Below are 118,709 nucleotides of genomic sequence, written 5' to 3' on the forward strand. Positions count from 1 at the left end.
TTACTCAGCTAAACAAGGCCTCAATTTCTCTCTCGCTGTACGATCGACGACGCCATAGCTAAGCAACAGACTCGCCGTGTTCTTTTTCTATTTTGTCCATGAGAGACACAAGACTTGCATGCATTTAGTCAATAAATAGTCATGCTGCTCTCAGAGACTTGCATGCATGAGCATGAGGCAGCAGCGGTCAAACTAGCTAGCAAAGAGGACGCGGCGGAGCAGGAACGGGACTGGACGGATATGGGGTGGCCAAAAAGAACGGCCGCTGGCCGTACGTACGACAAAGATACCTTCGTGTCAGTTACAGGGTTGTGCATATGTGTACGTGTGTTCATACTGGGATTAGGATTGGACTGAGATACGGTCAGATTTGGATACGTTTTATTACTCCACACGTCTCCCAATTATGGATCATATCAAACACCAATCCTACAATGGGACACCAATCCTGCAAGCATCGCATTGTCCCATTTATTTAGTTGGCATTCGAGACATGTTCGTTCACCGATACTTGGATTTTGCAACTCAGCATCACACTCTCCATCTGACAATGCGATGCTTGGATCTTCTCTTTCTTGATTCAGCATCGGTAAATTCCTACGTTGTGGGCAGTCTTACCGTGCATCCCTACGCCCGTCAGCATCCCCACGCACTGCACGTGCCCCTACACTGTTGCCCCTACCATGCCTTTGTGCATGTCTATGTCGCCGCGACGACCACACGCTCGAATGTCACGCCGCTACTGCGTGGTTGGGCTGTCACCGCAAGCGAGGGAGAGGAATAGGCGGCATGTGGTGTGGCGACCGATGGCTTCGGGAGCATGGAGGGGTGAGACTGCCGACTAGAGGCTGAGGCCAGTGGGGTAGCAGCGTGGTGTAGCCAAAAATTATACGTTAGGGGGGCAGCTCAAAAGATCCAATTTGTAAAAGTCGAGCGTAACTCATCTGATTATGTTTTCTCATGGTGACCGTCTGCTAGGTCAATTCGTCAACTTGATACGGGTCCTCATATTTTCTTATATATGTATTCTAGATCTAGGCTTTAAGGCTCTATTGTTTGACGACATGCTCGTTAACACCAAGGCTCTATGATGATTTCATAATCTTGACATATTGTTGTTTAGTGTTTCGGATGTGCTTATAGGGAGAATTTTATTATATTGTGACTTTGTTCATATTAGTGATTTTATATAGTAGTGCTTTGTATGATTTTATTATATAGAAATTCTTAATGGGTACATATGACAATAATTCTTTGGTGTGATATGTTAGGGGTCGGGTGCATCGGCCCCAACCAGCCCCCTTGGCTCTGTCACTAGGTAGCAGCCTACCGAACATCGGAGCGGCCATGTGGGGAAATGGGTGAGGCGAAGCAAATTTGTGGTTTGGAAGGAGAACGTGAGAGTTACTGAGGAGGAGGTGGACTTTTAGGTACGTTTTTCATCATTTATATAGACTAGTAGAGAACAGACCTTCGGTTTTTACCTTTAGTCTTGGTTAGAGTTGGTCCGAGCGAAGTGTTGTATCAATATTCTGTGTTGCATCAACAATTGGCTTTCTACTTTGTGGCAATAGAAGCACTTTCCAGAAGCTGAACCAAAGCAGACTTAGGTTGAGTCGACTCCAACACATTTGCTACTTTGTTTGGAGTATGCAATTGACCTCTAGGATTGAAATAGCACAAAATCACGATTTAAATGCAAAATAAGCAAGAGTAAGAGCCATAAAACACTAGTAACAGGTAACAATATTAAGATGTGAACAAATCCAAATCTAACACCAAAATAATACACATTAGACACCGTAGTTTTATATAAAAAAGTTGATACCTATTTTACAATTTTCTTATCTTAAAGAAATTAATTATGAATTTGTAGAAAATGAATCATTTTTAGAAAATACAAAACCACCTTCGAAACTAGCTAGATGGCAAAATTTCTCTGATATTGATAGTTTGGTGGAAGAAAATCATGTTTAAAGTTATTTGCACCACCAAAAACGAACTCAGGTTTGCAAAGATGGCCCTAAAATAACTTCTTCGCTTTATTATTAGCATTAGCATTGGTAGATAATACATAAATTATATAAGGGAGTAGTACTATATATATACCGAAAGAAAGGAACGGAGAAGGAGAGAGGCGGCAGGTAGTAGGGTATATATCTATACATATTTATAAAGAGTCAAAATTTCAGTCTGCCAAACTTTTATTCTGCCCGCCAGTCCGGAATCTACCTTGATAGGTAGTGGACGAAGAAAAAGAAATAAAAACTTTTCTAGAGTTCCCAATACAAAACTTTCTATACACATAAAAGCATGTTAAAAATAAGAAAAATACAGGGACCTAAGTGTAAAGTTGTCCCCTCCGCTCGCCCGTGGGCAGGCTGGCCGCTCGGCCTCCATCCAGAATCGCCCAGGGCAAGCTAATAGAAGAGTAAAAAAAAAGAATATACGTTTTTCTAGAGTTTTCAATGTAAAATCTCTTATACGTCAAAAATAAAAAAAAGTATAGGAATAATCTATATACAAAGTTTTTGTTCTATTAGTTTACTTTTTTTATTCTTTAAATCGGCTGAAAATTGATAAATGTGTAGTAATTTATAAAAAAAATCAAAACAATTACAAAACAAATTTTGTTCAGCTCTACATATGTACATTCATGCAGTAAACAAAAAATATCAGAAACTTTAATATATTTTTTGCTGGAGATGCTTGCTATGCTTTTTAGTGTAAAACTGAAATTATAGTTTTCTTGCTCCAATTATTATGAAAATTTTATGATAGCCTACTTAATGTGATGCTTGATTTGTGATAAACGTTTTAGCACCATTCCTGCATATCTCACTGATTTACTAATTACCTAAATTTATGCTAAAGGATGCTTCCACTACCTTTGCACGATGTGTTGTTATGTTATAAGAACACTTTATAAGTCTATATGTTCATAATCTACATACATTTAACTGATATATCATATTTTATAAGAACCCTAATCTAAATAAAAAAAACTAGCAATAATTTTATCATGTTTTAGTATAATACTAAGGTATATTAAGAGGTAATATTAGAGTAAGATAAGATTTGACTAATTTCTATTTTTATTATTAAATAAATACGTCTGCAAGCTATATATTATTGGAAATATTAACTATTTAATACCATAGATGTCATGGTTATCAATAAAATAAATTATAGACTTTAAATTTTATAAAAATAATAAATATAAATAGATATACAACATTATGTCATCACTTTTTATGGTCATTTTTCTCCCGTTGCAACGCATATTTGCTAGTAAATGCTAAAAGTCAAAATTTTTACGGGTTACCGATTGGAATGAGACACGGTGGCGGGGGCTCTGAATCGAAGGATTGTCCATGCGCGCAGAGCAGGAGAACGACGAATCGGGCGGCGCGCAAGAGCTAGCGTCCGGCGGAGGGGGTGTGGGTGGGTAGCTGTCTAGGCCAGCGCCGGCGGGGCGCCGTGGGGTCTCTCGCGCGGTCGCCAAGAGGCCGAGAGAGAGTTGAGAGAGACGCGAGGCGCTGGCGATCGAATCTTAGGCCTTGTTTAGTTCCTGGTTGAAATTTTTTCGCGGCACGGTAGCACTTTCGTTTGTTTGTGGTAATTATTATCCAATCATGGACTAACTAGGTTTAAAAGATTCGTCTCGTAAATTTCGACCAAACTGTGCAATTACTTTTTATTTTTGTTTATATTTAATACTCCATGCATGTATCTAAAGATTCGATGTGACGGAGAATCTTGAAAAGTTTTTGGATTTTGGGTGGAAGTAAACAAGGCCTTACTATTATGTCAGCGACGAATTAGCCCTGGTACTGGTATTGCACGCGTACGCCGGGGTCGTACCCGATCGAGGGCACCAACCACCGCGCACTGCAGGCGCATAGTGCACCGGGTACTCCCATCGGCCACGCACAGTGACGGCCGCAGTACACAGCAGCATCCGTCGTCCTCTCTATCTCTCGATCGTCTCTCTCTCCTCTCTCCCCTCTCAGCAAGACTTCCACGCACCTGGTGCATAAACAGGAGGACAACAGGAGAGAGAGAGAGAGAGAGATGGGGTCATAGGTAAGGTAGGGAGCGAGAGACGTCGTCGTTGGTCCCGGCGGCCCTTGTTCCGTGCTTGCATGCAGCGTGTCAGCGACAAAACTGGTAGATACCAAACTCGCTGTGCCTCCAGTAACGAGCGAGTAGCAGTGTCCCTGCTGCCATGCCACCTTGCATTGCTCTTCCAGCTAGCTCCTGCTTATCACAATAACCCATCTCTCTCTCTCTGTCAATCCCACAGTTCCACTCACTCATCATCTGATATATATCGAGCTAGCTAGCTAGCTAGCAGAGCAGCAAACCTCTCGATCGATGGATCGCACGCTACGGTGGCCGCTGGCCGGCCGGCATGAGCTAGCCATGCACGCAGCATGCAGCAGCGAGGTGTAGCTGGAGCTGCAGACAGGCTGCCTGCTGCGTGCATTGCTCAGGCTCACTAGGGAACATGGAGCTAGTAGAGCGCCCAGCCGGCCGGCCGCGCGCCACAGTGCATCCATTGATCTGCGCATGCATGCCGTGGCGCGCGTGGCGTCGAAGGGATCGAGCGAGAGTGACGAGACGTACGTGGATATATCGATCGGAGAGATCGAGTGACTAGTGCGCGCGCGCGATCGAGCAAGCAGCAGGCTAGGCTGTCCACATGCGCTGTCTGTGCGGTGCGTGTGCGCGCACCAGGCCGACCCACACGCAGCAGCAGCAGCACGCACGCCTGCTGTGTGTGCACCACCACCACCACCGGCCACCACCGCGTAGTTGGGCGCGCGTAGGCCTAACGGCCGGCCGGTGCCGGTGCCGGTCCCTCGCTCTCGATCTCACCCGCCCGCGCGCGCTGGAACCAACCAAATAACCAATGCAAGCAACCCGCGTTCCGCACCGAGGCGCGCGCGCGACGACCCGTTCGTTCGCTCGCGCGTCGATGATCTCTGCACCACCTGGTGTACCGTGGTTGCCCAGATATGATTGACCACGCTACAGTGTGCCTCCATGGCTCGATCGGTTGCTCCCAGCACCAGCCAGGGACGCCGGTCCCGCCGCCACGTATACGGCCGGTATACGTACGTAGGTGTCGATCCGGCGCCGACGACGTGGACGCCGACGCCGCCTCTTGTCGTTTTCGCTCCAGGGGAACTCGCATCATCCCCATGCATGCATGCATGCCGGCCCCGCCGGTCATCGTCTCCCTAGCTAGCTAGCTAGCTTGCATTGTTGGCACCGGCCCGGCCGGCCGGCCGGCCGGCCGGGACCTAGCTAGCAGCAGCTCGCGGCAAAAACCATGCGATAAACTAACAACGACTAGGCAGGGCTCCATCTACTACGGCCTTGTTTATCCCCACTCAAATCTAAAAGGTTTTCAAAATTCTCCGTCATATCAAATTTTACAGCACATACATTAAGTACTAAATATAGACAAAAATAAAAACTAATTATACTAAATTGTGAGACGAATCTTTTGACCTTAGTTAGTCTATGATTAAACAATATTTGTCACAAACAAACGAAAGTGCTACAGTAACAAAATCTAAAAAAAATCACATGTAAACAAAGCCTACGAGTAAAATATATATTAGCAGGGCAGGGATGGGCAAAGGACGACATGCGCGCACAGGAGAGGAAAAAAGGGAGTGTGAGAGGGAAATGACTGCGACAGCGAGGAATTGTTCTTCTCGGGAGCCGCGAAAAACTTCGGCCGGGGCCTCGGGATTCCCACTGGATGCACTGCGTGCCCACTAGTGCGTACCAAAATTTGTTTACAATTACATTATGCTACCACAAGCTATAGTATATGTGTGTTTATCTAGCTTATATAACTTCCACGATGGATTAGTACGTACGTACTGATGCTGTACAGTCGAGCTAGCCGATGATAGGTGCACTATTGGTTATTCATGTATACATAGAGACAGAGAGAGTGAGAGGTAGTGTACTATAGCTCGATATACTATGCATGGCCACTTTTAAGTTACCGACTGTACTAATTTACACTACTATTATAACTTCTTTTAAGTGATTTACTGCAACTTTATGGTAAATATCATCGTGAGTTATAGTAAGAAATACATCGTAAATATGCATTCACTTTGAAACGGGTAAAGTACATTTTTAACCTTTAACTTGAAGCTTAGTTCGTTTTTCAATCTTGAACTATGAAACCAGGTCACACACCCACTAAATGTAAAAATTTGAACAAATTTGGACCGTTGGCTGGCTTTAGAAGTGTTTTCTATTTTTTTAATAGTAATAATAATATATATTTTCATCTCTTGAAATTCATAATTGATTTATTTTAAATCATAAAATTATGAAACTAGGTCTAGTTTTATTCTAAAAATGTCATCTATTTATTGGTGCTATATTTAGAGTTATTTGGATCTTACTTGTTTCAAATAAATAATGGGTGCAACTATAAGCAATAAAGCAACAAAAATAAACCGATTCTACAAACCTATAAAGATCACAAACTAGTAGAAAACATTTTTATAAAAAATGATACTAGTTTCATATTTTACTGATTTAAATAAATCACTTATGAATTTTTAGATACTGAATCGGATTTTTTTATTTTTAAAATAGATAGAAAACCACCTTTAAAACTAGCACGAGGACTAAATTTGTTTGGTTTGATAAGTAGAGGGTGTATGTTGCCCCATTTTGTAGTTTAAGGTTGAAAATCAGACGACTATTGTGGAAGTTCGAGAGTGAAAAATATAGAAAAAATGAGTGCACAACTTTTCTTTCCAATGAGTCAGTGTCTTTCAAGTGTGATCGAATAAATAGAAAATATTATTAATATTTATATCTCTAAATAAATTTACAATATGAAAGTATATTTTATTATTATCAATCTCGCTATCTCTCTGTGTGATAGGGTACATACAGAGCTTGAAAGAGAAGGGGGGCAAACACCCCCTATGATTGTAGGTTTCCTTATTTTCCTTTACTGTAAAACATATATATTTTTGAGTAATAGAATGCTTAAAATGTTGTAATCTTCGTTAAAGTGAGGCTTATGTGCTTGTACAACTCTATTTTTTGCAGCTGAAAATGTCTCCCTATATCAAGTTGTTGGCTAGCTTGGGTGCTCAACCTTCTGAATACATGAACGAATAACCACACTCCCTTCTCATATGGATACGAAGTTGTGGCCCTTTGTTCTACAAACCATACTCTGGCGGTTCTGGGATGCCAAGAATGATGTAATATTTAGAAATGAGTCTCCTATTCGGTCTATCATCTCTAAGTTTGTGTGATAATCTTTTAATTTGGCATAATCATCCTAGAAACTAGGTAAATTCTCCGCGCGTTGCTGTGGGAATTTCTTAAAGATAAATTATTATATACATAGCATTACTATATGATATTCAGTCTATTATGTATGTATACATATGAATTTGACTTGCATGTATTTTATTGTATTAGATCTAGTAAAAAATTGCCAAAAAATATTATTTTGTTATATTATAGAGGAATTAATTGGTGATGAAACAAATAGTGTATGTACATGACTTGTATGTTAATAGATTAAAGATTTAAAGTATTTCACATGATATAGATGACATGGTCATTTTTTGTAATTAATATAGGATGACATGGACTTAGTGGAGAATGATGTGGACATCTTGCATGGAGAGATAAAATATTTAGTGGGTCACTTAGTGAGGAATGATGTGGACACATTGCATGAAGAGAGAATTTATCTAATGGGGTTTAGCTTTATAAGAGTTATAGATGATTGAGATGTAACTAGCCTAAATGCTTGGCGCTGCTACTTCCTATCCTGTAACACTTTTGTCTCCACGTATGTGGAGGTTTGAAATGAATTTAGGCCTTTTTTAGTTTTCAAAATATATTTTTGAAGATTTTCGTCATATCAAATCTTGCGGCACATGCATGGAGCATTAAATATAGATAAAAAATAACTAATTGTACAATTTGTCTATAATTTGTGATATGAATCTTTTGAGTCTAGTTAGTCTATGATTAAATAATTAATAAATACAAATGAAAGTGCTATAATAGACAAAGCCAAGGCCTTAGGTGGGGAACCTCTACCCCCGTTGTTTTCAAAAAAAAAATATTAAAAATCGGGCTCCGTCCTTGAGTGTGTGTACATATATGTGACCAGTGGTCCTATATATTACCGGATTATTGTGGATCGTGCATGCAGGCACTGCACACACCAGGACAATAATAATGCGTGTGTTGTGTGTGTAACATCTGAGAGGGTTGGCAGCTGCCCTTTCGAGTCAAGGAGATGTATGTGTTGGTTGGTTCGGCAATTGTACGAAGTGTACGCGCCAAGGACAGTGGTGGATCGAGCCATGCATCGCATTCACCAGCCTGACACACGGTGAAATAGTATATATGCAGTGCATGTGTAAGTTTGTGGTGGTCGGTGAGGATTGTGTGTGCTTCGGTTCGGTAACTAATCAGCGACAGGCATCGATTCCTTTCCCTTTGCTTTTTGACCGCGCGCTCGATTCGATCAATGCCTCAATATCACCGATTATTCGATGCGTTGCTAGATGGTACTGCCATATAGGTATTGAGCTGATTCTCCATGTCCCTACTAGTTCAATCACTGCATGATATGGTAAACTATACTTATCTGATCCTTGGTCATATAGAACTCTCTCGAGAGTCAGTTTTAAGTTTTAACTGACAGTTTCTTTTACCACAAAACAAAACCATATTCAAGTCAAACTTAGCTTGTTGTCAGGGTCACACATATTTGTGATGTTTTTTCTTCTTCTTTTGCTTCCTAATCTGGACCGTTGATTTCGGATCATATAGTACAAACACTTGTGCTTTTCTTCTTCTTCCTCTACTTTAGCCAACCCACCGTTCTACCACAAGTGTACACATCCTACTACATTACTGCCATCCTCGACATTGTTCCAACCACTAAGGCGGTCTCTAGTAACCGCCCAAATCATCTTCGTCCTTCGTCAACAACGCTTAGCGGCAATATGCCTCATGTTGTTGTTTACCTCCTTCACCAGTCTAGCCCGTGGTCACCTCACACCAAGGTTTTAAATCTCCAGATAAGAAGTTTTGCAGATGACCTCTAAATATGTCTATAACAGAGCTAAATGAGACTATAGAGGCTAAGTTGTACATAAACACAAATAGCTTCATCTGTTTCAAATAGTTGTAGTGGAAAGCTATAGCCAGAGGTTTAAAATCTTGCCTCACATTCATGCATCGCAAAACCTTGTAACACTAACCCTTCCAAAAGTCACTCTGCTATTGTTCGTGTTTTTAGGTTAGTGCTTGAAATCTTTTGAGATTTTAGCACCCGAAGGATATGAACGGTGTATTGTATTTAAAGGCGACATGAGTTAGAGCCTGCTTGGCTGGGTTCTAATAAAATTGTCCAACCAAAACCATAGGAATCCAAAACTTAGGCTTGTTAAAGTTAGGGAAAACAATTTAGGCAATTAAGCATTTGGTTGTGTCATGACATGACAACAAGCACTTAATTTCCCCCTTGTGAGATTAAAGAAGTTTCTAGTGACTTTACTATGTTTGGCCATAGACGTTGGCGTGCCAATTTTTTGGCAGTAAACTAATTGATAGTCAAAATTTATAGGCATGCCTTAATTTTGGTTGGGTGAGTTTTGGAACCCAACCTAGTAGGCCCTCAGACCTCAGTAGCTCACTTTTTTGCTAGATTCCTTCTATTGTTCTATTATAATATGCTTCGATTTTTTGAAATAAATCATACTATATTTGTGTCATAAATATAGCATAAAGGAAATATTTAAATAATCAATTAATCATGTTAAATTCAGGGGCAAACTAATGATAACTTGCAAAGACATCTAAAATGACAATGTGAAATAACATAAGGATTGTTATCAAAGATGCTCATAGGGGTAATGTGTTCATAGACGATGTGCGCGTCAACATTAAGGCGTACATGGTGACCCCATAACTAATCTCAAGAATTACCTTTCAGGGCCATCAAAGATGCTCATAGGGGTAATGTGTTCTTAGGGTTCCCTAAGTATACGTGAGATTCCATGTGTTTTGTGAGGAAAAAAAAAAGAAGACACCATAGTGCACTATATATTCCCATGCATTTCCAGCCCCCACCCAACACAAGCACTTATATATATAACAAACAAAAGCAAAGCTCCTTCCTTAGCTTAGTCCTAAATCCAGCTAGTGCTGCAGTCAAATACACCCGAAACACGTGTACTAATAAAAGTTAAAATAAAAAACACACAGGACGTACACCACACCCGTCAGTCCGTCACACATACATACACTAATAACCACCCCCAACATTCCATTGACATATAGAGTACATAATTCATGCTTGTATATATATAAATAAACACACCAACGCCGCGTACGTACATATATATACGTATACCACAAGCCTAACTGAACCTTATCGCTTGGGTATACATGGTGAGCAAATAGCATATAGTACTACTACATATACATATATATAAAGATGATGGAGCAGGCAGAAGCGCGTGCAGCCTTGGTCACGTCTTCGTCGTCGGCGGCTATAAAACTAGGTTAGACGTCGTGCGGCCCCTTCTCTCTCGCTCGCTCGCCGCTCGATCATCACACAGTTTCACTCGTGGCGCGCGCTTGGTTGGAGCAGCGAAGAGTGGTTGCTGTTGTGCTTCGCTGAGCAGCGGACGGAGGCGGCCGGTATTTCTTCTTAGTGCGTAGTATCGCCATCAGCGCTCAATAATACATACTGCACGCCCGCTTTGTTTTGTAGCTCTTGTCAGCGAACCTTCCCCCGCCTGAAAACCCCACCCACCCCTTCCTCGCCGATCCTCCTAGCTAGCGCTTCACTTGCTCCATTCCACCACCCATCTCCCTCCTCCTCCTCCTCGCCTTTCCTCTCTCTCTCGCTCGCTCGTGCTCTCCTCCTCGCGGATCACCGGAGGCTACCTAGCTCGACCGGCGCGGCCGATCTAGCTCGCCGCCGCTTTCAGCTCGATCAGCTGCGCACGTCGACCACCTGTGCTGCGAGGCGGCAGACTAGTAGAGAGAGAGACAGATACAGATGGCTGGCGCGGGGGGTGCGACGGCTGTGCAGCAGCCGGCGGCGGGGGCGCCCGCCGCCGCTGGTGGGGCCGCCAGGAGCGGGGTCGGGGCAGGCGCCGCGGGGGCGCCGGTCGCCGACCCGCGCGCCGAGGCGCTGCGGTGCCCGCGCTGCGACTCGGCCAACACCAAGTTCTGCTACTACAACAACTACTCGCTGTCGCAGCCGCGGCACTTCTGCAAGGCGTGCAAGCGCTACTGGACGCGCGGGGGCACGCTCCGCAACGTCCCCGTCGGCGGGGGCTGCCGCAAGAACAAGCGCTCCAGGAGCAGCGGCGGAGCCGGCGGGAGGAACGGGTCCTCCTCATCCGCCTCCGCTGCCGCGGCAGCCGTCACGTCGTCCTCGGCGGCGTCGACGCTGTCCCTCCCGCCGCCGACGGGGTCCCTGCCGTCGCTGACCTCGGCGCTGGGCCTGCCCGGGGGCGCATCGCTCGCGTCGCTCCTCCTCGGGACCGCCGGCTCTGGCGGTGACCACCTCGGTCTCTTCCAGGCCGCCATGCAGTCGGTGGTCTCCTCGGAGGCGACCGCCTACGAGATGCAGCAGCAGCAGTCGCAGGTGGACCACCTGCTAGGCCTCGGCTACGGAGGCGCCACCGGCGCCGGCGCGCAGATCCACCTCAAGCCGTGGATGCAGGAGGCCGCTGGCGCGGGCGGGATCATGGACAGCTTCTACGCGCCGCTGCTGTCCAGCTCCCTCGTGCCGGGGCTGGAGGAGCTGCACGTCAAGGCGGAGGTCGCCGGCGCCGGGGATCACCAGCAGAAGCCGGCGCCCGGGGACCAGCAGAGCGCCAGCTGGGAGCTGCCGACGCCGTCCTCGTCCAACGTCGACGCCAACGTCATCGCGTCCGACGCGCTCATGGCCGCCGCGGCCGCGTCCATGAACCCTGCGGTTAGCAGCTCCACCTCCACGGCGCCAACAACCGTCCCGTCCTCGTTCATGTACTGGGGCAACGGCGGCATTGGCGGCGCTGCCGCGGCGTGGCCAGACCTCGCCAACTGCGGATCCTCCATTGCCACGCTCTTCTAGCCGCCTGGGCTGTCCTGCTGGCCTCGTTAACTTTGTTTTTTTTTACCTTAATTTTCTGGTTAATTTTTTCTTGACTAAAATAACATGTAATTTGTGGGGAAAGCTGAGATGAGAGAAAGAGCACTGTGGAAGAATGAAGAGAGCTAGATCATCTCACCACCTCATAGGGCAGAGAATTAGACAAATCAAACAATGATCCAATATTTCAAGAGGATTTCTTCGCCGAGTCTCAACTTCATCTCGGATCTATGGTCTTCGCCGTCGAGCGATGATCAAGACCATCCACACCTAGCGTGCATGGATTTAGGAGGAGGAGGAGGAGGAGGAGGAGATCATGAGACCATGGGGAGCTAGAGAGAGCAATTAAAGAAGCCAAGAAGAAGTGTAAGTGCAGTGCTGCCATGACACTATACTTGATTTGCTACTTCTTGGCTAGCTTCTCCTTTGGTGTTTTGTACATAGGGCATATGGTGTGTGGGGATACAATAGCTAAGGTGGCCCATGAGAGATCATGGTGCAAGTCATGAGCCTCTCTCTCTCTCTCATCTCGGCATTTTAAATCAGTGTGTTTAATTGGTTACTCTCTCTCTCTCTCTCTACCATGGATTTGGGAAGAACTCTCTAGATGTACAAGTTAATACTAGTACTTTCTACACCTTTTGCAGCTGAATTAGAGAACTGTTTTTGAGTTCTCATGCATTAGAGTTGTCAAGGGTTCATGCATCAAGTTTTCTTCTTTCTTCCTTTTTTCCTACTTCTAGAGTGGAATTAATTTCTCCTTCTTTCTCGGGGGGTTTTGTTCAAACTTGGCTTGTACGAATTATGATGGCTTTGTGAGTTATGAGAAATTTAAACATCTGGCACTTCTCATGATGGTACATAGATATGCTCCTCTGAGCAGCAGTGGCGCCACACTGCTACTACTACTGCATGCTGTGTGCTAGTTACTACTCCATCACTTTTAGTGCATGGATGTGTGTCTCACTTTTGGTGATGCGCTGCAGCTTTATCTTTGCCCTCTTTTTCATGCGAGAGTGTGAGTGCATGATCTGATCTTTGAATTCTGTGCTTCTTGCTATGCTAACTATGGCTCTCTCTCTCTCTCTCTCTCTCTCTCTCTCTCTCTCTCTCTCTCTCTCTCTCTCTCTCCGTAGAGAAGGAGTACCCTTTTTTTTTGGTTACATAATCATAGGATTCCAACGGCAGTGCACTCAAGTTTGAGCTATCATGTTCGTGTGTGATGCAGAATCTTTTGTGCCCGGCGGCCTCATCTAGCTCGTTTCTTGCTGCAGACATAAAAATATGGCTACTGCGCTTGTTCTTACCTGCGTGTCTTGTAGCAACTTCGAGCTGCATTTTTGATGCTGGTATAGTACTGTATGTAGAAGCCATTTTCACACCGATACATGGGCTAGCATCACAGGAAAAAAAAAATATCGAGATTGAGGGGGGGGGGGGGGACAGTGTAGAAATCAGTTTATATGCATGTCTTGGAGCTTCAATGAAAAAGAGGGGAAAAAATAGTGAGAGTAGCTTGTAGGGTTTCTCGTTCATTCCTTTCCAAATAAAAATTATCCCTGTCAAATTATTAGCCTTTTGCAGTAACATTTGTGTTCTTTTTCGGTGTCCTGTGCTTTCTATGCTAGCATAGCAAGTTTACCAATTTGGCTATTGTTCTTCGACATGAATATTTGCTGGGTAGGAACATAGTAGTCCAAATGGCAATTTGATGCTGACATAATGCTCCCTCCTCTTTGGAAACGAACTACATGAAAAGTAGCTCGGAACTTATGAAGAACCATGTATACCCTTTTTCCGCTAAACGATTCTAGATGCTACGGTCTCCTCCATTCATCGGTTCAAATTCAGTCCTTCGTTTGATGTGTAGATAGTTTCTGTGCTGATTCAATTTGGAGCTGGAGTAGTATTAATTAGAAAGGGGCCGGGATCGAACACACTGCTATAACACAGTATATCTCTGTATAAATCTTTCTGTCAGAATGACTTGCTAGTTTCAGTCATCACAGTATATCTCTTCTCTTTTAGAGCAGTTGGCATGCATGCAGACGTCTGGGATAGTAGTGGAAGTTTGATTTCTCATAATGTCTCCAACCTGGGCCTATTATTTCCTCTGTGCGGCCCTGGCGCATGCATGCATATATGACTGAGAAGTGATACTCCCTCTAATTTATTCTTTTTACATGTCGTACCTAAGTCAAACATTTGTAAGATTCATCATCAATTTCAAAAAAAAATCTGTACATGTTAACAACATAAGATTTTACATGTTGTGAAACTACATGATTTTTTTAAATTGATAGTCAAAAATAAAAAATGTTTGACTTAAAACAAAACTAAAACATATGTAAAAAGGATCAGAGGAAGTAAAAAAGAAATTCTGTTATGAATATATATCGTATACGCAAATTGATAAAATAAATGTCTTACAATAGTTGACATTGTGCTATATATATATGGTTGCAAATTTGCAGTAAACTCAATAGTGTGAAATTACATACTGTTGGTTAGAATTTGTATTCATGCTACCAAATCCCCTTCTATTTGCTAATAAAAAGGAAAAACAACAGAAAGATTATCAAGTATTTCGGCTTGGAAACTATAGGTGATAACAATAATATTGATGTTACAATGGTCATATATTAACACACACATATATATATTTGATGCATATACACCAGGGTGCTGAATTTGGTTTGATATACATGCATGCTGAATTTTTCTGGTTCGATCGATCGATCGAGTCGTTGAAACATATTTAGCAAATAGGAGTAGCAGTCAATACTGATGATCGATATGCACTCGATTAACATATTTGGTAATTGATGATGAATATCATTTGATGGACAGTATGTAGAGATCCTCAAATACGTAGGTACTACACATGTAGTGTGCATGGTACATGCATGTTCTTGAAGGCAGCGGTATTGCATATCAAGCGCGCCCGGCCCTTAGGAAGCAATAGCATAACTATCAAGCAGTGTGTGGATCTCTGCACGCTTTTACTCGCACTCTGCAACTGCGAAGAGACATAATTATACAGTAAACCCATTGATCTTTCTGTGCTACGGCCTACGGCAGTCAAGGATCTAACAAATATCTCTAAATCTCAAGCTAGCAACGAATGATTTAATTGATGTACAAAAATGGTCCAGTGTACTATACTGTACTGTGGCCCAAATTCAGTAACATAGGTATAGCAGCTAGTCCAATCATGTATCAGTATATTTTCAATAGACCAATTTGAACACACATTGTTTCCAACTTAAGAAAAAGGTCGACAAGTCCTCAACTTTTTTTTTTCTGGTATTGTTTCTTTGTTGTGGAAGTGATTCCTATATGAGGAGTATGAACTATACCTTGCCAGCTTGACTACATATCGGAATAAATGGAAAATGAAAATGGGGTGTTGGAGAGGTCATAAGTAGTATATAGACAAATTCGTTTTTCCTTGTGATATCAGAAAAGCACCATTATTCATTCGAGTGTAATATCCACTGCAAGTTAAGTTCTGTTAGACTGTTCAATCATTTTATACCTGACAATGGTGAGAATATGGATTATTAGTTAGTGGCCCCTTTGCTTGTGTGTGCCATTTTGCAAATAATCTGTCAATGTAGCATTTCACTGTCATGGGAGTCTATGCCTAATTTCCATCCATCATGTGATGTTGACAAATAAAAACAAGAGTAGGGGCATATATATCGATTTCACAAATCAACGAAACGTTAGCTAGATTAAAAAAATAAGCAAACCATCTGACATCTATCCTCCATGACTCAAAATGGCAACCGGTATGTACTTCACGGGTAGTGGTTACGCTGCACCCGTGAGATTTAAATTCTACATGTCGAGTTAGACCCTGTTTAGATTTGAAATTTTTTGACCAAAGTGGTAAAATTTTTTGTGGTCAGAACTTTAGCTTAGAAGTCAGACGCACGCGAAAAATTTTAGGTGTTTAGTTTGGCAAATTTTTTTCTGACACAACTTGGGCTGCATGCAGTTGCAGTTGTCATTGGTGGGCTTCTATGGGAGTGCGTGCACAGTAGCAGGCTCTGCAGCCCAAAATTTTGGCCCCAAAATTTTTTGGCCCCGTTTAGTTCACAGGCTCCAATTCCACAAAAATTTCCTCTTTGGGCCAAAAAATTTCAAATCTAAACAGGCCCTACACGTACCCGCACATGGGTATGAAAATACTCCCATATCCGCACTCACGCGGGTAAATTCTACCCGACAGGTAACCCACACCCAACAGCATACCCGAGAAAATATTATATATAAATATTAGACATTCACATACAAAAATAAATCATTACAAGCCTTCAGCAAGTTACAAACTAACATTCATATAATGACATCAAATTCATATATATACTAGGAGAGTTTAGTTGGATTTAGGCTAAATTTATGGGCTATATGGGCTAAAATGACAAGGGTGGCTGGTTATTTTGGCAGGTGTTTTTTTACATATGAGTAGCGGGTATGGGTACTATACATCTACACCCGGACCCCGCCATACCTGAAGGGTATAGGATTTTACCCAATAGTGTGTATCCATTGGTAGAAAATTCATCTTATACCTGCCTCTTTATCTAGTAAAACCCATTTAGTACTCGGATTTCGGGTACCCATTGCATCTTGATTCTTGACTTCTCTTTTTTGGGAAAAATTGTTTTTGCAAATTTCCATTTTAAAAAGATACAAAGTTATATTCATAATACAAACAATTTATTTCCAAAAAAAGAAAAGTCAGGGAGGTTGTTTTCGTTCCCCGGTTTCTAGTCCAGTGAACATTGGCTAATTTTGATAGAGTGCAGCGGGCTGTGGGTTTTGTGAGTAGTGTGATCATATTATGAATGCCATTGATGCATTAAATTTACTTAATGTAATTTCTATGCAAGAGCTAAATATTGCTCTTTCCGCCTTTATTATATGAAAACGGTCATAGTTGAATAACCGCCTTTATTCTTGAAAAACTATGTTTAATTCTCTGGTTGGCACAATGTATTATACTGTAGTCTGAAAGACTGAAACCCATCTCAACTGTCAAGGAGTCGCGCGTGGATTTCATTCTCTAGCTAGTATCAAATCAATCGACCACCGTACATACAAAAATAGGTGCACTGCCGTGCATCAGTAAGGGCTGTTTAGTTGGTGATTTTTTTTACTACTGTAGAATTTTCATTTGCATTTAATAATTATTGTCTAATCATAAACTAATTAGGTTTAAAAGATTCGTCGTGTAAATTAGAGATAAAATATGTAATTAATTATTTTTTTATTTATATTTAATGTTCTATGCATGTGGTGCGAGATTTGATGTGATGGAAAATTCTAAAAACTTTACAAAATTTTTGAGGAACTAAACCGCTCCTAAATTAACATTTATTATGTGACATCTTTTCCCGGGATACACGCGTGTCAGTGCGTTTTTCTTTTCTGACACAGTTAACTTTCTATTCCAGGCAAACTATCTCGTCAAGTTATGATGGTCCGAATCAGAATCTCACCAACAACACAGAATAAGGACGATGGATAGACGTTTCACCTCGACGAAACATTTACCGAACGTTTCATCAAAGGTAATTATTACCCAGCCATATAGTGCAATTGAAGCTACTGCTACTTTTGTTTGCCTTTAAATTTAAGATAAGCAATATTATTCCTATCATGCTATCTATGCACTCCTCTCTATATATGAATTGTTTCTATATACTATTAAGCAGCATAGAGCGAGTATATATATATATATATATATATATATATATATATTTCTAATCTTGTTCTCCCTGTGACCAGTTACTACTGTTGATTGTTAACACAGCTACTGATAGCAGCATTATGGTGTGTGACGAGCACAGTGATCTGTACTAGGACGTACGCACAGAGAGGTACAGGAATAGGATATGATCCAGAGGCACATAAAGCACGCGCTGCATGCGACGCAGGGAAAGCTACAAAGGAGGCAGCCGCAGAGGGGAAAAAAAGACTGCTGGGCGATGCGTTTGTTACTGCGGCGACCGGCGAGTAGGAGGAGTATGATGGTAATTGGGTGCGCAGTGCATGGCAGCGGCGTGATATGATGCAATCCTTGCGGCGTACGGCCGAATAATTGGAGCTCTGAATTTGATGTGTGACTAGACACATGACACCAGCTCTCATCTGGCCGGCCGTGTCAGGCTCAGGTACCGCCGGCCGGCCACCGCGCGGCGGGCCGGCCGGCCGGGGCAACTACTGTTCTGTTACACACAAGTCCAGCCGGGCTTCGATCGAATTCATCATCAGTCTCTCTGCACGCACCACGCATGAATAATGCATGCATGATCTCTCCGAATTCAATTCTCAGCTTTGTTTAGATGTGAAAAGTTTTTAGATTTCACTACGGTAGCACTTTCGTTTGTTTATGGCAAATATTGTCCAATCATGAACTAACTAGGATCAAAAGATTCATCTCGTGATTTATAGATAAATTGTATAATTAGTTTTTGTTTTTATCTATATTTAATGTTTTATGCATGTGCCGCAAGATTCGATGTGACGGAGAATCTTGAAAATATTTTGATTTTTGGGGTGAACTAAACAAGCCTCAAACGAAAAATAGGTAAAGTTTGAGAGACTGATGATTGAGGCTTTGTTTAGTTCATCCCAAAAATAAAAAAACCTTTTAAAATTTCTCATCGTATCGAATTTTACGACATATACATGGAGCATTAAATATGAATGAAAACAACTCATTGTATAGTTTACCTATAAATCGTGGGACGAATCTTTTAAGCCTACGTACTCTATGATTAAACGATGTTTGTCAAATAAAAATAAAAGTGTTAAAGTGTCAAAATTCAAAAAAAAAACGGATCTTAAACAAGGGCCTCGAGTGTGTTGGATTCCATGCACTGCTCGAGTAGTTTCCCTCGCCCCCCCTAGCGTGCCGTGCGTCCTACTAGCTACTGTAGCTAGCTAGTACTCCTAGTCTCCTGCGCACTGTGCGACCTTCCACTCATTTTGTTCTGATGCTGAGACTCAAGAGAGGGCCTTGACGGACGGACGGGCAGGGCAGGGCAATGCATCGATCACAAACAGCGGCTGGTGGCCTGGCTCTGGCTGCCTACTATAGCTAGCTGAGGCCACACCCACACCCACAGTGTGCCTCTCTGCCGGGCTGCCGGCCGGCCGGTGCATGCATGCAGCTAGCTAGCCTACCGCGGCGCGGTATCGATGCTGCCAAAACCCGGCCGGTAAGATCCGTCCTCGGCCACGTTTTACTGCTGCTGCTGCTGCTCACTGCTGCCATGCACCCAGTCAGCAGTCACCCACACCATGAACGAATACGATCATCGATCGTCGTCGTCGTCCAGCTGCGTTGTTGCGTGCGTGGGCCTGTGCCAGTGCCTGCCGCGGTTCTTTTCCTGCCGCGAATGATGGGGCTTGGAGACACACGGCCCGCCCGGCCGGCCACCGGCTCAGAAGATGGTCGCAGCAGCTTCCACCTGGGCCCCCCTCCTGCGGCCGTGCCCCGGCGATGCATGCGCACCGCCGACCCCATGCATGCTTGCCTGCTCGCCCTCAGGCAGCCACAGCAGCGCGCCTGCCCCTCGCTCTCGCTGATGATCCCCGGCCCCTTCGTTCGTTTTCGTTCCATTCATCGCGCGTTGGCGGCATCCCAGCTAGGCGCAAATCCCCAATCCAAAAAACATGCACGGTGAAATTTCCAACTCCATCTACAGTGTCATCGATCGATCCCCCGGCCCCGGGTATTGGTGGTTAAACTGTCCATGGACATGGACCTATATACTCTACTACTAGTCTACTAGACTACGTACTAGCTGCGGAACTGTAGCACTCTGTACGTCTCGCCATGCCACTGATGGATTGCTCCACCTTGCAAATTTCCAGCGTTCTTTATTTTTTTTTTACAGGAATTCAGATTCTACAAGAAAACCGATACACACAATGTAGAATCTTAACTTGTGTATACCTAAAAATTAGAAGGGGTGGGGGGATGACTGAAACTCAGACACGGACCCTTAAGATGGCCGTCAACTAGTTAATACCCCGGCTAGTCCTTGATCCGTGAGCAATACTTAATCATCTTATTTTCGAAGAAGTTCCACTGCTGAACTAGAGCACCTTCACTTGAACTTAATTAACTAGACATCCAATACGGTATATATTGTCTCTATTGCCACATCTTCATAGAGGAGACTTCAACGATCCATCCAGCAAAGCATATGGTGGAAGAAGAAGATCTACCGTGTTGTGTGTTTATGCAGGCATACATACATACACATACACCATCAAATGAGCTAGTCTTCTATCACACGCCTGATGAAAAAACCCCCTTCGAAAGCACTCACAAATGTTTCAATTTGTCAGCATCAAGATTTGGACAATGGTGAACTTCGGCCTGTTTGGTTGACAGCTTGAAAAGGCTGCCTGGCCAAGACAGACTTCCCATGCATCTGAAATTTTGGACATCTACGGAAAGGATTTGTTGCCTAACAGGCATTTGCCTGTCACGTCTCAATCGAAACATACCCCTTGTGTTGTTGCTAACCACCTCTTGTACTATCTGGGACTGAGAGAATTTCACTCTCCTCATTTGTTTCTGAATATATTATCGCCGAAACTTTTATAACAGAAAGGAACACATACTACTATGTTTTTAATTAGTAATAAAACACTACCACTAGTCATAGCGCTGGGGAATTCTCACTAGAAGACATTTACTACGGAAAGTTTGTACTAAATTTTGAATGCTACAACACTACGAGAAACCCCGGAGAAGTTGAAAATTTTGGTTGTGTAAGATTTAATAAAACTCAATGGCTATTCATATTCCTACACTGATCAGTTTAACAAGTATGCATATAATATGTAGAAGGATATCCAAAGAGATGTGGTGATGCATTGTTGTCAAACTCGATCGAGTACGTAGATGGAGCTAGCGGTATGGAGTATGGACATCATATCATGGACGACTCGAAAGATGTGATATGGTAGACAGGTAGGGCATGGACCGAGCATATACTAGTGGGTGCTGGGGTTTTTTTTTTCACCTGGTCCTCGCCCACGCAGTAATTTGCTTCCGTACAGTATTTTTATCCAAAATACTCGCATATACAGTATTTGATACGGTACGATGTACGTACTTGATTTCTGGAGCACACATTGGCTACATCACTCAAAAACATGAACTAATGATTCCTCTAAAAAAACCGTATGCTCTATAGAGACCAGCCCTGATCTATCATGCCTTCAATAGTTCTGTTTATTAGGAAAAGCATCAAGCACGTCTTCTTGCGTGGAACAAGTGTACTGATTCCTTAGGCTACATGCGCATGCGCCCCACATGCTCCTCCCCTGGCCCATCTCCACTCACCAGTGGCCTGGTGGGGGCCACGACACGTGTCACACACCAATACTCGATCGATGGCTCAAATCAGACAATCACCCTCCCACTCACACAGCCAAGAGGGAGAGAGATATTATCAGCCATCATCGTCCTAATCGCCGCTCCAATCACTCTTGATTGGCGGGTCCAAGGCCTTGTTTAGTTCCTGGCCGAAATTTTTTCGCGACACTGTAGCACTTTCGTTTGTTTGTGGTAATTATTTTCCAATCATGGACTAACTTGGCTCAATAGATTCGTCTCGTAAATTTCGACCAAACTGTGTAATTAATTTTTATTTTCGTTTATATTTAATACTCCATGCATACGTCTAAAGATTCGATGTGACGGAAAATCTTAAAAAGTTTTTGGATTTTGGGTGGAAGTAAACAAGGCCCAAGACGCCCACGGCGACTAAAAACAAAGCGACAGCACCATCAATTACCGGGTGATGACACTGAAACGTACTGACAGAGGCGCGCAGGGGCAGCGGAGGCGGAGCGCAGACATGCCGTCCCCGGCAGCCGACATGTCAATCCCCCACGGCGCCTTGACGCAGGTCACTCATCGCTCGCCGGCCCCGGCCCCGGCCCGGCCGCCCACTAGAAGCGGTCGCGCTCAGGCCTTCAGGTCTCGTATTTCCCGGAGATTCTCGGGGCACTAGCGTTTCACCCTCACCCCTGCTATCCATCCATCCGTGCCGCGGCCCGGCGATTGCGATGTGATCCGGCCGGTGCTTGTGCTTCTGCAGCTGCGCCTGCGCCTGCGCGGCAGCACCGCACCGCACCGCACGTATCGACACGCATGATCGACAGCAGATTGATTAGGTACGAGAGCGAGACAGAACATGGCCCCCTCCTTATTCTTCCACCCACTAGTGGATGTACTCCTACGTATATACTCCTTGTACTACCAGCTAGTAGTACAAGTGCAAGTGCCAAGTCAGGCAGTCAGCCAGCACGCGAAGTAACCTGTATTGAAGAGTACGGATCTTACGCCCAGTCTGCAGCAGGTATGCGCAGCTCAGCAGAACGCCGGATCTCGAATCCTGATACTACTGATAGGTGCAGCTGGGCAATCAATATCAGTATCTGCTCAGAACGCCGATCTCGAATCCTAATATCAGTATCTGCTCCCGCTTCTCAGCACAAGCAGCCAAGCAAAAACCACCAGGCACATCAGGGTAGGATGTACGTGTTATCTACTGTACATTACTACATGCGAACAGCATCATGCTTGTACCTTGCTTCACACAGAACAGGGTTTCCTTGTTATGCAGTATATGATCATACCTTGGTTCAGTTTTCATCACCTTTCGGGTAAAACACCAGATCGGTTATACTTTGGCTCAATTTTCACCAACTTTCGGTAAAACACCAGATCGGTTAGTGTTCCCTCTATCAAAAAAAGGAAAAGCAGCTTGAGACACCTCTCGCTTGCACCTCACTATCTACCGCCGCGAGTTAGTATCATCTTGTGTAAGAGAGAGAATAAAGAGGGGGCTTGTAGCTAGACAACCCTAAACCATGTATTGCATCGCCACCTGCATCAGCCTCGTGTGGGGTACGCTCAGCGTCGCGATGCCCCTCCTGCAGTTCTTCCTCAGGAAAGCGTAGAAATAGTTGATCACCAGCTTCTTCAGGAAGAACGACTCCTTCCGGGCCCTGATGTCTCCGTGCCCGAGAAGGTACACCACGCCTGACTCCTTGGCCTTGTGGACGAAAGAGAGCTCGTTGTCCAGGCTCGATCCGTCGAATGACAAGCTTGATCCCAGGGCTGAGTTGTCGGTGCCGCCGCCTGGCTCGGCAAGTGGGACGCCGAGCGAGTAGATGCTACCATTGGGACCAACAAGGACTCTTGATGATGAAGATGCAATCTCATCTTCAGAGTCTGTGTCATCATTATGGTCGCTCTCCAGGGAGCGTTCCTGGGCCTCTCGGCGTATGAACTTTTCAAGGCTTTCTATCAGAAGCTGTTCGAATGCTTGGGTGTTCTCCTTGCGTACATCTTTGTACCCATACCTGCAGTCACGAATCATTAACATCCAAGCCAAGAATCAATGACTATAACAGTGCTCATAAATAAACATACAACTGTATACAGATTTGGGTTCTGAAGGAACATGAATACAGCTAAGATTGCATCTTAACTCCTGAAGGGCAAAGGTAAGACTGAGGAACACACAAGGAGCAAGGAAATGGACGAGGCATTCAGTGTCACTCTACCCATACCAGTGAGGGCAGCATTGTGCAGAGTTAAAAAAAAGACCGAAGAATAAATACGAGCAAACATTCACACATAAAATTTGTACAAACTTCATGCAGACATCATGATGGTGCCCAGAGAAAAGGGGGAGGGGGGATGGAACATTTGGACATGACGAAGCTGTTATTTGATGAACAGAACTCCTAGCAACAGGATAACAGTGCAGGCAAAGATCAGGAGATGAAACAAGCTAAAAGTTTGAAACAACAGCCATGAATCACCTAATGACTTCAATTAATAGAAATGCATCTGAGTTCACTATGGTATAAAAGCAAACTCAGCACTACAAAACTTCAGAGGGGTCAGTAAACTACTGCACACTCCCAAAAGAGCACCAGCCTGAGGCCCTGTCTACACAGTAATAATGCTGGCAGAATAGTTGATGAGTTACTACCACACCCAGTTGCTCTCTAACAGATTCTAAATCAATATCAGGGCATCATGCATTACATGAAACACAAAAGAAAGTGTCATAGTATCCAACATTTGTAGATGCAAAGTTGTCTCAAGGTTCCAATGGGCATATGAACATCAATTTTAGAGGTAAACAGAGTATACTTATTTTTAGAAACTCAGAAAGATGAAGTTCATACCTAGCAATACAGCGGAACATATGGTAGTTCTTTGGGCAGACGCGACGGAAGAGAAACCTTTCATTCTGAGGCACAACTGGAACTGGGACCCATTTGATGCAGACAAAAATGATCATTGAATGCATGGCTGGCAGTGTAGTGAGGAAGTGACCAAAGATTGCAGGAACACCCCTGACCAGTTCATTATAGAGCAATCCAATACCAGGTGCCCTCACTGTACCAAGATTGCAGCCTAGCTGTGTCAATAAATCCATTGAAAGTTTTTGCTTGACTTCAGTTTCGTACTTCAATTTGGTTCCATAGTTCCATATGTACATTACCAAATACAATACAGCTGCAAATACCAAAAGCACCCAACTTCCATCTGCTGCACTTCCCAAAACTGAGGAAAAGAAAAATAACTCCAGCCCCAGGAAGAGGGTGAGAAAGCATAGAACTATGACGATGTTGACCTGCCATATCAGAAGCATTATAATGGTTACCAGGACAGTAGTCATCATCATGACCCCAAGTTCTGCTATGCCTGCAATCAAGAGCAGGCATTAGAAATATTCTGTAGTGTTGATGATTGGAATGGAGAAATAAGGTAATTTAGCAAGCTTGTTATTTTAAAAACCGTGGATTAATAAATACTGCCATTAGGGTGGAAGAAAACAACCACATACATAACAAGATAACACTTGAACATAGAATGTTTCTTTTTCTTAAGAACCGTTGACATTTGAACACTTGAACACTTGAACAAGTCACTTGTAGTTGTATAAGTAAATCTATTAATCACTACAGCAATAGAGATGTCGTAAAGGAGACAAAAACACCACCAACTATGAAGGAGTGCAGATTGCAACCAGATACTGATCAATGTTCACTTATTCAGCAGATCACTGTTTTCAACAAATGGTTATTATTTCTACATGTAGAGCTAATGTTCAGAAGATCCGGTGCAGGAAATTTCAGGACTACATCATTCCAGATAACAATTAGAATGCTCGGAGCATAAACATAGCTGAGAGCATACTTAATGAGGGAATTGAACTTCCCCGTACACAATACATTTGAACCAATTCAAATTCCTCTCTTCACTTATCGTATACCCTAGTTAGCTTATCAGATCCACACTAGATCATGATAGAATCATAGTGAGCTAAGCCTTCTAGATCATCCATAGTTCCATACATGATATAAAAAATCAGGCGGTGTTTATACAGGCAAAGAAAACTAGTATATTACTGAAAAAGGAAATCAGGGTAGCGAATACGTTAAAGGATGTATCAAGAAAATAGAGCTAAAGATAGGTGAAATAGATTGCATTGCTAATGAACTTCCAATAAGGCTCATATCACATACCATATGCATTGCCAATCTCATTTATGCTCCCAAATACTGCAACAAATGCCAGACAAGAAACCAGCAAGAACCAGTTCATCACCGGTATGTATATTTGGCCCATGAACTTTCTAGAGGTGTGGATAATCTTGAGGCGTGGGAAACAGCCAAGAGCTGTTGCCTGCTTGATGGTTGAAAATATAGCAGTTGTCATTGCACGACTAGCAATTAGTGCTGCCAGAGTAGCTATGAATACCACTGGCCAAAATGCCTCACCTGCAACATGTATTGAAAAATGTCTATCAGAATGGGTCTAGAGGTAGTAAAACGAAGTTCAGTTTCATTATATATGAGAATTTTGATTTCAGCATATGTAGCAATACATAGCAAATCAGACAAACAAGTTTCCTTACTTGGAATGGACAAAAAGAAGATCTGCTGACTTTTATCTAAGTTCTCCATAAGAAATGCAGCTTGTCCTAGGTATCCCAGTAGAAGGCATGGAAGAACAAGAAACACAAAGGTAAGCTGCAACATATGAGCAATCGTAAGTTACCATAAACTATTTTGGAGGAAGATTTAGCCCTAAACAACAGGGAAAAATACCTGAACAGACTTAACAGAGAAGTAGCATAAATCAGCAAACATTGCCTCAGATCCTGTAAAAATATTAATCATGTAAATATTTTACTTTCCTTTGTTTCAAAAAAAATATATTTCACTTCTCTATGCTCATCTTTACATTAGATTTTAGTATTTCTTAGGACAAAAATGTTCTTAAAACTCAATCCAATTAAATCAATATGTTTAGCTGCTCTTGATATGAACCTTTGGGACTTTGATGTTTATTAAGAGAAAGTGTTATAGAAGTCAATGTCAATTGAATCACTTTTGGAACTTGTCGCAAATGGATCAATATGACATGGGTGAATTGCTTCACAAGTTCCAACAAGAGAAGGAGTAGAAGCTAAGGGGTTATCTCATGGAAAACATATATAATCCCTTCAAGATTAACAACATAACTAAAGCAGAGTTACAAAATACAAAGCTGCTCCTCTTTCATACTCAAGACTGAATGTATAACAGAGAGTATCAAACAATGTGATCAAAACACCTACCTGTTGCACATAAAAGACAACCCCCCAGGGACATCCAAGCTTCAGTGGTATTTCTTTCAAAATAATAGTAGATATACACAGGATTGAATGCACGGAATACTTCTGAACCATATATTCTGAGGTTATAAATTCCTATCCCGGCAAGGCAGCAAAACCATATGAACAAAGCCGGCCCAACAGCAAGCCCTACTTTGCTCGTTCCGAACCGTTGTAGACTGAACAGAACAATAAGAAATGCAGCAGTTATCATGACCACTTCACCTGCCAAAAGTACAGCAAATGGTGAGCATTGAGCATGACTAAACAGCAATAGAAAATAATCCCTCCATTCCAAATTATAAGATGGTTTTGCTTTTCTAGGTACAATTAGGTTTTGCTATGCACTTAGATATACACTATGTCTAGACACTTAGTAAAAGTAATGTATCTAGAAAAGCCAAAATGTCTTATATTTTGGAATGGAGGGAGTAGTTCTTTTGCAGCATCATAAATTGTCAATAATGAACAGAACTAACAGTGTGGCTTTAGCATCACCTTCATTAACACTAGAAATTCCAACCTTCAAGCCATTAACAGCAGACATAACTGCAGATTTCAACATGAGAAACAAGATGGAGTTACTTCTAATGCGGGAAGCTTGTGTAGAATCATGTTACTAGGAAAGCAAATGTGCAGATCCCCCAAGTAGGTGAAGAGCAAATACAATGAGTAATGCATCAGAAAGACATGAACCTGACATTGCTGGTGTGACCACACCATCTGCTATTACCATCGAAGTACCAAAAAGAACAAGCATCAAAAGCAGCTTCTTTAGCATAGATGAAGTCTCAAGTCGCTCCTTGATCTTCAAAGATCTCTCGAGCTCTACTGAAGGCACCTTCAGATTGAAACTTGATATACGGGTATCAGAAGGTAATTGGTTAGGAAGCAGGCTTGCCTTTGCATTTCTGCATATTAACGAGTATAAAGCAAATGTCCCTCCTGCCAAATAATAAGAAAAGAAATATTAGATATAGCTTAAAGAAGATTTGTTTTGCCTAATTTACTCTAGTACCCTGGTACATATACAAAAGAATACCTTCTCCATCATCGTTTCCCCACAAAACAATCAGTGTATACTTCAGAAATGGTATCAGAATGAGAGTGTATATTACAAGTGAGAGAGCTCCGAGAACATCCTCCTTTGCAGTAATTGGGTATTTGTTGAACATTACATCAAAGGTATACAGTGGACTAGTACCAACATCCCCAAAGACAACGCCTAGTGTCTGAAGAGTCAGCACAATACAGCTGCCTAAGGTAAATTCCTGAAAGTAAGACAACACCTAGGTATCAGCAGAGTTATGATATTTGCATGCAAAACAGAATTCGAATTTGCAGGCACCCTATTGATGCATGATTCCTTTATAGTAAACATATCAGCTGGAGTACCTAATGTCAAACTAAAGTTGCTCAGTAATTATTTTGCCATGACAGTAAATTTTGATAGGGAAATGGTGAACTATGGGCGATGGAAAGAAAAAAGATGATTGTGTCAAACTTGCAGAGTATCATTTTGTACGTAGATTATTTTTTTTAAAAAAAAAGCATGATAGCTATTTTCTGTTTTTCTATGACACCTCATGGAAGCGGTTTCAGATTTATCCCATCCAATATTAAGTGAGACTCTCAATAGTTATCAGTAAAATTTCTACAACATAACAAAATATCCATGTAACTTCAAAGAGTTCAACCAATTCTGATGATTACTTGTCACCCAATTGAACTTGGGGACCTTGGCATCTCAGACATGCAGCAAATGGGATGGGCATTGCGAATGCACTTGCTCTGGCTAACGAAAACAGAACCTGATCGACATTGGTCTTCTTTTCCGGTTCAAGTTCATTCCTGTGTCAGTTATTTCTTCTCTACGGCGGTATGCACTGTGGTTGGCAATGGCTCCCGTACTCTTTTCTGGACAGATAGGTGGATTCATGGGCAGAAAATTGAGGACCTTGCTCCATGGCTCTTTGCTTTGGTGCCCAAAAGAAGAGCCAATAAGTGTACAGTACTAGAGGCTCTTACTGATAAAACTTGGATCGGTGACCAAGGTGCACTGTCTGTTGGGGTCCTCGCAGAATTCTTAAACCTTTGGGACATTCTTCCTCTGGTCATTTTACAGCCTCAGTTAGAAGACAAACACAATTGGTGACTTACTAGTTACTACTTCAGGTGTCTACTCTGCAAAATCAGCTTATTTGGAGAACTTGGGCTCTGGTTTCTTGTGTCTTCTCTAGGCAATTCTGGTCTGAGCTCTTACAGAAATTTGGACTGCAGATCCTCACTCCCCAACTGGCTGAGCCGTCCTTTGGAGTTTGGTGGTGCCAACCTAATGAGATTGTCACTGATCAGGATAGGCAGGGTCTCAATTCTTTAATTATTCTTGGAGCCTGGTCATTTTGGACCCATCAGAATCGGTGTCTTTGATGGGGCTTCACCTACTCTGCAGAGTATCCTAGCTTTGATCCACGAAGAAGCAAAGTTATGGGGTCTAGCAGGTGCAAAGGGCATAGCCTTGTGGACTGAATGGATACTTGGCGTTGCCTCGGCTCGTTGGCGATTCACCTCTTGTTTGTGAGTGTGTGTGTGTGTGTTGGGGGGGGGGGGGGGGGGGGGGGGGGGTTGTTACCTCTGTGTGTGTTTGGGAGTTTGTGTGGCCTTGTTGTGCCATGTGTGTTGAGGTGTTATCTTCGTTGTTTTGGGGTTTTCTCGTACCCCTTTTTTCCTTCATAATATAAAAGATACGCAGCTCCCCTGCATGTTCGAGAAAAAAAACTCTGACGACGACCTAGAGATGGCAGTTTGATGAGGATATACTAGCATAAAATTCTTTTGCCATCAACATGTTCATTCCAGCACCAGCTGTTTCTGAGTAGCTCAAAGACAAGAGAGTCCAGAATTGCTATCCATAATATCAACTAAAAGTTCACTCTTTGTTAGAAGCGTGGATATTTATATCATAATGGCACCAGTAATAATAAGTTAAAGAACCATTTTCTATAAACACTAGTAACATTAGGGTATTAACTCCAATGTCTATGGGCAACCAGCCAAACATTCAATAACTGAAACATCACCAGTGAAGCAACTTGCAGATCAAACTAAATAATTCGACGCTCATCTAAAGAAATATGTCACGCTAGTATCATTGTACCAATCAGGCATCCATGGTATCAAAGATAAAGAAGAAAATAAGGCTTTTTTTGTGAAACACAGTAAGCCTAATTTGACATGACGCCTTTGTACTCATTCAAAATAACACATCAAAATGCCTGCCCATAATTGGTCAAGCAAAAGGTCAAAAACAACATAAGTTTCATGAAGAACAATTGCAAGATATATTGCCACCAGTATTGAAAATGGAGACTCTAGGGAAGATGTTACACTTTATAATAAAATCCTGAATCTAACACTTGCATCTAATATAAACAACACATACATCTCACCTACATGTAACATGATACACATGAAACCACTGACCTAAGCAATACCATGAATCAACAGGGCCCGAGACTAAACAACTAGAAGAGTGCATCAGCTAGGCAGCAAACGGCCAAAGAAGCGGTTCGTTGAGCCAGCCCGGGTTCGAGTCATCGCACCATCTTCTTAAGACGAAAATCAGGGGGACGTCTCTCCCCCTGGTCAAGTTTTTTTTAGGTAGCAAACGGCCAAACAAACCGCTACAGCAAGCTCACACAATCTAATGAGCGATCGAAATGAGTTGCAGAAGTGTGTAACCATGTATGATAGAACCATCAGACTAATGCTACAAACAATTTTGCATACATGTACACACCACAATAATCACCTTCAACTATTCATTCATGGTGATCACTATGACCCTACAGGCCACAATAAGCACCCTCAAACATTCATTCATGTTGTACTACTCCGAACCATAAGGCTATAAGTCCCCTCATCACCAGTTCACCACCGCCACAATTTCATTGTGCAAACAAGCGATACGGTGAAAGCAGAGTCGCCTGGCACAGAAACATTGTTGGATCGCGCGTCACGGCCAGGAAGCAATCAGCGGGAAACCGCACGGGCGAAGCCTGACACGGGCTAACACCGCGAAGACCTCCCCGCCACTGACAGGGGCAAGCAGTTCAACAAAGAAACTGGGAGTGGATGGAGCGTGGACCTGGTGGCGGTACACGCCGGGGACATCGAGCGCCTCGACGTCGAAGGAGTCAGCGCGCGGGCCCGTGCGCACGAGGCGCTGGCGCAGCATCTCGTCCTCCTCGTATCCGTCGTCTTCGTCGGAGAACCCGCCGCCCCGTGAGCCCGAGGCAGCCACGGGGGTGTCGAAGCCGCCGTCGTCGGAGCTCTCGATCTCGTCGTCCTCATTGGCGCCGCCCGGGACCACCCACCGCATCTCCGCCGACTCCGTCTTCTGCAGCCTCCGCCGGACAACGCCACCGCTCTCGGCCTCCATCCGGATCGAGGCGGGTAGGGGGGGGGGGGGGGGGGGGGGTCGCCTGCCGGTGTTGTAGTGCTACGGCCGGTGCTGCGGGGAGAGGTGTGGCGGGGTGGAAAAGGCAAAAAGGAAAAGGGGAGAAACAAGGGGAGAGTAGAGAGTGCAGAAGAGAAACGGAACTGAAACTGTGGGAGTTGGGATACAGCTCCAAAGTTGTTTTTTCTTGTTTTCTCTATATAAAAAAATAATACTCCTCCCTCCAAATTATGAGTCAGATTTGACTTTTTTATAAATAAATTTTACAACCTAGATATAACATACTTCCTCCGTCTCAAAAAAATACTATAATTATGGGATTCGTGCTGGTCAAATTTGCTAAACTTTAACTAAGTTTACAATGATTAGTATTAACAGTTAACAAGATTTGTTATAAAAATATATTTCACCATTAATCTATTGATACTTATTTTGTATTATAGATGTTAGTATTTTTTATATAATTTTGATCAAAGTTAAAATTAATTGACTTCTCACGAAGTGAGAATTGTATTTTTTTAAAAAAAAATTAGAGGGAGTATGTCTAAATATATAGAAAAAATTGTGTAAAAAAGTCAAAATGATTCATATATTTAAAATGGACATAGTAGTTTTTTTTCTTTGTGTAAAAGAACGAGATTGAAAAAATGACAATTTGTCCCTTTGATTGATTATGTATATACCCATATTATATATGTATATGTATTAATGACCCAATAATGGTCAAGTCAGTGAATGTATAGCTCCTTCTGCTCTTGATTCTTTGTGGGATTGATTTTTTGAGAGAAGTCATTATATGGCTGAAAATGATTCTTTATGTTTTCTAGATCGACGATGTAGCAAGGATTTTATGTGTGTGGAGTAGGAGAAGCTAGTTTTTTCAGGCTCTGATATCCTAATTTATTTAAGAGAATCCCTTTTATAATAAAAAAACTGATTGACAGTTCTCATTCAATTCAAATAATAATCTGCTTTGTCCTCTGAGAGGCTATTGTTTGAAATCCATTTTGTGGATCAGCAAAAATTAGGATGTTCTATACAGTTAAAGTTTTTGTTGTGGCTGCAATCTCTCTTGCGGCTCGTCATTCGTTCATAGTAGCACCACCAGCAACAGCTAGGGGTTGTTACAAAGCAAGGGGGTAACATCCCAGCTTCACCTTCATTAGGCTCCGTCAATAGCTAAAACAAACAAAGCCTTAATTAACCAATATGTTAAAAATATGGAACTAATTAGTTAGAAAATGGTTGTCATACTTTTTAACTATTATACAAATTGCTTATTAGTGGATGGGCTTCTTCTTGTTTCTCTCTGAGCTCCCAACCGTTAAAGTGTATACACTATTTGTGTGAACGATGGGTTTTATCTGTTACACTTTATGCCAATTCTCCTACATTTCATGTATCTGATTTTTTTTAGACAACATATATTTTTGTTACTGTTTGGATATAAGAAAAAAATTATAAATTATCTCTTATGAGTAAGGAGGAGACATCGCCATGATGTAGGCATTACAATTTAGAGCATCTCTAACACGGCATCGAACAAAGGTCCTGATTTGAAGCATGCCGCTGAAAATTGCTCTTATAGCAATGGTGCAATAAATTTGGCATCAAAATTTCACTTAGAATAATCCAAAATGGCTGGACTGAGTGAGTAAGTGTAGTTCAGCTGTTTGAGTAAGAGGCATGATAAAAAAGCTCTCCCTCAGCTTGAATTTAGATGTCTATTTTTCTTCTTAATTAATAAAAAATCGTCTAATTTTTCATAGGTTGGATCTCCATTTTTTTGAATAATCCAAAATGGCTAAGGAAGCAGGATATGGTCTCTGTCTACACACAGTCACACAGATGAAGTTTTCCAGAACTTGGCATTTCTTAGCTAAAAATTTTCAATCAAAAGGAAGTACAATAAAATCAATCACACTGCTTCAAAAAAAAAATCAATCACACCCAGCATGCGGCCCAAGTGGCCTAGCAGCCCAGAACTTGCTGAGTAGGATGGATCGCACAAGTGGCCGAAGCCGAACCCGCGCCACCTGCACGGGCCGCATAGGCGCATACATGCTACCCTATCACGGAGCGAGCGACTAAGCCAACACCGTCGGCCACTAGCACGAATCCGCCGCACCGGCCAGTCCGGCACCAGGACCGCAGACCGCCGGCAGGCGAAAGCTTCATCAGTGGTCGCCTGGTCGGTGCCTGTTGGCATCGAGGCCGGAGGCCCAAGGACCGGACTTAACAACAAACATGAGACGCGTCGTCGTCTCCGCGCGCCGCGCCGCCCGCCACAGCTGCCGCCTCTGCTCCTCCTCGGCGTCGGAGGCGTGGGACGGGCCGTCCTTCCGGCTGCACAAGCGGCGGGGGCAGCACCTTCTCACCAACCCGCGCGTCCTCGACGCCATCGTGCGCCGTGCCGCGATCCGCCCGGGCGACGCCGTCCTCGAAGTCGGCCCCGGCACGGGCAACCTCACCGTGCGCCTCCTGGCCTCCCCTGCCGCCTCCGTCGCCGCCGTCGAGATCGACCCGCGCATGGCCGCCGCTGTCGCCGCCCGCGCCCGCGACCTCGGCCTCGCGCACAAGCTCACGGTTCCGCCCGCGCGCCCTCCTCCCACAGTCCCACCCCCATCCCATTCGATCGATCGATCCGATGCCCCCGATCGAAAGGGAAAACGCTGATGATGATCAAAAGCAAATGACGAGTCTTTAGTTTTCCGTTGCCAGGTGACCACGGGCGACGCCATGAAGGTCGACTTCCCGGAGTTCGACGCCTGCGTGTCCAACATCCCCTACGCGATCTCCTCGCCGCTAACCGCCAAGCTGCTGTTCGGCTCCTACCGGTTCCGGACGGCGACGCTGCTGGTGCAGAGGGAGTTCGCGCGGCGGCTCGTGGGCGCGCCGGGCCACGGGGAGCACAACCACCTGGCCACCAACGTGCGCCTGGTCGCGCACGTGAGCCTGCTCATGGACGTGAGCAAGAACGACTTCGTGCCCGTGCCCGGGGTGGACTCCTCCCTCGTCGAGATCCGGATGAAGGAGGTCCGGCCGACGGAGGTGGAGCCGGGGATCAGCCTCGACGAGTGGCTGGAGTTCGCGCGCGTGTGCTTCGGACAGCACCAGCTCCAGCAGCAGCAGGAGAAGAAGAAGAAGAGAAAGAAGAAAGAGAAGACCCTAGGAACCATCTTCAAGCAGAAAGAGATGGCCATGGAGCTCTTCAGGCTGTCTCGGATAGATGAAGAACGCATCGGCAATGCCAGTAGCAGTGGCCGCGATGCGCCTCATGACGTAAACAATGCCGATGATCGCTGTGATGAAGAAGGTGATTTCAGCAAGGAAGAGTACGTGGTGTTCAAGGAGAGGATTGCTGGAACATTGCAGTCGGCCAAGCTCAACAACGAAAGACCATCGATGCTGTCCAATGACGACATGTTGAGGTTGCTCCGCTTGTTCATCAAACGGGGGGTGCGGTTCCATTAGAGCACAACCTCCTTGTACTGCACTAAATATTCTCATAATAAATGTTTGCGTCGCTGCTCGATATATTATTCCCCGTTCCGGTGGGAAAAATTTCCGCTAACATGTGTAAGGCCAGTCTCAATGGACAGTGTCGCTGTACGATTTCACATACCAACATGTCATCAAGATTGAAATGAAACCATCTATGAAATAACCCCAGCAATAGAGCATTTTACTTTGTTGTTTCCTAGGCTAAGCAAAGCATTTAATTGCTGCAAAATGATTGGATCACATGCAAGATGGTGAAACGATTTGGCCCTGAGTGGGGATTTCATCCCGTTTGACCGCGTGAGAAACAACGCCCGTAAAGTTTCACCATGGTGACACTACTTTCTTCTCTCTCCTCTTCGTTTAATGCAAAAAGTGCATTTTTGATGACATGACGCTCTAATAAATGTGCATGACATCCTGGTGAAACCCCAATAAGACTGGTCTACGCATGTTTTTCATTAATTTATAAAAAGAAAAGAAGAGTTACAACACATGGTCTTAATAAGCCAAAGCTTACTAAAACCAACACGATCTTGGCAAAACTAGTCTCACAAAGTTCACAATTAAACAATCACATATAAACAACTCGTGACCGAACCAGTATCAACTCTAAGAGAAGCAACAACGTAGCGTACTAGCAGCGTAATTAGCCCGTCTAAAGGTGTCCGAGAATTGAGACGGTGATATGGAGCGGGCAATGAGAAAGGGCATTTAGAGGTAAGGCATGGAACAACGACCAAAGGAGCCTTGCCGCCATCTCAAGGTTGGACACATCAAAAAGCAAAACCTCATCATTAAAAAGATTTTTCTTATCCTATGCTAACTCAAGATGAGACATCAAATCTCCTGCGATTCCCAGTTGAATTGTAGGCGACAAGGGCATCTCCACTAGTGAAAAAGGTGGAGATCTGAAGGGTGGAACTTTTTAATAAATATGCTAATTTAAGAAATTTATAAACAAGCATGTATTATCCGTTGATTTATTGTGAAAGAAAAACACGAATAAGTGGCAGATTCGGCAACAGGACCAAGACAAGCTAGGTGAAACACATTGGACAACAATCTGACCTTAAAAGCACTAGCCAAGACAACACTTGTATTGCGATATCTGTCTAGATGTGTTCTACAGCAACATGCATGTAGCAAACCTATGTTCTGTATGTTTTGGATCCGTATATGTTCTCTAACAGGTTCGCTTCCGACCTTCCGTTGATCCGTTCATTGCATGTGCCTGCGTCAACGATATCTTTTTTTTTTTATAAGCCACCGGCGTATAAACCTGCAAGAGAGTGTACAGCCTCGTCGCGCGCGAGAGAATAGTCTCGAATCCGCGGCGGCACAAGCAGGCCAGCGCAGCACTGTGCAGACAGTGCTCGCCGCGGTTGGCGTTGAGCTGAGACATGAAGCGAGCCGTCTCCGCTCTCTGGGCGCGCTGCGCCGTCCGCCAAGCCTACCCCTACACCACCACCACCTCCTCGTCGCCTGAGGTGGGGGCGTCCGCGTCAGAGGCGTGGGACGGGCGTTTCCGGCTCCACAAGCCGCGCGGGCAGCACCTGCTCACCAACCCGCGCGTCCTCGACGCCATCGTGCGCCGCGCCGCCATCAGTTCGGGCGACGCCATCCTCGAGGTCGGCCCTGGCACGGGCAACCTCACCGCGCGCCTCCTCGCGTCCCACGCGGCGCGCGTCGTCGCCGTCGAGATCGACCCGCGTATGGTCGAGTCCGTCACCGCGCGCGCCGCCGCTCTCGGCCTCGCGGACAAGCTCACGGTCCGTCCGCACGCAGGCCCGCCACTCGATCGACAGAATGTCTCAAAGGAAATCGCTTGCTGACTGAACGACGTTTCCTCCTTCGTCTCGTTTGGCAGGTGATCGCGGGCGACGCCGTGGAGGTAGAGTTCCCGGAGTTCGACGTCTGCGTGGCCAACATCCCCTACGGCATCTCCTCGCCGCTGATCGCCAAGCTGCTGTTCGGCCCTTACCGGTTCCGGACGGCGACACTGCTGCTCCAGAAGGAGTTCGCGCGGCGGCTTGTGGCCACGCCGGGCGACGGGGAGTACAACCGGCTGGCGGCCAACGTGCGCCTGGTCGCCGACGTGAGGCTGCTCATGGACGTGAGCAAGAGGGACTTCGTGCCCATGCCCCGGGTGGACTCGTCCCTCGTCGAGATCCGGCCGCGGGGCATCGCCCCGGGGGTCGACGTCAGCGAGTGGCTGGCGTTCACGCGCGCGTGTTTCGGCCAGAAGAACAAGACACTGGGCGCCATCTTCAAGCAGAAGAGGATGGTCATGGAGTTGTTCGGACGGTCGCAGAGAGCCGAGGAATGTGCCGGTGGTGTCAGCCTCGGTGCGCTTGACGGCGACAGTGGCGAGGATGATTGTGGGGAAACCGACGATGGCAGCAACAGAGCGGTTGGTTTCAGCGAGGAAGAGGTCGCGGCGTTCAAGGAGAGGGTTGCCGGAGCTTTGGACACCGCCGAGCTCGCAGGCAAGAGGCCATCGAAGGTATCCAACGACGAGCTGAAGCGGTTGCTCCGGCTGTTCAACAAGCGCGGTGTGCGGTTCCAGTAGAGCACAGTGAAGTTTGTGTCGCTAGAGTCACGCCACGCCTGGGGCAATGGCTGGTTCCCAGCATGTTGGACGTCATTGTAGACGTGGCGCTACTTGCCTGTCATAGTGGCGACGGCCTTATCCACTCCCTATTCAATGTATTTCCAGTTTTCCATTCTGGCATTCTAAGGCCATGTTTACTTCCAAAATTTTTTGCAAAATAGGAATAATATCACTTTCGTTTGTATTTGACAAATATTATCCAATTATGGACTAACTAGGCTCAAAAGATTCGTCTTGTCAATTCCGACCAAACTGTGTAATTAATTTTTATTTTTATCTATATTTAATACTCTATGTATGCGTCTAAAGATTCGATGTGACGAGAAATCTGAAAAATTTTACAAATTTTTTTTGGAACTAAACAAGGCCTAACGATGAAGTTTGATGATATATGAATATGAAAGTTGCCCCAGTCACCCCCTCTACATGTTGGCCTTTGCTGATGATATCTGAAAGTCGCCCCAGTCACCCCTCTACATGTTGGCCTTTGCTGGGAGACACTGTGACCTTGTCATATTGGTTGATATGGACTGTTCCTAACGTTTTACATAGTCTATATAGATACATAGTACTATCGATGTATCTCAAAAAGCCGAAACAACTTATAATTTAGTAATTTATAATTTGGAACAGAGGTATGGACTAGGTTGTTCCAGTTATAGGAATACAGGATCCAGCGTAGGTTTGTCTCAGACTCTCAGACCTAGTTTCAAAGATCGGAAGAACTAGTTTTTGCACAACTAAACTCTATGGAAATGAATGCTTTGTCCCGTAAAAGTACAAACATAGCGAGAATACATGGATTGATAAGTAATCTAAAAGCTCAGATTGAGCATTTGTCGCCTCAAGGGCGCAATTATGAACTGTTGCCATGTCTAGACCAGCAGACTCATCTAGAGCACCAAAATGAAAAGAAGTGATGCAAAGCTGAAATGTTTCTATCCTTGGTAACAAATCCACGAGAACATTCAGAACCTAATATGCACAAATCATATTTCCTTGCAAATATTGTTTTTTTTTCAACTTTATCATAGTATGCTTACCTAATAATAGTAGATGGCTGGATAGATTGATGCCAAGTCATAACATCAGAATTTCTTAGGTAGAACTTCCTCATTGGAGCAAAGCATAACTTTACTTTGACAATGTTAGGGGAAAACATACTGTTCTAACATGCATCTGAAAAAGGTTGGAAACAAAGTTTCAGTCAGAAAGCAAACTTTCACAACCTCAGAATGCTTTCATACCGGTTGCATGCTTCCTCAAGATACACATAATTATCAATAGCATCACCCTCAAATGTCATGATTTAATTATTGGAAGGCGGGTCAGTAGCAACTATTACTGCTTCAGTTCTCATCCTAGCTATTCTATCCTAGACAATAAAATTCCATTAAACATTCTACAAGTACTGGCAATAGTTTAAATCAACAGTCAACTGTTGACCAATGAGTAAAAGATAGCTTCAATTCAGCTCCAATTTAGCCGCAGAAGCATGAGTCTCTCTGAGAGCAAAATTCCCATCCTTATCAAGGACCTATATATCACAGCTCCAAATTTTCTTGAGTTGACACACACCAAATTATACAATTTTACACGCTAAAATGCTAACCACATGCAGTAGAACCTAGCCATAGAAAATATAATAAGAGAAGGGGAAAAAAGGGCTTCAAAGAGTGATAACAAAGTTTAGTCCTATACCCTCCACCACAAACTCCTTATCGTCATCCATCCATTCCTAGCTGACGAGTGACGACCTCACCTCACCTCACCCCGAAGACGGCGAGGATGGGAATGCGTCCTTGACGGCGGAGGCGGCGGTGAGGTAGTTGAGCGTGTTGCGCAGCGTGTCCCGCTCCCTGCGCAGCCTGGCGGCGGTGTCCTCGAGCTCGAGGAGCGCCTGCTGCTCCCGGGGCGCCCCCTCAAAGGTGTTGCCGACGTAGAAGGAGAAGGGGGTGGGGAAGAGGCCCCTGCGCAGGTCCCCGACCTCCTTCTCGGGCTTGCCGTTGAGGCGGTTGGCGATGCGTATGACGTCCCGCATGAGGGCCTCGACGTCGGTTGCGAGCGCCTCGGCGTCCTCCCCGGGTGCCGGGGCCTCGGCGGGCGGGCGGTCCTCGAGCCACTGGACGGCGGCGACGAGGTAGGGCTTGGTGCGCACGACGCGGGCGACGCGGAAGCGCTGCTGGCCCTTGCAGATGAGGAAGAAGCGGTCGTCGGCGAGGCGCTCGTGCTTGACGACCTCCCCGACGCAGCCGACCTCGGCGGCGGACCCGGAGTTGCCGGCGAAGACGATCCCGAAGCGGAGGTCGGTCTGCAGCACCGTGTGCATCATGATGCGGTAGCGGTACTCGAAGATGTGCAGCGCGTGCGTGGCGTCCGGGAAGAGCACGAGCGGGAGCGGGAACAGCGGGAGCTCCACCAGCCCGTCGTCGGACTCTGGTGGGTACGGCTCCGGCGACGACGGCCCGGGACCCGACGCGCCCGCCGCCGCCGTGGCGAGGCGGCCCCGGGTGCGGGAGGCGGAGGCATGGAGGTGTCGTGGTGCTCGGCAGAATGCACCAGAGGGGGAGGCGGCGGCGGCGGCGAGGCGGGGGTGAGGAGAGTGGAGGATTTGGGGGAGGAGAGCCATTGGGATAGGATCTTTTTCCCCGCTTCCCCCGGCGGCCTTAGCCTAGGCAGGGGAAATGTTTGTGTGGCTTTCGGGGGCGCTTTTGCCGTTCTGGTGGGGTGATTTTCACGGCGGGGTTTGGGCGACCAGGGCCAGGGGAAACACTCTGATTTGACGGTACTAGTGGCTTTGTTTAGTTCGCAAAATTTTTGATTTTTGGCTACTGTATCATTTTTATTTTTATTTGATAAACATTGTCCAGTCACGAAGTAACTAGGCTCAAAAGATTCATCTCACATATTATAGGTAAACTGTACAATTTTTATTTTCGTTTATATTTAATGCTCTATACATACGACCAAAGATTCGATTTGACAGAAAATCTTGAAATTTTTTACGAACTAAACAAGGCCTTGCGGTGGAGGCTAGGGAATAGGGATTGATGAGGCTGGGGAAGAAGAGGGCGTGGGGCCCGCAAGGCCGCAACGGGATTAATATGATGGCGTCAAGAAGGCCACGTGGAGTTTTATCCACCTGCTGTATGCGCGTGGCTGGGCTTCCGTGTCGAAGTTGGCCGGGCTTGGATGTGCAGCACGGCACTCGGCACTTGGGGCTTGGGCCAGCTACGACGAACCTGGGTTTCGGAGCAGGCTGTGCTTGGACTGGCCTGCTGTGTTAATTGGGCTCATTTGGATGCGTTACTTGAAGGAACTGTAGGGTTGTGTTTGAGGTAATGGTAGCGAGTAGCCTTGTACAGTATATGGTTCGGTTACAAACTGGCCCAACCCAGGAACCAGCCCACGACAAACGGTATTCGAGACGGCGTACGGGTTGGGTTGGTAACGGTTCATTATGGGACCGTATAAACCTGATTGAAACCAACATTGTTGCAATCTAGTTCTTCCACAGTCATTTACTCACTCCAAGATCTTTACCAGCTTGTTCGAAGAGGCAAGTCAGTGTTAGAGCTTGTTTAGATGTAGTTGTACACACGTGGATTGAAGTGGATAGGAGTGCATTTAAAAAAAACCTTACCGAGTTAAGTAGACACTACACATAGAGTTATAATTTCAACAATTTTTCCTTTTTTTATTCCTTAGATAGTCTTTTTCATAATTAAATTTTGTTGAATCTAATGTCTTCTTTCTCAAGTTAACATCGGCAATTTTCAAAGCCCACTGCAATTACAAATCCTGGACTCGCTTGCCTCCTGTAACCTTCAATGGCAATGAAGAACTCTTGAGGAAACACTAATGACTCAAACAAACATGTTTGCTGATTTGTTATAAAAGCTATGTAGTATTGTTCATTGATCCGTTACGAGAGAAAAACACTGTTGAATGGCTGGTAGATTCAGATAAACTCAAGCGAACAGGGACTTAACGGCAACAAGCAACTAAGAAAAACACTACCGCCTCTAACCATTTGTATCACCTAGAACAACTGCCTATGCTGTCGCTGCTGATATGCGGCTTGTTTTTCTTGCTCGCCTGCTACATATATCCTGGAAACTCTTATTGCATACTCATCGTTGCTAAGGCTAGCACCTAGCAGCGAATGAAGTCCATCAGCCTTGAACTTGAACTAATGAAAGAAGAAGAAAATGAAAGGAGAAATATTTTGAAAGAAAAAAAATCAATGGGCAATGCAAGGAAACTAATTAATTGAAAGAATAAATAAAAAAACATGTGTAGGAACCTGATGAAGCGACGCACAAACTCTAAATAAATAAATTATGCAAAACCTTCGCTTTGTACTGTCTACATAGTTGACAACCAACATGAACAAACAAGAACTCTCAGAACTTCGATTCTTATTTGATTATCTTATTTGATTTTCCTTCCAATACTCTATGGCCACTCGCCACTAGCTATAAGCACACACAAATAACCTCTTCCTCTCAGCTCCCAAATAACACAGGACCTCAGACTCCTTCTGCAGTTACATAAACTAAACATGCAACGCCTGCATCTGGATTTTTTTTTGTCTGGATAACCTGCATCTGTTTTTTTTTCCTGAATCCCCTCCATGTGTTTCTATCATCCCAATTCCCTCCCATCTCCCTCTCTAGTCTCTACATACAGCACCTAAGATGGACGCCAACATAACACGGTACAAGTACATACTGACAGAGAACGATGGTTCTCGCTCACTGGCGGCCTCACCGGAGGCTGTTGACGAAGGCGAGGAGCGAGTCGACGTCCCTCTTCTCCGACGGGTACTTGATGGGCCTGGGGGTGCGGCTCGGGAACAGGAGCACGGTGGGGAAGCTCTGCAGCTGCAGCTCGGCCTGCGCGAACGGCTTCTGCTCGCCGTCGGCGCGGAACTTGGCCACCTTGACGCCGGAGCCCGCCAGCTTCTCGGCCAGCTCCACGTAGGAGGCCTCCATGGCCTGGCAGAAGGGGCACCAGGGCGCGTACAGCACCACGAGCCACGGCTCGGCGCGGTTCTCCAGGCGCAGCAGGTTCTCGATCCCGGCGCGGGTGAGGGACACCACGGCGGGGCTCTCGAAGATGTCCGGGGCGCCCGCCGAGCCGTTGCCGTTGGCGGACCTGGGGGCCGCCGCCTGGCCGTCCTTCTCGATGTTTCCCTTGTGGAGGCCGCACTCCTTGGCCTTGGCGTCCTCCCACCACCACCGGCCTTCCCGCTCGTGCTGCCCCGGCAGGACAGGCCTGGTGCACGGCTCGCACCCGATGGACACGTAGCCCTGCAGAGAGAACACGGACACGGCAGGTGAGAGACTGTCGTCAACCATCGAAGCTGTGCTGCAACAACTGCAAAATTAGGCAAAGAAGTTACTACCTGAGCATGCAGGGTGTTGACAGGGACGTCCATGGTCCTTAGGAACGTCCAGATGTCCTTGCCGTCGACGTTGGCCACAGGGTTCCACTTGATCAAGCTACCAGCTCCGCCATCCAGGCCTTCGAAGGAAGGGTCGACCTGGACCAGGGGGATGCTGGCCCTGGTGCCGGGGGACTGGTCCTTCCTCTGGCCGGTGATCCATGCCCTGAGCCCCTTGAGCGCCCTGCGCAGGGGCCGCACCTTGCGCACCCGGCAGCACTCCTGGTGGCCGTCGTCGTAGAAGGAGAAGAGGCCCTTGGTGCGCACCAGCTCCTGCACCTCGCTCGCGTCCGGGAACATGTACTCGATGCGGATGCCGTAGTGCTTCTCCACCTGGTCGAAGAACTGGTACGTCTCCGGGTTGAGACGACCCGTGTCCAGGCTGAACACCCGGAACGGACGCCCCGTCAGCTTGGCGTACTCGATCAGCGCCACGTCCTCAGCACCGCTGCAACCACGAGACGAGGGCGATTGACGATGTCAGTTAAGCTAGAGGTTTGCCCGTCTTCTGATGTCATCGTACTACTACATCGTAGTGAAGGTATCCGATTCATACGTAGTATGAGACACACAAATGACAAATCCATGTCATGGCTGAAAGATTAGCATCCTACAGTACAGTAATTAGCAAGGTGGTGGTGGTTGCCTACACGACGAGTTCAGCTTGCGTACTCCATCCGTCCACGAAAGAATCAATTCCTAGGATCCGTGCCAGTCAAACTTTTTAAAGTTTGACTAACTTTATAGAAAAGAGTAACAACATTTATAATATAAAATACACATTATATGAAAATATATTCTATGATGAATCTAATAATACTAATTTGATACTATAAATCTTAGCATTTTTTTCTAGAAATTTGGTCAAAATTTAAAAAGTTTGACTTAGGACAACTTTAGAAATTGACTCTTTCGTAGACGGAGGAAGTATTTTACTTTGTCGTCTGCTCCTGGAGCTGCACTAAAGCAGCTCAGCTCCAAGAGGAAATCTAGTATTGTGCCACTATCAGTTTTGGTCCTTTTGGAGTTAGGACGACGTGGCTTTTCTGGTTTCGTCCGATAGTCGACAACAGCTCACCGCTGGGTTGTTCGGTTGCGCGTGGGTGGTGGGCGGCCGTGATTCTAGCTCTGGTGTCTGGTCGAAAACAATCTTGGTCACCAGGTTCAATGAACCAAGACGCCTCAAGCTTGGCTCACTTGTCTAGAACTCTAGATACATTGTCATGTGCAGCAAAGGGGCCCTCGCTCAAACGCCTAAACCTGATTGGATTTGAGCATCTGGGCACCATAATAAACAATTGACTACTAGTAGTACGATTGTAAAAGATTAGATTAGCTATAATAGTCCCATACAGTTTCAGAGGCAGACATGTGGGAACCACCATAGTCAAGTGGCCAGCCAAATGGTCGAGGCAACTAGGAATCTCCACGGCCACACGTTCGGAAGATACCACGATGCCGCGAGCATACCCGATGCAGATCGCCGCGCCTAAACCCATTCCACAAGCACCAGCGGTAACGGAGGCTAACGGGCACGCGGTAACGAGTACCCGAACCCGTTAAGACTCACGGGTGGCACGAGAGAGAGAGAGAGAGGACGTTTGTGCTCACCTGAAGGCGATGGCGATTTCGGAGCCGAACATGGCCAGCGCCCGATCCATGATCTCCAGCGGCGACGCGCCATCCAGCTCACGCGCCAGGGCCTCGTAGTCCACCGCCGCGAGGGCCGCCGCAGCCTCGTCGGCCATGGGCGCGGCCGGCGCCGCCGCGGCCGCGGAGGCCGCCACCGGCTGCCTCGCGGGCTCCGCCGCGCGCAGCGGGCGCACCGCGCGAGCGCGCTGGCCGCGCGCCGCCGCCGGGGCCACGCCCACCTGCTGCCTCAGCGCGCCAATCCTCGCAGCTGCGCGGCCAAAAGGAAGAGAGAGAGAGGGAAATGAAATGTTAGGCCGGTCGTAAGGACGCGCTTCGAATGCGGGTGAATTCTGACGCGAAGCCACGCATTTCACTAGCTATGAACCGTCGAATTCGCGCGAAAATTCTTCACAAAAAACCACACAAGAACAAAGGAAGCCTCTCTCACCTTGGACGACATCGCGGAGGGCGGCAGGGTGCGATGAGATGGAGGTGGTAGCGGAAGCCATGGAAGCTCTCTGGGGCTTTCAAAATTGAATTCGCTGCGGAGCGTTTGATTCTCTGTGTTTGGCACCTGCGTTTTTTCTGTGGCGTAGGGTGGAAGCGGGCGGGTGGTTTACATATAGGTCGGGCGGGAGGCTGGGTTCATCGAACCTGGACGGGTTTCCGGGAGCGGCAGCGGGCAGCCTCATGTGACACGTGGCGGTTTCCGATTGGCAGAGCGCACGGGAGGCTTTCCTGGCCGATCGAAGCAGTGGCGTCATAGAAGAGGCCCGGCCTGTGCCGAGTGGGCGCCACACGGCAGTTGGTGGTGTCGTGGTGGTGATGAGTTGGCTGGTTGTGTGGCGGCCTCACGCTCGTTTGCTGCGCCGTCCATCCGCCGCCGTCGAGCTCCGAAAAGAGGAGTGGAGTGGAGGATGGGGACAAAGGAGAGCAGGATGCAGAGTGGGGGTACTTGGATCTGAAGCCAGGCGACGCCGGCCAAGCCTCGCCAGCTTGGTTAGCCAAAATTATAGCAAGCCATCAAGGCTCATCAAAGTTAGGACAAAAAACATAAATGTCTTTTTTTAGAATAACGTGTATTTGATTGAGTGCCATAATAACATTCTCTCTCTTATGCAATTAAAGAGGTTTCTAGGTTTTTGTCAAAACTTTGGCCACAAACATCATTGTGCTAATTCTTTAGCGATAAACCAACTAACGACTAAAATAGTTTGGCTTATTATAATTTTGGTTGGACAAGAAGAAAGCGAACCAAGTATGCCCTCAAATCCTCACTTTTTCCAGCAACAGCGATGAAATTCGAAATAAAAGATAATGTTTTAGGTTCAAAAACCATTGTCTTGCACACACGTTTCGCATAACTTTTAAATAAGTTGATGGAGAAACTCTAATTAGGAGCCCTAGAAAAAAATTATAATGATGTGCGTGGTTTAGCGACTACAAGAGGAACAACGAATGGAAGGGATGGTGTAAAGTTGGCCATAATGGCGGACTGCTTGGGCTCCGGCACGTCTAGTGTACAATGGTGTATTCTGTCTTATGCTTCTGTTGTAATATGATGATGTAATCTTAAAAATACACTGTCTCATGTCTGACTCTGGTTCTCTTGGGCACACTGATCTGGTGCTACTGTTGGACGCTACCAATCTATTCAGCAGTGTTTTTCTCTGACAACAAATTAGTCAACAATACTTACTACCATAATTTATCAGCCAAACAAATAAGGCGGACAATTAAAATCATTTGTCATATATCATAATGTTCTATACCTCATGTACGTACTCGAGCTATCAGTGTCTCCATTTCTCAAGGTCAAACGTATTTCCTCCGAGCCACACTGCCTGCCGCCGGTGCACGCATCCGATCCGTCGTCGCACAGAAGATCCCAACATGATCTCCGCACTTGCATACAGTCTGACGACAACAGGGTCACTAATCACGCGACAACTCACCTTAGGGCCTGTTTAGATTAAGAACGAAAATTTTTGAGGTGTCACATCGGATGTGTCGGAAGGATGTCGGAAGAGGTTTTTAGAAACTAATAAAAAAACAAATTACATAGCTCGTCAGGAAACTGCAAGACAAATTTATTAAGCATAATTAATCTGTCATTAGCATATATAGGTTACTGTAGCACTTAAGGCTAATCATAGAGTAACTAGGCTTAAAAGATTCGTCTCGCGATTCTTAACTAAACTGTGTAATTAGTTTATTTTTTATCTATATTTAATGTTCCATACATGTGTCCAAAGATTCGATGGGATGGATGAAAAAATTTTGGGTGGGGAACTAAACAGGGCCTTACCCCCGACCCCTGTCGTCAGTGCCGTCACGCAGCAGAAAAGAAAACCCACACGAAGATTCGTCGCGTCTGCGCGCCGCTAGCCTTTCCGCCGGAGACCGGAGTGGACCGTGCACGGTGGACGCGCGCTGCCGTCAAATGCCTACTACTCGTGACTCGGCAGCTCGCCGTTGCCTCCTGGAAGAATCCAAGACAGGTCGGGGATTCACTGTGGCCGCACACCACCTTACGTTGAGACAGCCAGCACCAGATTCATTCCCGATTGGCGGCGATGCGAGAAAAGCGGCAAAAGCGCGATGCGCAGCGGCCAGCGGGCGATGATAAAAAGGGGAATAAATAGATAAATTATTGGACCTGGCGGCTGTTCTGCATTGCATTGCAGTTGCAGGTGGCTCCTGGTTCTGGCCTGGGGGCAGATCCGTTCCGTTTGGGGGTCAAAAGCTCGCCACAAGGGCCGCTTTACGAATTATTACGCAGTGTGAGTGGTTGTTGCGCGCGTTCGTCTTTTGTGAACACGTAGCTTTCATGACGATCGAGAACGGGAAATCATCGAGAAGAAGTAGCACCGGAATGGAAACTCTGGATCAGTACTGTTCTTTGTCCTCGGAGTCTTATTTTTTTGAATAATTGTCCTCTGAGTTTTTTTTTCCAATGCAAGATTTAACATATCGATGATCAGGGGCGAATCCAGGATATTGTGTTACTGGGGTCAAGGACTAAACAACGGAGTCAAACACATATTAATTCTCTATTTGAAAGAATAATTTGCAGGTGGATTAAAGAGCTTTAAGTAAATTTCTAGCAAGTTATCGGGGTCAGCTGACCCCAATGGATCCACATAGATCCGCCCCTGTTGATGATGCAGGTCATCCACCATTTTTCATTTCCCTCCACTATTTGATGTTACGGATCTTTGTGATTTTATCTGAAAATTTATAGAGTGACGTATTATAATTTAGGAAGGAGACAATACTATTCAAGGACAATAAAATGTTAGAGATGGAGGAATACGATGATGCTATAGATGGAAATAGGTTGACCCGGCCCTAGCCTTAGACTTGGCCCCGTGGCCTCAAGGCCAATTTTAGAGGCCATGGGTAGACATATATTTCCCTAGATACTATGGTCTAGATTCGAATAATTTTCTACAATCATAAACTATGAATACTATCAATACTTTTAAGAAAAAATAAGATTAAATAATATCACAACAATATATTAAGATTATTAGCAATGCATGAAATTAAATAAGTTTGCAAGTGAACCATGATTTTATTTTTATAATTTTTACTCCCAAAATATGATATTCCCCCAGTACTTCTAAGCACGAACAGTCTTACAAGTTATGACCAATTGTATTTATTCATTTTTTTGAGAACATCAATAAGTTAAAAGAAAATTTTTATTAATATGATGAGTAAGTTGACCTATGGTGCCCATTGGGTCAATAGGTTCGGACCCTATAGAATTTAGGGCTTGAGCACCTATAACCCATTAGCCCTATATGGGTCAGGTCAACTACCCAATGGGTCGACCCGATCCATTCTGATCCATAGTTGATGCTTTGGAATCAAAGATGATGGAACCAGAGAAGCTTGGATGGAGAAACATGGACCTCTCAACTACATGCAAATAGCAGGCGGTTCCATTAGGGCACTCACAATGCAAGACTCTATCACAGAGTCCAAGACAATTAATTACATGTTATTTATGGTATTTTGCTGATGTGGCAGCATATTTATTGAAGAAAGAGGTAGAAAAAATAAGACTCCAAGTCTTATTTAGACTCCAAGTCCACATTGTTCAAGGTAATAAATAACTTTAGACTCTATGATAGAGTCTGCATTGTGAGTACCCTTAGCAGTATCGGAGGACCGGGATCCTGCAACCCCTCGGCTCACGGAAGTTATTTAGGGCTTGTTTGGCACAGCTCAACTTCACTAGTAAAACTGTTTTTTTAGAAAATAGCTTCATGAGTGACTTTCTAGATGAAGCTGAGCTGTTTTGGAAAAAGTGTTTGGCAAAATAGCTTCACCAACTACTTCATACATAGTTGAGAGAGAGAAATGAGAGAGAAGCTGCAATAAGCTACTTTTTTCTAGCTTCATCCAACTTATGTATTTGTGAGAGGAGGAAAAAAACAGCTTCACCCATGAAACTGTTTTGGAAATAAGTGTTTGGCAAAAAAAAAACAGCTCACAACAGCTCATGAAGCTGTTGTGAGCTGTACCAAACAGACCCTTATTGTGAGGAGATGGTTATCCATTAATATCAGTAGTGTAGCGTCGTTTTAGCTATGGACTAGTTGAAAGTTAGTAGAAGGTTTGAGTATCATGCTTGTGGCGTACAGTTAGAATACGTTGGTAAGACATTTGCCTTCTGTAATAAAGCAGGGGAAATCTGATTTCTACATTTTTTTTAAAAAAAAGGGGAAGAAAGTCTATAGGTAGAAATTATACAGACATGGCAAAAAGAATGGATGGCGTTTGCCCAACCAGTCAAAATCACGGGCATCTCCCACTGTATTTGTCCTGCTCCCACTATGGATATTCTTTACTACAACTTGCATATATAGTGTTCTCAATCACGTTCACGTGAGACGACGGGGACTTCCACAACAGCCGTGCATCCTCTTGTCTTGCACAGCAGCACAGCTGCTCAATTAGTGTCTGATCCGTGTGGTGCTCGCTTGCCCTTTCGCTAAGTGGTTACAGTTTTTTTTTTCTGATCTTGTGACTGGTGGCTACGACACGCCGTATATGCATGGTGTCCCCACTGCTATTTTTTGATCGCCTGGTCGATCCGTCGTCCATGCATCAGGTGATGAAGACGCGAGAACTTGCTATCAGTCCAGCAAGCCAACGAGACGTGGCAAACACGAGCTGCCGCTTCTGATTGCTTTTGTCATGTGGATGCGGATGAAATGGGAGGCCGGTGACTGATTTGGCTCGATCTACTTCTTTTATTTAAGAACACGGAGACTTGTGCGGTCCCTTGGGCTTGGAGAGGCTTGTGAAGGCATGGATATGGATGGCATGCTTTATCTTTATTATTATTTATTATTGATGATTTTAACTACTCTCTTCGTTCTAAATTATAAATTTACTTGACCTTTTTAGTAGATAAATTTTACTATATATTTAGTAGTTTACCAAAAGATAAATTAATGCAACTTATAATTTAGAATCAAGGGAATAGGTAATGACATTAACTTATGTTCTAAAGTAAACTTCTCTAATTTTATTTGAGTTTATAGAAAAAATACATCAACATCTATAATATTTAGTTTGTTTTATTAAATTTATTATCAAATTATTTCGGTACTGCATCTATTTGAAATTTTACATGTTCATATATTTTTCTAAATATATTATATAAATTGAGATGCGTGTAGTTTTTTAGAAACGATGAGTACCAGATCAATTCTCACAACACAAACCCAGTCACATCAATACAGCTTAAGACACAGACAAGCAATTATCATGCCTGTTCGTTTAATTACTTTAACAATTTCTGCATCAAAACATGGATTGCTTGGTGCAAAGCAAAACCGACGGCGCTTTAGATGAATTATTGTTTGCTCGATCTTTGATCGGCATGTCCTTTTGTGGATGAAAGGATATTCTGCATGATCCTTTGCACTGTAATGCCTGCATTTTTTTTTCAAGAGGGAAATTCTTCGTTCTTGGTCAGGAAATGATTCATAGCTCCATGGTGACATCTGATGATGTACATTCCCCGCCTTGTCCATGTCATTTGTGTGACCTCTTCAGATTAGTCCTGTTTTGGGTGGTTGTTAGTTGTTACCTTAGGTTGATATAAACCAATCATTCATCCAGTACATGAGCATGGACACCACGCACCACATGACTAGATTCTTAGATCCTTTTTTGCGCTGTCGTGTGGACCTTGCCAGCAGCATCTCGGCACTGTGGACGGTGGTTCTCTCTCTCTCTCTATACCAGCCCGGGGAGCTCATCAATTTTCATGCCTAGAGCTACTATTTAAGAGTATAAAATATCCATGTAGATCAAATATTGATACGTAATAAAGCTAGCATATAAAAGCATAATTTTAAATGATATTTCGATCACACGCTTAAATTCACAATATACTCATGGAAGCAAGAAACTAGTAAGAGAAAAACTAACTAATGGTGATTTGGTCTATCCTAGCCTATTATATCTTCATCAACAATAACAATGTGAACCTAACCGCACATACAAATATGACATCATACCGGTTTCTCTAGTTTGAGATAATGGAGACAATTGCACGTACAACTGTTAGCTTTCGGTTCTAGGTTCGAATCATTCCGGATTGGCCAGTTCTACAAACCAGACTGACATGCTGTTTGTGTCTTGATGATGCAACGACGGACAAAGTTCTGAGCGTTGATGGTACTGAAACACTCGAAATCTCGAATGAGCCTCATTATGATGCAAAAGGATGATATTATTGTCATGCGGGAATGCAACGATGAGATTTTCACAAACACACGCCAATCCAATCAGCGCACTCCAGCTCATTAGGCTTTCTAAAAAATTTTGCAAAATTTTTCATATTTTTCGTCACATCGAATTTTTAGACGTATACATGGAGTATTAAATATAGATAAAAATAAAAACTAATTACACAGTTTGATTGGAATTGACGAGACGAATCTTTTGAGTCTAGTTAGTCTATGATTAGACAATACTTTTTAAATACAAACGAAATTGGTACTGTTTACATTTACAAAATATTTTGCAACTAAACAAGGGCTAGGCTAGGCCCGTCAATCGAACTGAAAAAAAAATTTGCCGCCGCGATGCGGGCTAGTGGTCACTACTCACTAGTGACTAGTCAACGAGGAGAGTGCTTTGAGATTGGAGAAATGAGCGTGATGCGTTTGTAGGATGAGGACGGGGTCGCGGGTGGGCCCGTGGGCTTATCCCCTTCCCTGCTTCGCCTCGTCTTCTCTTCTCGACTAAACCTCGACACCTCTCTGCCCTCCGTTCCTCGCTCACACCTGTGTTCTTCCATGGCCGGGCTCGGCGCGGGACTGGGAGCGCGCCCCTCCGCCGCCTTCGAGGCCGGGAGGTTCCAGCCTCTCGCTGCCCCTCTCCGCCCCGTCCGCTCCGGTACGGATACACACTCTTCCCCCTTCACTTCTCTGCTCGCTCGCCCATGTTCTCTGCCTCTGCGTGTCAATTCGTAATACTACATAGCTTCGTTGCCGGCTCGCATGTCAGTGTTCTTACCGACGGTGAACATTCATACGAGATCATGTGCTAGGATTCAGAGAACCGTGGCACGTTGCGCGGCATGCTTCGTACGAATTTCAAGTGCTGTAGTATTATATTTCTATGTTTTTTTTTTGAGGAAACAGGAGGGGCGATGGCCCCTACTGGAATTTATTAAGCAAAAATGTAAAGCAATTACAAATACAGATCAAAAAAAGAAAAGGTCAGAAGAAAGAAAAGAGGAAGTTCAGAGCTAGCAAGCCGCAAATTCTGAACCAGTTGTACACCACAAATGATCTAAAAAATTAAGGAATAGCACTTATCCAATTTTCTAATCTTGGTGAATAGGCTTTCTTGGCACGCAGCAAAAGAGCATCCATTTCCAGGAGAAACAAATTCTTGCAGCTCTGTGTCGAGGCATTGACAATTATATTTCTATGTTCATGTTCTACAGCACTATCCTAGGTTTTGTCGTTGCTTGATGAGCTAATTGTTGGCTTTATCCGTTTTCATTTGAAAATTGAGTTTGAGTTTTTTTTTTGATGAAACGAAAATTGAGTTTGAGTTTTCACGAGATTTCACCAATTTATCTGATTGCCACCTATTTGCCTTTTGTGGCAGTAACAGTTGAGTTTTGTGTGAACCTAAATTTGTCAGTCTATACAAAGGAGAGACTAGCTTGGTCAGTTATATGCCTCCCTTATATGCCAGGACTGAGATTGAAAGTTATCTTTATGTCGTGCTGCATAGGAAGCAGACTCACGTGTCTTCATGCCATTTAAATGATGTTATTGCCACTTGCCCTTAACACCCTACATGGTTATCAGACACTTCTAGTAAGCAATACTCTCATCTCCATATCTGTTTCTGCACATGCAAATATCCAGTTTGTTTTCTCGCTGTTTGAAGGTGCAACTATGGAACCATCCAATGGCTTTGGATGGATCGTACTGCTCTAGATAGTTGTGAAGTTGGAGTCCCTATGTCATTATCAGCGAAGACATTTTTTTGTGTGTAGGTTACTACTAAGGCCATTTTGCTACAACTGTGCCTAACTGATTCTCCCAGTTTGCATTGTTGCAGGCAAATTCATAGTGCCAAAGAGATGCTTCACTGTGTCAAGTAGGCTCACATGGGTGGAAGATGAGCTTATGGAGATAAGGAAGTATGTTTTTCTTCTACTCCTATGCTGGTTTTAAGCCCCCTTTTTTTCCAGGTTAAAGTTCTTTTTTCAACGTGAAACTTGCATGGCAATCTGATTTTCAATCCTGAACTATGAAAACCAATACCAGACATTCTACAACTATCAAAACTGGATGGAACACTACCCAAACTGGTGTAAAGCGGCTTCCAAGGACTTTTCTATTTCAATAAAAACAAAAATATAGTCTAGTCTCTAAAAATTCAAAACTAATTTATTTTAAAGTTTTTTAAAATATGAAATTAAAACCATTTTTTTTCTAAATCTGTTATCTAACCGCTAGTATAGTATGTAGTGATCTATTTATAGTTATTTAGAATTGATGTATTTCTTTTTTGGTTCCTATTGTTTGATTGCTCATAGTGGTGGTCATCATTTGTTTAAATTATTGTTTTGCACTATATCAGACCTAGATTGACCAGATGATACCAACCTCACAGATGCCATGCTCGACCACATGTATAGATCCTATTTAGACATGGCATGGTTAGCACTTTACTTTATTGCCTGATTAGGTTATAGAAAAGGCAGTTCCTTAAACATCTTGCAATCAAGGCCTTGTTTAGTTGCAACTTTTTTTTTGCAAAATGGATACTGTAGCATTTTCGTTTGTATTTGACAAATATTGTCCAATCATGGATTAACTAGGCTCAAAAGATTCGTCTCGCAAATTACAGGCAAAGTATGCAATTAGTTATTTTTTTAATATATATTTAATGCTCTATGCATATGTCGCAAGATTCGATGTGATGGGGAATCTTGAAAAATTTTGCAAAATTTTTGGGAAGCAAACAAGGCCCAACTAGTCATTCGATCAACATAAAGTAGATTGTAATTTGTTAAATAACAAGTGTGACTACGAGCAATAGAACAATTGGAACTGAAATAAATAAGTTCCAAATAACTCTAAGTAGATCAGCAAAAGATAACATTTTTAGGAAAAACAATTGGTACTAGTTTCATATTTTACCACTTAAAATAAATTAGTAATGAATCTTTAAAGTATAAACAAGATTTTATTGTTTTTAGGAAAAAAATAAAATAAAACTGCCTTGGAAACCACTTTGCACCGGTTAGGGGTGGTGTTTCATCTGGTTTTGATAGTTGCTAGGTGTTTGCTCTGCAAATTGGAGAAATGCACTTACCTTTTTTTTTATGGTCACAGGGATGAGAGCATACCCACCTGAATTTTCATTGGTTGAGTGTGGCAAACCGCACAGTTTATAAAAGCAACAGAAACACAACACATACAACAACACAAGCAATGACAAACTGTCAAGGTCCTCAAGACCTAGGGTAGGAGGACCGCGGCTACGGAGTTCGTAGCCTCTGTCCGTGGCTGCTGGTCGGGTTATGCCCCCAGACCTAGAGCACGTCGACGGGTTATGCCCCCTGCCGCCGGCTTGAGAGAGAAGAGGTAGGATAGATTGATATTTCTTTTATAAATCTCAAGGTCTGATTACACAGGCTTATATAGCCTTTAGTTCCAACAAACCTTCCTAAACTTTAGGACTAAGAAAGGAAAGCAACCAACTAGTAAAGGGAAACAACCAACTAAATCTTTTATTCCCTACAATCCTAGCCGCCTAGCCTGTTTCCCTGCTGACCCAGGCGCTCAGCGCGTTCTGCTGCGCGACGGACGTCGCGCGCCCTGCGGCGACGCGAGTACATGCGCCCGTACATGACATCTCTCCCCTCCTCGAGAGGCAGCTCGTCCTCGAGCTGAAATAGAGGATAGGCAGCTCGGAATGTGTCAAGATCCTCCCATGTCGACGATGCTGGTGACGCTCCTTTCCAGAGAATGAGGACCTGGCGCACGCCTCGTGCCAGGCGCGTCTTGACTGCGCGCTCGGGCTCAGGACTGACAGCGCCGTGACGGACTTGGGGCAGCGCTGGCGGCTCCGGCGGGGGTCACCATGGAACTTCTTGAGTAGCCCGACATGGAACACGTCATGAAGGCGAGCTTGGGGAGGCAAGGCCAAGCGAACGGCGACGTCGTTGATGAGCTCGACGACGCGGTACGGACCGTAGAACCGCGGCTTCAGCTTGCCCTTAGACGACTGCGGCAGAGACGCCACCGGCCTGTGACGAAGTCGAAGCAGGACCCAGTCCCCCACCAGGAAGATGACCGGACGGTGGCTGCGGTCGTAGGCGCGCTTCTGTACAGCCTGGGCCTGCTCCAAGCGATGTCGAATGTCGTCGATGAACTCCGCACGCTCGGCCAAGGACTGTGCCACAGCCGGCACACGAGTTGCTCCCTGTTCGTAGGAGCGCAGGGAGGGCGGGTCGCGCCCGTACACAACGCGGAACGGCGTCTCCCGCAGCGACGACTGAAAGGCGGTGTTGAAGACATATTCCGCCCAAGGCAGCCAGCGCAGCCAGTCGCGTGGCCGGTCACCTGTCAAACAGCGAAGGTACATTACAATGACCTTGTTAGCGGACTCCGACTGCCCGTCGGACTGTGGGTGGAACGCCGAAGACATCTGCAGCTTTGTGCCGCTCAAACGCAGCAGCTCCCTCTAGAAGTTGGAGGTGAACACCGGGTCACGGTCGGAGACGATGGACTGCGGGATGCCGTGCAGCCGCACGATGTCGGTGAAGAAAGCTTGGGTCACTGTCTCGGCCGAGTATGGGTGCGCCAGGGGCAGGAAGTGGGCGTACTTGCTGAAGCGGTCGACGACCGTCAAGATGACGGACTTGCCCTTGACACGCGGCAGCGCCTCGACGAAGTCCATGGCGATGTCCGTCCAAACACCCTGCGGAACAGGAAGGGGCAACAGCAGGCCCGCAGGGTGCAGCTGCTCCGGCTTGTTGCGCTGGCACACCGCACACGCGCGGACGAAGTCCTGCACCACCCGTTTCATGTGAGGAAAATGAAAATCCCGGCGGAGACGATGCAGGGTGCGCTGAACGCCTTCATGTCCTTCTTCGTGGACAGCCAGCAAGATTTCCTGCAGCAACGGGGAGCCCGGTGGTAGGTACAGACGGCCCCCGTAGTGAACAAGGCCGTCCGTCACGGCCCACGGCAAGGTCCGGGCGCCGCTCCCGATGTCGTCCAGCAGGGCCGCAAGGGCTGGGTCGGTGGAGTGAGCTTGGCGGAGACGCGCGATGAAGTCGAAGCGTGGCCCGGACAGCACCAAGACGACGCCCTCCTCCGGGGTGTCGCGGCGGGAGAGGGCATCCGCCACGGCGTTGGTGTGTCCCGGCTTGTACTCCACGGCGAAGTCGAAGCCGAGGAGCTTGCCCACCCAATGGTGCTGCGGTATGGTGGACAGCCGCTGATCCAACAGGTACTTGAGGCTGTAGTGGTCCGTCTTGACCAAAAAACGACGCCCCCACAGGTACGGCCTCCAGTGGCGGACGGCCTGGACAAGCCCAATCAACTCCCGCTCGTAGGCGGCGAGAGCGCGGTGCCGGGGAGCCACGGGCCGGCTGAAGAAGGCTACCGGGTGGCTGTCCTGGACCAGCACCGCCCCGAAGCCGTGAGACGAAGCGTCGCACTCGACGACGAACGTCTTGGAGAAGTCCGGCATGGCGAGGACCGGAGCCGTGGTGACCGCCTCCTTGAGGGCGGCAAACGCAGCAGCCGCATCTGCTGTCCAGGAGAAGCCGTCCTTCCGGAGAAGAGCGGTGAGTGGTGCGGCGATGGAGCCGTAGTGGTGGACGAACTTCCGGTAATACCCGGCCAGGCCTAGGAAGCCTCGTATCGCGCGGGCTGAACGGGGCAGCGGCCAGTCGCGCACTGCCTGCACCTTGGCTGGGTCCATGGCGACGCCCGCCGCGGACACGACGTGGCCGAGGTACGCGACGGAGGAAGCAGCGAAGGCGCACTTGGATCGCTTGACGAAGAGCTGGTGCTGCTGGAGCGCCCCGAAGACGGCGCGCAGGTGCCGCAGATGGTCTGCCCATGTATGACTGTAAATCAAAATGTCGTCAAAAAATACCAGCACAAAACGGCGAAGGAACGGCCTCAGGACGTCGTTCATCAGGGCCTGGAACGTGGCAGGAGCGTTGCAAAGCCCAAACGCCATGACCAGGAACTCATATAGGCCGTCATGAGTGCGGAACGCCGTCTTGTGGATATCGCTCGGCCGCATGCGGACCTGATGGTAACCTGAGCGTAGGTCAAGCTTGGTGAAGAAACACGCCCCATGGAGCTCGTCCAAGAGCTCATCGACGACGGGGATCGGGAAGGCGTCCTTGACCGTGAGCGCATTGAGCGCCCTGTAGTCCACGCAGAAGCGCCACGAGCCGTCCGGTTTCTTGACGAGGAGGACCGGGGACGAGAACGCGGAGTCGCTGCGCCGGACGATGCCTTGCTCGATCATGGCCGCGCATTGCCGCTCCAGCTCGTCTTTGTGCGCCGCCGGGTAGCGGTATGGTCGGACGGCCACCGGTAGCGCGCCCTCCTTGAGCACGATGCTGTGGTCGCGAGAACGCTGCGGAGGTAATCCGACGGGCTCGGCGAAGAGGCCCCCGAACGCGGACAGCAGCTCGTCCAGTAGGGCTGCTGGGGACGTGATGGCGGCGATGTGCGTGGTCTGGGGTGCAGAGATGTCTGCCCAGCACACGGGGCGGCCATGGCGTGTGAAGGCCACGGTGCGGGTGGCGAAGTCCCAGACCATCTTCCCCAAGGTGACCATCCACTGGGTGCCGAGGACGACGTCGTAGCCGGCGAGCGGCATGACGTATAGGTCGACGCAGAACTCCTCGCCGTCGATGGACAGCGGCGCCTGGCGGAGAACGCCAGGGCACGAGATGCGCTCCCCGTTGGCCACCATAGCGGAGAGGCGGGAGCCGGAGTCGATGGTGAGGCCGGTTGATGCAGCAGCCGCCTCGGCGATGAAATTGTGCGTGGACCCCGTGTCCAGGAGGGCCGTGAATGACGCAGCCCCAATGGTGACGCGCACCTGCATGGAATCACAGACAGGCATACCGGTGACGGCCCGAAGGGAGAACACCGGTGCATCCTGCTCAGCCGGCGCGTCCTGTTCTGCTGGAGCGCCCTCCTCGATCTCCACGCCGCCGAGGTAGAAGAGCCGGCGACAGACGCGGTTGTGGCCTCTGGAGTAGGGTTCGTTGCAGTTGTAGCAGAGGCCGAGCCGACGACGTTCCGCCTGCTCCTCGGTGGAAAGTCGCTTCGCCTGGGCGCCCGCGCCACGCGCCGGCGGGGGAGCAGGGAGGGCCGGCACAGGGGCCGGGGGAGCCGGGGCTGGCAACGCCAGCAGCGGCTGGGGCGCTGGCAGGGCTGGTCGCGGGGCCGGCGCTGGTAGAGGCGCGCGGTGGGCAGCCCTGGGCGGGGGCTGGCTGAGGCGGTCCAGCACCATCAACTCCACTTGGCGTGCCAAGCTCATCGCTGCGTTGAGCGTCTCGGGGTTGTGGAGACGCACGGCGTGGCTCAACGGCGGTAGGAGGCCCCCGGTGAAGAGCTGCACCCGTTGTGCCTCCTCCATGCGGCCAGCGCGGGGGAGAAGCTCCTGGAAACGGTTGGCATAATCCTCGACGGAGCCCGTGCGGCGGCACTCGGCGAGCTCGAAGAAGGGTGCCGAACGGAGGGCTGGACCGAATCGCAAGTTGAGGAGGTCCTTGAACCTGCCCCAAGGCGGCGTGCCTTCGTCCTCCTGCAGCTGGATGAACCAGAGGTGGGCGACACCCTCCAGCTGGTAGGAAGCCATCCAAACGCGCTCCTCCGGCATAGTGCGCTGCTGCCTGAAGTAGGACTCGCACTTGTTGATGAAGAGCATGGGGTCCGACTTGCCGTCAAAGCGAGGAAAGTCGAGCTTCTGGAACTTGGGGGGTCTGTCGAGATCCCGCTGCCCGTCGGTGCGGCCACCGCCGCCGGTCTCCGAAAAGGACGACCTGTCCTTCAGGCCCTCCATCTCGGCCTTCATCGCGGACATGTCGGTGGTGAGGGCTTGCAGCTTCTCCATGAGGTCGGCGAGGGTGGGCTGATCAGCCATGGGTGACGGATTGGAGGTGGACAGGGGCGAGGGAGGGTGGCTGGGAGGTGCTGTGGAAGCGGATCGGGAGACTCTGGATACCAGGTTGTCAAGGTCCTCAAGACCTAGGGTAGGAGGACCGCGGCTACGGAGTTCGTAGCCTCTGTCCGTGGCTGCTGGTCGGGTTATGCCCCCAGACCTAGAGCACGTCGACGGGTTATGCCCCCTGCCGCCGGCTTGAGAGAGAAGAGGTAGGATAGATTGATATTTCTTTTATAAATCTCAAGGTCTGATTACACAGGCTTATATAGCCTTTAGTCCCAACAAACCTTCCTAAACTTTAGGACTAAGAAAGGAAAGCAACCAACTAGTAAAGGGAAACAACCAACTAAATCTTTTATTCCCTACAATCCTAGCCGCCTAGCCTGTTTCCCTGCTGACCCAGGCGCTCAGCGCGTTCTGCTGCGCGACGGACGTCGCGCGCCCTGCGGCGACGCGAGTACATGCGCCCGTACATGACACAAACATAGGAAGGCTCAGAGAGCTCCTTTAAGCTCTTGGCAGTTTGCCAGTTCCTTTATATCTAGATGTTTAGCAATATCCAGAGTCCTTGGTCAAGATACTGGATCCTGAATTTCCTGTAATATTTGACTATCGACTAGTTCATATGCATCTTCATATGATAATCTTGCAGTTTATGATTTATCTACATTAAACTATTACACCAAGTTCTCTGACAAAATAAAAACAACTAATACACCAAGACCAACTTTCACCATGTGTCATATATTTAATGATTCTGCTAACAGACCAATACACTTCCACCTTTGAAGGTCACAAGAGCAAAGTTCAATAAAATCAAAGAAAAGGCCACCTTTGAGGCGTGGAAAGGTCTCCCCACAACTTCCTGTACCAGGGCACATTCCAAGACCATCTTATGTTGGTTCAAAAGGATTGCCAGAACTATGCAAGGGCCAATTACACGATGCTCAAGGGATTACTGGAATGAGAGCTGCTTGCAAACTTGCTGCCCGTGTTCTGGACTTTGCTGGGACTTTAGTTAAGGTAGGCATATTCATTTACAGATGACTAGATTCTTTCTGTTATCTAACTCAATTCTTAGCTTTCTATAATTTAATAATGCAGTATTTGTTTCAATCTCATCCTAGCCATCCATTACTACAAATGAAATTGACGCAGCAGTTCATAATATGATCATCGAGGCTGGTGCTTATCCTTCTCCACTTGGCTATCGTGGATTTCCTAAAAGTATATGTACATCAGTAAATGAGTGTGTCTGTCATGGGATACCTGATTCAACTCAGCTGCAGGTTACGGATAATGAAATTTACCTCTCATCATCTCTATTCAGTGTAGTACCTAAGTATCATGGGCTAATGAAGTCTTCTGCTGCAGAATGGGGATATTATAAACATTGATGTAAATGTGTTCCTGAATGTAAGAAACCTCTCCTAAAATGTGGGCCAATCAAATTGGATGATGTTTCCCATTTGTAACTAGTTTGGTATGTTCCTCAACAGGGATACCATGGGGGTACCTCCAGAACATTTGCATGTGGACAGGTGGATGATTCTATCAAGCATTTTCTCAATGTAAGCCATTATTGCTGTGTGGTTCATTCAGTAATCAAATAGCTGCTCTGATCTGCATAATGCACATTTTTTGCTGTTTTTGTGCTGTGTGTATGTCTGATTTTCACGAACATTTGTAATATCAGTTCCAGTTTAAAAATCTCTTGGAGCCAAATGGTCCAGAAAGGTTTTCCATCTGTGTTATATCAATGGTTCTCTTTACTTTGTGTTTTATTGACCAGATGATTCTTTCCTACATCAGAACATGCACAAGTGATATTTATTTATTTTTGTATCAGGCAGCTGAAGAATGCTTGGAGAAGGGCATTTCTGTCTGCAGGGATGGTGTGAACTACAGAAAGATTGGCAAGAAAATAAGGTTCTTTGTTTGTTTTATCATAAAGTTCAGAGAACCGAAGTAGTTTTCATACACTTGGTTGCTGTTTGATTCAAGTTGTGTTACTCAGGTTAAATTGAATAAAGCGTGAGCAAAAAGATCGACATAGTATCTATGATGAATCACATGTGGACCTAAAATATAAAGACAGCTGATTTCATTGATATAGCTTTGCATAACGTGTGGCTGATTTTGATTTTATGATAAAAAGTATGCATCTAATTTGTTTCTGTGATAACACATGCATTTTTTCTCTATTTCAGCAAGCTTGCCTATTTTTATGGCTATTATGTGGTGGAACGTTTTGTTGGGCATGGGATTGGAACTACGTATCATTCTGAGCCACTTATCCTACATCATGGTGGGTACCATTTTTGACATTTAAACCTAATTTAGTATTGACATTTTGTTTCATTATATAATAATAACTCGTGGAGTGTGGCTTCTCGTATCAATAGATTTACTGGTTTCCTGCTCAGATGTCCTAAATTTTCAATTCCATTGCTTGCTACTTGCTAGGCACATTTGCTTGTTTAGACTGACAATATTAGTACTAAGCATTTTAGCTACATTTAAGCTTAAATTATCACTAAACCTCTTTTCCTATCTTAATTGAAAGGCAGAGCTCCTGCTAGTTTGTTCGAAAAAAAAAATTTTAATTATCGCTGGCAAGATGGAAACATTTTTTTTCCTTGCAAAACTGTCTATGCTGTCATTAGATGCCAATTTATCTTGATTTTCACTGGTTAGACCATTGAAGTTCAGGGATCAATGAAACCCCCATCACCAGTCCAGGTTTGAAAGCTGGCCCAAACTCCTTGAGAACAAAATCAGGGGGATGTCTCTTCCCCTAGTTGAGTTTTTTGGGGTCATTAGATGCACTTTATATCGTTTCCAAGCATACTGATTTGATATTTCCTATCCATCTTAAGACGTGCCTTCAGTAGCTCCAGTGTCCTGTTGAAACAATGCATGAATTTTAGTATACATGAGACTAATGAATTCTTGGTTTTGTAGCCAACGAAAACTCAGGGCGAATGGTTGAGGGCCAAACATTTACAGTTGGTATGTGCTATCCATTGTCTTTCTCAATTGTATGTTTGGACTTCCAAATGTGCTATCCATTGTCTTTCTCAATTGTATGTTTGGACTTCCATTTTTAGTTAATTGGTTGATGCCCTTAAGAATAGTCTGGTGGAGATTTCCTAGTGGTTGCCGTTTCTTGAACATGTTTATGGGGAAAACTTGGCATAAAGATAATACCATGAACGTAGAAAATGTCATAATGGACCTTGGAAGTAATTGTGCATGCTCTTGCATATCATGTAGACAAAATATTTCATATGAAGTTTAAATATCATGATGGAATTCTGCAGAACCTATACTTACAATGGAGAAAACAGAGTGTGTTACATGGGAAGATGGATGGACGACTGTCACTGCTGATGGTAGCTGGGCTGCTCAGTTTGAGCATACCATACTGGTCACTAGGAATGGTGTAGAAATATTGACGAAAGTTTGAGTTAGTCACTTAGTCTCCTGCCTGATTCTTATCAGAAGTGACTCATCCATTTTCCCAATGAGATGGCTGTGCAGCAATTCTCTACTAAAATGTTCTAGGTATGTTTTTCTTTGCTGCAGTTCTCAGCTATGGTTTTCTGTCCCAGGCATCCTGATCTTGCACATTGCTTGCTGCAATATTCATTTCATAGTTTTGAGAACTGTTGCAGGCCCACACATCGCGAAGGTTTTCCCCATGTAGCTAACTGGCAGGGTATAGGTGAGGGCACACATAGTCATAGTCACAGTTGCATCTCTGTCATTGACTCATTGCTGGTCTCCTGCTTGCTGGGGAAGTCCTGCCTCTGGATCCTAGAAGATATTCTGTCTATGAAATAGCACTGCTAACAGTTCAGTTTAGAAGATATTCTAGTAGATACTGTTCCAGTTCTGATACGGAAAAAATAATAATAATGCGTGCTACCTATTTAGAAGCACAGTTGGCAATGCTTGGTCCCAATGATTTTCTTTCGCCCGAACCTGTGCTTGTAGGGTTTGTTTTAGTCTGGTAACACAAGTTGTGTTGCACACCACACGAAATGGCCACAGGGCATTGGAACATGATTTGATCAGAGGTCACCGTTGCATTGTCATGGTTTATAGCTTGCTGAACCAGGCCAGTCTATTCTGAGCTGAAATGTTGTATTGCAGGCTGAACTTTAGTTGAAAGGGCTGCCTCAGAGAAATATCTTGCTTTTCAAACATTATTAGTTACCTTGATACTGTGTTGTCCATTTTTTAACCTACACGAATATTTTCAGTCGTTTTACCTACTTTAACATGGTTGCATGCCACTGTTAGCTTTACTGACGACCAAATCTCCAAATGCTTGGCCCCAGTAAGCAACTTGGACATTTGTCTGCTTCACATTCATGCCAATACTACTAGGCTGCCTTGTCCTTTAATACTTCAGGGACAGCAAATCTAGGCTACTGTCTTGTTGAGGGGAACTAGCATGTCATTTATCGCTGCCGCATGGGGATTGTGCTTGTTAAATTTCGGGTCCCTGGGCGTTTCCCAAAGTGGACGTGCCACTGAAGTGGTATAATCTGTGCCATTGGAAAGGCCAAACTTTATAACCTTAATTATTCAAACTTTATAATATACTGGAGTATATATCAGTATCATATTTAAGGTTATAAAGTTGGGTGTGGAAGTGTGAGGGTGGTTGGAAAGTTGGGTAGTTAGGAAAGAGGTAAGATGATGGAGAAAATAGTGCTATTATTAACTAAAGACGACAAGAAAACAAAAAAACGACATGAGGTTAGGACTTGATTTACTAGCACTACCACTGTGAAGATGGATCCCTATTCCCTAGAATCTCCAGTTAGATCGCCAAACCGGGAGAGGGAGAGGGAGAGGGCCTAGGAGGGTCGCGTTGTTGTTCTGTTTTGGTTGCATCGTAGAGAAAGGGAGTTGAGGAAGGCAGAAATGGTGAAAAGTCAGAGTAACAAGAGGTACAGGATATTTTCGAGCGATATCTAGCTAGAGGAATATGACTACATGAGGATTGAGCTTCAAGGGATGCATAATTTCTTGCCCTTACCCTGTTCACTTAAACAGTGAACGAAAAAATATCTTTTCTCATAACAAATCAACATCAGTAGCGACAGCCAAATTTCAACCAGCCGGACAGAGCAACATAGGAAGTATGACAATATGCTTTAAAAAACAATCAGTGATTGTCAAAAGCCAAAGTGAAAATACTAATACTCGTTATCTGTATGGCTACATGGAATTGATGAAATACTTTTTTTCGGGAAAAGGTATACAATTTATCTATATTTCTTCATCCTAGTTTCTTCTTCAATGAAATTCATGTGAAAAAAGAAACTGTAGTTTAAGCTGGGCACGAATTATTGCATAACCTTTGTTGGATCGTTACTACTGCGGCAAAATTGTCTTGGAAAAACAAGGGGGCCTAGCAAGCTGGCCAAGTATCCGTTCTAGGGTAGGCTCCCTTTAGCAGGATTTCTCGGGTGGCTTCAGAAATCGTTTGGAACTATTTTTTGTTAAACGAGGTAAAATAAAACAGCTTTATCGATGAAGTCCTTAAAAACAGGTTCTCACAAAACTTAAGTGTGGGAAGGAGCTCAAAATAGTGGTTTCTCTTGGCTTCACGGTATCCTAGTGGTTTTGGAGTCATTTTGTTAAATTATTTGGCAAAATAGCTTTACATATAGAATTTTTTAAAATATGCTTGAGGGCCCACTGTCCAGGTGGCTCACTATCTGGCACACCGCACACTGCTTCCTCGCATGACCCTTTGGCCCCACCGAATAGCAGCGATGACTGATGAGAGTCGACACTAATCACGGAATGAACTCCTGAAATACACCAGCAAAGCAACCAAGGCCTTGTTTAGTTCACCCTGAAAACCAAAAAGTTTTCAAGATTCTCCGTCACATCGAATCTTGTGGCAAATGCATGAAACATTAAATATAGACGAAAACAAAAACTAATTACACAGTTTATCTGGAAATCACGAGACGAATCTTTTGATTCTAGTTAGTCCATAATTGAATAATATTTGTCACAAACAAACGAAAGTGCTACAGTTCCGAAAAGTTTTCACTTTTCGGAACTAAACAAGGCCTAAACAAGGCCCAAGAAACAAAAGAGCCCATTCTAGATTCAGCAATTCACCCACTCCCAACCGGCCCCCGGATCCCCCCAATCCCAACGCATCTTTTGCCCCGACACCGCACCAACCTCGCCGACTCCATTCCAGGACCAGGACCAGCTCTCCATCCAGCACCAAGCGGCAAGCACGCACGCTCCCACGCCAACGCCACGCCCCACGCTGGCCACGCAGCGGAAATCGAGGCACGACGGAGCCGCCGGGAGGGAAGGAGATTCCCTGGAGAAAGCGAGCAAGTGCGCATCGAAAGCAGCAGTCTTCGTCAAAAGAGGCAATCCCGGAGGCCGGCACGACAAGGAGCAGCAGCAGCAGGGGCAGGGGCAGGGCACACTCCCCAATCCCAATGGGGAGCAGGACCAGAGGAGGGAGTGGCAGCCGCAGCCGCTTGCTCTTCTTCCCTTTCATCCTCTTGCTCCACCTCCTCTCTCTTCACTGTAAGCTCTCTCTATCTCCAGTCATGCATTCTCTAATAGATTTGGTCGGCAAACGGCGACTGCAAATGCCGGCTCTCGCTGACTCGTTGCAACCGCAGCAGCAGGCCCGTCGGTGGTGGTGTCGGCGGCGGGGTCCGGCGAGCCGTACGTGGGCGTGACGATCGGCACGCAGGTGACGAACCTGCTCTCGCCGTCGGACCTGGCGTCGTTCCTGCGCGCGCAGCGCATCACCCGCGTGCGCCTCTACGACGCGGACCCGCGGCTGCTGTCGGCGCTGGCCGCCTCGGGGGTGCGCGCCATCGTGGGTGTCCCCAACGACGAGCTCCTGGCGCTGGGCTCCTCCCCGGCGACGGCCGCGTCCTGGGTCTCCCGCCGCGTGCTCCCCTTCGCGGGCGTCAACTCCAGCACCCCGAACGTCATCTCCGCCATCGCCGTCGGGGACGAGGTGCCGACCGCGCTCCCCTCGGCGCTGCCCGTGCTGCTCCCGGCCATCAACTCCCTCGCCGCCGCGCTGGCCGCCGCCAACCTTTCCTCCATCCCGGTGTCGACGCCGCTGCCCTTCTCCGTGGTGCTGGACCCGTTCCCGCCGTCGCAGGCCTTCTTCAACCAGTCCCTGGCCAAGTCGTTCGTGGCGCCGCTGCTCGCCCACCTCGCCAACACCTCGGCGCCGCTGATGCTGAACCTGTACCCGTACTACTCGCTGATGCAGAGCAAGGGCGTGATCCCGCTGGACAACGCGCTGTTCCGGCCGCTGCCGCCGTCGCAGGAGATGGTGGACCCCAACACGCTGCTCCACTACACCAACGTGCTCGACGCGATGCTGGACGCGGTGCGCGTGGCCGTCCGGAACCTCAACGCCACGGGCGGCGCGAGCGTGCCGATCCTGGTGACGGAGACCGGGTGGCCGTCGTACGGGGACCGGCGCGCGGAGCCGTACGCGACCAGGGACAACGCGGACGCGTACAACTCCAACCTCATCAAGCACGTGCTGGAGGACAAGCCCGGCACGCCCATGGCGCCCGGCGCCGGCGCGCAGTCCAGCGCCTACATCTACGAGCTCTTCAACGAGGACCTCCGCCCGGGCCCCGTGTCGGAGGCGAACTGGGGCCTGTTCTACGGGAACGGCACCCCGGTGTACCTCCTCCACGTGTCCGGCGCCGACGGGTTCCTGGGGAACGACACGACGGACCGGACCTTCTGCGTAGCCGCCGACGACGCGGACTTGAAGGCGGTGCAGGCGGCCATGGACTGGGCGTGCGGCCCCGGGCGCGCCGACTGCACGGCGATACAGCCCGGGCAGGCGTGCTACCAGCCCGACGACGTGCGCAGCCACGCGTCGTTCGCGTTCGACGCCTACTACCAGTCCCAGGGCCGCGCCGCCGGCTCGTGCTACTTCCAGGGCGCCGGAATGGTCACCACCGTGGATCCGAGTGAGTACACTCTCGCTTCTTTTTCTGGCTGCCTCGTCACCATCCGTGTTTATTACCACTGGAGTTACATAATTAATAGTCGCGCTTCTTTTAATGCCCGCCTGACAAAGACAAATGGAACGAAACTGCGCAGTAGCTTCTCGTGACAGAAGAAGTGCGTAGTGTCGGAGTAGGGTCAATGGAATTGGGTTCGTTCGAGCAGTAGGAGCGACGCCATTGTCACGCCCACAAAAGCAGGTGCCGCTCAGTCATCATGGAACACGAGAGGGCTAGTTGATTGAACGAAACGGTCATCGATGGGTAGGAGAAAGGTTGCTTTTCGTTGTAGTTGTAGGTGAGGACCTGAGGGGGCAAGGAAGAGTGGAGGTGGAGCTGGGCAAACCAAAGCTGCTGCTGTCGGTTTGGGGCCATGCGCGAGGGGGAATTTGGAGGTACGGCCTACGGGAACCCGTTGGTGGTTGCTGCCGACTCGGTAGATGGGATGACAACAAATCAGATGATTTGTTTCCTGTACATTGATCTATCAATGTCATAGTTGTAGAAAGAAATCTTACGCAGAGAGAATCCTGGCATCGGATCATCCGATTCCAATCTACAGTAGGTCCAGGCATTTCTCACTGGCAGTTGGTATGTGTTACCTTGCCATCCGTACCCTGGTTCCATTACATGTAGCAACGCTTTTGATTTGGTCACGTAGGAGGAGAGAAGCACGCGCAGCAGTGCAGTGCAATAGAGCCGACAGGAGTCGAGCTGGATCTGGCTGTAGATTTGTCTGGTGCTCTGCCGGTGCCCGGCCTGGACGATTCTAGCGAGTGCTCACCGCTGTGGCGGAATGCACTGTGGATCATGCTGGTTGGATGGATGCCATTGCCAGGAGCTAGTCCCCCCCAATACAGACTAGTATTTTCGTCGTTTGGTCGGAGTACTTTGGCGCCACGAGTGTACAAAAGAATCAATCGTCTCCTTTTCGCATGTGAGCCGGTGCAATGCTATGCTCACAGCACATTCCTGCATGCCAGGCCCCAAGGGTGGGTACATTGCCGATTGCACGCCTCGTCAGTAGTCTTCACATCACTTTCACCAATCCTGCTCCTTTCATGTCATGTCACTCGTTTTTTTTTTTGAGCAACACTCTTCGGTTCATGGAAGCGGCTAGCATGCGGGAATGAATGGCTCTCCTCTTTTCTACTTTTCCTATGCGCTAGTGTTTTGGCGACATTGATCATGCGTTCTCATTGGGCAAGAAAAAACTTGAGTACAAAATATTTTTCTCATCTTTCGGCAAAGTTCAATCATGGTTAATGGTCATGTGGCTGTGACGTGCTCTAAAGGCTAAAGGTGAACCGTGATGGGAGATCTTTCTGCTTGTCCATGATTTCCTTTCGGATGCTCTGCATTGCAGCATTGGTACAGGTTGCATTCTCAACTTTCAAATGCAGCCAAGTGTACCTGGCCATCTCGCCATTGTTGCCATTGTTGTTTAGCAAATGGGGGGGCGGGGGGGGGGGGGGGGGGGGGGGGGGGGACATTCTGAAGATCTATGAACAGTGGACACGTTTGCATGCTTGGCACATTTAACAATATTCATGTTCAAGAATCAAGACTAACGGTCATTGATGGGCGGCTTGTTTATGTGGCCAGCACAGAGCTGAGAGCATGTGGTCTTGGCATGTGAATCACGGCACTACCATGTCAGAAGAACTATTAACTATATATGAGCTAATGCTGCTGAAGGTGAACTTCTACTTGATGGGGGCAGGTTGTAGCTACATCTTAGGACAGTAACAGTTACCCTTTTCATGTGCAAAAAGGGCTATACTATACCATTACTCCTATCTTAAGAAAAATGACCGAGAGGAATGGAAAAGGAGAAAGTGCTGGTTGGAATCTTTTGGATCTGGATGCAATGTGGGATCAAGACAAGGCGTGATCCATGCTAGTGGCCAACTGGAGGGAGTGCTGGGAGCATGTAGCATTGTCTGGTATGGGAGCAGTATTATTATTATCTGGACACATGTGTATGGAAGTATGATGCTCAATCTGCAGTTTCCCTCACAGACTGCTTTAGAGTACTATAGCACTTAGCCTTGCTCCAGGGGCAGCTAATGTGCATGACGAACACCGAGTCTGGCTTGTAGGCATTTGGTGGTTATGTGCTCAGGCAACACTGAATGGAAACCTCTGAATATAATCTGAGTGGCCCAGGATGCTCATTTCGCCATTTGGGCTTTCTACGGTACCTAGTGCCGTTTAGATTGTGCTATCCTTTTGAAGGGCTAATGTTTTTGTTCTGTTCATGCATATTTGATTGAAAGTCTTTTTTATCATCAGAAAATAACTTTGTGTTCTTCTGGTATGGCTTCCCAGACCTATTGGTAAAGCTTTTGGTTTACTTTGCAACATGGTGTTTCTGTGGTGGGAGCGCCAAAGCTTCCCCATGGCATGAAATTTACGTGGGCTCCCATATATACACATGTACTATCCACTAACGAGGGTCGTTCCTTTTAGTGGTCCTCAGGTCCAAGGACCATGTAAACAGACAATTTTGTCCTCATTTGATAATTTACAGGTGTAGGTTATTTTCAATTTTTCCCATCTTCCTTCTCTATTAATATATGCCCAGCAGATCTGCTGGTAGCTTTACCCATCTTTTTCTTAGTGGCCTTAGAAATCATATTCCTTTACCTTTAGGATTTTGCTGTGCATCTCTGTGTTCAAAGCCCGTAAACATGTCAGACTAGTTTTTTGTGTTCACATATTGGACCATACACGAATTTTGCTTCAATCATTCTTTTGCAAATATTATTTAAAAGATTATCTTCAACATCCACTCTGTTTTTCTAACAAATGGATATCTTTTGCTATGCAGGTCATGACAGCTGTTTATTTCCTGGAAGGTAAATTGATGAAACTTCTCCTTTGTGATGTCAATGATATTGTTCTATTTATCTATTATTATCAATGCTTGTTAAGGGTAAACTATAATAGTAATGTCCCAAATAAACAAAAATAATATCATTGCAGTGGACATTCCTGTTTCTGAAAATTTGTCTGATGGACAATAAGCATAAAGTCTGTTTTAGTGATTCGTAAGGATATCTGAATATGAAATGTTAAATCAGATGATGCATGTCATATATTCATATACTTGAGCTTTGCTAATGCGCCTTCATCATGCAGTAAGCTGCTGAGCAACAGCACTGGATCTGGCAGCACGAACACATCGACGCCCACAAGTGATGCGGAGGGATCTGCAATATGGAGATTAAGAACTGGAAGGGACAAAGGGTTCTTCCTCTTCCTTCGGTTGGTACTTAGCATTGCGGTGGTTATCGTGGTGGATTCGAACTTTTGGACATGACAAGGGGTTGTTAGCTGTATAACAAACTAAAACCAGAAATTTTGGGTGGTATGTTAGAGGAAGAAGGAGAGGGGGGCGGGGATTGGTTTATGCTTAGTGATTCTTTATTGTTAGATAAGCACTAATAAATTGATCATTTTTCTTCATCTAATGAAATGTGTCTATAATCTGCTGAAATGTCTCAACATTTCAATCTATTCAGTCCATGTCCATACAATAGTGCTGACTGATTATGTGTATTTTCAGTTACAGAAAACGAGATATTATTTTTCCATCATCTAAGAAAAGAGTGCTAGAGAATATGCAGCATAAGTTGCAACTTATTTCTAGTTGATATCTCAACGTAAGAACAATTCTCGGGAACATGTTTTTACACGCACGAGAAATGGAAAGTAGGATTATCAGAACCTGTTTTAGTTTCTCTTGATTGAGACGGAGAACTCTGACCGGACGGTTAAGCAAGACCACATTGTCAGACGAAGAGGGACCAAAATTCCTATTTCCTATCTATCACGCTAAGAGGTGAGATTTATGCTCGTACATCTTTCAGTGTTGGAGACCTGTGGATGGCCTAGAAGAGATGGATTGTTTGATGATTAAGATTAACTAGTTGATGAAGTCTCAAACATGGAAAACATTCTCTCTCAAATCATGAGTCCTTTTTCGATTTCGTTTGAAGCACCAGGTTGCTTAGAATAAATTCAACAAAATGAAATACCATGTATATATTTTACTTACTTTTTTATTATTATTTCGGACATGAACATTCAGATAAATGTTCGACATTTGGATATACCGCTTTGCCATTTTGACAGAAGAGGTTGAATTAGTCTATCCGAAATATTAAATTATGTTCCACATATTTTCAAATAAAATTTAAAAAAATATTAAAGCACGTGCAAATGTATGAAATCATTAATCCACATGCTAAGTTACAAAGATTTTTTGGAATAAAATAAAAAGGAGAATAAATGACTTGCATCTTAACTGTTGGTAGGCTGCAATAACTAGACCAATCTTGACCGGCCCATCGTATCGATGGCGGACCTTGGCAGGCCGGCACCATCGTCCGCCCCCTCGCGGCCTCGCCAAGCGGCCAAGCCCCATCCCGGATCCGGACCGGAACTGGAACCGGGGAGGAGTCGAGTCGGAAGACGAAGAGGTCTCGGACTGTGGACAGGCGGCAGCAGTGCCACCCCTGCCACTGCTGCCAGTGCCACCGCGCGGCCAAGCAACTCAGGCAGCAGGAGCACAAGGAACATCTCTATCTCATTCTTGATGATTGGGAGAGGGGATACAGCGTCTACAAGGTCGACGTCGAGTCCTTCGACGCCCTCGACGCCGGAACGGAGCCCCTCCCCCTCCCCGAGCCCCCGGTCGTCCGCTTCGAGGCCCGCCACGGTCGCTCCTGGTATTTCGCCTCCCACGGTACCAAGATCCTTGCCATGCAGCCATGTCCTTACCCTGCCTTCCCAGTGTTCGATGTTCAGACGACGGCGCTCGCCGTCTGCCCCTGGCCACGGCGCGGCGGCAACAAGCTCGCCGTTAAACCACTGTTCGCGTCCATCGCTGACAGCCTCTACCTTCTAAGAGCAGGCCAGTTCGACATGCTCAGCGCCGCGCCGCCGCCGCCCGACAGCATCTACCCAGACGACGCGGCGTGGTCGTGGAGCCGAACCGGTGCTCCCCCACCCTTCGAGCACTGTCACTGCATATGGGCCTCGGTGCTGCACCTCGATGGCCGCGCGCTCTTCGTCTCCCATGAACTGAGCACGTTCTCCTTCGACACGGAGAGCAAGCAGTGGGCGTCGCATGGCAACTGGACCCTGCCGTTCAAAGGCGAGGCGTACTTCGATGCCCAGCTCGACGCCTGGGTGGGCCTCTGCTGCCATAACGGTGGCTTAGGCTACCTCTCCTGCTGCGACGTCGCGTCGGCTCCTGCCGACCTCAGGAGCATGCCCGCCTGGAAGCTCGGCGAGGACCAGCTGTTCGACGCGAAGTCCAGGAGGCACCTTGGGGCCATACTCGTGTGTATGGGCGGCAGTAGGTACTGCCTGGTTGAGTCGCTGGCGCGCGGCGACGAGGAGGATCTGCGGCGCCTCCATGACGATGGCTACTACCCGCATCGCCGTGTGCTCGTGGTCACCACGTTTGGTCTCGACTACGATGGACAAGGACACCTTGTCACTACACAGCGCAAGGTGGTGCGGTCCTACGAGATGACCGATGCTCATCAGCTTCCTGATCCGCATTGGAAGCCTGTTGCTTTCTGGATGCAATTAAGTTACAGGATGATGCACAGATAATGTGTCATGCACGGAAAATGGATTTAACGAATTGTTAATAAACATTCAGCCAACACTACATTTAGTTTCATTTATTATATGAAAAATTTAGATCAATCATCATCTAATAAATGTATATCATCCTGCTAACATAAAGTGAAAAAAAATGAGAATAAGATTGGTTCTATCGAGACTCTAAAGAGCCATCTTAACATTTTAAACCAATCAAATTAAAGAATTATTTTTACGAAAAACACACGTCATCTTGTTAGAGAAAAAAAACACGACTCACACTTACTAGCTTACTAGGTAAATACCCGTGTATTGCAACGGATGAACATGTATTTGTGATTTTTCTGTTTTTGGTTGTATTTATAGTATGGTGGTTCATAAACAATGTTCATTCCAATGTGTATACAGATAATGCCACAACTGCTCCACTACTTCCATGTTGAGAATGAACCTGACCCTCTTGATTGGGCGACAATAATTGTGGTCCTGTGACCTGAATATTAGTTATAAGGAATTGTGCCGGTTCAGTTATGTTCAGCTACAAGAATTTGTGACCTTTGTCTTGTTAATTTTATGATGTGCAATATCAGTTTTCCTTCTTTTGTAATGCCTCCCCGAATCCAAATCAGCATCTAAAGCTTTGCTGCTTTTCACCTTTTTATTATGTAAGTATCTAAAGTTGCATGATTTTAATTAGGTAGTTTTTCTGTAGTGCTACATGCGATTTTACCAAAAAATAACCCAGTATCTATCTATGCTAGTCATTCTTTTCATAGGTAAACTATAGTCTTTCTAGTTGTTAGTAAAAACATGACGTCTGATTGCGTGAAACATGGATTTATGTGATTTGAGATATGCTTACATTATATAGTTGGTTAGCCTTATAAATTGTTATTGTGGTTGCTTTTTTTTTATTGTTTCACTTGATACCTTCATATAATGGTTTTAACTTTGTTGTCAGGTAATCAAGGCCTTTCATCTCGTAAGATTATTTTGTTTGAGGTATAGATGCATGTGCATCTGTCATGTTACCAGTTGTAAAACTTTCCAATGTTCGCTGGTTATGTCCCCTTTTGCTGACATGCTATTTCTGTTGCATTGTTCGTGTGTGAACACGAGTCTGCTATGCCAACAGATTATAATGTTTATTATGTGCTCCTTGTTGAATGCATATCTGCTATGACAAATCATATAACACCTTTAGAAACAAATTAAAGTGATCCTAATTCCCATCGGAGATTGCTTAAGTGGTACTGTACGATACTCAACTTGACCAACATGGAGGCCAACGTCTACGTCAATGTACAGCTATTTAAAACTTCGACAATCCCTCTTATGCCATCGAAAACATGCTAATATCTTTGGTGCCACTGTTCTTAAACTTTTGCCTTGAAAATAACATAAACTAATCCACAATGTTTATGTCAAAAGACCAATTTGCCCATGGCCCCACATGACAACAATTTTTATTTTGACTCATGGTATCATTTTCCTTCCCGGTGTGACCAACCAGGCCGTTCCTCTTACTTGTTGACAGCTGCTCACTCTAGCAATGGACTGAAATCCAATCTGAACCCACCCCAACCACTAGTGGTAAGTTCAATCTTAAAAACCCACCTAGCTCACCATCTTGATTATTCCAACCACACTAACCTAGCCTACTATGCTATTTGAACTCAAATTGGGCTGCCTACATCCAAACTTGCCCAAACTATAGGACTGGTATCCACTACGGAAAGCATTTTCTCATACTAAAAACAAAAATGAAAATAATGTTAGCGTCCACAACTACTATCGATACCTACACTGAAATATTTATTTGCATTTGCAGTTGCCTCCCTAAACTGCACGACTGGCAAGTACAGGGGGTCCTCCTAAGTTTCAATTTACCATTCTCCTCCCAGACCCCCAGAGATGCTCATGATATCTTAGCTTCCAGCTTTCCAGGCTTCGTCACGTTGTAGACCGTAAATCAAACCCACGTTGTAGGCTTCCATGGCCTGGGAATTACTCCAATCAAACCAGAGTCCAATCCACTACCTCCTTAACCCCAAGCCAATCCAGTCCACGATGCATGTGAAACAAGTTGCCCCCAACCCAGAGTCAATTTGGATAAGATCCCGATCGTTTAACCCATTTGAGCCCAATCCACTTGCAGAGTGAATAGTTGCACAATCACCACGCGAACGTGGGGACCTCGAGGTCCATGGCCACGTGATGCTAAGTTATGTGCTCTTTGCTTCTATGCGCCCTGACAGCTACGCCGCCATGCTCATGGCTTGTTTGAAGAAAACACCGGCGTGTAGAAAGGGAAACTTGGATGCTCCGCAGGAACGTGTAAGATTCCTATAAGTGTAATTTTTGCCATAAGATTATTCTTAATTTCTTTGCTCGTTTACTATGTGATGATGATGATAGAATAGGTTTAAAATTTTTTGATTTCATAATCATGAACTCCTAATAATTATGTCCCTTTGTAACGAGTGTAGGTTAGTGGACTATTACATACTGCAATCCCTTCATCCTTGTTGACAATGGTCTGAACAGATTAAGCTATTAATACCTAGCTAGTAAATAAACCAAGAAAAATAATTGAAATTTCCACGCATGGTCAAATATTATAACAGAAAAAAAAAATCAGCGCCTAAACATGGACCATATCTTAATCAATTGTACCCATATACAGTAAAGAAAATATTAGCCTTCTTCCGAAGATGTACTGCTGCTCTCACCCTCAATAAGGTTCATGAAGGAAGACGGAACCGGAGGAATTCCAGTGTCTAAAACACCTTCCAGCATACGAACAACTTGGGCCATCGATGGCCTGTCATCCTCCTCGTCCTGGATGCACCAACAGGCAACTCTACAGGTGACATCAAGCTCCTCGACACTGGCATTTCCTCCCAGCCTACGATCCAGCAAGCTCATCACATTTCCTTCATTCAGCTGGGCAGCAGCATAATGAGGGAAATACCGATGGCTCCCAAATTTCAGTCTCCTGATAGTCCTTCTCCCCGAGATTATCTCCAGCAGCACGATGCCAAAGCTATAGACATCTGCTTTCTTGGTGATAGGCTGTCCAGACACCCACTCCGGCGCAAGATATCCCATGGTTCCTCGGATCGTGGTCAGTGCAGAGCTGAACTCCCGTCCAAGAAGCTTTGCCATGCCGAAGTCCGCGATCTTCACGCGGAATTCCGCGTCGAGGAGTATGTTTTCTGGCTTGATATCACAGTGTATGATGCAGTCTTCGCATTCCTCGTGGAGGTAGGCTAGGCCCTTGGCGATGCCATGCGCAATCCGGTACCGAAGATCCCAGTTCAGTAGACATGGTTTGTTTTCCGGGAAGAGGTGTGCACCCAAGGAGCCATTGTCCATGTACTGGTACACAAGCAGCCTCCTGCTCCCTGTGACGCAGAATCCCAAGAGAGGGACGATGTTCGTGTGCCGAATCACTCCGAGCGTCTGCACTTCAGCTCTGAACTGCTTGTCTGCTTGCCCAAAGCCTTTCAGACGCTTCACGGCGACGACGGTTGGTCCCGGCATTGTTCCCCTGAAAACACAGCCGAAACCTCCCTCGCCGAGCTTGTGCTCGTCGGAGAAATTCCTCGTTGCTCTCCTGACCTGTGCATATGTGTAGACAGCAAGAGAGCCTCCTTCCACTTCTTGGAACTTTCTGCAAGCAGTAGTAGACAAAAAACCTCCCCTGTATCTCCATAGAAGCGCCAGTATCAGTATCACACAAACTGCTGCTGTCAGTCCGACAACCATGAACACGATCCCTACTGTTTTCGAAGCTTTTTGAGCCATGAGCTTCGAACCCAAACGAACATAAACCTTGCTGTACGGAGGTGTAGCAGCGAAGCTCACGTTGTACAGGTAGTTGAACCATAGCTTGCACCCAGAGTCGTCGTCGTCGTCATACGCGTACGCGACGCAGTAGCATTTGCTCAGACAGGCTTGTCTGCAACCTTCGTCACCCTCTGCCGTGGCGTTCTGGGAGCTGTAAGGGAGCCCTTGCAGGTTGTCTAGAAGGACAAACGAGTCATCGTGTTCCGCCGTCAGGCGGCCGCCATTGTCTGCCGTGCAGCTCAGTGGCAGAGACCTCGAGCAACCGTTCACAAAGTATCCACGCTGCCACTCTGATGGGTTTGCAGGCTCGAATCCGTCGACGCAGCCACACGTGCCGTTGCTCGTGCAGGCGCCGAAACGGCCGCAGAAGAAGGCGCTGGATTTGCAGTCGGAAGGGAAGGTCCAACTGGCCACCCAGCAGCCAGCAGAACTCGACCAGCTCCGTAGGCTCACTTGCCCCAGATGGAGCTGCAAGTGCTCCGCCATGCCTGCGCCCGGACGATTATTGAGCAGCACCAGCGAGCTGCCGTTTCCTTGAGAAGACACCATCCATTCCGGGAAGGTCCCCCGGAGGACGTCCCAGCCGTCGGTGGCGAGCACGAACCCGTTCCTCCTGCGGCGGTCCGGATCGACGCTGAGGCTGCTGTTGTGCCACGAGTTGGTGTTGGTGTACGTCAGCGAGACGTTGTTCCCGGTGTCCCCGTCGAGCCCGAGCCTCGCGCCGGGGAGCAGCGCGTCGCCGGGGTAGTCGAAGCTCTGCCACAGGACCCGCGACGAGTTGGCCTGGTCCCGCACCACGAGGTTGCCGCTGTCGAGGAGGACCGCGACGACGGATGCCGTCGGCGCCGCGGGGCCGCCGCCGGCGCCCGCCACGCTTGACCACCAGAGGTTAGTGCCGTTCTCGGTGATGTACAGGCGATCGCCGAAGAGCTGCAGCGCCGCGCTGGGGAGGTCGGAGATGTAGACCCGGTCCCCGAACCAGAATTTCGGGGTGCCGGCGTTCGTCGGCATGTTCAGGATCCGCACGCCCAAGAAGTGGTATATGTCCGTCCCCGGGGAGAAGAACCCCAGCTCGAACACGCCGTTCCGGGAAACAAGAGTCTGGTTCCCGGAGATGCCCTCGCCTGGGAGGATGGTGTCTCTGGCCGCGAAGGCAGCCACGGCGAGGAAGAAGAAGGTGGCCAGCGGTGGCTGGGACAGCGAGCAGACGCGCTTCACTGCCTCCATTGCCGAACCAGCGCAGTAGTGGCAATATTAGCAAGGAAACGAACTCGATCGTGCTCTTGTGTGGAAGAAGGGAAAGTGCACAAGTCCTCCAGAACTCCATACAGGAGTCAGGACGATCAGATTCACCGTCTTCAGAAATAAAGAGCTGCCGCCAGCTCTTGTTGACCAAGGCGACTGCTGGATCACCGACGGACCTTGCGTAGTTGGAGTTGTCGTCTGAGATAAACGCCGCAATTTGCCGGGACGTGGTGTGCCGACGCAGCGGGAGGGAAGGGGACATGCAGTTGGTTTGGTATGGAAACGGGAAACCTGTTCGGCGGTTGGGCACCACAGGTTCACAAGCCGTGTCAATTCGGGGTCTACGATCAAAAGCAAAGTGCTAATAGCGTTCAGAACGCACGTTGTGATCATCTTTGTTAATTTCTTTGTTGTTATGGAGATAGGCATTGACCAAAGCTGTTGGAATTTGGAAAGCTATGGCCTACAGGAGTTGCAGGTTGAGAAATACAGAGCCCAAATTAAGGAGGCAGTGGGAGTCTGGGACAACAAACCAGTTAAAACGTTGGAAGTGTAAACAGCAAAATCAAAAGGTGCCACTTTACTTGGCTTTGGCCTTTTTCTCGGTTGGGTCTGAGATAGACTCCACTTGTAAACTGCTTCCAGCAATCTCTGTTTATTATGACACCTGAACTAACTTTCAACTTTAAATGAGTCTATCTTTGGATCCCTTCTAGTTTAGCTTAGCTAACGACTAGTTTGGGGTGTTTCGATCCTAACTAATAGGTGTATGGATAGTTGAATGTGAATATTCCCTTCAGTAGATCTAGACTAAAAATTTTGTCCACGAATAAATCAACTTCTAGACCCTAACCATCCATTGGGCCCATTTATTTCCTTGACGATGAGGACGAGCGGCGACGGCGCATGTGCTCGATCGCGAGTCGCGGCTGATGGGAGAGAAAGGTCGATAAAAATAAAAGAACAAAACTAATAGCTGGTGGGTAATTTTTTTGCCCCCAAAACAATTGAAAGCAGAGGGAAATATGCTTTTGAATTTGTACTACAATGAAAGCTCCTTTTGGCAGAAGTAGATATGCGGTTTAGCCCAAATCTAATTCCACGATCGTTCACTGGTAACGAATACAGCGAACCATCAGCTACTCCTGCAACTTTCCTTATTTGGAAATGATAATTTCCACAACTTTCTATTTTTAGAAGGTAACTAAGTTATACATATATGTTATAGAACATAACTTATTTCTACAATTTATACTAACAACTTGGTATAACACTTTGCAAAACTTATCACCATATGACTTATACCATATAACTTACAACTTTTGCTAAAACTTTGAAACACAAAAGTTATAAAACATTTTTTAAAATTTTCTTTTGGTTTTTTTCTCTTTTTATTTTATATTAGTCTATCAATTTTTTCTTTTTATATATGCTGTCAACCCTTATTTTATTTAGGCGATCGTTCACTTAGATTTGATGTAACAAAGGTTCAAACTACCTCCCCTTCTAGCGTGCTTTTCCATAACCGCTGATGTCATAAAAAAAGTAAAACATTTATTTTAAAATGCTAGATGTAAATTTTTACCATATAATTTGTAATTATTAACTTTCTGCATGTAACTTTTATGTCTAACGTTCTGTACGCAACTTTTATATCTAACTTTCTACATGTAACTAGTAGATATTAACTTATAAGTATTATCTTTTATGTCTAACTTTTTGCACATAAGCTATTTGGTTTATTATATTTTGTGCTTAACTTGCAGTTATTAACCTTTCTGGTAACTTATATTCTGTGCCAAAGCCTTCGGAGATGCTTTTATGTGTATAACTTTGTCACAGTGAAGGTATATGTTAAAGTCATGTATATGAGTTATACGTAAAAGTTTGTTCCATAAGTTATACGTAAAAGTTATGAGTACAACTTTTCAAAAAAGAAAAGTAGCGATTTTTTTTACTAAAATAGAAAACTTTCCATTTGCGGGATTTCTTTTTTGCCAAAAAAGGAAAGTCGTGGGTGTTGTCTCATCGTTCGCTAGATTCAAATCTGGTGAACGTTCGCTATTTAGTGAGTCCGGGCTTTTAGGCTGTTTGGTTGAGCCTTTGACTAGAGCTTTTGGGGGCAAAAGCCACCAACCAAAAGCTCGACCAAACAAGGTCTTAGTCTTCTTATCATGCATATCTGCAACCGTTCAGTCAAACATTTTTTCAAACAGCTTCCACTTCACATTATAGAAGTCAAAGTTGGAGCCATTTGTGAAGGAGTCAGTGTCCTACCAAATTGGATATATGGTTGTTCGGCTTTGTTGCATACTTGCATGTGCCAACTGTTACTAACATGGTCCTTGCTTATTTTTTTTCCTATTTTAAATATTATGTTTATCGTGATGAAATAAGACTATAATAGGTGTGACATCCCAAAGCCAATACTTACAGTTTTGCTATCTTGGAATATCTAATTCTTCTGTTTCAAATTTTAGTTCACTTTGATTTGTTAAAGTTAGAGAAATTTCACGAGTGAACTACAATTTGAAATATACAAGAGCATTATCATGGTATTTTTATCAACAATAAAATGGCATTTATCTTGAAAGAAAAGCACCATTGTCCCGTTGGCAATCCCATAAAAAAAAATGGCATGGCTTCCAAACATACTCAGTACGAGTTTTGTCCAAGCGACTTGACGAGGCTGGGCATACAGTGTCACACGTTGACATTTGAAAAGCCATCTTAAAAGCAGAATGACATTTGTTCAGGTCTAGTAGTATTTTTATTTGTATTTGATAAATATTATTTAATCATGAACTAACTAGACTTAAAAGATTCGTCTCGCAAATTATAGATTAACTGTGCAATTAATTAATATTTTTATCTATATTTAATTTTTTATATATATACTGTAAGATTTGATATGACAGAAAGTCTAATTTTTTTATTAAAAATTTTTGGACAAGGCCAGAAAAAGCAGAATCACAAGTCAAAGACTGTGGGAACGAATGCATGGGCCGGTGGATGGGAACCGTGCAGAGTGCAGAGTGCAGTGCTACGCTTTCCATCGAATAGAAGGGTCCAGCAGGGCCCAGGCGGAGGCACGGGACACAACTCCAATTCTCCGAGCACGAACTCGACACCGCTCGCTCGAACTGCAACCAGTGGCGCATCTAGCGGGACCCCGGCGTGGCGTCCACTGCACTGATCCGGCAGGTTTTTCTCGCGCGCGCGGTCCAGGACACTGGGATCTTGCATCCAACAGGACCCGCAGAGCAGGGCAGCGTGCAGCCAGCATCCCAGACCTCTCCAGACGCAACCGAGTCGCCCGGCGTTCGGTGGCGAGCGAGGAAGGCAAAGAGGAACCGAACGTCCGTAGCGCTAGCTGTTTGTGGCCGCAACAGTGCGACTCCGCGAAGTCACCCCCAGACTCTGCATTTTGCAGCAACGGACCGAGAGCAGGTTGGCTGGCATGTGGCAACGTCATTCAATTTCAAGGGACACCAACGCAAGCGGCCGCGGCCGCGGCGCGTGCGCGTCGGCGCCCGGGCCGGGCGGTGGCGCAAACAGAGGCCCCTGACTCCCTGAGCCCGGCCCGTGCCGTGCGATGTGATCAGATGGCCTTTTTGTGGGCAGTGCTGTGCTGTGGCCGCTACGCTACGCTACGCATTTCTCCCCCATCCCGCGGCTGATCATCATCCCGTGAAGCGTGAAACTTGCTGGTCGAAATCGAAACGCATGTAGGCAGAGCAGGCCGTGAACCCGCGTCACGCGCCCGCCAGGCTTCCCCGCACGCCGCAGAATTTTCTTCCGCGTGACATGGGTTGCTGGGACTTGCCTGCTAGGTGCTAGCACACTCTTCGCTTCCTTCTCTGTTTTGTGGAAGTGAGCTCGCTCCTTGATAGCGCTTAGGCCTTGTTTAGCTCATCCAAAAACCAAAATTTTTTTAAGATTCTTCGCCAATCTTGCGGCATATGCATGGAGCATTAAATATAGATGAAAATAAAAATTAATTGCATAGTTTGTCTGTAAATTGTGAGATAAATCTTTTTTAAGCCTAGTTACTCTATAATTAGACAATATTTATCAAATAAAAACAAAATGCTACAGTATAAAAATCCAAAAACTTTTTGAATCTAAACAAGGCCTCAATGATCTTTTTCTAAGAAGCGTTTCATGCTCTTTTGGTTTGTGGAAGGGACTGTTACCAAGATATCTAGGGTTTTCTTAGCGTCCTAGCACGGAGCGCACGTTTGAATGGACCTAGGATTCTTTTGTGGACATCCAAATCTGAGTGTTGCAAAAGGAAGGGGAAAAGGTATTTTAGAGGAGTTCCGCATCTAAATCTTTACACACATGACACATCTCAGGGCTTGTTTAGCCGGTTCCACTTCGGCTCCGACTCTGGTTCCTCTAGAAAAGTCCTGCCAAATATTTTTGTAGAGAAGCCGTTTCTCCGAAAAGTCTCTGGCACCTCTAGAGGAGCCCTGCCAAACAGGCTTTCATTAGGAATTGCAATGATAAGCCAGAGTTTGAACTCTGGTCCTTGCATCTTCTTCGCATCTTCTTTAGGTGTGATTTCCTCCTTCGGTGACATTAAGTGCTCGTGTAATCTAGTGATTATTAAATGCAGCTTGGACATGGTGTCATAGATGAGTGGATCAATGCCATTGTTCCTATAGAGAAGAGATTCAAGGTAGTCACATGTTGCATTCTCGTTCATATCAAAACTATGGATAGCAATGAATAGTTAAAAAGGGTGTGTCGAAGATAAACTACCTTACAAATTATTAAGGGTTTCAAATATATGAGTACCTAAATATAATATTACTTTGCAGGCACTTCGTGCCGAGATGATTCCTTGTTATTCACGATAAGAAAAATGCACCTTTGGCGAGGGCTAGCAAATCTACTTGTACCATTTGTTTTTTTATCGACCCCTCTTTTGATTCATAATCAAATGCATGCATCACATGTTCTTGTCCATCTTGTTTATATGGGAGAAATTAATTATGGCAGACACAATTTATTAAGCCATAAGTAAGTTGATACTAATAATCACATCCAAACTTCACATGTGCTTCCATCAATAAGAAATTATGACTGCGAGTAGCTAAAAATGGCAATGCCTAAGAAAAGCTAGTACTTCTCAATAGGAGCCTCCAATCATAAGAATAGTTTTATGTGACATCATTTTTAGTTGCTTAGCTTCCTTATCTTCCATGCAAATGAAAAAAGCAAAGACATACACATAACCTCATCATAGTATGAAGAAATACATGATGACTTGCACCTTTTTTTTTGCATCAACTTCGGTTATAAAAAACCAACCGAAGCCAAGGCAACAATAAAACCCATCCCAAAAACGGATCTCCATTGCCCTCCAGTGTACTAGCCTACTAGTACTACTTCTAGGCGCTGGTCTCCTTGGCCAATTTGGTGATCCACTCCGTCGGTCCGTCACTGCTCCCCTCGCCTCTAGAACCCGCTTACATAAGGGGAGGTCGTCCCCTACTCGGCAGGGCGGAGGTCACCCGACACGCCACGGGCTCAGCGGCTCAGCCGCAGCGAAAAGCCAAAACCCCGCACCACCTCCCCTGCAGCCTGCAGCCCGCGCACTCCATTCCCATCGCACCGGCACCGGCACCGCGTCCGCTCCCCTCCCCTCCCGGCCTCTCTCTCCCCTTTCCATCTCCTCCACGAAATCTGCGCTCGCGCTGACGACCCACCCCGCAGCTGCTCTCTATCTAGCTCCCATCCAGCTAGCCCACCCCCCACCCACCTCGGCCCCTGCTCCCTCATTTGCCCCACCCAGCGAGCTGAAACGTCTCCTTGGCTTGCTGAAGCAATGGCAGGCGCCAATGCCGGTCGTGGCGCCGCTCGTGTCCTGTTCTCCCTCCTCGGCCTGGTGCTGGTGCCGCTGCTCGTGGCCGGCGACGACCCGTACCGGTTCTTCACGTGGACGGTCACCTACGGCGACATCTACCCGCTGGGCGTCAAGCAGCAGGTGCGCGCTCGTTCCGTCATCGTCGGTTAATTTGTTGTTGATTCGGGGACGGCGAAGAATTACGAGCTCGCTGGAGCGGTGGTGAATGTGAATGGGGATTGGCCGGGTTAATTTGTGTTTTGCAGGGGATCCTGATCAACAACCAGTTCCCGGGGCCGCAGATCGAGGCCGTCACCAACGACAACCTCATCATCAACGTCTTCAACAAGCTCAACGAGCCGTTCCTCCTCTCCTGGTACGTACTAGGAGTACTCCCCACTGCATCTCCTCCATTGTCCGCTCCCGTACCACTATGCAGCTCGTTCGTGGATTCCAGATAATTCATTCATCTGTGGGTACCTATCTAACAACGCGGCCAAAAGTTTTTTCTGAATTCTGAACGACATACGTGGAATCTGAAACCTGTTTGTTCCGACCTGGCTGCAACCGTCTCGGTCTAGTCCTAAGTTGTAAGACGGCATCGTCCGCAGCAACGCGATCATGTAGCAAACCCTGCTTGCATTGCATTGCGATCTAGGGAAAGATGCAGCATTCAGTCCAGCACTTAACTAGTATTTTTGTGCTCTGATTACAACAAATGACTGATCAGTAATTGTTTTTTTGTTTGGCGTTACTTGAATGCACGATGCTGTACTACTCCATATCGCCCCTCACACAGGCCCACGCGGCCAGCTGAACTGCCCAAGTGCAGTGGGCAGTGCTCTGCTGCTCCGTTTGAGTTGAGTGAGCCCGGGTCACTACTGTACCTACCGGTCCATTAAAAAACGAGCATAGTTAGCCTTATATTAATCGGACAAAACCACGTCGCCTACCGGGAATACATGTCTGTCGGCGGTTCAGGCCGACGCTCCGTGACAACTCATGGCATCATTGGGCGATTAGCCGATTATGATAGCATAAGGCCCTGTTTAGTTCTTCACTCAAAAAAATTTCATCTATCCCATCGAATCTTTAGACACATGCATGAAACATTAAATATAGATAAAAAATAAACTAATTACGTAGTTTGGTTGAAAATCACGAGACGAATGTTTTAAGTCTAGTTACTCCATGATTAGCCTTAAATGCTACAGTAACCCACATGCGCTAATAATAGATTAATTATGCTTAATAAATTTGTCTTGCAGTTTCCTGACGAGCTATGTAATTTGTTTTTTTATTACTTTCTAAAAATCTCTTCCGACATCCTTCCGACACATCCGATGTGACACCCCAAAAAATTTTCATCTCCAATCTAAACCGGACCTAATACTACTCTGTACTAGTACTAGTATACGAGTACTAAAGCCTTATTTAGTTCACCCAAAACCAAAAACTTTTCAAAATTTTCCATCACATCGAATCTTAGAGCACATGCATGAAACATTAGATATAAACGAAAACAAAAACTAATTACACAGTTTACCTGTAAATCATGAGATAAATTTTTTAAGCCTAGTTAGTCCATAATTAAATAATAGTTGTTAAATAAAAACGAAAATGCTACAGTACCGAAATCCGAAATCTTTTCGGAACTAAACAAGGCCTGATATTAACCTCTTGCCCCTGTGATACTGTCCTAGGGGCCAGGGCATACCTGGGCCTTGTTTAGTTCTAAAATTTTTTGCAAAATCGACACTTTAGCAATTTCGTATTTGACAAAAATTATCCAATCATGGACTAACTAGGCTCAAAAGATTCGTCTCGTTAATTTCGACCAAACTGTGCAATTAGTTTTTATTTTCATCTATATTTAATACTCCATGCATGCGTCTAAAAATTCGATGTGACGGGGGCCTTGTTTAGTTCCAAAATATTTTGCAAAATGGACACTGTAGCTCTTTCGTTTGTATTTGACAAATATTATCCAATCATGGACTAACTAGCCTCAAAAGATTTGTCTCGTCAATTCCGACCAAACTGTGCAATTAGTTTTTATTTTTGTCTATATTTAGTACTTCATGTATATGTCTAAAGATTCGATGTGACGGAGAATCTGAAAAATTTTGCAAAATTTTTTGGGAACTAAACAAGCCCTAAACAAGGCCCAAGCCGCTGACAAGCTGCATGCATGACCGAGTCGTGTGCGAATGCGATATGCGAGGCATGTTTCGCTTCACCGAGAATATGCTTCGTTGGGTTCAGAGCGCGCCTGTAGCAGAGTCAATGGGACCTGTTTGTCGATGAGATTCTGCAGCAAAATTTGGTTTGGTCACACCGGACACAAGTGGACATAAGCATAGCAGCATACAGAAAAGTTCATGCACGCAGCGGTGCGGCAGACAGCGCGTTTAGATCAGATCTACTAACCCCAAAAACTAGATAGTGTATCTCTCTTTGTTTCCTCCCGCGCAAACTATTTCCCGCCATTATATTTTGGGTCCTGCCTGCCTGCCATAGCCGGTGGATAAGTACGCCGGCCGCATCTCGTGATCTCCGGCCGTGCCCGTGCCCCGGTCCCGTCCCATCCCTAAACCCCCAACCCCAAGCGCCGGCGGCGCACCCCGCTTGGCCATGTGCGCATCTCAAGCGGGGCGGCGCGTGGTAGGGCAGCAGCCCAGTAGTCGACGTGCCGCCTGCAGATTCGGCGCGCGGCCTCCCTTCGTCCTCGTGACGGCCTCACGGGCTCCTACTGTCGATCCATCCATCACCTGCTCCGCAGCTGCTCTTCTATCTAGAAAACGCACGCCGCGGGAATTTACCATTCGTCGCATTAGCCGATTCCAGTAAAAAAAGCAAGAGGCGAAGACGCACTTTACCCAGTGCCCTGTCGGGCAGTGTCGGTGGTCGAACGTACCGGGCGCTTCCGATAATGCGCAGCTGCACTGCACTGCACTGCAACTGCAAGTGCGATGCATGCAAGCAACGCGGGCTCCGGCCAGGCCCAGGCTGATCGAGCTGGGCGCCATTATGTCGTAGCGTTGGGTTATTATGAAGGTGAGCGCGATGATGCGTGCGGCCAGACTGGATGGACTGATACGGGGCCTAATAATAATACGTATAGGAGCGAGCACCGAGCAGAGCAGAGCAGGCAGTGCGGCGCTGCATCTGCATGTGAAGCGCCACTCCATCGGCCATCGCAACTTGAACGGACGCGTCACGTGTCACGGGGCGCCAGGCTGCATGCATGCCGGCCGGCTCGGCCGTGCACTGCAGGCGATGGCGAGATGTGAACCGATGGCTCGGCCGCTGCCAGGAGCAGGATTGCGCGGCTGGTGGCTGGTTGGTTGGCGCGCGATTCTGGTAGTAGGGCAGGCACGCAGGGAGACGAAGACGACGGGAGCGAGCATGCATGATGCATGTTCAAGTGATCGTTCTAGCGGTTGCACGTAGCGTACGGTACGACGTACAGTACCGCAGCGTCGCCGTCATCCTTGCTGCTCGGCCTGGCAAACTAGCTAGCTGTAGCACGTCATAGTACACTTTTACTGCTTGCGTGTGACCCGTGACTGTCGCAGTACTCACCTAACGAATTTGTCTGAGATTTAGTAACATTTTTTTATAATAAATTAATAAATAATATTTTTATCAGTAACTTTTTAGTCAAGCGAACCGGACGCAGGACATTACCCTTAACAGTGGGGACGGATTGCCAGAAGTACATCTTTTAACTGCTCGTACATATTGCCATATTGGAATGTTCCAACTTCCAAATGTTTTGAGTTTTATTATAACTTTCCAATGGTTTTTGAGTTATTACAACTTTCAGTTAGGACATATTTGGACAGTGTTTTTTTGTTCATGCGTTTTTTTCCTGTGCAACTAAACTAATTCTTGTTGAATTTCTGTGAAATTCGTGGGTCTACCTTGATCATAGGCCGGGTTAGCTAAAAAAAACCCAGCGTTCTTCGTTGAACCGCGGCTGACAGGCTCAAAACTCGGTTCTGAAATTGACCCAGAGACCCTAAATAGCACTTCTACCTTGATCGTAGGCCGGGTTAGCCCCCCAAAAAAAAACCGTGGCTGACAGGCTCAAAATTGGGGTCTGGATTTGACCCGGAGATTATGTTGGGTCTCCTGTATGTTTCAAGGTTGTACCGGATTTTAAAACAAAAAAAAACTCAGCCCAAGCCCAAATCGCTAAACAGAAACAGGCCAGTGACCTATGCTATGCCCGAGCCCATTAGATGAATGCCCAAGAAGGTTAAGTAGCCATGATTAGGTTGTTGTAAATTTCGAAGTCGGTCAGCCTATTGTCACATTCGCTGTTGTCAGTGGCTAGTTTCATTCGACTGTTCATCACTTGATCTCAATCCACATATGTTAAAGTGTAATTAAGCTAAGTTTCATTCTAATCTACTCCAACGCATATGAATTAAAGTAGAAACACGTGTATTCAAACAAAGGCCTAAAGATTTTAGGGCTACATTCGTTTGTCTTTTAAGTCGTAAATTTTTTTCAACCAACAGAGTTTTTCTTTCACAACAGGCCTTGTTTAATTTCTAAAAAAATTTGCAAAAAATTTCAGATTCCTTGTCACATCAAATCTTACGGCATATCCGTATATGCATATATCATTAAATATAGATAAAAGAAATAATTAATTATACAGTTTAACTGTAATTTGCGAGATAAATCTTTTGGATCTTGTTAGTCTATAATTGGACAATATTTGTCAAATACAAACAAAAGTGCTATAGTGCTCATTTTGCTATTTTTTTTAACTAAACAAGGCCTAAATCAACAAACCGTATTTTCACTTTTCAAACAAGCGAACGGGCTAGTCTTTCGGTGAACATTTTCCGTACATATCTTATTTCTACAGCGCACAGGTGATATCACTTGGATTTGGACATATTTTGGTCAAACCGTGAGATTGGACTAAAGATTTGATTAAATTAAGAAAAATAATGTACGCACGTCCCATTTGGCCATTTCAACGTTCTCGCATGTAACGCCATATAGTTGCATATCTCATGAAGGTGCGACCAAGGAAAACATTTTTCGTACAGAAATCCGTGGCAGACATTATTTTAGTCTCATCTGATTTTCTTGAAATGTTCTTGTCCTACATATTTGATAAATCTGTTTATCGGATTTTTCTTTTAAGGGGGACACACCACTAGGTTGCATTGGCTATGCTTAAATGTACTCATTCCTGTCCTCCTTGGTGCGCTGCAAGATGGCGCGTCGTGTAAATCTTCTGCTACTTAGGCCTAGTTCGCAAAATTTTTCAAGATTCTCCGTCACATCGAATCTTTGGTCATATGCATGGAGCATTAAATATAGATGAAAATAAAAACTAATTGCACAGTTTACCTATAATTTGTGAGATGAATCTTTTGAGTCTAGTTACTTCGTGATTGGACAATATTTGTCAAATAAAAACGAAAGTGCTACAGTAGCCAAAAAAACAAAAATTTTGCAAACTAAACAAGGCCTTAATATAATTGGAGAAAAAAAAAACGTGGCTGTAAATTAAGAAAAATAATGTACGCACGTCCCATTTGGCCATTTCAACGTTCTCGCATGTAACGCCATATAGTTGCATATCTCATGAAGGTGCGACCAAGGAAAACATTTTTCGTACAGAAATCCGTGGCAGACATTATTTTAGTCTCATCTGATTTTCTTGAAATGTTCTTGTCCTACATATTTGATAAATCTGTTTATCGGATTTTTCTTTTAAGGGGGACACACCACTAGGTTGCATTGGCTATGCTTAAATGTACTCATTCCTGTCCTCCTTGGTGCGCTGCAAGATGGCGCGTCGTGTAAATCTTCTGCTACTTAGGCCTAGTTCGCAAAATTTTTCAAGATTCTCCGTCACATCGAATCTTTGGTCATATGCATGGAGCATTAAATATAGATGAAAATAAAAACTAATTGCACAGTTTACCTATAATTTGTGAGATGAATCTTTTGAGTCTAGTTACTTCGTGATTGGACAATATTTGTCAAATAAAAACGAAAGTGCTACAGTAGCCAAAAAAACAAAAATTTTGCAAACTAAACAAGGCCTTAATATAATTGGAGAAAAAAAAACGTGGCTGCATTCCATTCCATCTCGTGCGATGAATGCAACTGATGCACTGACACTGTGCAGGAGCGGGCTCCAGCAGCGGCGGAATTCGTTCGAGGACGGCGTGGCCGGCACGACGTGCCCGATCCCGCCGGGCGCCAACTTCACCTACATCATGCAGGCCAAGGACCAGATCGGCACCTACTACTACTTCCCCTCGCTGGCCTTCCACAAGGCCGCCGGCGGGTTCGGCGGCATCCGCGTGCTCAGCCGCCCGCAGATCCCCGTCCCGTTCCCGCCGCCCGCCGCCGACTACACCGTCCTCATCGGCGACTGGTACAAGGCCAACCACACCGTATGTCGTCCGCCGCCTTTGCTGCATTGCATTCTTTGTTCGTCAGACAATTCGCACGCAGAACCACCACATCTGACACCTGACGAACTTGTTGTTCTTGGACCGACGGACGGACGGACAGGATCTGAGGTACGTCCTTGACAGCGGCAAGGCGATCGGGTTCCCTGACGGGCTGCTCATCAACGGCCGGAGCTTGAATGGCTACACCTTCACCGTGCAGCCCGGTAATTAAGTAGTCGCAACAGATCAGTTTGACAAGTTTTGTGGCCATGCATTCTGCATTTCTGCAATTGCAAGCTGACGACAAGCAGTTTGAATGAACTGATGAAATACTCGCACTGGTGAGTGGTGAGTGATGAAGCTCTGAATTGTATGTTGCGTTTCATTTGCAGGCCGGACGTACCGGTTCCGGATCACCAACGTGGGCCTGGCCACCTCCCTGAACATCCGGTTCCAGGGCCACACCATGAAGCTGGTGGAGGTGGAGGGGTCCCACACCATGCAGACCACCTACTCGTCCCTGGACGTGCACCTCGGCCAGTCCTACTCCGTGCTGCTCACCGCCGACCAGCCGGGCTTCGACTACGCCGTCGTCGTCTCCACGCGCTTCACCGCCAAAATCATCTCCACCACGGCCGTCCTGCACTACACCAACTCCGCCGGCAAGGCGCCGGGCTCCCTTCCGGGAGGCCCCACCATCCAGATCGACTGGTCACTCAACCAGGCCCGCTCGATCAGGTGGAACCTGACGGCGAGCGGGCCGAGGCCCAACCCGCAGGGGTCGTACCACTACGGCCTGGTGCCGGTGACCCGGACCATCCGGCTCGCCAACTCGGCGGCGGCCGTCAACGGGAAGCAGCGCTACGCGGTGAACAGCGTGTCGTACGTGAGCCCGGACACCCCGCTCAAGGTCGCCGACTACTACAAGATCGGCGGCGTCTTCTCCGTGGGCACCATCGCCGACAGCCCCACCTACGGCGGCGCTTACCTGCAGACGTCGGTCATGGGGGCCAACTACAGGGACTACGTGGAGATCGTGTTCGAGAACAATGAGGACGAGGTGCAGTCGTGGCACATTGACGGATACGCCTTCTGGGTCGTCGGGTGCGTGACATTATTTGCGATCCAAATCCACTCTCAAGGATTTCAAATGTTTGTATGTGAGATACAGTCTCGGTTAACTGACCGGATGTGAATTTGCGTGCAGAATGGATGGGGGAAAATGGTCATCGGCAAGCAGGCAGGGCTACAATTTGAGAGACGGTGTGTCGCGGTACACTGTCCAGGTACGATGCTGTGCTAGCTTCTGACGCGCTCTACAAGTTGAAACTGAAATGGATTAGTGAATACTTTTTGTTGTGACGGCTTATGATTCAGTCATCAGTCATGGCTTCCCAGTACAAGTCAGTGGCGCACTCACTGTAGAGGCGCATTATTTGGTTCACCATCACCAATAGCATGGCACAGCTCACACATCCAAAATGCCCATCCAGCCGCCATGCTAGGATAAGATCTTTTCAGAAACGATGTGGTGATCGGTTGCGTCAGGAAAGGCGTAGTGTCATACTCTGGAAGCTATGGACTCTGCTTTGGGCTGCCTGCAGCTTTGAAGTGGCCATCACCTCTCACTGTCGTGATGACTTTTTCTCCAGGAAATTTACTACTGTGTTTAAACCACTAATCGAGTGACTTTGCTTTGCTAGTGCTCCTAAAGTCCTAAAATGACACACCTGCATTTCTCCATTTTTGTTCTGACACATCTGGTATTCTTAATCCCGCAGCATCAAATCAAACCAAGAAACGATTCTACACTTGCTCTCTCCTAAACTGTAAATTTACATCAGGTCTAAAGTAATTATTCCACCCTCTGTGACTGTGTTCCATCAGGTGTACCCCAGATCATGGACGGCGATCTACATGCCCCTTGACAACGTGGGAATGTGGAATGTCCGGTCGGAGAACTGGGCCAGGCAGTACCTGGGGCAGCAGTTCTACCTCCGCGTCTGGACGCCGTCGACGTCGTTGCGCGACGAATACCCGATCCCCAAGAACGCGCTCCTGTGCGGCCGGGCCGCCGGTCGCCGGACCAGGCCGCTGTGAGACCCTCGCGCCGGCCGGCGGATCAGAGCTTGCCATGAGAGGATGACAAGCACTGCATACACATTGGTTTGGACTTTGGAGAAGAGTCCGTAGGCACAGAAGTTTTTATACCCTGAACCTGAAGAGAGGCTCAAAGGATATGAGAGTGTTGCCTGTCAGAAGCATATGTGATTTACAGTTCAGTTTAGGCCATGTAATACTGCTGTTAGTGCTGAACAATGTCTGCATTTTGCTTGGTTTGATCCATCTATATGCAACGAAATTGTTGTTAGTGATTGGGGTACATGGGTATAAACAAATCGTGCGGCACGTTGCTACACTGGTCAGATTCTCAATAAAGTATCACATGCTTACATCCTGTCCGACTTCAATGGCATGTTCTCCATGTTGTCACATGCTTGTGCTGGACCCTGGAGTACATACCAAAGCAAAGTGCTTACAGGAAGAGTTAAATTTTCTTTTTCAAATTCTGGAAGAGTTTCGAAAATTACCATCACAAATTTGTGCGGATCCGAATTAGGCCATTTGCTGACACTGACACCGCACGGTTCTTGGTGAAATCTTTCCGAATTCCCTTTGAAATTTGGTCGCTGATTGACCCTGTCGTCTAACGTCACATGGTTGTGTCTGTGATTATGTCGTACCTGTGCTTGACAAAAAAAAATGTCTAGCGGATGATCCAGCTGAGAAGAGGTCCCAAATGGAGTCTTGAGCAGTGAAGAAAGCTTCTACGTGCTCACGTGATTGCGTGACACGAAAACGAGGAATTTACATGAGTGAAGAAACGTTCAAATGCCATGGTGATTGCATTGCGAAAGTGATGTTCAAACGGCTCCGTTATGTTTTCGAGCTAAAGAAAAAAAAAATTGGCGATCGTCTACATTTAGCGACAGTTGTCACACGTAAAAGCATAAAAGCCATAAAAAACACACATCATGAATATTAACACACACACCCCACGCAAAACTATGTCATCTCCTCACACAAACATATGTAGACAAGTTACAAAAGACAAATGGCATAGTTCCTAAACACGAGTATATCCATTCACGAAAGACAAACCACATCCTTTTTCATATCGATCACACGGCGGCCTGACTGACAATCCCGATGCATCCTTGACGTCTTCATGCTCCGAGGAACTTCCCTCGTGCCAGACACGTCGCCATCAACAGCTGGTGACCTTTTCACGTAGCAGCAACCTCGGCGGAAACGATCAACCAAAAACCTATCCCTATAAATACATGTACCCAATCCTCACTCAAACCAGATGGAGCAAAAGACACGGTAGAAAAGCAGCTCAAAAAAGAAAAAGGAAAAAAAAAAACAGCAGAAGCCATGTCCACGACGATGCCGCCACCACCGCCGCCGCCCCATCATCACGGCCCAGCCACCATCCAACGGCCGAGCCCGGCCGGATCGGACGGCGCCCTGAATTTCGCCCAGAAATTCCACCCCTCCCACTACCAAATCCCGTTTTTTAAAATCAAAATCCAAGGCTCCTCCTCCTCCCTTCCCCGTGCTTCGGCTTCGGCTCCCTTTCCTCCGCATGCGGCCGCCCCGGGCCACTGCCAGGTAGGCCACACCATGGAGCAGCCGCCGCCCGCCTCCTCGTCGGCGCCGGCGCCGGCGCCGCAGTCGCTCGTGTCCCGCGCGCGCACCGCGATCCACTCCGCCGCCGCCCGCGTGCTCACCGACATCAAGGCCGACCTCCGAGGTACGTACGTACGTCTGCCGTCGGCGCGGGTCCTCCTCTCGCCTTCGCTGTTCGCTTTCCGCGTCCGAATCTGATGAGCTCTGGGCGGGGGATCGGTTGTGGTGGGTGGGGGGCGCAGATGCCGAAGGATTCGGCGGGCGTAGCAGGGCGCCGTCGCCGAGGACGTCCCTGGATCGGGAGGCCGAAGTGAGCGCCACGGGGCGGGAGCCGGACGTGAAGCCGCCGCCGTCGCCGCGTGATGAGGTACGGGTTCCTATCACTCTACTCATCCAATTGGACTCTGTTTCGTTGAGTCCGGTGCTCGCGCTCTCATGGTGGATTGGTGGTACGTGGTGACTGACGAGACGGTGAGTTAGGTGCTGTATTGATCTCGTCCACTTGAGGGGGAAGCAATTGAGCTGTTGTGATGTGGAATTAGTGGCATCTCGTCACTGACGATATGGTGACTTCTTCGTGTCAGCAGTGGTGAATTGATCGACTTGTGGTGGAAGTGTTGTTGTTCCAGGCAATTGAACTGTTGCTTGTATGCAGCAGCAAAATTGTGAAGCTCTGAATTCAAGCTTTGTTGGGGGGGGCTTAGTAAATTGAGACCTTTCAGTTAGTAGTAGTTACCCCGTCACTTCTATATTGGCCTTTTTCTAAGCTCCAGGGTGTGGATTCCATTCCATGGAAGCATATGGCTGTGTGTGCTGAGCTTCTTCTGAGCATTTTTTTATGCCGAACTGGGGCAGTTGGGTGTGTTAAACACAGACAAATGGAGCATTCAGTTCTGGTGAATTGGACTCGATATTGAGTTTGCGGGAGCAGTCAGGGACAATATGTATGGTTCTGTAGTTAGTATGAAAACCTTTTTTTTGTTAAGTCCACAAAAGGCCTCTTTGTTGAATGCTTAAATTCTCTAATTTATTTCATTTCTTGTTATAAACACAAATTGGCTATTTAATCAGCTGGATCTTCACGTGTGCTACTCAAAACTTCATTGTTCCAGGTCCTAGAAGTAAGCCCCTCAGGGAACGAGGATTGCTCAAACATCCCAACTGAATTAACTTGTTCAACAAAGCTGACCTTTCCTCCAGCTTCAGTAGTTAAACAACTGGTGTCTGCCATTGAGTAAGTTCATGTTCCTTTGCAAGCATTGCAGTGCACCCCATCCATCATACTGTACTTAATATTCAAAATATATGGAACTGTTTTTAACATAAGTTACATTATCGTATTAAATTTTCCATTCTTAGAATACCATTTCTCCATTTTATTTTTAGAGTAAGAGTACATTCGGTTCTGCAAGCAAAGTTGCATCATTTTGTGATTCACGTGTCCTATAAGCTTCCTATTTATATGGCTGGTTATATTTTAATATTTTGTATGCAAAAATGTATAAATCATGTTGTGCACTTGTAGAAATGGGAAAAGTTTCAAGTCAATGAGTGATATGAGGTATACTGGAGACCAATTGCTGAAAGATAAGGGAGGTTTGAGCTTATCTGTTGTTAAATCACTTGTTCGACGCGACAAGGAAGAAAGATCAAGCTCCGAATTTTTTGGTGATGAAGAAACTCAATCTTTGATGTACTCCTTGTTCAAATTAGGTATGCTTTATTCGATGTGCTTAGGATTTTAGTTTGTATCACCATTTGAAATTGTGGTACATGATTTCCTTTTCAGAGGAACAATTTTCACTAGAAGGAAGTCAATGTTTCCCTGAATTGTTTCATTCAAGATCCGTGTCCAAGGATCTACATGGTGCACCACCTGGAAGTTTTGTCCATCATTTAGCAGTGGTTATTGGCAGCATTAGTTCTGTGCACAAGATGGCATTTTTTTGGCAATCAGTTGTTCTTGAGGTGGGTAATATGTAGGTAAATTGCTCCTCATAAATTAGGAAACTATCTTGTAACTGGTGTATCTTGGCTATACCGTTCAGAAAGACAGCCTTGTCATGGTGTTTCACTAAACTATGCATAAAGTCATAACATATGACAACCAATTTTGTTTCCAGGAGAATAAAATGAGAATGGTACTGATTTATTTGATATGAATAATCAATAAAATGTAAATGCGATTGTTTTTTTTTTCTACATGCAGTTGAGGAAACTATGGTCTGATTGGCAACCTGTGCCTCGAATGCCACTGGAGGCTGCTCCAGACTTGAATTCTTGTTTACTACATCAGGAGATCCAAGTTGTAAATTGCTGCATTGCCAGGAAAAAGCGAAGGAAAGCAGCTAAGGAGTCACTGGATTCCTTGCTAAAGCAGGCAAGTATTGATAAATCAGAACCCAGGTTGTCAAAAGGGAAGTCTCATGACAGCGAGATGTATGCAAGAGATAGTACTGGTGATTATGTCCTTCGACTTGGTGCTGATCGGTCATCTGAGAACTTAACATTGCTGGAAACTGGTGAGCCTATTTATTCCCCAACACTGCAGGTAAGATGCTCTGTTGCTTTTCCAGACCTAAAGTTCATCTTTTTATATTGCTTCCTTTCAATATTTCTGAATCTGCGATAACCTATCTTCAGGAAGGCCCCATCATGACAGCAGAGCTTATAAAAGAAACAGAGGAGCTAGTGTTACGGACAGGAAGGTACGTCAAGTTTTCTTATGTACTACTGTACTTCTGGAACGCCACTAGTTAAATCTAAGACTGTACTCGTAGTTCAATACTTATTCCCCTAACCCATTTCAGTTTTTATTGGGTGTCACTGGTAACTGCTTCCTTTTGCAAATCTGATCCTTGTGTGATGCAGTCCAATATCTTCATTTCTGTCAATACAATTGTTATACTTGTTGAGTAATAGAACAATGTTTGTGATGCTTTTTATTATTTCTCAGTCTTGGTGCTGGATGCTCTCAACTTCTATCAGATATGCAAGCTTTCAAGGCAAGTTTAAAGCCCTTCTTCTCAGAGAATACAATGCTATTAAACTGAACTTCCTAAACAAGCAATTCTTTTTTCATAACAGGCAGCAAATCCTGGCTGTGTCCTGGAAGATTTCGTTAGATGGCACTCTCCACCTGATTGGTCTGAGGATTGTGCTGCAAACAGTACTACAGTTGGGGAAGGCTCATCTAGACGTGGGCGGTTAAGTGATAGAATGCAAACAAAAGGTGATAATTGATAACTATCTCTTCTGCATGTGCCCTGATAAGCAATCCAAGTATTTTAATTTTATGTGCTATGGTTATCTAGAAGGTAACTTGTGGAAGGAACTGTGGGAGGCTGCAAAACCAATACCTGCTGTTGAACAGACTCCTATATATGATGAAGATTTAGCTGTGTGAGTAGAAAATATATTGACTAGTTACTGTGTTGAATCTTGACACCTGTCAAAAATTATAATGGAACAATATAACCTTGCAGGGAAAGCATTTTTGATGCGTTGGAAGTTATCGAGCCATCAAAACTGTTTGAGCAGTTACTTGGCGTCATTGTAAGTTCAATAATGCACCCCCCCCCCCCCCCCCCCCCTCCCCTCTTTTGTCTAACATTTTAGCTAGCTGATCTTATTTATCTTATGAGACATGATATTGCCTTACTGATTGCTATTTGTGAATACCAGCTTTCTGTATGCTTTGTGGCAGCAGAATCGGTTCTAGCAGCAGATAGCAATCTGTCAAAATTGTTCTACGACTGTAAGGACTACATAATTGGCATTTGCCACGATGCAATGTCAAAAGATGAGCTAGATGAGATCTGCAAGGTATTCTGCTTTTATTTATCCATCCAGAAATTGTGATACTGCAGTTGAGGTCTATTGTGACACACTGATGGCTGCCAGGTGTACGAGACAATGGAAGCCATAGTAATCCACCCTGAAGAAGCTCTCCAGATCATGGAGCAACCTGATGAAAAGTCTGTTGACAATAAAAACCGCTTCAAGCTGAAGCTCAACTTTATGGCCAAAGATCGCCCACCACTCTGGAAGCGCACAACAAAGGATGAGAAGAAGATGTCTCCAAAGGATGACAAGAATACATCAGAGGAAAAGAACACGAAGATATTCTCCAACCTTTTTGACAAGAAGGTCAACATATTTTCAAAGAAGAATGTGAAATCGCCGGAAGTGCCAGCGGCACCCACTTCATCTTCGCCTGGGCCATTTGACGAGAGTGAGTGGACGATTTTGTAGTTGAAATTCCTGTTTTGTTCTTTTTGTACAACATGTAGAGGGGTGCCCCGAAGATGTCGGGAATAATCTTAAGCTGTAAATACTCAATCTAATTCATTGATCATTTTGAGTAAACTGAAAAGATGAAGATTTCATTGTGATGATTTGAGCATCTGGTGACGGGAGTTCTCGTTCAGCTATGCATTTACAACTCTGATTGTTCAAGTATTTACTTGGCAAACATGAAATCCTCAATTTGACAATTTCTGTGTAAAGGTTCATATAAAAAAAACTGGATTACGGTAGAATTCCCTTCGGAAAGTTTATCCTGAGGTGTTCAGAGGGAAGACTCATAACTTAGATGATTATTATACATCGACCACCAGCCACAGATGGACATGGAGAGAAATTTGGGCCTGACCGCTGACCCTGCAAGAGAGGCCAACAATAAAAACATGTCTCTATCAATATATAAGACAATACTCCTTCCTTTTTTATAAGGTGTACTAGGATTTGGGGAAGTTTTTAGAAACAATATATCACCATTTGCTGCAAAATCAATTTGTACTAAAAGGTGCTTGGATCTGAATCTACTGATACAAATTTTAATCCACAAAGCGTGTGTATAATTTGAATAATTTCTCTATATATATAATGGAAGAAGAAATATGTTGTACCCGTACCCGCAGCTCCGCACCGCGGATATAGAATTTTATATTCACCCCACACAAATAAGATCCCTTACGTTCGGTTCCAGGGAATCACCGCCTCGAACCAATCCTGCCACGAATGCTTCAGTAATTTATATAGCTATCTCTCACCACGCGATTGATTCTGGCGAGGAATAGCCCTAAACGAACGAGCACTAGCTAAGAGTGATGCCTGCACCGATTCATTCGTCACAATAGCTCGCGGAAGTATTCAGGTCCGTCATTTTCGAGCAAAATGCATGGCATACTGTCCATTCTAGCAAATCCATTAAGAACGCAAAGACTATATTTCCCTCTCTCTCTCTCTCTCTCTCTCTCTGAAGCTTTGACTTGATAATCATAACAATAAGAAAAATACGTACACTGCATGCAGGTTTAGACTTTTGCAAGTCGATCACTCCTTCCTTCTGAACACCGTTACTCAAAAGTTCCCTCTCTCCCGCCATCACCACAACTGCTCACGGAACCCGGTCAACATCAATGCACTCACTCCACATCCATGCACGCCACCGCTCAACCTGAAACCTCCTACCTATCCCCCAGGGAACACACGCCCCTTCCATCTGCATGCCTCCTCCACTATATATAGCGCTCCCTAGCTCGCCAATGGAGGAGACATCACTAAACATCAGAGTTCAAGCTAGCCACCAGCCGACATAGTGCGCTTAGCCATGTCTAGCACTATACACACCGCTGTCTTCCTTCTCCTCCTCCTTGGCATTGTTTCCGAGCTGAGCACTGTTACACTTGCTAATTTTGCCATCCCACGGTTTGGCCATGGCATATTTGGACGCCGCTGTCGATTTGGCTTCGGAGGAGGTACAGGGTTCGGTGGAGGTGCTGGAGGTGGTTTTGGAGGTGGTGGCAGTGGAGGGCTCGGTGGTGGTGTCGGCCATGGTGGTGGGTTAGGTGGAGGAGGAGGGTTTGGAGGAGGCATTGGTAATGGGTTTGGTGCTGGGTCAGGCATTGGGGGTGGCGTTGGATCAGGGGGAGGTCTTGGAATAGGACATGGAGGAGGCTTTGGTGGTGGGGCTGGAGGTGGAGGGGGACTTGGCGGTGGTGTTGGATCAGGGGGAGGCCTTGGAATAGGGCATGGAGTAGGCTTTGGTGGTGGGGCTGGAGGTGGAGGGGGACTCGGCGGTGGTATTGGATCAGGGGGAGGCCTTGGAATAGGACATGGAGGAGGCTTTGGTGTTGGGGCTGGAGGTGGAGGGGGCCTCGGCGGTGGCCATGGTGGTGGTTTCGGTAGCGGAGCTGGAGTTGGCGGTGGTGTTTATGGAGGCCTTGGTAGTGGTGGAGGGTTTGGAGGTGGTGGTGGAGGAGGCCTCGGCGGTGGGCATGGTGGAGGCTTTGGTTCTGGATTGGGTGTAGGGAGTGGTGTAGGTGGTGGTCTTGGTGGTGGAGGAGGCTTTGGTAGTGGTGGTGGACTTGGTGGCGGATCCAGTGGAGGTTTCGGTGCAAGGGGCGGTATAGGAGGTGGTGCTGGAGGAGGTCTTGGTGGTGACAGTGGGCATGGTAGCGGCTTCGGTGCTGGTGCTGGTTCTGGAGGTGGTGTTGGTGGAGGCGGCGGTCGTTGACATGGATCATTTGGATGCATGATGCAGGCTGGCAGTCTTGCACATAATCTGAAGGATCCATCTTTGTTTATTAGTTCATCTTTGACATAATATTTGTTCATTTTGGGCTAGTGATGAATCCAACGTGAAGCAGTATCTGTCCACAAAGTATAGTATATGTGTGTAGCATTAAACTGTATTGTATTGTATTCTAGTGTACTGAATTTGTAATGAAGGAATAATAGTGATTCACTTAGAGACTACTCTATTAGTTTTAAATTATAAGATACTTTGACTTTTCAAGATATTTTGTTTTTATTATGTATCTACATGTAGGGATGAAAATGGGTCGGATACGGACGACTATCACCGATATCATATTTGTTTTTATATTTCTGGTCGGATTCGGATTCGAATACGGATAATGTCAACCATGTCGTGTAAGATATGATTAGATGTCTAAATTTTCAGATATGAATACGCTATCGGATGTTAAATATTCAGACTCGTATATAGATAGATCTGAACTTCTCTAAATAAATTCGGTCTCGAATACGATCAGAAAATATCTGCACCATTTTCATCCATATTTACACATAGTATATATCTAAATGCATAGCAAAAACTATTTATTTATAAAAGTCAAAACGTCTTATAGTTTAGAACTAAGGACTGCATGCAAATCTTCTTGGGTCCCGTCTCACTTGAATGTCGCAAGGACTAAATATCAAGAGTTTGAACCAAATAACTAACAGGTATATACTTGTGATTACGGTGGTGGGTGGTTTTTAAAACTACTCTACGAACTCAACAGCGTCGTAAAAAACTAGAGTTTGTAGAGCACTTCTTTAAATACTCTTACAACTCCATCTTTTTTCTCAAACAGAATACATGTGTTGTCTAAAAAACGTGTAGCACGGCTGGAAGAGCGAAACTGAAAAAATGTTTGAAACCAAAAAACTGTGTCGTCGAGCACCAGTCAATCAGAACTTCAGAAGTGTAGCCGTTGTTGCGAAGAACTCCTTCCATGCCTGTTCGGCAGCGGTACCGTAGGTCACTACGTCTGCAGGGCATTCTGAATGCTGCATTCGCTTGCTTGCTGTAGTTCCAAAAAAAAATGCAAAAAAATTCAGATTTCGGTCAAATCAAATTTTACAGCGCATGCATAAAGTATTAAATATAGATAAAAATAATAACTAATTACACAGTTTGTCTGTAATATGCGACATGAATTTTTTGAAACTAATTAGTCCATGATTGAACAATATTTGTCAAATACAAACAAAAGTGCTACAATGTCTATTTTTTTAAAAAAATGGAACTAAACAAGGCCTTGCAAAAAAATTGTAAAATGGTTATTATAGCACTTTTGTTTGTATTTGACAATTATTATTTAATTATTGACTAACTAGACTCAAAAGATTTATGTCGCAAATTACAAGCAAACTGTGCAATTATTTTTAAATCTATATTTAATATTCCATACATAAACCATAAGATTCGATATGACGGAGAATAACCATTTTGCAAAATGATTCACGGAAGGGCCCATGTCTCGCTGCTCACGAGCGCTCGTGAGGTTCGAATCAGAAGACGCTGCTGCTTTTTCTTTTGTCCTCTGTTTTTCCTTGTCAACAAGTTGCTGGGGTCACGAACCACAAAAGTGACTGTTTTATTTGCTCCAATAGGAGCTGTTGCCGAGTTGTGTTCCTGCTAAAGGACAGGTGTCACAAACCTTCTATGACCTTGTGACTTGTGACCTTGCGGCGGGAGACAGTGCAGGCAAGTCTCAGTTCCCTGGCATTTGAAAGCTGTGTGAAAGGTTCAGCAAAACGCTGGAATGGTAACATGTGAAATTGAAAAAAAAAATATGGACAACATGAAGCGAAAAGTCCAGTAAAATTGTCAAGTTGGAAAAATTTATGGTTAATTGGCCTTGTCAACAGGCTGACCGAGAAAAGCCTGAACGAGTGCTGCTAGATGAGTTGGTGGACGGATATGGGCTTGGCCTGGTAGTGAGTGGCTTGGCCCATGTAAGTGTGAAACAGTGTTGCTGGTATACAAAGGCCGGCTTATTTTGTGAATTGGAATGAATAAGAATAACAGGAAATACTCTATGTTGTTATCTTCCTTTGTTGTTCTTCCCCTCTCTTTTTTTCAAAAGCAATTTTTTCTTTGTCTTTTTATCTCTATATGCTGCTCAACCAACTCCTTGACTTCATCCCAACTATTGAACTCAATGTCAATTGGTTTCTAGAGCTTTCAATCCTCCCCTCCTCGGGCATCCCCAAAAACATTTCGAATTAGCTTGTCTCCCGCGTGTTGGCGCTCCCATGGAAACACAGCAAGCTCAAGCAGCAAATGGCGGCTACTATGGAGGGTCTCGCGAAGCAATTTGAGGGTTTTCAGTTGATAATGCATCAAACCCTCGACAAGCTTACCAGACTGGAGCCATGGGCGTGGAGGGTGGACAAATCCATGGGTATGCTCCTAAAAAATCCAATGAGGCATCCACGAGGCCGCTATGTCTTGAGGCAACATCATCGCTACCTCCTCCTCCTCTGAGTTTGTAGGTCAATAAAGTCGATGTTAAGCGCGTTCCCATCCAACGGTACGACCTTCATCGTTGGCAACAATGTGGTTCGACGGACAAGGGCATACGCCACCACCTCCACCAAGCGGCTAGGTCAGCACTGTCGATCTCAATCAAGCTCCTCAACAATTTGTGCACCCATCTACATTGACGATGTCTAACGGGCACTTTGCGACACTAAGTCACCAAGATGTTGATGGTGGTGTCCTCAGACCCAACCACGCTTAATCTTGAACCTAATCCTAGTGTGGTCGGTAGTTTTTGGTGGGGAATCAAACTGGATAGAGGCATTTGTTCTTTACCCTTTCCTATATTGGAATTTCCCAATTTGAGTAATGTAATCCTCCGTTGAGGGCGTCATTAGTGTGATGTATTTCAACTCTATGTGTCTCAAGTCGATGTTGAAGACTCGTTTCATGGCACTCAATTTAATGGACCAGCATGTGAGGAAGATAAGATAAGAGAATGATAGATTGTCTAATGTGACCCACAAAAATAGTAGTTGATGATGTTAGATATCTACTTGTCCCATCCTTTTGAATTATCCTAACCAAATAAGAAACCTATCCTTCTCAATCAAACACTAGTTGGGATAATCTTATTCTAAAAATTAGATACAAAATGTCTCATCCCACCTCGGCTCCAAACCAAAAGTACATTTTACATGTAATGCAAATTTACTAAATGCTAGGAATATAGACTTTGGTGAAAATTTACCCTCCAATAGCTTGTCTAAATAGTTATATAAATATAGCCATCTTTTATTACGGATTTTTCGCTAGCCAAAAATAGAAGACGATAATGACTCTCTAGAGAGCGTATGAGATATGAAAAAATTGTTGGAGAGTGAAAAAGATATAGAAAGTGATTTTTTATGGAAATGATTCTCCAAATAATGATTTAGATAGTGAGGTTTAGAAAGACTCTTGAAGATGCTCTAAATCTAGTCTCATTTAGTCCTATTTAGTCACTTTTTATCTAAACGCTACGATTAAACAGAACTAAATAGACTTTAGTCCTCTCTATCAACTTTAAAATGACTAAATGAGGCTAAACCGTTTAGGAAGAACTAATAAAGTGCTAGCCCAAACCAAATACCCTTTGACTCGGTCCCAAACGTCATGGACCACGCATGCAAATAGTCAACCGCGGTTGACAAAGCTGGAGAGGGACCGTCGGTTCTCTCTTCTCTTCTGTGGCCTGGTTGGCAGATGAGCCCCTGAAGCTGAAGGAGGCTCAGCTGATGCCACTCGGCGCACGGCACCGCATCAACAATTCAACATCGACACATCAATGGCGTGGAACGGTCGACGGGACAGACGACGACCACGGCGGGCCTTCAATGCGGCAGTAACTGCTCCTATCTGCTAGCCACCGGCAAAGCCGCGTGCGTGCCATTCCATCGCGGCATTGCGCGCGCGGCCAATCAGGATCAGAGAAGAGAGCCCGGGCGCCCCCCGTTTCCATGCATGCAGCAAACGCACACGCAGCCGCAACCGACCGCGAGGCAGCCGCCATGTGTGCCCGTGGATCGATCCATCTGTGGTGGCTCATGGCCGCTGCAATGCGCTTGTTGGCCGTCGACTGTTCACGTGTAGTCGTGTATATGGATGCATGTCGACCTCGTCAATCTGGATCGAGAGATTATTGGGCCTTGTTTAGTTCCTAGAAAATTTTGCAAATTTTTTCACACTCTCTGTCACATCGAATCTCTAGACTCATGCATGAAGTATTAAATATAGACGAAAATAAAAACTAATTGCACAATTTGGTCGGAATTGATGAGACGGATTTTTTGAGCCTAGTTAGTCTATAATTGGACAATATTTGTCAAATACAAACGAAAGTGCTACAGTGTCGATTTCCCAAAAATTTTCGAAACTAAACAAGGCCTCGGTGCAAATCAATGCCCTAGTTGGCCCTATTGCCGGCCACACATTATGACGTACTGGCCCGGCCCGGCCCGGCCCAAAAGTGCCGTAGTCGATCTGTAGTACGTTATGGGTTGCTGAAACTGATCGAATTCTTCTTTAGTTTTTGTTCATGAAAAATATCTCTCAGACTCGCAGTTGCTTTATGCCTTCATGGAATTTTTGGACTAGTAATCTGCTCGTGCAAAAAAAAAAAAGGTGTGCATGCCACTCAACGCTTGGAGATGAACATGGTCTAGAACACTGGCCTGCAAGTTTGGTACTCCGCTGTAGCGCCAATTATTCCAGTGGTACCCATCGAATTCTGAACAAATAACACTGCGCTAGAAGGTTGCCATGCATTAGTATGTCAAGCATTAGATATACAATTGTTTCATGGGTAGTCTAATCACCTTTTACCACTGCACTCTCCACTTAAACACGACAACCACTAGTCTGTCTCTCCACTGTGCTAAGCTACCTCTCCTGCTGTACCATGCATGCAAAACTTTAATGGAGATGAAAATTTGACGAGCAATCTTTCAAACAATATATGGCCTTGTTTAGTTCACTCTGAAAACCAAAAAAATTTCAAGATTCCCTATCACATCGAATTTTGTAGCACATGTATGAAATATTAAATATAGACGAAAACAAAAACTAATTACACAGTTTAGCTGGAAATCACGAGACGAATCTTTTGATCCTAGTTAGTCCATGATTGGATAATATTTATCACAAACAAACGAAAGTGCTAAAAAATCTTTTCACTTTTCGGAACTAAACAAGGCCTATATATCATAAATCATAGGCAAAGAGCAGTAGTCCAGTAGAGCACCATCGTGCATGCAACACTTTAATGCTCTCCTTGCGTCTCACCTGTCCAAAACGCGCGCGGCAACTCCTCACAGGCAAGTTGATAGTCAACATTGCTCAGTGTTGACATATAGCTGTAGCATTCACTCACTTACTCTTCTTCTCTCTTCGGTCTTCCCTTCAGACAGATCTCGCTCCACTCCCTCCTTCCCTATATAAAGCATGCGAGCTCTTCACTTCGAATCAGAGGCAAGACCCCAAGCACTAATCCACCTCAGGAACACATCCACCGATCAGTGGCTGGCTAATCTAGCTAGAGCTAGCTAGCCATTGCCATCATGGCGATGGCCAGGAAGCCTACCTGCGCTCTCCCTCTCCTCCTTGTAGCCTTCCTCTGCTTCACATGCTCTGTCTTTGCTCACATCCACGACGACTACGACGATCCGAGGTACGGGCCTGGGGGTTTCGGCCGTGGTCCCGGCCCGAAAGGCGGCTATGGACGCGGTCCGCGCTTCGGACGTGGACCGTTTGGCCGTGACTGCCGCTTCGGCCGCTGCCGCGGAGGTGGTGGCGGGCTTGGAGGCGGTGGAGGCTTCGGAGGTGGAGGTGGAGCTGGCGGTGGTGGTGGCCTTGGAGGTGGCGGCGGGCTCGGCGGTGGAGGAGGTGGTGGCCTCGGTGGTGGAGGTGGCGCGGGTGCTGGAGGAGGCTTTGGTGGTGGCGTCGGAGGTGGTGCAGGAGGTGGGCTTGGTGGTGGAGGCGGTGGTGGATTTGGAGGAGGCGGCGGCGGTGGACTCGGAGGTGGTGGTGGCAAAGGCGGTGGCTTTGGTGCTGGTGGTGGCGTCGGAGGCGGAGCTGGTGGTGGTGGCGGCCTAGGTGGTGGAGGCGGCGGTGGAATGGGTGGCGGAGGCGGTGGTGGACTCGGAGGAGGTTCGGGAGGAGGCTTTGGAGCGGGCGGCGGTGTAGGTGGTGGAGCCGGCGGTGGTGGCGGCCTTGGTGGCGGTGGAGGCGGCGGCATGGGTGGCGGTGGAGGTGGAGGGCTTGGAGGAGGTAAGGGTGGAGGCTTTGGAGCCGGTGGTGGTATGGGAGGTGGGGCTGGCGGAGGTGGCGGCCTTGGTGGTGGTGGCGGTGGCGGCATGGGTGGCGGTGGAGGTGGAGGGCTTGGAGGAGGTAAGGGTGGAGGTTTTGGAGCCGGCGGTGGTATGGGAGGTGGAGCTGGCGGAGGTGGCGGCCTTGGTGGTGGTGGCGGTGGCGGCATGGGCGGTGGTGGTGGCGGTGGGCTAGGCGGTGGTGCTGGAGGAGGATTCGGTGGCGGAGCAGGCGGTGGCGTTGGAGGAGGAGGCGGCCTTGGTGGTGGCGGCGGCGGCGGTATGGGCGGTGGTGGAGGCGGTGGGATGGGCGGTGGCGCCGGCGGCGGGTTCGGTGGCGGAGCAGGTGGAGGACTCGGTCATGGCGGTGGTCTCGGAGGCGGAGGTGGCCTCGGTGGTGGAGGCGGCGCCGGAGGAGGCCTCGGGCACGGCGTTGGTCTCGGCGGAGGCGGCGGTGGCGGCCTCGGCATCGGCATTGGTGTTGGCGTCGGAGTAGGGATGGGCGCGGGGGCAGGCGGCGGCGCCGGTGCGGGTGCGGGTGCGGGTGCTGGCGGCGGCGGGCGTTGATTCATCCGTCGACGTCGAGTTTAAAGAGAAGCTATGCATGCACGCGTGCGGCATGCATGCGTAATGGACGCGCGCGCGATACTCGATCTCCTTTCCAAACGATGTGTGTATGTTCACGTTCTGCGCTGCCTGGAGTAGTTACGAATTACTCTGTGATGTGGTCAAATTTCCGTTAATTTCAGTCCTGTGTCTGCTGTGTAGCTAGTCTTTTCTCATTGTTGACATTGTTGTCGGTGTCCAAATGTTTGTAATAATCTATATATATGCTGGGGAAAAAAAGAGTCGAATGATTAATAATACAGTCCTAGTGATTTTTTTTTCATGTATTCCATCCAGGCTTTCAGCTTGTTTGAACTTCAGAGACTTCAGAGTTTCTGAGGATCTCCCACTGTCTGTGTTTGTGCATGAGCAGCATGATGGTCTTTCTACGTTCCCTGCAATTTTCAGAATTTTTCTGCCTTTTAATGCTTTCTTCGGTCCTCCTCTGGACCTTTTTCGGAAATATAACACGATCCGGGAAGTTTGCCATTGGACGGCCGATAGAAACCGCGCGTCAACTGGTCAGATTGACTGTCCGTGCACATGGACATGCATGGCCGCACGCCGGCACAGGGAAGCTGATCGAGGGATCAGGATCATCACGCATTCATGCTGCATGGTCCATGCAGCGGCTGGGCCGGTAGGCTGTCGTATAAATGCTTGGAGTGCGATCGTATTTGTCGATCGCCGACCACATTCACCGGCTGCAGCACTTCAACAGGCACTATTTCAACAGCAGTGCTTTTCCCACCCAAAATTTTTTCAGTCACGAGACGAATCTTTTAAACCTAGTTAATACATTATTAGCCTTAAGTGTTCATGTAATCCACATGTGCTAATAGATTAGTTATGCTTAATAGATTTGTCTTGTAGTTTCTAGACGAGTTATGAATTTGTTTTTTATTAGTTTCTAAAAATTTCTCCCGACATCCTTCCGTCACATCCGATGTGACAACAAAAAATTTTTTTATCTCCGATCTAAATAGGATCTGCTTCACGCATGTGTCGTAAGATTCGATGTAACGGAGAATCTTGAAACTTTTTTAGTTTTTGTTGAGAACTAAACAAGGCCGTGCGAGAATGGCTCTACACACCCGTAGAGACAACAGCGCTGGCGTTGTTTACTTTCAAAATTTTTGTAAAATAGGAATAATAGCACTTTCGTTTGTATTTAATAAATATTATCTAATTATAGATAAACTAGACTTAAAAGATTTGTTTCGTAAATTACAGGTAACAGTATAATTAGTTATTTATTTTATCTTAGTGCTCTATATATGTGTCGTAAAATTCGATTTAATGGGGAATATAAAAAAGTTTGCAAAATGTTTTGGGGGATTAAACGAGGCCGTCTGCCATTGATGCTGTGCATCGCATCGCATGCAGCAATGTAGGCGTTTGGCTCTGTCTTGGGAGGCTTCTACTTAGGCTTTGTTTAGTTGGTGAAAAGTTTTGGGTTTGGCTACTGTAATATTTTTATTTTTATTTGATAAATATTATCTTAGACTAACCAGATTCAATAGATTTATCTTACAAATTATAGATAAATTGTGCAACTAGTTATTTTTATCTATATTTAATGCTTCATGCATTTGCCGCAAAATTCAATATGACGAGGAATTTTGATTTTTTTTTATTTTAGGTGAAACTAAGGCCTTGTTTACTTCCAAAAAATTTTGCAAAATAGGAATAGTAGCACTTTTGTTTGTATTTGACAAATATTATCTAATTATAGACTAACTAGGCTTAAAGATTCGTCTCGTCAATTTCGACCAAACTGTGCAATTAGTTTTTATTTTCATCTATATTTAATACTTCATGCATACGTCTAAAGATTCGATGTGACGGGGAATCTGAAAAATTTTACAAAATTTTTGGGGAACTAAACAAGGCCTAAATAAGGCCTTGGTTCTTCCTAACATGACATGTTTAGTCATTGTGTAGTATATTCAGTTTAGGCATATTATTCTCTAGTTATATTTTTAGTTTCATAAATAGTCTATATTTAATATTTCATTTATGTGTTGAGACATTCGATGTAATAGGGACTAAAGTTTAACATGGGTAACCAACACAGAGCCTAAGTTGGTAGCATACTTAGGTCATCCTTAGTGGGGATTTTATGACCCATTTTTTCATATATCTATATTTTAAAAAACAGTGCAGAGTTTCATCCCATAAAACTCTCTCTATTCTCATGAAACTCTTATCATCTCTCTTCATTAATACGGGACTACATCGACATATTTAATATCTATAAAACTCTAATAAAACTCCATTGAAACTGACTTTGACCATAAAATTCTCATGAAACATCAAGTTCAACCAATACGACATAGATGATCCATCAAAGATCAAACATAACAAAAATAGGTTCGTCTAACACGACATAAATAGTTCATCAAATGTAACATAAATGATTCATCTAGCATGACATAAATGATTCATCTAATTTTTCTTTTGGTTCCACCTTATTCGTTTGAGTTTATCAACCAAATATGCAAGCCATCTAGCAATGTTTTTTCTCCCACAATAAATTAGCCAACATAACTTGTCACACCCTGGCTTTTAAAATAAGACCAGAGTCGTCATATGTGTGCCCAGGAAGTCCACACATACAACAAAGAATAGAAGAGGTAGCAACCTCAACCAGTGTGTAGTCATTCCGCCAAAACACGAGGTAGCAACCTCAACCAAATTTCGCCTCCAAGTATCCAGTGAATTCAATTTGCTCATCAAGTGAGGGTCTGGGCCGCTCGTGACCGTGAGCACGGCTGATATATCAGTTTTACACTCTGCAGAGGTGTGCACGTTCACTCCAAGTCGTGATTCCCATTCGCCCGGGGTCGCGACTCCCCAAAACACTACCAAGGTGAGCAGGCAGGGTTTCACTACGAGACCTTTCACAGGGTCCAACTAATAGGATGCCACTCGTAAGTTTTCGCCGGGGCGCGCGGCAGCCGTGCCCATAGCAATGGGACCCCGAACTGACCGACCTCTTAATATGAATACCCAAGCTACATTCCTTACGCCTACCCAGAAAGTAACACCCTACCAGCGGAGATCCTGATAATTAGTCAAGCCAGAGCCATATAGCTTGGAGCTGCACTGTAAGTCCCAGGGGGCCGCTCCCTGACTAAGTCCTTACGGAGAGCAGAGACGGGTACGCCCGGCAAACCGGACCACCAACAGTACCCGCTCCCCCTGTCCTCAACCAAACCACGATGCTCGCAAGCACCGCAACATCTCCATCACCGAAGTGACCATTGTTCATCATTTAATCATTTATCATCATTGAAGAATTTATTAAGCAAGATCATTATTATTATTATATAGATTAGATGAGTAGAGCAACTAAGCATATCTACTGTTCACTATACTACCCATGTATAAACCCAGGTATACAAGGAATATAGTAGAAGGCTAGTCATATCCTTAGGGTTTGCAGTATTAAGACACATGCAATGGAAAGTAAATGTATTTAAAGTTCATAGGTACAATATGATCAAAGGGTGCCTGCACTTGCCTTAATTCCCAGTGTATATCTGCTCAGAATTCTTTAGCTTCTTTCTTCTGATCTCCAACTTCTGCTTCGACTGTCGGTCCTCAGCTCCTGATCTTCACTGCTGATGAACCACGCTTCTACTCGTAGCAACCAAACAACATGAACAGACAAACAAACAATCACGACTAAGAACAAACAACAATCAAAATAAAAGCTTAGAAAGAGCGCACTAAACGACACGACTTATTGCTACGATCGTGACAACACGAGAACGATTGAGAACGGAGCTATCGTTAAACGGACACGACTTTCGAGGTTCGGAGTGTAACGAAGAAGACAACTATATGTTGGTCGTATCTTAAGAGAACAGGTGATGGACTTTTCAGAAAAAATATGTGAAAGTTGAGTTGACCAAATTATAAAGAATTATAAAAGTTAGGGTTAAATGTTAGTCATATTCTATTTATAAATAATTATATACTACTGAAGCCCATCAAGCATTTATAGTTTTGAAAAAAATAGAATGTATGAAAGCAACTAATTGAGTGATTATAAATCATGTTTAAACTAATCAAGTTATAATTAATAAAGAAACGTTAAGGTTGATATTAATAACATCGGCATTTATTTATTTACAAAAGATCAAAATTATAAACTTAAGTTACTTTTAATCAAAAAGTCATTAAATAAATATTAAACAAATTAATTATATAATTTATGTTTAACTAAAAGAATCATAGTTAATAAATACTTAGGTTAACATTAACAAAGTTGATATTAGATTATAAAAGAAAATACCAAAGTGTAAACCTAAATTGTTCGTTGTAGATTAAAAGGGCATTTAGTTAGACATTAACTACTTTGTATTTATGGTGAAAATCTAAACGGTCAAACGAGGTAACTACTACTGCTAAAGCGTAGTTTACGACGATAAGAAACTAACGCGACAAGAACAGGCTCAATCGGAATTAAAACGCGCATTCCATTGCCAAAGCTAGGTTAGTGGCAAAACCGTGATAAAGTAGAACTATTTTTCGCATTTTAAATAATTTAAACTGATTTTTAAAAGCCTTTTGGACTTAATCTATGAATACCAACGTCTTCAGGGTTTAGTATGCAAGAAACAGGGCCTTAATCGATTTAGTTTTGAACTATAGTGGACTGCGGGTTGATTTCGATTAAGAGCAGGGTCTTTTTCGAAAAACTGCCAGAGCTGACCGCACGCTTGACCTGTTGACCGGTCAGTGCTTGCGTGGCGCCACGTGGCGCTGACGTGGCGGCCACGTCGGCCTTGTTGACCGGCTCGGTTGACCGGGCGCAGGACAGATCTGAGCCGCTCGGCTCAGATCGGACGGCCGAGAGTGGCCGGTGCGGGTTGGGTCACCGGGGCGGCCTTGGCCGCGGCGGTGGCTCGCCGGAAAGCGGTGGCGCGATGGATCCCGGGCGTGTACGGCGAAGGCGAGGGGCTAGGGGGGTGCGGCTTGGCCTTGCGAGCGCGATGCGAGGCACCAAGGCGACCGGGGTAGGCCGGAGGCGGCCGTGCACGCGGTGGAGCGGCTCGGTGCGGCGGTGCTCCTCCGACGAGCTCTTGCGGGCACACGAACGCGAGAGAGAGGATTGGAGAGGGTTCGGCGGGTTCCTCACCTTGCTGCGAAGGTCGCGGTGGTCTCCTTCTTGACGGAAACGACGTGGTCGCGAAGATTAACGGCGGCGCGGAGCTTGGTGGAGGCGGCTATGGCGGCCGGCGCTGCTAGGGCTTCAGGTGGCAGGGGCAGTTGCCCTAGGGTTTAGGGAGGGGCGCGGCGCATAGGGCTAAGCCCTTTATAGGCCGGGGAACCTCGGCATGCGCGTTTGGGGGGGGAAGATCGACGGCGGCGACGGCTTCCCGTGCGATGCGGGAGGTAGGGGATGAAGGCGTCCCGCTGACGCGTGGGGCCCACCTGTAAGAGGCTCGGGGCGGAGGTGGCGCTGCGGGCCGTTGCTACAGCTGGGCTGGCCAACGCGCGCGATGTGGGCTTCGGCCCAGGAGGGCGAGAGCGCGGGGGCGAGGGGGGGGGGAGCTGGCTCGGGCTGGGCCAGAAAGAGAGGGAGGCCGAAAAAGGGGAAGGAAAAAGAGAAAAGAAAGGCTATCTTTTTATTTTAAAAGGATTTAAACCAATTTGTTTAACACAATCATAAACCAAAATTTGATTTAGTAATTTGAGATTATTTTGGAATTGTTTTCTTTACTTCCTTTGGAAACAAAGCATATTTTCTTAATAACACAATTTTAAATTATTTTTCTACTCAAATATAAATTAGTTTTCAAATAGAACTTTTGGAATTTTATTTCTCCGAAAATCAAAAGGACCTAAACGTGGCTCGTTAGATATTTTGAAATTTATTTTTCTCGGACAAGCCAAACAAAACTAGGGCACAAAGCACACAATAACAAAACAAAACACCCTTCATTTTTCTTTATTGAAGTTTTAAATTCCACATTTTTCTCATTTTGTAATCACAATAATTAATAAAAAAAACTTGTAATATTTTAGAAAAATTTTAAATCCTTATTTAATTTAGTGTTTTCTTATAACAATCCAAAATTAAAAAAATTTTGGAGTGTTATATAACTTTATGTCATGGCTTATCAATCAAACGAACAACTAGGTCCTATATGTCTCCACCAGATTTTTAATAGAAATTGCAAGTTTAAACAAACAAGGCCTTGTTTAGTTCCGAAAAGATTTCGGATTTTGGTACTGTAGCACTTTCGTTTGTTTGTGACAAATATTATCCAATTATGGACTAACTAGGATCAAAAGATTCGTCTCGCGATTTCCAGCTAAACTGTGTAATTAGTTTTTGCTTTCGTGTATATTTAATGCTTCATGCATGTGCCGCAAGATTCGATGTGACGAGAAATCTTGAAAACTTTTTGCTTTTTGGGGTGAACTAAACAAGGCCCAAATAGATTATATGGAAATGACAAGAGTATATAAGGCCTTGGCCTTGTTTAGTTCACCCAAAAACCAAAAAGTTTTCAAGATTTTCCGTCACATCGAATCTTTCGGCACATGCATGAAGTATTAAATATAGATGAAAATAAAAACTAATTGCATAATTTACCTGTAAACCGCGAGACAAATTTTTTGGTCCTAGTTAGTTCATGATTGTACAATATTTGCCACAAACAAACGAAAGTGCTACAATAGCGAAATGTGAAATCTTTTCGCATCTAAACAAGGCACTTGTTTAGTTCGCGAAAAAATTTAGGTTTCGCGACGGTAGCGTTTTCGGCTTTATTTGGCAATTATTATTCAACTATAGACTAACTATGCTCAAAAGATTCGTCTCGTAAGATTCGATGTGACCAAGAATCTTGAAAAAAATTAGGAACTTCGCGAATTTTTTTGGCTTTGGCTAACATAGCACTTTTATTTATATTTGATAACTATTGTCCAATCATAGATAAATTAGATTTAAAAGATTCGTCTCGCAAATTACAGATAAATTGCGTAATGAATTTTTATTTTCGTTTATATTAAATACTTTATATATACGTCTAAAAATTTAGGCCTTGTTCAGTTCGTGGAAAATTTTAGATTTTGATACTGTAGCACTTTTGTTTTTTTGACAATTATTATCCAATCATAGACTAATTAGGCTCAAAAGATTCGTCTCGTAAATTGTGTAATTACAAGTAAACTGTGTAATTAGTTATTTTTTTATTTATATTTATTGTTTTATACATGTGTTGTAAGATTCGATGTGACGAAAAATATTAAATTTTATTAGGAAATATATAGGAGAATTCAATACAAACCGAAGGAGCATATCGTATACGCTGCCAATGGCCGTCATTGCCCATCCGCAGACCGTACCGCTCTTGTGAAGCCCGATGAATTGCCGCCTCCTCCCACCGTGCCTCCTTCCACAGCACACTTCCCCGCTCAACCCGGCCGACAACAAACGGAAGCGGGTCGGAAATCTTCCGGTCCGAGCATTCGGACCGAGACACCGTCCGACGATTCCCCCAACGACTCCCGCGCGCGAGGGGTTAGCAGGTAGGTAAGTTTCGTTTTTGTTTCTTTCCTTTTCTTTTCTTCTTTTTTCCTTTCTTCTTTTTGTGTTTCTTTTATTTTTTCCCTCCTGATCGTTGCTGTTAGTTTTCTTCTCTTTTTTTTGTTTCTTTTCTCTTTTTCTTTTTCTTTTTCTTTTTATTTATTTTATTTTCTTTTTTCTTTTTTCTTATTTTATTTTATTTTTTCTTTATCTTTTCATTTTCCTTTCTGCCCGTTGTTGTATAGTTTTATTTTTTTGTTTCCTATTTGTTTTTTCTTGGTATTTTTTTTCTTTATTTTGTTTTTTTCTTTTTCCCTAATTCATGTTTAGAGATTCAATTCATTTTTATTTTCTTTTATGTTATTTTATATTGTTATCTTTCTTTTATTTTTTTTCCTCTTTATTTTTTTATTCTTTTTTGTGCTTCATTTTTTCCCTTTCTTTTTTTCATTTTTTATTTCATTCATCTTTTTTTATTTCTTTTGGCAACACATTAATTTAGTGCTGGTTACAAAGGTGTTTATTAGATTATTTTTTGTGGAATACATGCATGCATGTGATTGAAACGCTACAAACGTCTTGATATTGATTCTATGGTGGTTGTTTAATTTTTTTAGTAGACTAATATCATAGGAAGCGAGTGATATTATTTTTTGTTTCTGTTTCATTCAATTTTTCATATTATTTTTTATTTTATTTTTTATTTACTATCATTAATTAGTTTTATTTATTCTTTTTTATTTTTTTTGTCTTTATGTTTTTATAGATTTTTTATTTTTCTACTTTATGTTACTAAATTATTTTTTATATTTACATTTTTTTTTCTATATTTCATGAGATGTGATGTAAAATGATGTTTTTTGCAACGTTCATGTGGTATACAATACCATGTTCTTTGATGTTTTTTATGATGTTTATGTAGTATATGTAATGTTCTATGATTTTTTATGATGTTCATGTGTTATACATGTAATGTTCTATGATATTTTTCTTATGTTCGTGTGGTATTTCTGTGATGTTCTACGTTTTTTTTGTGATGTTCGTGTAATATATATCTGATAATGCAATATTCTATATTGTATTTGGCGATGTTCTATATTGCATTTGGTGATGTTCGATGGTTCATTTAGTGATGTTCACTTAGTATATATGATGATGTACATAGTGATATTCACGTAATATATATGTGATGTTCTATAGTGTATTTAATGGTGTTCTATATTGTATTTAGTGATGTTCTATGATGTATTTAGCGATGTTCATGTTAATGTTCGACAGTGTATTTAGTGACGTTCGTTTAGTATGCATGTGATGTTTTTTTATATATTTGGTGATGTTCAGATAATATATATATGATGTTCTATAATGTATTTAGTAATGTTCTATGGTGTATTTAGTGATGTTCACTTAGTATACATGTGGTGTTCTATGATGTACCGAGTGATGTTCATGTAGTGTATTTGTGATGTTCTATAATATATTTAGTGATGTTCCGTAATGTATTTAGTTATGTTCACTTAACATACATGTGATGTCTGCCTTTTATTTTTTTCCATATTTCATTGTATATAGTATACACATGATGAATGAGATACTGTATGATTATCTTTAAGTATTTTTACAACATATTATGTAGTATTCATACAACATGTTATGTAGTATTTTCCCATGTTCCATTAGTTATATTATACACATGATGTTCTACTTGTGTAATATTTTTTTACTATATAATTCTATATTTTTTTATTTATTTATCGGTATTATAATACAAATCATTTAAGTGTGTAAGTTTTCATATAAAATATTGTTTTATAATTAAATTTGGATACTTGATTTGCTAACTATAACATTTTAAAGGTTATAGAACTATTCATATACGGTGATGTCAACAATTTTGTTTGTTGGTGTAAAAAGAAGTACATGACTCACTACACCTCTCAGCTAGTGCTGTCAGGCTCCATTTAGTTTCCCACCCAAAAATATTTTTATCCATCCCATCGAATCTTTGGACACATGCATGGAATATTAAATATAGATAAAAAATAAACTAATTACACAGTTTGATTCAAAACCGCGAGACGAATTTTTTAAGCCTAGTTAGTTCATGATTAGCCTTAAGTGCTACAGTAACCTACATGTGCTAATGACATATTAATTATATTTAATAGATTTGTCTTGCCGTTTCCTGACGAGCTATGTAATTTGTTTTTTATTAGTTTTAAAAAACCCCTCCCGACATCCTTCCGACATATTCGCATTTTCATCTCCAATCTAAACAGGACCTCAGCCCTTGAATCCTGTGCGCGCTCTACTTGTGTGGGCACCGGAAAGCCACGTGAAAATAACACGGAAATATATATGTGATATTATATGATTTATTTAGTAATATTTATATAATATATATGTGATGTTATGTAATATTTTAAGTGTTGTTCTATAGTGTATTTAGTGATGTTCACTCAGTATACATGTGATGTTATATAGTGTATTTTAGTATGTCTGAAAAGTATACATGAGATGCTCTTTTTAATTTTTTTCTCTATTATATATTTTTATTTTTTCCTCACACATTGCTCTAAATTTTATTTGTTTTTATTTATTTATTATTTTTATGTATATTATAATTATAATACCAATACGGTTCTTAGAAAATTTTATTATGAAGATGGAACATTATTTTTTAAACCTTAAACATCGTCTAAGCTCAAAACAAAACTGTTCTATCTTTATATGATAATTATTCGTTATTAAAATTTTATCTAAATATATCAATGTGGGATCTTGTTTTGAATGATTTATTACAAGAAATCAAATGGTGTAATCAGAATTTAATTTGGATATTTTGTTTAGGAGTTATGACTTTTTTCATTAAAAGCATGCGTTGTAGCTAACATGGATATGCTGTTGCACTATCTCCTCGCACCAGCTACAGCTACGCATGGTAAAGCCATGAGCCAAATTTAATTAGTATGGATGAGAATAAATACGTACCAGCACCGGCCATAGAAAAAGTACATTAAAGGTCTAATTTGGAAACAGTCTAAGAACGACGTACGCTGCAGAGGTAAATGTAATTTTCGGCACTAAAACCAGCGGAAACCATCAGACGAGAAATTATCGGACTCTAAGAGCCCCCTAATTTTCGGATACTCTTCGTTTAATATTTTTGTTTGAGGATTTGTACCATAGAATGTTAGGATTTTTGGATATCATGTACCATGGCTGTGCTTAGTTGGCGAACTAAAAAATTTCATGACACTGTAGCACTTTTGTTTGTTTGTGGTAATTATTGTTCAATCATGTACTAACTAAACTCAAAAGATTTGTCTCGTAAATTTCGACCAAACTGTGCAATTAGTTTTTATTTTTATCTATATTTAATACTCTATGCATGCGTCTAAAGATTCGATGTAATGAGGAATCTTGAAAAATTTTGGATTTTAGGTGGAAGTAAACATAGCCCATGTAACAAATGATATTTTTTTAGTGACATTTGAATTAGCATATAATATTTCTCTTCATTTAATGTTCATACTAAATATGAATTGATGTCCGTTTAATATTATTATCAACTAATTCATTCAATAGCAGTCATTTAGAAAATATATAGCTCGCTCAAAAGAAAC

The 118,709-nt window shown here is 45.2% G+C and overlaps 14 protein-coding genes across 19 annotated transcripts; 9 read left to right on the forward strand and 5 right to left on the reverse strand.

Annotated features, from left to right (window-relative positions):
- On the forward strand, positions 10,553–13,041 carry LOC8077488 (dof zinc finger protein DOF2.4). The gene has a single exon (XM_002460705.2). It carries the CDS (start codon positions 11,099–11,101, stop codon positions 12,161–12,163), a length of 1,065 nt encoding a protein of 354 aa, XP_002460750.1. The 5' UTR covers positions 10,553–11,098; the 3' UTR covers positions 12,164–13,041.
- On the reverse strand, positions 22,844–31,348 carry LOC8077489 (probable potassium transporter 14). The gene is made up of 10 exons (XM_002462869.2): positions 31,055–31,348; positions 27,950–28,178; positions 27,604–27,852; positions 27,406–27,456; positions 26,872–27,132; positions 26,360–26,412; positions 26,167–26,281; positions 25,775–26,029; positions 24,428–24,950; positions 22,844–23,590 (listed from the first exon to the last, which is right to left on the reverse strand). The coding sequence occupies exons 1-10, from the start codon at positions 31,346–31,348 to the stop codon at positions 23,089–23,091; spliced, it is 2,532 nt and encodes an 843-aa protein (XP_002462914.1). The 3' UTR covers positions 22,844–23,088.
- LOC8080733 (ribosomal RNA small subunit methyltransferase, mitochondrial) lies at positions 33,316–34,901 on the forward strand. Its single transcript, XM_002460706.2, has 2 exons — positions 33,316–33,952; positions 34,088–34,901. The coding sequence occupies exons 1-2, from the start codon at positions 33,614–33,616 to the stop codon at positions 34,838–34,840; spliced, it is 1,092 nt and encodes a 363-aa protein (XP_002460751.2). The 5' UTR covers positions 33,316–33,613; the 3' UTR covers positions 34,841–34,901.
- Positions 35,883–37,657, forward strand: LOC8077490 (ribosomal RNA small subunit methyltransferase, mitochondrial). The gene is made up of 2 exons (XM_002460707.2): positions 35,883–36,639; positions 36,738–37,657. The coding sequence occupies exons 1-2, from the start codon at positions 36,271–36,273 to the stop codon at positions 37,437–37,439; spliced, it is 1,071 nt and encodes a 356-aa protein (XP_002460752.1). The 5' UTR covers positions 35,883–36,270; the 3' UTR covers positions 37,440–37,657.
- LOC8077491 (lon protease) lies at positions 38,891–40,316 on the reverse strand. The gene has a single exon (XM_002462870.2). The coding sequence runs from the start codon at positions 40,108–40,110 to the stop codon at positions 39,250–39,252; it is 861 nt and encodes a 286-aa protein (XP_002462915.1). The 5' UTR covers positions 40,111–40,316; the 3' UTR covers positions 38,891–39,249.
- On the reverse strand, positions 41,815–45,172 carry LOC8080734 (probable 5'-adenylylsulfate reductase 1, chloroplastic). The gene is made up of 4 exons (XM_002462871.2): positions 45,011–45,172; positions 44,542–44,830; positions 42,892–43,378; positions 41,815–42,796 (listed from the first exon to the last, which is right to left on the reverse strand). The coding sequence occupies exons 1-4, from the start codon at positions 45,069–45,071 to the stop codon at positions 42,251–42,253; spliced, it is 1,383 nt and encodes a 460-aa protein (XP_002462916.1). The 5' UTR covers positions 45,072–45,172; the 3' UTR covers positions 41,815–42,250.
- LOC8080735 (methionine aminopeptidase 1B, chloroplastic) lies at positions 51,823–63,503 on the forward strand. Of its 4 annotated transcripts, none has more exons than XM_021454090.1 (11): positions 51,823–51,990; positions 53,161–53,257; positions 60,066–60,297; positions 60,402–60,563; positions 60,649–60,690; positions 60,774–60,845; positions 61,124–61,203; positions 61,485–61,582; positions 62,239–62,286; positions 62,598–62,841; positions 62,952–63,503. In XM_021454090.1, exons 1-10 carry the CDS (start codon positions 51,891–51,893, stop codon positions 62,741–62,743), a joined length of 1,077 nt encoding a protein of 358 aa, XP_021309765.1. In that variant the 5' UTR covers positions 51,823–51,890; the 3' UTR covers positions 62,744–62,841; positions 62,952–63,503. The 4 variants fall into 4 exon arrangements, with proteins under 4 accessions (XP_021309765.1, XP_002460753.1, XP_021309766.1 ...); XM_002460708.2 differs by having other exon boundaries at positions 51,825–51,990; positions 53,176–53,257; XM_021454092.1 differs by lacking the exons at positions 51,823–51,990; positions 53,161–53,257 and adding an exon at positions 59,367–59,483.
- Positions 56,307–59,304, reverse strand: LOC110432892. The gene is made up of 2 exons (XM_021454011.1): positions 56,431–59,304; positions 56,307–56,366 (listed from the first exon to the last, which is right to left on the reverse strand). Exons 1-2 carry the CDS (start codon positions 59,251–59,253, stop codon positions 56,307–56,309), a joined length of 2,883 nt encoding a protein of 960 aa, XP_021309686.1. The 5' UTR covers positions 59,254–59,304.
- Positions 65,415–70,844, forward strand: LOC8077492 (glucan endo-1,3-beta-glucosidase 1). 2 transcript variants are annotated; one of them, XM_021454568.1, is made up of 4 exons: positions 65,415–65,856; positions 65,955–67,286; positions 70,156–70,183; positions 70,467–70,844. In XM_021454568.1, the coding sequence occupies exons 1-4, from the start codon at positions 65,766–65,768 to the stop codon at positions 70,645–70,647; spliced, it is 1,632 nt and encodes a 543-aa protein (XP_021310243.1). In that variant the 5' UTR covers positions 65,415–65,765; the 3' UTR covers positions 70,648–70,844. The 2 variants fall into 2 exon arrangements, with proteins under 2 accessions (XP_021310243.1, XP_021310244.1); XM_021454569.1 differs by having other exon boundaries at positions 65,579–65,856; positions 65,958–67,286.
- On the reverse strand, positions 75,492–78,268 carry LOC8077495 (G-type lectin S-receptor-like serine/threonine-protein kinase At2g19130). Its single transcript, XM_002462872.2, has one exon. The coding sequence runs from the start codon at positions 78,021–78,023 to the stop codon at positions 75,642–75,644; it is 2,382 nt and encodes a 793-aa protein (XP_002462917.1). The 5' UTR covers positions 78,024–78,268; the 3' UTR covers positions 75,492–75,641.
- LOC8080736 (L-ascorbate oxidase homolog) lies at positions 83,544–92,790 on the forward strand. Its single transcript, XM_021453730.1, has 7 exons — positions 83,544–84,036; positions 84,162–84,271; positions 90,062–90,332; positions 90,454–90,556; positions 90,725–91,436; positions 91,540–91,618; positions 92,220–92,790. Exons 1-7 carry the CDS (start codon positions 83,878–83,880, stop codon positions 92,430–92,432), a joined length of 1,647 nt encoding a protein of 548 aa, XP_021309405.1. The 5' UTR covers positions 83,544–83,877; the 3' UTR covers positions 92,433–92,790.
- LOC8077496 lies at positions 93,713–98,422 on the forward strand. Of its 2 annotated transcripts, none has more exons than XM_021453729.1 (13): positions 93,713–94,149; positions 94,268–94,392; positions 95,138–95,259; positions 95,551–95,738; positions 95,815–95,993; positions 96,235–96,576; positions 96,669–96,733; positions 96,982–97,030; positions 97,113–97,257; positions 97,343–97,427; positions 97,511–97,580; positions 97,710–97,850; positions 97,929–98,422. In XM_021453729.1, exons 1-13 carry the CDS (start codon positions 93,771–93,773, stop codon positions 98,277–98,279), a joined length of 2,241 nt encoding a protein of 746 aa, XP_021309404.1. In that variant the 5' UTR covers positions 93,713–93,770; the 3' UTR covers positions 98,280–98,422. The 2 variants fall into 2 exon arrangements, with proteins under 2 accessions (XP_021309404.1, XP_021309403.1); XM_021453728.1 differs by having other exon boundaries at positions 93,715–94,149; positions 97,340–97,427.
- On the forward strand, positions 99,640–100,545 carry LOC8077497 (glycine-rich cell wall structural protein 1). The gene has a single exon (XM_021453589.1). It carries the CDS (start codon positions 99,640–99,642, stop codon positions 100,543–100,545), a length of 906 nt encoding a protein of 301 aa, XP_021309264.1.
- On the forward strand, positions 106,182–107,878 carry LOC8077498 (glycine-rich cell wall structural protein). Its single transcript, XM_021453590.1, has 4 exons — positions 106,182–106,407; positions 106,507–106,650; positions 106,717–107,064; positions 107,125–107,878. Exons 1-4 carry the CDS (start codon positions 106,182–106,184, stop codon positions 107,493–107,495), a joined length of 1,089 nt encoding a protein of 362 aa, XP_021309265.1. The 3' UTR covers positions 107,496–107,878.

This window comes from Sorghum bicolor, chromosome 2 (genome assembly GCF_000003195.3).
Source record: "Sorghum bicolor cultivar BTx623 chromosome 2, Sorghum_bicolor_NCBIv3, whole genome shotgun sequence".
Taxonomy (NCBI): Eukaryota; Viridiplantae; Streptophyta; class Magnoliopsida; order Poales; family Poaceae; genus Sorghum; species Sorghum bicolor.

Bases quoted from the DNA above. Each gene is read 5' to 3' on its own strand.
- LOC8077488 (XM_002460705.2), top strand. From the start codon at position 11,099: ATGGCTGGCGCGGGGGGTGCGACGGCTGTGCAGCAGCCGGCGGCGGGG.
- LOC8077489 (XM_002462869.2), bottom strand. From the start codon at position 31,348: ATGGAGGCCGAGAGCGGTGGCGTTGTCCGGCGGAGGCTGCAGAAGACG. The intron at 27,133-27,405 runs GTGATGCTAAAG...TACTTTTGGCAG, and splicing joins AATTTCTAGTGTTAATGAAG to GTGAAGTGGTCATGATAACT. The intron at 26,413-26,871 runs GTAGGTGTTTTG...ATATTTTTACAG, and splicing joins TTGTCTTTTATGTGCAACAG to GATCTGAGGCAATGTTTGCT.
- LOC8080733 (XM_002460706.2), top strand. From the start codon at position 33,614: ATGAGACGCGTCGTCGTCTCCGCGCGCCGCGCCGCCCGCCACAGCTGC. The intron at 33,953-34,087 runs GTTCCGCCCGCG...TTCCGTTGCCAG, and splicing joins GCCTCGCGCACAAGCTCACG to GTGACCACGGGCGACGCCAT.
- LOC8077490 (XM_002460707.2), top strand. From the start codon at position 36,271: ATGAAGCGAGCCGTCTCCGCTCTCTGGGCGCGCTGCGCCGTCCGCCAA. The intron at 36,640-36,737 runs GTCCGTCCGCAC...CTCGTTTGGCAG, and splicing joins GCCTCGCGGACAAGCTCACG to GTGATCGCGGGCGACGCCGT.
- LOC8077491 (XM_002462870.2), bottom strand. From the start codon at position 40,110: ATGGCTCTCCTCCCCCAAATCCTCCACTCTCCTCACCCCCGCCTCGCC.
- LOC8080734 (XM_002462871.2), bottom strand. From the start codon at position 45,071: ATGGCTTCCGCTACCACCTCCATCTCATCGCACCCTGCCGCCCTCCGC. The intron at 43,379-44,541 runs GTGAGCACAAAC...TCGTGGTTGCAG, and splicing joins GAAATCGCCATCGCCTTCAG to CGGTGCTGAGGACGTGGCGC. The intron at 42,797-42,891 runs GTAGTAACTTCT...TTCTCTCTGCAG, and splicing joins TCAACACCCTGCATGCTCAG to GGCTACGTGTCCATCGGGTG.
- LOC8080735 (XM_021454090.1), top strand. From the start codon at position 51,891: ATGGCCGGGCTCGGCGCGGGACTGGGAGCGCGCCCCTCCGCCGCCTTC. The intron at 60,846-61,123 runs GTAAGCCATTAT...TTTTTGTATCAG, and splicing joins CTATCAAGCATTTTCTCAAT to GCAGCTGAAGAATGCTTGGA. The intron at 61,583-62,238 runs GTGGGTACCATT...TTGGTTTTGTAG, and splicing joins GCCACTTATCCTACATCATG to CCAACGAAAACTCAGGGCGA.
- LOC110432892 (XM_021454011.1), bottom strand. From the start codon at position 59,253: ATGGCTGATCAGCCCACCCTCGCCGACCTCATGGAGAAGCTGCAAGCC. The intron at 56,367-56,430 runs GTGCTGTCCGGG...CCACCGACCCAG, and splicing joins CGGAGGAGGGCGTCGTCTTG to CCCTTGCGGCCCTGCTGGAC.
- LOC8077492 (XM_021454568.1), top strand. From the start codon at position 65,766: ATGGGGAGCAGGACCAGAGGAGGGAGTGGCAGCCGCAGCCGCTTGCTC. The intron at 67,287-70,155 runs GTGAGTACACTC...TTTGCTATGCAG, and splicing joins GGTCACCACCGTGGATCCGA to GTCATGACAGCTGTTTATTT. The intron at 70,184-70,466 runs GTAAATTGATGA...TTCATCATGCAG, and splicing joins AGCTGTTTATTTCCTGGAAG to TAAGCTGCTGAGCAACAGCA.
- LOC8077495 (XM_002462872.2), bottom strand. From the start codon at position 78,023: ATGGAGGCAGTGAAGCGCGTCTGCTCGCTGTCCCAGCCACCGCTGGCC.
- LOC8080736 (XM_021453730.1), top strand. From the start codon at position 83,878: ATGGCAGGCGCCAATGCCGGTCGTGGCGCCGCTCGTGTCCTGTTCTCC. The intron at 90,333-90,453 runs GTATGTCGTCCG...ACGGACGGACAG, and splicing joins GGTACAAGGCCAACCACACC to GATCTGAGGTACGTCCTTGA. The intron at 91,437-91,539 runs GTGCGTGACATT...ATTTGCGTGCAG, and splicing joins TACGCCTTCTGGGTCGTCGG to AATGGATGGGGGAAAATGGT.
- LOC8077496 (XM_021453728.1), top strand. From the start codon at position 93,771: ATGTCCACGACGATGCCGCCACCACCGCCGCCGCCCCATCATCACGGC. The intron at 94,393-95,137 runs GTACGGGTTCCT...TCATTGTTCCAG, and splicing joins CGCCGTCGCCGCGTGATGAG to GTCCTAGAAGTAAGCCCCTC. The intron at 95,739-95,814 runs GTATGCTTTATT...TTTCCTTTTCAG, and splicing joins GTACTCCTTGTTCAAATTAG to AGGAACAATTTTCACTAGAA.
- LOC8077497 (XM_021453589.1), top strand. From the start codon at position 99,640: ATGTCTAGCACTATACACACCGCTGTCTTCCTTCTCCTCCTCCTTGGC.
- LOC8077498 (XM_021453590.1), top strand. From the start codon at position 106,182: ATGGCGATGGCCAGGAAGCCTACCTGCGCTCTCCCTCTCCTCCTTGTA. The intron at 106,408-106,506 runs GTGGTGGCGGGC...GCGGTGGAGGAG, and splicing joins CTTCGGCCGCTGCCGCGGAG to GTGGTGGCCTCGGTGGTGGA. The intron at 107,065-107,124 runs GTGGCGGCCTTG...GCGGTGGGCTAG, and splicing joins GGGAGGTGGAGCTGGCGGAG to GCGGTGGTGCTGGAGGAGGA.